Source organism: Trachinotus anak, unplaced genomic scaffold (assembly GCF_046630095.1).
Source record: "Trachinotus anak isolate AG129_WGS33_773 ecotype Australia unplaced genomic scaffold, CSIRO_AGI_Tana_v1 ptg000019l, whole genome shotgun sequence".
In the NCBI taxonomy this organism is placed as follows: Eukaryota; Metazoa; Chordata; class Actinopteri; order Carangiformes; family Carangidae; genus Trachinotus; species Trachinotus anak.
Window position 1 is genome coordinate 25,078,886 of NW_027273870.1, and position 144,179 is coordinate 25,223,064.

General features: G+C 40.3%; 4 protein-coding genes and 1 long non-coding RNA gene across 6 annotated transcripts; all 5 read left to right on the top strand.

The window, feature by feature from the left end:
• Positions 1-327: 327 nt before the first annotated feature.
• LOC139636085 (zinc finger protein 850-like) lies at positions 328-20,828 on the top strand. Its single transcript, XM_071503771.1, has 21 exons — positions 328-581; positions 2,068-2,242; positions 2,343-2,818; positions 3,945-4,128; positions 4,501-4,553; positions 5,547-5,712; positions 5,807-5,902; positions 6,036-6,110; positions 6,221-6,307; positions 6,493-6,564; positions 7,722-7,964; positions 9,117-9,899; positions 11,089-11,121; positions 12,333-12,737; positions 13,434-13,931; positions 14,589-15,296; positions 15,682-15,740; positions 15,870-16,013; positions 18,712-18,928; positions 19,140-19,412; positions 19,940-20,828. The coding sequence occupies exons 1-21, from the start codon at positions 573-575 to the stop codon at positions 20,560-20,562; spliced, it is 5,379 nt and encodes a 1,792-aa protein (XP_071359872.1). The 5' UTR covers positions 328-572; the 3' UTR covers positions 20,563-20,828.
• A 1,125-nt stretch (positions 20,829-21,953) lies between these two features.
• On the top strand, positions 21,954-29,194 carry LOC139635906 (zinc finger protein 271-like). Of its 2 annotated transcripts, none has more exons than XM_071503468.1 (6): positions 21,954-22,191; positions 24,402-24,535; positions 24,871-25,823; positions 26,445-26,628; positions 26,723-26,851; positions 27,614-29,194. In XM_071503468.1, exons 2-6 carry the CDS (start codon positions 24,418-24,420, stop codon positions 28,312-28,314), a joined length of 2,085 nt encoding a protein of 694 aa, XP_071359569.1. In that variant the 5' UTR covers positions 21,954-22,191; positions 24,402-24,417; the 3' UTR covers positions 28,315-29,194. The 2 variants fall into 2 exon arrangements, with proteins under 2 accessions (XP_071359569.1, XP_071359570.1); XM_071503469.1 differs by having other exon boundaries at positions 21,955-22,191; positions 26,726-26,851.
• A 678-nt stretch (positions 29,195-29,872) lies between these two features.
• On the top strand, positions 29,873-44,678 carry gaa2 (alpha glucosidase 2). Its single transcript, XM_071503460.1, has 21 exons — positions 29,873-30,030; positions 31,001-31,112; positions 32,322-32,879; positions 33,626-33,771; positions 33,873-34,038; positions 34,656-34,752; positions 35,215-35,334; positions 36,563-36,681; positions 36,766-36,897; positions 36,984-37,094; positions 37,326-37,439; positions 37,562-37,646; positions 37,749-37,866; positions 38,012-38,145; positions 38,937-39,088; positions 39,181-39,329; positions 39,459-39,600; positions 39,717-39,815; positions 40,745-40,909; positions 41,757-41,903; positions 42,916-44,678. Exons 2-21 carry the CDS (start codon positions 31,020-31,022, stop codon positions 42,976-42,978), a joined length of 2,910 nt encoding a protein of 969 aa, XP_071359561.1. The 5' UTR covers positions 29,873-30,030; positions 31,001-31,019; the 3' UTR covers positions 42,979-44,678.
• Positions 44,679-49,229: 4,551 nt separating this feature from the next.
• micall2b (mical-like 2b) lies at positions 49,230-66,367 on the top strand. The gene is made up of 16 exons (XM_071503466.1): positions 49,230-49,448; positions 51,094-51,142; positions 53,475-53,616; positions 53,700-53,887; positions 54,203-54,330; positions 55,174-55,908; positions 55,997-56,202; positions 57,661-57,724; positions 58,258-58,400; positions 58,530-58,594; positions 59,671-59,794; positions 59,938-60,040; positions 61,145-61,218; positions 61,305-61,419; positions 62,148-62,194; positions 64,461-66,367. Exons 1-16 carry the CDS (start codon positions 49,306-49,308, stop codon positions 64,535-64,537), a joined length of 2,403 nt encoding a protein of 800 aa, XP_071359567.1. The 5' UTR covers positions 49,230-49,305; the 3' UTR covers positions 64,538-66,367.
• A 38,538-nt stretch (positions 66,368-104,905) lies between these two features.
• On the top strand, positions 104,906-107,914 carry LOC139635922 (uncharacterized). The gene is made up of 3 exons (XR_011694311.1): positions 104,906-105,324; positions 107,282-107,374; positions 107,495-107,914. It is a non-coding gene; the product is annotated as an uncharacterized lncRNA (long non-coding RNA).
• The last annotated feature ends 36,265 nt before the right edge of the window (positions 107,915-144,179 follow it).

Sequence of the window (144,179 nt, forward strand, 5' to 3'; positions counted from 1 at the left end):
TATTTGTATAGCGGCAAATCATAATATACATTATCTCAAGGCACTTTACAGGGTCAAACCCAACAGTTCCCACAAAGAGCAAGCGCTTGGCGACAGGAGGGAGGAAAAACTCCCTTTTAACAGGAAGAAACCTCCAACAGAACCGGGCTCAGGGTGGGGGGGTCTGCCTCGACCGGTTGGGTTTAGGAGGAGAAATAAAGGGGGGGTGGGGGGAGGAGAGAAGAGAGGTGTACAGGTGCACAGGTGTTCCTAACAAAGGGCTCAGTGAGAGCAGCTTTGACTGATCAAGGCTCCTGAACAGGGTGTGCTGTTTAACTCTCCAGCAGGGGGCGGTATGCACCCACCTTCCAGCTGGTGACCTACCATGGACGCTGGAAAAAGAAAAAGAAAAAGGAAAAAAAAAAAAAAAAATAGAAGAAGAAGTGGTGGCGCAACATAGTTTAGCTAACACAGACAGTAGGTGTAGTTCATGACAGCTGCTCCATCCACAATAACGCAACAACTTAGCTTCACTCTGGTCTTCATCCTCTTTTTCTTATGACATCCCTCAGACCCGGCGGCCGTATCGCACTATGTTCGAGGTAACGTTGCTGCTACTCGGGCTGTTGTTGCACTGTACAGCTGGCTGTCGTTGGCCGGGGTTATGGATGTAGCTTAACTATTGCAGCTAGGGGACTTCCAGTTCATTTACCTGCAGGTGAATAAGTGGCACCCTGTTAGCTGTGGGGCCCACCGGCGTGACATCGCTTCAAATATTGATAACCCCCTTTAGCTGTGACATTTAGCAACAGCTGTAAATGAGGACTGTCAGAATAGCCTGGAAGCTAGCTAGTTAGCTGGTGGCGTTTGTTATGAACCACCTAGCGTTGCATTCAGCAGCATATGCAATGAAAAAAAAAAGATTTATTCTCTGCTGTCTGTTGAGGTTGTGAGGAAAATATCAGACGAAACGATAGGTGAAGGTGTCAAGGATAATACGAGCCACAGTAGTTTTTTTTATGCCTGCAGCCCACTGTCATAATACTGCTCTCAGGCATTTAAGATTGAACATCATTCATTTTCAGGGTGCACAGAGACGGCATGTGAATCTGACACTGTGTTTAATCACCTCAACTGCTAAATGCAAATATAGCAAGACTTTCAGACAGATAGATACATGACACTTGGTAGTTAGTTAGAAAAAAACCCCTTAAATAATAGACATTACATTAACAAAGTCTAGAAACCGGTTTTCTACTATACACTCAATTTAAAGTTTATTATCAGAATTTTTATTATATGCAAAAAAAATTATATATGTTGTACTGATAACAAGGTGAGATAAATGTCAAAACATTCACGTTGCTAATAAATAATTGTAGGCCTTATTGTCCCCACTGGCTTTCTGTCATTCTTTGACCTTTATAATCCTGAATTGGGGATTAAATTGCAATTGGTGTGGTATTAAAAAGGTCTTTAAAAAAAAAAAAATTAATTTAGTGTACACTGCAGTAACCATGTGTTGTAGTTTATACATTTAATTTTACTACTTTTTTGATTGGCTGATATAGCCCATGGTTCAAGTAAAAGAATGTTTTTTCATATTCTTTTTTTTTTTCATATAAATGCCCCACAAAGCTCTATGACCTGTTATTACATCTTTAATAAACAAAGTGCTGACACTTGCCCACTTCCCCTACACACCTGTGTAGCAGGTGGACATTAGACAATATTAAATGAGACATTTAATGTCAGACTGCAGGACTGGAAATGCTGGTCACATTCTTAGTAGAACATTTGAATGCACCCAAGTTGTAACAATAGGATGTTGTCTCATTCTGCTGTCATCAATGTGGTATTACTCATCTACCCTGATCTTCAAGTCGAAGATGATGGTCATTGTATACAGAATTTACAGAGCATGTTTTCAGAAGTATTTCTGCCAGCCTAAACTTGTATGATTGCACAGACTTTTGCCCTTGATTGCTGCTACCCTAACGCGGTGGCCACACATTTTAAAGATGTATTGCTGTATGCCTTGCAGGCACTGATTACTGAGCATGAGTGTCTGTTTCTATCTCTCAATAGGATCCTGAACTCCAAGATCCGTTGTCACTGAGTTTAAATGAAAATTATGATGACCATAATTTGACACATCATGATCAAACAAAATCACCAGCAAGTCCCGACTATAATTGTGAGACACCAGAGATTCGAGTAATCATCAAAGAGGAAGAGGACGGTTGGACTGTGAGTGAAAACTGTGAGTGGAAAATCTTAAATCACCTCACTAGATGACATACACACAGTTACTCTGTTGTGATTTGTCACGTTGTTGTTTTGCCTTGTATTGTTAAATACAGATGAGAGCTTCGGCTCAGAGGGAGACAAAGAGGATACCTTTGCACACGATTGTCAGCCACAACTCAAAGCATGTGGGAAAGAGAGCTCCATTTCACATGAAGTGAAGAGACAACAGAGGGTTAATGCGGTGGAGAGATGCTCAGAGGAGTCCGGTGGCCAGAGCTCCTCTGCCAGAGGGGGGCTTCAGAGACACATGCCCATGGACTCTGATGAGAAACCTAAGATTTCCTGTGTTCGTGGGAAGGCGCCGGGAAATGCGACTGCGGATCAGTGCAATAACACAGCAGAGAAATCTTTCTCCTGCCCAGTACGGGAGACAACCCCCGGTCACAAGAGGAACATGAATTCCCATCAGACAACACGAGCTGAGGATGGGTGTTCTTCTCCGCACCAGAGCCTTGATGTAAAACAAAGCACATCTTTGCCAACAGAAGAAGAGCTGCACGAGACCAAAAGATCAGCACCTTGCCAAACAGTATGTAGAAATGCCTGTAGAAATACAGGAAATAGCATTGTGCAAACATGATTCCTTGATAAAGAACAATCTCTCTAACTTGATTTTCTAGCCATCTAGTTGTGGTTTTATATGGTCAGCTAAAGGACTGGAATTTAGATTTACATTTTAGTTTTTATTGCAAATACATTTTAGTAATGTCACAATGGGCCTCAAGCAAAGACTGCTCATATAAATAGATTAGTTCTTAAGTGGCAGGTATGTGATTTAAGATCCAGTGGCATTAGACTTTTCTTAGACGTGTTGTAGGAGTCATGAGTCTCAGGTCTTTGCCTCTCAGTTTTATCTTCTGTTGCACCTGACAATGTATCATCACCTGCTGTAGGCTACTGGATATGTCACTCTCTTGTCTAATGTCTCAGTGACTGTTACATCCTCCCTGACTGCCCCTCACATCAGTAATGGAGAACTTTGATTAAAGCCCAAAGCCTTCCCTCTTTATGCCTGTCACTGCACAGCGCTTGAGAGATGTAAAATGTTGTTTCAGTTTTTATTTTGAAATATAACATAAGTTGTTTACATCTGTAAAACAGTGCAGTAAAATTTCACACAGACAAATGGCTGTCTTAGAAATAAAGATAAAAATACAGTTATGATCCTGAGAGACGATAAACAGGTATAACACCCACATGGACATCAACAGACCTAACTAATCAGCTCATTGTTAACCACTGCACTAGAAATTCTGCATTGTAAAAGTCTTCATCCTTTTCTTTGGTAGCATCTTTCTAGTTAAACTGTTTTCACAAACAGAGCTGCACAGGCAGCTTTACGTGGAAATTTTAGCGGTGTTGATTATGCTAATGACCAAATCTCACGAACGTGTTCCTCCTGATGAACACAACTAGTTTGTGGAGTCAACTGCTATTTTTAGTTTACTTTAAGTATCTGATAAAGTGCGACAATCAAGGTAGAGAGATAACGTTCAAAAGTAACTTACTTTCTTTCACTATGCATTCCAGCCAAATGAGAGAAATGTCAAAATCTGGTGTCACCTCTTCCTGTCAGATTGAGTTGGTGGGTGAAGACGCCTAAAAGATGATGAAAATGAAAATGAGTAGGTTTTTACAGTGTCTTCTGTATTTAGGACTCTCCTGAACGTAAGCCCCCGATGTCACACGGACTCAAGATGACGTCTGCAAACTTAGAGGACCAAACGCTTCATTTGACTGTTAGACTGCAGGCGGGGGAGGATGATGAAGAGGATGAACAAGATGAAGAAATTGGAGGTTTAATCAACTCTGATGGAGAAGTGGTTGAGTGGGATGCCAGTAAGTTATTTGTAACAGCATGTTTACTGAATAGCTCAGACTTCTGCAAGCTCTACGCATTTATTTACTCAAGGGGCCACCCTTGTTTCAGGTTCCCATGGGAATTTTTAGAATTTATTTGGTAAAGAATATTTTAAGTAACAGTTGATTAAAAGTTGCATTCTGGGAGCTGGCATTTAAGTGTTTCCAAAACAACATTTCTGACATTTAGGAAAAGTATCATACAGAGTCTTCGTTATTTTCTTTTCTTCATTATGTTCAGATTCACAGTTTAATGGGGGGTTGTAACTCACAACAAAGTTGTTAAATTGCCCTCTGCTATGCAGCCTGTCAGGTAGATGTGAACCTAAACCTGATGTGAACCTTTTACAGGAGACAGTCCCGACCGAGGCTCTGATTGCACAGGAAGTCCACAGCCTAGCAAGGTAATTTCTCTTCAGGCATAATTTATCAACTTGACAAGGCAAAGGGATGGAAGGGGGCTGTCCCCATTAAGTCTCTTGAAACCATTGATTCCTTAAATAGCCCAAAATGCAGCGTTTCCACTTTGAAAAAGGGGACAGCTAGAAAGGACAAGATGAAAATGTATTGGAAAACAATTTCAGATTTAATGCACACCAAAACTACAATTCATGTGTTAAATGAATTTATCATAGCTGTCGCCAGAATTGTATTTCTGCCTGAGGTCTGTGCAGCAGGTGCATGCTAAAATTAGTAAGGAAGGAGAGCAGCCAGTGGCAGTTCTAGCTTGTATCATGCCCTCATCAATTACATCATCATATGAAATCTGCCCAGCAACTACATGGTTAATACTGATAGTGTACAGAGATAGAAGTGCATTATTTGATAGATTCCCCTGCTCCAGTGGGGGGAACCTGTGGTCAAACTACCCTCACCCCCCCTCCACCTCCCACCACTTTCTTAAACTAGAAAGTCCACCCCCATTGACGTGATGTGCAGACAGATAGAAAATGGAACACGTAAATGAAACTTTTTTTTTATTTTGCAAGCGTCCATGCTGCCCCCCCGACAAGATGCTGCTCATGTCACCCAAATCTAAATCAGCCATTCAGAGCAAATGTCTAAATCTTGACTAACTTTACTGATCAAAATTACTACAGCAGCATGACTTCTGTTTTATGGTAGAAGATCAACATCAAAATATACTTATGAACCGAAATTTAGTCGCTAAAGGAGAGTATCTTCATCTCACTGCAGGGGAGATGATTAGGCAGCATCGCTAATTAACTGTTATCAGTTGCATTTGCTTCTTGAGCAGAGCATCACAGGATAGTTTGGATCACCCCCTATAACTGCCATAAATGCATATGTCCGCTCTGTTTGCAGCCTGAAGCACTGTTACCTAGGGAGGGTTTTGAGGGTATATTTCTGATGGTTTTTAATTATCATGATCACAGGGTATCGGCCTGTCCGAGTCTCAGCTTCAAGGCCAAAGCCAGAGAGACAGCAGTAGTCCAACGCTCATCATGGAAGTTGTGTCTGTGGGAGAAGATGAAGAAAGGGAAGAAGGGGAGGAAAAAGAGAGAGTAGTAAAGATGACAACTGTTTCGCCCTTGTACCGTGGTAAACGGAAATCAAAAGAAAAATTAAAACTGTTCAGCTTGTAAATAATAGTTTTGTCTCAGTTCTGAGTTTATCTTTTCACACGTGATGCCAGCAGGAAAGAGACACAGAAGGAAGAACAAGGTTCCAGAAGTAACAGCGACATCATTAGACGTCTCAGATGCAGAGAAAGAAGGTCCTGCAACGGCTGGTGAGTCTCACTGGGAGACCATATTCACAGTATTGACATAAGTACAGTAGTACATGTAGAGGATTCAACGTAAATGAAATTGTGTTGCTTTCCATACTGAAATATTTTCAACCATTGTGTTTATGTCACACAGTGAGGAGAAGGGGCAAAAGAAAGATTTCAGTAACTCCACTGCTCTCTGGAGAAGATTTAGAGGCAGAGCCTGGAAGTGAGTGTTCCTCCTGATTTTTATGGAGATTCAGTTCATGCTTAAGCATTTGAAATGATAATTTTGCATGTTATTGTATGTTATATGTTTCTTTTGTTGTTTTCTTAAAGTATCAAGGCGTACACGAAGAAAGAGAAATGTCCCCACCGTAGTGGAATCAGAAGAATTAAACACAAAAACGACCCGCCGTGTCGCTGGTAAGACAAGAAAAAATTAGTTTCACTAGTTGGGATGGGTTTTTGATTTAGCTGACTCTAAACATCTGGTTCTTGAACATGTTAAATCAAATTTTCAACTGGTTCTCAATATCCAACCCAGTTCATATGAGAGTTTTATATGTTAGACCAAAGTAATAAACTGTTCTTTTTTTTTCCTCTGACAGCAAAGCGGCCTTACAGAAGAAGGAAAGACACCAAACCATGTGCTGAAGGAGAAAACACAGTTGTTTCATCTGGTAAGAGCAAGTAAAATCTCCTCTGTAGAACCAGTATGGTGTCTTTTGATGAGGAAAGAAATGTTGGGTGTGTTTAAATTGCCTTTGTTTTTTAAATTGGCTTATACCATGTGACTCATGGTTAGCCCAGTTTCACCAGTATTAACTGGTAATATAGGGCATAGTAAAAATACTGCTATGGCTGGGTGCAGTTAAATAAACCTGCTGCAGTGATTTAGAGCATGGGATACACTCACGACAGGGACTGTGAGTTTAATGTTCACGTGCCAGGTAATTTCTGTTAGCAGACACACCCCAGACAGTCAGGTCACGCCATAAGTAGAGATGCTGGGCTTTTTCCATGGTTAAACAAAGCATTAATTAAAACAAGGGAGACACGTATCCAAATATCCAAATGGGGAGCAGCAGTAGTTCTCGACATGTAGTGCCAGTCCAACCTGTGTCATCTATCAGCAGAAAAGACATGCCAGTGTGCACAGTTGATTGTGCAAAGAAAAATAAAAGTGCAATGATAGTATAAATACCATAAATAGGTTTGTGTGTTTGCTGTTGAGTACCTGGATATCTGGTCTATAATGGACCATCATATAAACTCACTTATGTGATGGTCTAGTATCTGAAAAAGCTTAATATTAAATTCAGGTCATGTTTTGAAAAGGACATTTTATAGTATATCAATGCTTCAACATTTCCCATGATGCAGGATGCACTTAAAAAAAAATATCTGTGTTCATGTAAATCCTCAAAACTCACTCACACCTGAACAAAAGAGCACACATGAAAAACAAGAACTTGTTGCTATAACACCCACTGCCTGCAGGTGGTGCAGTGTTAAACTGGAGCAGCTGTTACTTTCTTTGTCTGTAGGTGGCGACATCAGCATGTCCACATCTGCAGGTCTAAACTGCTGCTGCTGTTATTTTCCTTTCCTCCTTTTCCTCCCAGTGTGACAGTTACATGCCAGTTCTATTTGGTGTTTAGCACCTAAAAATAAAAATACTTTTGGTGAAGAACACAGCGAGTTTACACGAGTTATTAAAGCAAACAAATTAACTTTATTAACAGAAAATGGTTGCTAAGTAATTGTATTTTAATAAGTTAGGCTTTACATGAACAGCCTAACCTTATAAATTCACATTATTTTTTCCGCCACACAGGGAAGAAGCGGCCTGGCAGAAAGATGGTTCGTCTACCAGTAGAAATACCTCCAGAGCTCCTGAAGAAGCCCAGAGAGAAGATAGAGTACCACTGCTCAGTGTGTGGCAAAGAGTTCCCTCATGCCTATAAACTAGAGAGGCACGAGCTGATCCACACAGGAGAGAAACCTTACTGCTGCTCCATCTGTGGTCGCGGCTTCAACCAGAAGGGGAATCTCAAAACACACTACAAAGTCCACTTAGGTGAGAGCTGTTACAGGAAAACTGGACAATGCTTAACCATCTGGCTCAAACCTTTGTCAGTGTTTGAGCCAAGAGTTTGTGGGAGTGGGTCAAATGGGTTCATTCAAACTTTTCAAGGGAGTCACTGATACAAGAAACATTTTAATGGACATACAGCTAGTTCAGTTTCCGATAACAGTGGAAAAAAATTGAATTTTAAGTAAATTACATAGATAAAAAATAGGGCGATCAAGAAATGACACTCCTGTGTTTGACCAGTGTTGTGCAGCAGTGTTTTATCAGTTTTATGCTCAAAGTCAACTTGAAATAGATAAATTGCCAAACCACTGGGATACATTGCTTTTGCACCACAGTTACAAAAAATCTATACTATCACAGCCGTAGTTAAAAACTGTTTGTCTAAAACTGTGAGCGAACTTTAGCTAATGTTAAAGTTTAACAGACAAGACAAGTTTCTGCTCAGCCCTGAATGTCCAGAGATTCTGGTCAAAGTGAAAGTAAAACCATTGGATTCAGACTATTGTTTACTATCTGCTAGCACTGACTGCTGGTCAGTACTCGACTTCTGTCTAGCTATAACATACAAGGCTGGAAAAGGACTTGAATAATCAGTCAGCACTAGATTGTTTATTAACCAACCGACCATCACTCTGTTGGCCACAATTCTTGCTAATTTCTAAATATCAAAGCAGCACAGAGTGGCATTTCTCTTTCTAACGCACCATCTTTGGCCCAACATACAGTCATTTGAAATTAAAAGGTAAGGTCAAGGGTTAACTTTGGCTCATAAAACAGATGTTCATACAACTTTTAAAATCTTAAAATGCCCAAAATCTTCTGAAGGACAGTTGGGCACAGGATGATTATTGTGACTGGACATATTATGTTTTAAGGGGGTCATCGTTGCAGTGGCTCACTCTTGCTCAAACCCTGCTTTATCCATAGTAATTCTGACGTTATTGCAAGACAAAATATTTGATTCCAAATGGCACAATTTTAGCACAAAACCCCTCATTTAAAACTATAGATACTTTGACAATCAGACAAACAGAAGGAAAACATAAGCTGAAGTCCTGAACAATGCAAAGGTTGTTATTCCTAAAGAGGACAAAGACTAAAACATGGTTGTGTCTCTACTTTCTCTCTGTGAAGGTCGTAAGGGTGTTGCGGACTATGACGATGAGGTGAATCCCATAGCATCAGAACTCTCAGAATACTTGAAGTCTCTGCCGGGGGAGTCCAAGATCAGGTCATCCCTCCGTTGCCTGGAATGTGGGAAAGAATGTGAGAGTCAGTCTGCTTTACAAGCACACCATATTACTGCACACACACAGACAGCTGCTGAATCAGACACAGCGGAGCACAGCACATCGCAGCTTCTCTTCTGCCGTCGCTGTGGCACTCAGTTCAGTGAAAAAGAGAAGCTGGAAGACCACATGAAAACCCACATCAAGGAGAAGCCCTACTCGTGTCCCGACTGTGGCAAGAGGTTCATCAACGAGAGCTACATACAAGTCCACCAGCGCATCCACACTGGGGAGAGGCCGTTTCTGTGCTCCCAGTGTGGCAGAGGTTTCCACACAGCTTCATCTCTCAAGCTGCATGAGATGCAGCACTCCGAGGAAAGGCCGTTCGCATGTACCATCTGTGGGAAGACGTTTCGGATTAACTCATACCTAACAGCACATTACCAGACCCACATTAAAGACAGACCTTTCATGTGTAGCATCTGTGGGAAAGGCTACTCTAGAGCCGAGGAACTGAAGGTACACCACAGGCTTCACACTGGAGAGAGACCTTACGAGTGCGGAGAATGTGGGAAGAGCTTCATTTACCGCCAGGGTCTGCGGCAGCATCAGCGCACACATGCTGGAAGACGCATCGGGCCAACCAGACAGCTCGGTCGACCGAAGCAACAGGCCAGGCTGGACATTTAACAGTTGCTCTAATGATGCATTTTTTAGTTGTTAACTGTGTTTGAAAATATTGCATTAAAATGCGCTTCTTCCCTCTTTTTCTTCCTTCCATTCCTCCCACCTACAGCATAGACGATTACTGTCTGAAAACAGAGTTGGCGTGGATTGCCAAGAATAATTTGGAAGCTTACTGTGTACTGCGTCTCTCTTGTATTCTTGTTTTGTAATCATGTTTTTATGTTTACTCTAGTAGCCCATCTGTACAATTTGAGTGCCTTTGTATCCTGCATGCCAAATACTAATACTTAATGTTAAAAAATTATGCACAATATCCTTGTTATTTTAAAATCCATGAAATACAGAAATTTTTCAGAAACATGTCTTGGTTTTTTTGGATTTGCATTTGAAGTAATTTATCCTTGTATCATGAAATTTGTGGGGCATAGGGCATACTACAATCAGCTTATAGATCACTCTGATCAAACAATAAAACTGAGAGAGCATCTTCTGGTCACACTGGAGGTCACATGGCCACCAAAAGTACCTGGAATTTTTAGAGCAAATTTCATGGCAATCCAATCAACAGTTGTCAAGATATTTAGATTTAGGGTGGAATTTTAATTCAGTGTAAGTTATTTTGTAAAATAAAACAATAGTTTTATACTTAATCCAAAAGATTAAAATTATATGTCCAGCTCTGAAGCATTATCATGGAGAGGACTTAATGATTTAATATGCATTAAAATGCAGATTTTACAAACTTTGCTTCAGTGTAAAAATGTGTTCAATCTTTGTAAAGTCACAAGATGCTTAATTATCAAAAGATCTACACAGTTTTGAGCAATAATTCTGCTGCACAATATGCCTTCAGATTAAAAGCATTTAGTCTACAGTCTACATTAAATCTTCCAAAAACAATATTTAGCGTCCGTTCCTTGGTTGGAATCAGATTTAAAACCATTTAAGCTGCTTTTGAAACCTTAAAAGCAGAGGAATATTTCACATGTGTTAGCAGACAGCTGTTATGGACACCAACTGACAGCTTGAGTTGCTTATTTGTGTCCTCCAACCTGGCAACCCTGAGCCCAAGTTGCCTCCCACTCTGTTAGCGCTACATGCTAACCGTTACCTTAGCTTGTGCAAAGACATGAATGACCTATGTACAGACTCACTGCGGTGATGTCGAGACTCGGGGACGTGACTTTAAGCTAACGTCGTGATTTTTATCCACCGCGAAGAAGGTGAGTTTGATAAATCTGCCCATAAAGGTCGAGTTAGTGCAACATGCTAGCTCGCCGTTAGCCAGCCGTCCATTAGCACCAGCAGCATGATAACTTCTCAGGTTTGTTTACAGCCAAAGCAGCACAGCAGAGGCGTGTCAGTGCAGGAAAGAGTCTGTTCTACCGATTCTGCTGCAGCTTATCAGCGGTGTGTCATTAAAATAAATGAAGACAGTGTCAGTGAGATATAATTTTAATTTTAGATCTTATATGATGCAGCACAGTTACGCTCACTCCGCTGGTGACATGCATTTATGATGACATTTATAATCACGTTTATGTACCATGTTATTAAATATTATTGCACTATCATGGTGCCTTTGTGGAAAATGTGTGGATATCTATATTTAAAAAAAAAAAGATTATTTTCATCTCTTAATCTTATGATTATTTTCTTGATTAATTGTTTAGTCCATGATATACAGTGAAAAATGCCAATAACAACTTTGTGTGTGTCTCCAAATGTTTTGTTTGGTCTGACCAAAAGTCCACAACCCAAGTTCTTCATTTTACTACATATGAATATATGAAGCAGCAAATCTTGGCTTTTGAGAAGCTGCAACCTGAGAATGTGTTTCACAACTTTTTCACAACTTTTAATTGAAAAATGACCAAGTGTTTCAGCCCCACTATCTAGATATTAAGTGTGGTATCCAAATATTAAAAACTAGATTATTACAATGTAATAACAGATAAAAACTGAGGGTGATGAGAATAGAGCAGCTTCTTTGTTCTGGTGACGAAGACATTCACACTGCAGCAGGGAAACCTGAACAAACCCAGGAGATCCACAAAGCATTTGTGTCAAATTCGTAAAAACTTATTCAAAACTCAAAGTCATCTGTGCCAGCACACCAAGAAATGAGTGAGGAATCAAGCTTTATCTTTTGAAACACTCTAATTCTTCACACTAAAGAGAAACATTTCTTCTGCCCAGTGTGTGTTATGAGCTCTTCTCTGATGAGACGGGTCAAATCTCATATAAAAACACACACCAAAAAGACCGCTGTCATGACAAAGGTGCAAGAGACAGTTGGGGGTTTGATGAACTCAGAAGGAGAAGAGTTGGAATGGGATCCTGCCATCGCTAGGAAGTGAAAATAGTTAGGTTTTTTCAATTAATATACCGTCATTTCTCGCTAACAACTAAACATCTCCATGTTTTATTGTAGGAGACATTCCTGATGTGCACCACACTGATGACCAGCAACTGGACAGAAGCATGGACCTCTCTTGCTGCTGCCATATGTGTGGTAAGAAATTCGCGAGCAGCAGAGCTGTACAGCGACACCAGAGGACTCACACGGGAACCAAACCTCATAAATGCTCACAGTGTGGAAAAGGCTTTAATTTCCTGAACAGACTGAGGAGACACCTTTTAATCCACACCAAAGAAAAACATTACACCTGCCCAGTGTGTGACAAGAGATTATCTGGCGAGGACCGACTGAAGGAACACCTCAGCGCACACGGATGGTCAGCTGAAGCCAAGGAAGCTGCAGAAGCTCTGAATGGAGTGGAGACTGTCAGGACTCCGATCAGCTCGGACACTTCACGTCTGGAGAGGAATTCTGCTGGTAAGTTGATTCAGTTATAATAATAATAATAATAATTAAATTAATTAATTAATTATTAATAATTAATTATTAATAATTAAAAGTGCTTCTGATTTCAAGGAAACTTCAAGGAAAAATTTTCTCGCTCACCATTAGTGGTATCGAGTCGCACAGTGTACTGTACTTTAATGTGTGATGCTCAAAGCTGTAAAAAAATATTATTTATTTGAAAAACCCAGGTGCAGTTTATTTTTACTATAAGATGATCTCTTTGGAAGCAAGTAGTCCCACTGAAAACTATTGACCACGAGGTCTTTGGATGATTCCAATTCACAGAGACACTTTTACTGGAATAAGTTGCTATACATTTTTAAATGTAATTTATCAATGTTGTGACCTTCAGAAATAATCTCCAAGTTGAAATCTCAGCAAATAAAATCAAAAGGAAAAATTCTTTTTGTTATTTGGGTGAACTGACCCTTTAATGACAAGACTGCAAGTATGTCCAAAGTTAAAATAAAAAGAGCCAGTATATTAATGCTTCATTGTGAGCATGTAGGTGTCAAGACGCAAGAGATAAGGGAGAATATCAGACAAAAATGATAAAGTGTTCTTAATTTCTCTGTCTGCTAATTTCCTCCAAACGTAGAAGAAAGAGTGGCAGTTTTTGTGCTGTTGATTTGTGCACCCCCCAGTTTCTTTGTTCCATACACGCAGGTAATGCTCCTGAAGTTACATCACCTGGTGACCTGCACACAGCCATGCCAAGCAAACCTGGATCTAACCACTCTGTGAACACAACATCCAGGAAACGTCGAAAGAAAACAGAGGCTGAGGAGCTCTTCAGCTGCACAGAATGCAGTAAGGCGTTCCAGAGTGTCTACGCCAGAGACCGCCATCTGCGAGAGAAACATGGCAAACACCCGCTCCACAAGTGCTGCGATGTCTGTGGACAGATGTTCAGAGCCAACCGAAGCTTAATAGTTCATCGGAGGATATACCACCCAGGACCTACAGCGGCTGTGGAACGTGAAGAAGAGCCCAGAGCCCCAAAGATGTATATTTGTTCAACGTGTGGGAAGCAGTTCCCTACTAGTGCCTCACTGAAAAGGCACATTATTATTCACTCAGGAAAGAAACCATACAAGTGCACTTTGTGTGGAAGAGGTTTCACACAGATTGGAAATCTCAGAACACACCAGAGGGTTCATAAAGGTGAGAACACTGAGCTCTGATGATGTGTCCTTGGCAGTTTTCATGTCTGCTTGTGACATTGTTGAACACAAATAGACTGAAACTTTATATTGGAAATATCTGTATCGTACATGAATAATTTCCTTAATTTTTATAGTTCTTTTTCCCTTACAATAAAGCTAAGATGAAATTATCACATTATCATCAACAGAGCACACAGGGTTTTATTATTTAAAGCTGCATTAATTGATTTTTATTTGGGCATCAAGGTGGATCAACAATAAGCTAGCTAACAACAGATTGTTGCCTAATAACATTATAGCAAACACAGAACATCATTAGCATTTATTAAATGCACCACTGTAATGTTAATGTCGTGTTAATCCAAGCCCTTTTTACCTGACCAGACCCTGAGCTTCTGTAAACTTGATGAGAGCTTGAACCAAAACAGTAAAGTTGCGTGAGCCGTAAAACCACAACAATTAGCTTAAAGATGCTAAAATGCTGAGTAGAGCTGAGGGGAACTGCAGAGTGGGGTGATAACTGTCTGTGGGTTCATCACTTTAAGAGACCACCTGCGCAGTACACATGGTGATTTGATCTATTGTTAATCTAAAAATATTGATAATTGCAGCTTTAAATTTGTATCAACTTAATTTTTTCTTTTTCTTCCTACAGGGGAATTCACCAATGGAGCAGCATCAGAGGAAAGTTCCCCTGAACCTGAAGAGGCTCAGTCATCAGTGGAAATCTGCTTCTGTCACTTGTGTTGGACACAATTTTCAGATAAGCAACTGTTAGAAGAACATCTGAAGCAGGTCCATGAATCAAAGAAACCATTTTGTTGCACACAGTGTGGCAAGAGATTCATGTATCTCCAGAAATTAAAAGAACATGAAGCTTGGCACGAGGGTCTGAAGCCCTACCAGTGTTCCCGGTGTGATAAAGGTTTCCAGACCTCAAAGGGACTAGAGAACCACATGCGAGATCACACGGGAGAGAAACCATTCCTATGCATTACATGTGGGAAAAGGTTCAAGCAGGAATCTACTCTGAGAGCACACTATGTGACCCATTCTGGAGAGAGGCCTCATCTCTGCTCCATCTGTGGTAAACGTTATGCCAGGACTGAAGAGCTGAAAGTCCACCTCAGAGTTCACACAGGAGAGAAGCCGTACCAGTGTGATGAGTGTGGGAAGAGTTTCTACTACAGGCAAGGTTTCAACAACCATAAGAAAACTCACAATGCCAAACCCATAGGACCTACCAGGCGGCTCGGTAGACCCAGACAGCTGGGGCGTCCTGGGAAGTCAAAGAGGCCCAAGAAGATCTCACAAAGTGCCCTGCCTGATTCAGACGCAGAGGACTTGAACTCGGAGCCTCCTGGTAGGTGTGTTGACTTACCTTTCTAAATCGGAGCCCGTGAAGGGTGACCATGCCTTCTATGACCACGTTCTTCATAACACCTCGTACATACAGTATTGCTTTTAAGCAGATGGAAAAGTGTGTTTTGTTAATGCATGAATCTAAAAATGTGTCAAGTTTTAAAAAGATAGAAATTAATGTTTAATTCAGGGCAAGTGTGGCGTGTATTTTAATGTTTACTAGAGATCATTTGTGTAAGTTTTATGTCAGCTGCAGTAGTAACACAAGCGAAGAAATGTTTGAAAAGTCACTGACTCTTTAAACGAATCACTAAAATATTAACTATTTGTTGTGTAACCTAACTATTGGCTATAATATGATGAATATGAGTCATTTGTTAAAACAGGAAACAGGCCTCATCATCAGCTCGGGACAGAAAATCACACTGCAGAGAACAACGACCAGGTCAGAGAAAATGCATCCAGTAGTTGTTAAGATTAACTTCACAGAGCAACATTAGCAGTTATGTATCACTCTCCTTTTAGTTTTTTATTTATTTTTGGTCTCCACCAATTGTTGCTTTATATTTTTCAGACATCCATGTTGAACTTTGGTCATTATACGGCAATCAGCTCTTGGGACCAAAGCCCCCACACGACAGAAGCAGAGGGGCAGGAGGCTCACTGTGGTCCAGCAGGAGGGATCGTTGGTTTTAGTGCCCTCCTTAGGGGCACAGCAGTAAGTCATACCAAATCATAGCTGTTCTTGTTACCTTGACATCTGACAATTAAGTTAAATGATTCGAAAATGTGCTTCTTCGGAGAGGGGGTTACAGCCAATTCAGTGGTCTGTCCAGTCTGACCACTGAACATGGTGGCTGACACAAACCAGTGGTTACTACCACTATGGTCCCTGTGGTGTGAACCAGTTGCTCAGTGGCCCTTCTCCCTTCCCTCTCATTTGACTGTGTGGTACACTTTTGCTTGCTGTTAATGTATTGTCTTTGTTTATGGAGAAAATTGGTCCAGACCAATGTCGAGGTGTTGCTGAATTGTCCCTAGTAATATATTTACCCATCACAAATGGTCTTGTTATTTCAACTGCCCGTTTTTATCACTGGTAAGGTCTATGCAGTATCTACTCAAATACTTGACCATGATCTGGCGACCATCAATTTCAAATTGTTATATATTGTTGACCAGCTGCAGTAGCTTAAGATTAGTTGATATTATATTTAAATTTCAGTGGTTAAGTGTTTGCTAATTTGTGAAGCCAAAATGCCCAAAGACATTGGGACCTTTTTAAAGAAGCGCTAAAGTGTAAGTAACAGCTGAGCTCATCTAATAGAAATGTTCTTTTGTCAGTCCAAACATGTATTTAACATTTAATTCCACCACCTTCCTTTCCATAAGTGGCTCAAGAGCAGAGATCTTACTGTGTATAGGTCATTAAGACATGGGCATTATTTGTAAATAAGCCACAGCTTGATCTGCTGATTTGTTTTTTAATGTCAGGCATCATTTTATTTTGAAAATCCTGTCAGCACCACCCGACCAACAGACACACAGACAGGTGAGCTGCAGCCTCTCATGTCCTTTCTATTTATCAAGGTTTCTGTTGATTAAAAATGTAAAGGTAAGGTTCAGGCAAGTCATGTGAGCAAACATATATCAGGCTCTTTATGTGGGAATGTGTGTGCACACTGTTCAAGCGGTATGATTGAGAAAAAAAAGATGTGCCTACCAAAGATGAAACCAAACAATGCATCGGATCAACTAAGCACCTGATGAATAGCCCAAATGAAACAGTCAGTAATGCAAACAACAATAATATAGTCATGTTCCCCTGACAATATCATTTTTATTGTCTTATTATCTTGACATCATGTTGTGCTGTCGCATTTTGAGAGTATTTTTCTTTTATATTGAAGTTTAGAAATACGTGTTTTGGCCGAGCGGCGCTATCCATGGTGCTGAAGTAGCTTTCACCTTTCCTTTTGTTGACAATGATCGCATCCCTCATGTGTCTGCAAGAGGAAAGGGCTAGACCACGTGGTTTGACTGAGTGAGGCGTCACCATGGTTATACGTCACCGGTAACAGCCAATGAACGCTGACGGCGACCGTGTAAACACACCGGGGGCTCAGACTGGAGCAGCTCCGGTGAGCTAGCGGAGCTTGCCGAAGGTAAGGCAGTGGATCTTGCCAAAGTTGTAAGAAACAGTTGTAAAAACACCACTGTCTTATAAAACAAGTTCCTCTGTGGAGCCAACACACGCCGAGAAAGAGAGAACAGGGGAGGGGGAGAGAGAGAGAAGCCAACGCTAACTGCTAAGCTAAAGTTACTAGCAGATCCGTAGCTTAACTGTGGAGTTAGCAAAAAAAAAAAAAAAAGTCGCTAAAAGAAGGAGAAAGCTACTAGTTTAATGGCAAAATTGGATGGGATTGAGACAAGGGCAGGGAAAAACTTGTCCCAGTGTAGCTGGTGGTCATGTTATCTGGTGGTGCTTGTTTACATATTTCATTGCCTGTGGTCGCAAATCGCAGATTCGTCATTTTCTCCATTGCAGGCCTACCTGATTGTACAGTGTGGCCAGATATTGAAGACCCCCCCGAAATAAAAACTAATAATCACCAGTTAATGCAAAGTGCATATCCGTGCCAATATCACTCTACAGACAATAATACTAAACGTGCTGGCCAAAATAAATATACACATAAATTAAGACCGTGATGGGATTTGATACAATAATCAAACAGATGCCTTCCTCTTCTTTCCACTGATCTCATCAACGCACACAATGTTTCACAAATACATCTTGTAGCTACTAGCGATCACTCTCAAGTCACAACAGTCCTATGCTCCATAACTCAGGTAACACTGCACACTCAAAAGTCACACACATCTTACATTCACAAATAAATATCTAACTACTTCACACTTTCTCTCTCTGTGTCTCACAATAATCCCCAAACACACCACGAGTAAGAAGTGTACGTGATCACCTGTATACCCCTCGCCATTCCAGTCTGCTTGCTTGTATAACAGTTTGTAGACTATTATTGTCACATCATTGCAGTATGTCAGTTATGGAATTACCATTTAGGATGGACAGTACCTTGTCTGATGAAAGTGCTATTGGGGTAGATTTCCACTCAGAGGAGGCAAACTGGCTCCATGAATCGAAGGTAGTAACATGTTGCAGTGATAGAATCAAGGGAAACAAGTTAAGTAAGTAGTTACAATATGCTCTCTATGCAAGGGCAGCGATCATCTTCCTGTGTTTGGTGTTGGTTTTAAAACATAAACTGAGGTTGTCAACTTCTGACTTGAGGTTAGCAGCAGCTACGCCTGCAGCAGGTGTGCACCGCCATCTTGACGCTTGTGTTTCATGATGATCAGGCATGATGATAATTTTAAACCTCTCATGGTCACAGGATCAGGAGCACTTTGAGGAGAGCTGTCCAGCAGAGCAGCCCTCCTGGCCCTCTGGTGCTTCCTCTGCACCGACCTCAGAGCTCGGTCTCAGCTCACATCACCCACATAACATCACATCAGAGGAAATGCATCTGAGCAAGATGGCTGAAGAAGTAGTTGAGCATGCAGAACAGAGACCTGAAACACAGGGCCAGCATCACAGCCCAGCATCTAAGGGTGAGTTAGACTGAAATGGGAATAATTTTCTGTTTTATTTTATTTTATAGTTTATTTATCAGGTGCTATACACACTACATTTATTACACTAACGCTCATTTTCATCTATAGTCCTAGAACATAGGTCCATCAGTGATGTGTAGTTTGATGTAGAAATCACAGTATTAATAAATAAAATCACATTAGACTCATGGTGATTTTTTTTCTATAGGACAAACTCCAAAAAGGCCAGAAGCTGTGGATGAACCAGGCTCCCATGAACAGCCTCAGGAAAAGCTGTCTGTGGAGCCGAAACAAAACCAGGGGCCACGCAGACCAAAGAAGAAGTACGACTGTGCGACCTGTGGAAAAGTTTTCTGTCACAACTCCGCTCTGAAGCGACACCTTGTGATTCACTCAGGAAAAAGACCGTTTAAGTGCTTCATATGTGGAAGAGGATTCACCCAGAGTGGAAACCTGAAAACACACATGAAAGTTCACAGAGGTCAGAAGCAACAAAGTGACACCTTTTTCTTTTTAATAGACATGTTTGTGGTCTTATGTTTTTCAGTGAAGTCTTCCCAACTTTACCTTAATAATAACTTATAGCTTAATTTGTTTGTTTTCCGATTAAGAAAAAGATAAGTTATGTTGATCTAATCTTGTCTTTTCACAACAGTATTTTATGTTGTTTTTTAATTTTGTCTTGAAATTATTGCATATTACATATTGTATATGTTATACCAGAAAGTGGCACAACAATCATCTGAGAGAAATATGTGGTTCTAAAAGTTTGGTGATGTTGGGGTTTAGCTGGTAAACTACTGTAACTGATGAGGTGATTATTAACATGCTAGCCAGCCAGGCTAACACAATAGCACTGGAGGCTACTTTGTGTTTTCTTTGTACTTTGCCTTTCCTCTGCTCTGACCTTTTGTTCCTGATTTTTTTTTATGCTGGTGGGGCTGTATTTTCACAATGCAGAACTGTCCCAACAATAAATGACTACAAATGTGTTTGTTTTCCTCACAGGAGAGTTACCAAATTGGACATTAGTTCAAGAGACGAGTCGTCCTGAAGAAACTCCTGTGACAGTTCATGTGTGTGGAGAGTGTGGAATGGACTTCCCTCAGAAACAGCAGCTGGAGGAACACAGAGAGAGTCACAAAAAGCCTTACGCATGTTCTGACTGTGCCAAGACGTTCAAAAACGAATATTATTTTAAACTACATAAGCGCATTCACTCTGGAGAGTCACCTTTCCTCTGTTCAGAGTGTGGGAAGAGCTGCGTCACGGCAAGTTCGCTTCGAACACACGAGTTGACGCACACTGGGGAGAAGAATTTCCACTGTGATCAGTGTGGGAGGGCTTTTTCACAATCCTCCCACCTCAGCATGCACCTCCAGACACATACTGGGGAGCGACCTCATCTCTGCTCAATCTGTGGTAAAAGTTACTCCAAAGCAGGTTGTCTGAAAGTTCACCTGCGGGTTCACACCGGAGAGAAACCGTATACTTGTGAGAAATGTGGCAAGTGCTTCTATTACTCTCAAGGTTATCAAGCACATCTGAAGATTCACAACAAGAAGCCAAAACTGCCAACAAAACCTCTGGGGAGACCAAAACAGCAGCTGTTAGTGGTAAATGATCAATAACATCATCTGGGAAATTGACAGTAATCTGAACAGACATACAGGAAAGAAAGTAAATATATTCCAGTTGACACAAGAAAAAAAGTAAATGTATTCCAGTGGACCCTTCTATTACTATGTGAAATTAAACGTCTTTCAAATAACTGATGTGATTGGCCGAGGAATATGGTAGGAATCATATGTAATGGTACAGTATCTGGTGTATGGTCTGCTCTATTGTTACCTGTAATGGATAATAGTATGGTAATAATAAATCACTAGATTGTGAATCATTGTTAATTTTATGTGTTTATTTATGTGTTTCTATTTTTGATTGATGCTATATGCACTGGATTATTATAGCTATGCAGCAGGATCACAGTGTTAGTGTTATCTGAATCATTGTTGGGACTTTATTTTAGTGTCATTTGGTTGCCGTTCTGTTAACTCAGAGCTCCTGCTGTGAAAGGGTATTTTCTCATGCCACATTCTTTTTCCTGATCATGTGCACCTCCTGCCCCTCCATCCGTTCATATCTGTTCAGTATCGCACCTGGCTCCAGCTGTCAGTGAGCAGAATAGTCCAAATGATTTTTATTCCTGAGCCATATCCTCCAGTTCCTCCGGTGCCAACCTGTGCAATACCTCAGGGTGTTCTGCCCACAGTGTCGTATCAGATCTTCAGAGGGAGGCCTCCCGGCATCATTCAAAAAAAAAAAAGTTTTGAATTTCTGCTTACAGTGCTTGACCCAAAAATTGTAGCGGAATGTAAATAAGTACATTTACTGTACTTAAGTACTTGAGTATTTACATTTGATGCTATTTTACACTTTTACACTTATTTGATATTTTTAGTAAATCGTTACTTTGCATATTCATTATTAAGTATGTCAATCAAATGATAACTTAGCAGGTATTATTATAGATTAAACTACCCAGGAGATTAAAATTTAAAATTAGCCCCATCTTTACCACCTGCAACATTAAAGTGCAGCTTCCACATTAATGCATTAATAGTTCTCCTCAAGTAATGTTATTTACTGTTTATTATACTGGGCCATTCTCCATAATCGATACTGTACTTTTACCTCTCTACTTTAAGTATATGTTTATGATGATACTTACATGAGATTTTGAATGCAGGACTTTTTCTTATAAGAGTATTTTAGTGTTATTGACACTTGCTTTAACATAAAAAACGTTAACAGCTGCAATGGAGTAAGTTCATGTACTTACATAATAATAATAATAATAATAATACACTGGTTATTCTCTGACTATTGATGAACAGTAGGTGTAATTCTGCTGAATTATAGCTAAGGTGAATTGTACGTGAGCATTATTTATTTGATATCTGTACCCTGTAGACAATAAAACATCAGTGCAAGACTTTATATTAGTGGGACTTTTATTGTGGTTTAAAAGCCAACCGGAAGTTCCGACGTTACTGTAAGTTGCTAGCAGCTAAAGCTAGAAAGGTTATCAGCTCCTAACGCTCATTTAACTTAACTCATAAGTTGGTTGACAGCGGTTAGATGCGCTGGTTGTGCACATTGAACCTGAAAATGAGAGAGAAGTAGACACATTTCGAAGTCGTTTCAATAAACTTCTGTCGAGCGACTTCTTATTACCTGAGGGAAAAATCTATGCTGAGGTTGGTCAAAATGTCTATTGTCTGTTGTTAGCTAGCGGAGTTAGCGAGTGTTAGACGAGCGGAGGTGAAATTTGCAGCAGAATTATTATGTCCACGCTGGACTCGATGGTGAATGTGTCGGTGCTGATGTACGATATTTGTTGCAGTAGCTTAGGGGGGCTAATTGTTAGCTAATTGCTAAGATAACCAGAGCTAGTGAACGCCATGTCTGTGGCTAGGAGGCTAATAACACTTTCTCTGAGGTGGCCGTTGACCAGAGCACTGGTCACAGCACGTCTGAGACCCACTCAGAGGTCAAATACTGCTGTCTGCTGCAGGATGTGTGTGCTCCTGATGTAATGGCTGTTATTAATACACTATGGTTGCCAACAGGTTAGCTAGATAGGTTGCTGGCAAACTTAAATAACAAGTAATGAGACTTAAATGCATGGAGGAAAAATGAGTCCCTTTAGCTAACGCCGCTGAGCTAGCTGGGCTGCTCAGAGGGGCTTTCCCTCACATTCAAACCACTCATTATTTTGACAGTAAACCCTGCAGCATAATTTCACAATCAGCAATGCAGCCGCCGAGTGGTTGTTAGTTATGTGTCTAAATTGTAAAGACAGTTCCTGTCAGAGGTGGACTATCCTTCAGCTTTAAAGGCCCAGCCAGGTTCAAGCCCCGTCACAACAAAGCATCCGCCCTGCTGAAGTGTCCTTGAGCAGGACAATGGATGTCTTCCAGGGTGGAGACACTGTTTTGTAGCTGACCACCCTCCCCTGTAGAAGGGGATAAGAGACATGAATACCCCCCTTGACCCTCCCCATAGAGATCGGCAGCTGTAGGTTGAAAATGTGAGCAAGAATTAAATAAAAAACAAACAAACTGAAAGACAGTCACTGAATGAATCCTTGGGATTCTTTTCATAACTGGTCACAGAACCACAAGATAAAACACACTAGAGCTGCAAATAATAATAATTATTAATCTGTGGTTTATGTTCTAGTGATAATACTGCTATACTTTATCAAAGCTCAAAATGATGGATCCAGATTGTGAGATTTATGTGACCAAATGTCCAAACCCCCAAATATACAGTTTACAATCAGATATGACAAAGGAAAACAGCCAATCAACATACCTGAGAAGCTTTAATCAGGAAATATTTCTAATTTTTGCTTGAAAAATGACAAGCAGTAAATCGATTTTTAAAATTGTTTCAGAATAATGTCATGTCGATCAATTAATCAATAAATCAACTAAATAAATAAAGACTGAAGTACACTTGGGTTAAGTGAAATAAATATATTGTGTGGTTCACTGAGAAATGAAATATCTGAATCGATAGTAGAATTCATCTACATCAGCACTACCAGCCTGTCACTAATGTTTAAATAGTTCTGATTAGATTTAAATCCTAATTACTAGAACCTTAAATATGATATCTGGGCATGACTGACAAATAAAGGAAAGTGAAATCATGTCTCTTTGGCTGTCATCAGTGCAAGTTTGTTTTATGCTTGATTTATTTGAAATAATGTTTATTAAAATATAAGGTCTGTGTTTAACAATTAAACTGTAATATTACTGTGATTGACATACTTACCATTTAACACACTGTATGCATATAAACATTGCAAATGACACCTGACTCCTGACTCACGAAGTTTAATAACTTTCTTGCAGAAGTGTGATTAGGTCCATTATATAAAAGTCTTGTAATTAATTTGTCTTTGCTGTTATTCACCATTTTTTAATTAGCCTTTCTCACATTTCCTTCAGGAACTATGAAACAAAATGAGAATAATGGTATTAACACTGAAACGAGTGTGAAGATCCTGATTTGATTCATTTGATGAAAATCTTTGATTCTCTATGAGTTGGACCATTGTTGTTGAGACCACAGACCCTTTAGCACAGAACTGTAATGTTTGTAAAACTTAAAAATGAATTTGGGAATGTAATGCTAACACATAGTTATTTTAGTGGGAATTTCTGAATTTCATTTTCATTTTCAAAAATGACCACAGTCCTTCATTTATAATGATTTATAATTATAACAATGATTAATTGATCAGCCCAAACCTTATAAATGCAAGACTGTGTATGCTCACTTGTCTGCCACAGCTGGGAAGCTGTTGACCACGTTTTTCTATATATATTCTGTCACTTTTCTGTAAATTTCTTATTGAATGTCTGCTTACTGACTCCTGATTGTTCACCTCTTTAAGGTTGTTTATTTGAGAGATGGGCTCTGAAAACCCAGACGACTTTGGGCCTGCTGTGCTCCTCTCAGAGGAAGATCACCAAGAAATAGGAGGTCTGATCAACTCTGATGGAGAGGAGGTCGATTTCTCAGATCTCAGTGAGTAAATAGATAATAAAACAGTAAAGTTTACTGTTCCCTGAGTCCACTGTACATTGTAATGGAATCCAATATAACAGTTGTGTAATGAATACCAACTCTGTGCAAATTCATATCTTTGAGTTGTAGACTTTGTATGTGTCCAATTTAAAACATGAAAAAATCTGCATACCTTGTATATCTGTTAGAAACTTCAGTTTAGTATGGGAGGAAAGCATCTTTGCATTGACCTATATGTCACTCTATTACCTGTCTGTCCACCTTAAATGGTGATGTTGGCTGTGCTCAGGAATTTTCCTAAATAAAATGTTGTCCTTGTCTTTGTGTTCACAAAGGGGAGAGTGCCGTCCCTGGTATCGGAATTGCAGAGGCTCCCTCGAAGACATTTGATCAGACTGAGAATGAGAAGCCACCGTCTCTTCACAGCTGCTCGGTGTGTGGTAAAGACTTCCCTTACGCCTCCAAACTCCAGCGCCACCTACGCACTCACTCAGGAGAGAGGCCTTTCCCCTGCTCCATGTGTGAGAAGAGATTTCCAGAGAAGGGGCTCCTCATGATTCATGAAAGGGTCCACACTGGGGAGAAGCCATTCCCATGCACTTTCTGTGAGAAAAGATTTGCCAGTCAGGGGGAGCTCAGGCTACACCGGCGGACGCATACTGGCGAGAGGCCGTACCACTGCTCAATCTGTCTGAAGAGCTTTTCTCGTCACTGGCACCTGAAAACACACTTAGAGGCGATGCACTCTGAGGTTGTTGCTGGCTTTACGAGGAAGAAGTTTCCATGTTCGGACTGCGAAAAGAGCTGTAACTCAGCAGCTGAGCTGAGAGATCATCAGAGGACTCACACTGGTGAGAGGCCCTATCAGTGCTCTTTCTGTGACAAACGGTTTGCCTTGTCTGGTACTCTAGTGAGACACGAGCGTCTCCATACTGGCATTACACCCTACCACTGTTCTGACTGTGGGAAGACATTTGCACAGCAGTGGACACTGACGACACACATGCGGACGCACACAGGAGAAAAACCATATAGCTGCACACAATGTGATAAGTCTTTTGTAGCTCCCGGAGAGCTTCGGAGACACACAAGGATTCACACTGGAGAAAAGCCGTACACCTGCACGGACTGTGGGAGGCACTTCTCGCTGGCAGGAACTCTCAGAAACCACAGACGTTCGTGTACACAGAACAAAAACGGATCAATTCCGGGAGTCATATCAGGACCAGTTCAAGCTCCAGTTGGTGAATCGTCCCAGCAAGATCTGACCAACAACACCAGCTCTGAGGTAGTGACAACGAGAGATAAAACAGTATAAAAATGTTATACCACGATTATAGTGGCCAAAATGATCATGCTGTTAAAGCTGAGATGCTGCGGTTACACTGCGCTCAGGGATGAAAGAGTGAGCTGCAGCCCTGAAATAAGTTTCAAAAGCACACAATTTCTGACCGAAGCTTCTCACACAGAGGCTCACTCTTTCTTCCTTGTGTCTGTGTGTGTATGCTGTGTGTGTGTGAGAGAGAGATATGACATCGCTATCAACAGAAAGGTAAACTCCCATGTTTTGACTGACACAAAACAAACCCACATTGCTTGCAGGACAGGTGTCTGGGAGACTGTTGCTGGTTGATGCAACAGAACCTAATGTGATTTAGATTAACCACGGTAATCAACTGCGGTCATAATGGTAATTAAAATTACCGTCTGGCATTTCTACCGTGATTTAGCGTGAAACCGGTAACCGTTTCATGTCTAGTGACAATACACCGCAGTGTCAACATGGACAACGTTCTTGTGGTAGTTTCATTTAAATTTTCAAGGTTTAATTCCTCTGCATTTATACATTTAGTTTGTTGAACCTCATAACATAGTTGTGGCCTCCCTTCTTATGAAAATGTTTTTGTAGGTGTATGGCAGACAGAGTTTACCCAGTTCAGCTGAGCCCCGTTCTTCAGAGGGTCTTAACTGTGACAAAGCAGCTCAGTGTGAAAACCACCAGAGACAACCAGAGGACCGGCAGGAGGACACCACTTCCAGCCCACAAATGAATGTAATAGTGAAAGAGGAGGAAGAAGAGGAACCTTTGTGTGGTACATAAACATGAGATTCCAAGTTTCCTTCTCATTAAAAGAGACATGAATGCCTTTGATGATGATTTTAACCGTGATGGGTGGTTTTCCCCAGTAGAAGCAGCTCCTGACCAGGTGTCTAGGGGTGAGGATTGCACCATGGCAGAGGAAACTGAAGAGCAGCAAGAAAGCAACACAGAAATTAGAATTAAAGTGAAGGAGGAAGAAGAGGAACCTGTCAACAGTAAGGAAATTAGTTTAAAGGGGTGCAAATGTTACGCAACACATTAAAGATAATGATAATCTGACAATGTCTTAATTGTTGAGGCCTATGCCTCTAAAAGGGTACTGAATTGTACCCATGAAGAGGACTTTTGAATAGCTGTGTAAAAATAATAATGCTGTTGTGAACAGTTAAGCTGGGAGGAAGGTGCCTAACATAAGCTTTTAGTGCAGCTTGCATTTTATTTCTTCTCAGATCTTTTTAACCTTGTTAACATGTCTATATGATGTTTTTTATATAATACAAGACATATCTTGAGTGAAATAAGCAGTGGACGCAATGGCTGTACATTTTCACCTTGGAACAGCAAAGTAAACCCGAAACCTTGCCAGTTCAGAGAGCAGGAGTTTGCAATAGCACAACTACTAACACTGTGTCAGCCACTGCCAGTTGAGAGCTATCAAACAGCATAAACAAATAAAAGAGGCTAACTACCCTAACCACTCGGATACGTCTTGGGTCGCTACAGACTCCTTGTCTGAGTCTGAACTTTTGTACGCTGTTAGTTTTCTTACTGTCTAGAGGATAATGCTTATACACAACATAAAGAAGCAGGGGGTTCAATATCTAATTGTTTTTTGTTGTTGTTTTCTTATGTAACTGTATCTCCATTCAGTCCTGCTCCATGTTGGGTTCCATAAAAAAATATGTTTTAAGTAAAAAGTTTCATATTAGTTATTTAATTTGTTCAGCTGTTTCAACTTTCCTCATTTATGTTTCCAGTGACTGGAGAGGATCCTGACCATGTCGCTGACAGTGAAAAAGACAGTCCTCCTTTATCACCAGTGCAGGAACAGTTTAACAACAATCTGACAAAGAGCTCTTACTGCTGTGGGCTCTGTGGAAGAGACTGTCACAAGATGTCTGCGCTGCAAATCCACATGCGAATTCATTCCGGAGAGAAACCTTATCAATGCACTCTTTGTGGGAAGCAGTTCACCCAGAAGGGTCAACTCAAAGGTCACCAGAAAGTCCACACAGGAGAGAAACCGTTCTCCTGTCCGGACTGCGGTAAGAGCTTTGCCCACTCGGGGGCCATGAACAGACACCGGCTCACACACACAGGAGAGAGGCCCTACCACTGCTCCGTGTGCGACAGGAGCTTCAACCAGTCCGGCCGCTTGAGGGAACACGAGAAAATCCACTTTGGGGAGAAGTTTGACTGTCCCGAGTGTGAAAAGAGTTTCACGCGAGCTTCAAGCCTCAAGAACCATTTCAGGCTTCACACAGGAGAGAGGCCGTACTGCTGCGACATCTGCGGGAGAGGATTCAGCCGCTCACAGAGCCTGAGGCTCCACAAACGAAAACATGAGCTGATTCAGACTGAGGAGGAGTCTGCATTCAATGTGAAGAATGATGAATTCTCACAGAGTGACGATAACTCTCCGATAAACATGTGTATAACAGACAAAAACATCTTATAATGTATTTATATAAACCATTCAGATTTGTGCCAGTAGTGCTACAACAGTACACGATTTTACGCAGTAAAACATGAACTGAGAGAGATGTAAGTGACTACCTCTGTGAATAGACCATTATTAAACCTTTATGTGGTGGATCACCAAAAAGTATTAAAACTAAAATATTTAACTCCCAGAAAGGTTCAGACAAATTAACACACAAACCAGTTGATGTTCAGCAACTAGCAACACAGTTTCAAACAAAACGAGTAAACAAATATTTAATACAAATGCAACTTTTTTAAAATCTTGGAAACTGTTTAGACAATAATTTTAAGAGTTCATATTTGCTCTTGTTTATCACTCTTACCTATGTTAGTTGCATTGGAATATCATAGTATTTAAGGTAGAGCAAATGAGTCATTTAAGGTTTGTGATTTCACTTTGTCCATGCAGTATTTTTCATTCCAACTAATCGTGTATGTGGAAATTGGATCGAAGAATAATTATGTTTTTGTATCAGTTGATATGGTGGCCAATAAATAGTCTAGGAATCAGGTGAAGCTGGAATTCATTCTTTGGGAAATGTACTAAGTAACAAAACCGTGGGATAATGATGTTCATCAGGTGTTTGCCTAAACCATTTTGCCTTAGTGGTGATAAATTTGTATCTCTGTTTTGTACAGTAGTTATTCAAGAACCAAATCATGAATCAGGTTCACCTGGTTTAAACAGCTCTTTAAGGTCAAGTAACCGTTGTGAATGAAAGGAATCATCCTTTAAGGCTGTGATACAAAAGGCAATAATTTGAAGCCATGTAGATGGTAAATTTTGCCCAGTGCTGCCTCTGTCTAATTGTATGGGACATGTTATACTGAACAATAAAAGTAAAAGTATTAAAGTTTGTGTGAAGATTTCTGTCTGCAGGGGTAAATGTACAGGAGGTACGAATAAAAATATACAAAAAGACATTAAAAATATTGATGCTAGACACTTGAAAACTTAAAAAAAAAAAAAAAAGTCTTGGTAGATTGAAAATCAAGATGGTGCTATCATTAATAGAGAGCCAAACAGAGCATATTTTGAGTGACAGAGTTACAAATACTTGGGCCTGAGTTGTCAAAATAGACTACCATATTTTCTCAGAAAAATAAAATGAAGCTATGATTTTATATTGTTACACTGTTTTATACCCCTCTTTGTAATAGAATCTAAACTGTTACAATTGAAAGTACAATTACATTTTATTTTACAATTTATTCAGAGCAAGTGTATTGTTATAGTAAATCCTGCACCTCTTGTTGACCCTGCATTGGCGCAGCACAGTCCCAAATTAGCAGTGTAATTTACAGATTTTTGGAAAACCCACATCTGCTCCTGAAAGCAGCACCATTGCATAGAAATACACTCCTGACTTTTTTAGTTAAAAAAATTAAAAAAGAGAGAAAAACACTAACCAAGCACGAATTAATAATCTTTATATAGCACAACGTCGTTGACATAAGCACATACTATTTTGACAACGACAGCTAGAGTTTACTTTACAAATCGTGAATCCGACATCTTCAAACGGAAGTTTTAGTAATTACGAGGCTCTTCGAATGTGACATGGAGATAAACAGACCCACACCGTACGGACAGTTAAGGTTATCAACGTTACACATTATTTCGCCAACGTAGCATTTAGTTAAAGGAGTTTTCTCTATTTTGTGCGTGTAAGGCTCAAAGGACATCCAGGTAAGTGATATTGATGTAAACGCCAGCGTCAGCTATCGTTGGCTAACATTACCTCACACTAACGGTGCTGCTAAAGGTAGCTAACGCTAACAAACGTTATTTTGCTGCAGTTTCGTACAAACAGCTACTATGTCAGTCTCTGCCGGTTAGCCTTTGTTTTCTCGTAACTAAAACCCCCCAGGTGTTGTAAGCCGTCCGTTAATTAGCTGCAGTTAACCAAGTAGTCAAATGTCTTCTCGGTGAACTTTGACATTCACATGATTTTCTACGCAGGGGCTAGCTGAAGTTAGCCACAACATCGTGCTCTGTGCTCAAAATGTGCAGAAACTTAATGTCAGTATTTATAACAGATCAGCTTTAAATGATAAAAACCTGGCAGGTAGCTAAGGAATCGTGTTTGAGATATACCCCATGTCAATATTACGTTCTATTCAAAAGTATAACTGTAATTGATAAGACTTAAATTAGACTAAACTTAACTGCAACATGACCCAGTATTCAGCTGTTATTAGTAAAGACACTGAATTGATTGATAACAGTGTAATTATAGTATCTTTTTTCAGCATAATGTGCCCTTAAATTGTTCTTGTTGATTATTCGTTTTTGTGAACTAGTGGTGGAAGAGTAAATTTGCTCAAATAATCAATTTCAAATAGTGGAGTATATTTAGACAGTTGTATTTCTGCTTTCACTTCTTCCACCACTGGTGTTGACCCAAATGATCCAAAAGGAATCTTGCTCTTCTTTAATCCCTGACTGTTTAAAGACTATCCCCGCTACAGTCGCCGCAGTTATTGTCCTATGCATGTCTTCCTCTGTTAAAGTGTTAAAATGAAAAAAAGCTTCATCACTTCATCCTTTCTTATGCACACTTCTCCCATCGACTCTGATCAGCCGGAAATTACATTTGTCCCTGCACTGACCTTTGTCTTGCTGTGTCTGTCTCTCCTTCTCTCTTACATGTGTTCAGTCTCACACACTCTGTCAGGATGGTTTCATACAAGCGGCTGAACCCTGAAGATGTTCAGTTTTCCAGTGCTGTGTTGTCGGAGGATCCTCGTCCCGTCCAAGAAGAAGTTTCAGTAAGTTCATGCCTTGAACTTTCTGCAGTCAGTTTTAAAACTGTAAAGGATTGGTCACTTTCAGTAAATTCAAATCATTGCTTTAGAAACTTCTTGCTCTTCCCTCTGGCTGCCAATGTTTTGGGATATTTCAGAATCCAGATTTTTTTTTAGATTATTATTTTTTTCTAGATTTGTTTGTCTCATTATTGTATTGTTTGACAGACAGTATTAGTTTGATAAGCTTATATATTATGATCTTATGGTGTTATACAGTTATTGGGCTCTTTGTATGGTGCCACTTTATTGGCAATTTTATTATTGATATTACAATGGCGTTGTTGTAAGTCTGAACTAGTGATATATTTTGTGTTACCTGTTTTTTATGTTGTTAGCCTGTAACTCACTGTCATTGCTGCCAGTGTGGGACACCCTTGACATGGAGATTTTTTTGCTGGCTGAATAAAGGTTAAATTCGGAAACAATAACATCCTTTCCTTCATTGTAGCTTTAATAAATGAGACAGATCAACATAATGATGGCTGTGGTCTTTAAAAAAAAAAAAAAAAAAAAAAAATTTATTTAATTGAATTTCTTTCTTTATGTCTTCAGTTCAGGTCTGTTATTGTTCCACTCACTGTTCAAACTGGATGGTTCTTCAGTCTGGAAGAAAAGGGAATTTGTTCAATGGGCTACCGCAGTGATATAGAAAATGAGTTTCATTCTGTTTTTAAAATCAGAAATAGATTTTATAAATATGATGATGACGCTCAAAGACTGAGTTGGCTGTTTACATACAAAACATTTCAATTGGTGTTTAACTTGAGTTTTGTAGGATTTCTTCACTTTGTTAGGTACACCAGTAAAATCTAATTCAGTCCAGTTGAACAGTGAACTCAGTAATTAACTTAACAAATAATTAAATCAATCTCTCTCTGACAGTGTCAAAACTCAGATGTTAACTCTGTAAAGGTAGAATTTATAGTTGAGTTCGGATTGTATTATATTTTAATCAAGTAATTAATGAGTCAATGAGTGTAATTCATTTTGTAGAGTGTATAGAAGAATTTTTGATGTAGCTGTGTTTTATAATCCCAGGTGAGATGGCCCAAATATTTGGCATGACTCAAAAACAGGACCTAATTAACTAACTAAGTGTAGTGTACAGTGACTACTTTGGTTCCTGCTTTTCTGAGAGTTGCTTATTTGATTTCCTTGCTGTGTTTCAAGGTGCAGGAGCCGGAGGAGGCCTCCTTGCTTCCACGGATGCCATCATGCTCGGTCACCACAGGCTTCCTGGTGATTGGCTGCCTGCTGCTGCTCCTCTGTGGGGGCTGGCTGTTAGGCACCATGTTCTGGCTGCACGGTTCGTCCAACCAGCAGCCACATAGACCGCCGCCTCCGGCCACAGCAAAAACGCCCCAAACGGTAGTAAACGACACTGTATCTGCCTCACGCCGGCAGGCTTGCAGTTTGATCCCAGAGGCGTGGAGGTTTGATTGCTACCCTGAAAGAGGGGTGGTTGTGACCAGAGAGTTGTGTGAGGCAAGGAACTGTTGCTTTATCCCTGCTGCCCCCTCCTCTGCAGCCCGTCAATCAGGGAGAAATGGTATCCCTTGGTGTTTCTATCCTCCGGATTTCCCTTCCTACTCGCTAGTGTCAATAAATGACACATCCATGGGACAAAAGGGTACGCTCGTAAGAGAGGTGAAGACCTATTACCCAGCAGACATCCTTACTCTAGAGGTGGAGATACGTCATGAGACAGACACACGGCTGCGTGTCAGGGTGAGTGGAGGACACCCATACTAGTCATACAGCCTGCAGTTTCTGTTTTTGTAGAAGAACTTTACTCTTATTATCTATGCAGGCGACTTAAATCATCATAAATGATCTAGCAGATATTGAAGGAACATTTTGTTTACAATTTTATATAGTTTTGAATACCAGCTTTTCTTAACAATGTCAAAGTCATGAGAAAGTGCTTCTTGAGGTAAATTTTAAATCAATATTTTCATATGCATGATGAATCAATGGACTATGAATAATGCAAAAGATGTCACTCTTAGTAAGGAACCTGCAAGCAATTATGACCTGACTCTACATTTCACTGGAGTTGGTAGAGATCAAAACAGAGCTAAAAGAAAGAGTGACATACTTTTCTCAGGTGTCCAGAAATGGTAATTTTGTTCTTTTTCTGCTGGATGTGTTTCCTAAAACCATAACAAATTCATAAAGCTATAATATGATGGTGAACTGACCAATAGCATTAAAACCATACAAACACAGACCTGCAGCCCTGCTCACTACATGTCACAAGAGTTTAAGAAATAAACAAACCTTGTTTGTTAACAACACAGTTCCCATTCAAAGCAATTTAATAGGTGAACAAGGGCTTCGTTAAATGGGACAGTGATAAGCTTCACAGGTCAGTTGATTAAGTATTTATTAGATACTGCTGTGGATGCTCTGCTCTGTAACTCTTACTCTTTCTCTCAAATAGCAAACTGTTCGTCTAATGTTTCTCATTTCAGATTACCGACCCTTCTAACGCACGATTTGAAGTCCCAATCTCTGTCCCCACTGCCACGAAGAAGGCAGAAAGCCCAGACTACATTGTAGAGCTTTCAAAAGAGCCCTTTGGTCTCGTCGTGAAGAGAGGCGCCACGGGAGCTGTGCTGTAAGTCTGACTTGAGCTCATGTATACTACAAAGTCACTTGTGAAAATGATCATGAGTTGTAGTATTAATACTGTGTTCCTCTCCAATGGTTCCCTGTTAGTCTGAACACCACAGTGGCTCCTCTCTTCTATGCGGATCAATTCCTCCAGTTCTCCACCTGCCTGCCCAGTCAGTTCATCTATGGCCTGGGAGAACATCGCTCCACCTTCCTGCATGATGTCCACTGGAACACACTCACCATGTGGGCCAGAGATGTAGCTCCTACGGTATGGAAGCTCCTGTTTTTGTCATTGCTCTGCTTATACAGTAGTTCTGACATTTCAGACACAGACGCAGACTTTCAGCTGATTCCACAGCAAACAGATTGACATGTGTAGCTCTGTTCTGTGATGTGTCCAGTCATCACAGTAGGCAGGTTTCTGTACAAATTATAGCACAGATTTTAACCAAAGTTCATAAAAAATTGGCAAAAGAAAATTACAATAAATGCACAATTCCATCCCATACCGTTGCATGAATGTAAAGAGTCTGGTTTTTGAGTCTAATTAGCTAGTTATGGTTTGTTTTTCTAGTTGTTTATTAATCTAGTTGTTTTTTTTTGGTTTTTTTTAACAACTGTATTAGCACTGTAGGCACCTTAGGTTTTATGCAGGTAAACAGGTGTAGGACCAGCATGTACCTGGGAGGGTCTATGTTTTTTTACCAGTGCAAAGAGGCAGCAGCAGCCATGATTTCTTTGTTTGCTCGCTTGCAACAAAGGACTTCTTTTTCCTGCGTACATTACATCTGTGGTTGCTTGATTTTAAATTTGTTTCAAGTTTGATTATGATTTTGGATAAATAGTCACTGCAGAAATATGCTTGTGTTCCTCTCTGCAATCCAGGAACAGACAAACCTGTACGGTGCCCATCCATTTTACCTGGCCATGGAGGACGGAGGGAAGGCACACGGCTTCTTCCTGCTGAACAGCAATGCAATGGGTCAGTCTGTTAGTCGCCCTCTCACTTCCACTTCATCAATCCCTGCATGCACATTAATGCTTTCTGATGCTCACAGTTGGAAGATTTCACAACGGTTCATGTGACAACAGCTGACAATGTTCAGCAGTTACATAAAAGCAGAAGTCACACATGATGTGATGAACTTGTTCAGTGTGATTTCAGTGTCTCCAACACTAAATATGAACTTTCCAGTGTCATATATAGTTCACATACTCTGGATGTCATGTTGTATTTCCTCATAATAATACCGAGCATTGATAGCTGGAAGGTTAAATTGGTTTGGAAACATAAAATTCAATTTGTTAACTTGAACCTATTTATATCAGCATCCATTTTATTCATAGTTACTCATTATGTACCATGTATCCCTGGTCTTATGTTGCTTACTATGATTTTCTTATGATAACGGATGTTTCATCAGTGTTTGTTCTGTATTGGCAGATGTGGTCCTCCAGCCCGCCCCGGCCCTCACCTGGCGCACTATTGGTGGAATCCTTGACTTTTACGTTTTCCTTGGTCCTGATCCTGGTTCAGTTATTGAACAGTATGTGGAAGTCATAGGTTAGTAGGAGGCTGGGTTTATGGGCATGTCGATGTGTTGTGTGAAGTAGAGTCTGATGTATTTTTTTTACAAATCCTATAATGTCTTATACATTACAAAGTTATTGTAGACTCACAATGCAACTGTTACTCATTTAAAGAGACAGTTCCACATTTCATTCACTCTGAAGTGCTCCTGTTGAACTGACTGAACAGCAACCAAGTAAAAAGATCCATTTGAGATCCATTGAAGCAGCTTTGCATCCTATTACATGAATGAATACAGTAACTATAAACTAACATACCTGCAGAAAATCTCAGCAGTTTTAAGGTAAATCTTAATTTGTGTGCAGGTCAGTGTTATTGAAAACCTCGCTCTGTAAAATTAGCTGGCTGGTGCTGTTCATATGTTTCTTATCATCAACAAATACCATGAAAAGAACATGGCCACTGTAGTTTACTTTTATTCAAACCCGCATACACAGTCCTGCTTCCCCCTGAAACACCAAATGTGTATTAATCAGCGGCTAGAAATAGTCTCCACACATGACTATTTCCTAACATTTGATGAAACTGCAGTATGGTGCTTAGCTGCTTGAGGAAGTTACTCAGGCTGTTTTAAAATGAAAACTGTATTTGTGAGTTGTTTTGAAATATTTACATCTATAGGAGGAACCAGTGGGCTTGGGACTGAGTGTCACAGATAAGGTCAGAAAGTACTGAGAGGTGGGCTAACACATTAATTGAGTTTCCAACCAGTTGTAGCATACATTTTAACTGAATTTCAAGAAAACATCCACAAACAAAACATCCATCCATCCTACTGTTATCTGAACATTAGGAGTTGGTTTGTTGAGATAAACAGCTGGGGGGACATTTATTCTTCTGCTTTTTCTGCTGCTTTTTTCCCTCAATTCACTGGTGCAGAAGGTTCAGTGGGCATTTAAGTCGCATGCTTCATGTGCGTCATGTTTAATTTTTCCATCTCAGGCAAGTGTAAAAATATGTGATATTTTGACCGTAGGAACCAGTGGAAACCTCCGTCTTCTTGATTCTAGTCTTTTTATGGCATTTCATGATCGTTAGAAAAATGTAGATTAATGCCAACTTTATACTTTAAGTAGTTAATTTGCTCCTCCTCAGTTTCAATACAGTTAAAATAAACCTCAGTCCCATTGTCACCTCAAGTTCCTCCATTTTTTTTCTGGTAACATCTTCCCTGCTTTCCTCTCCCTCTATCTTGTCATAGGATACCCAGCGATGCCCATCTACTGGGCTTTAGGATACCATCTCTGTCGCTGGGGTTACAACACCAGTGATTCTACCTGGGAGCTTGTCAAGAGCATGAGGAATAATAGGATACCTCAGGTAAAGTGGGCTCAGCATATTGTCCATTTGTGCGTGTATCTATTACTGGATTATTTATTTATTTGCATGTCGTTCTGTTTGCAGGATGTCCAGTGGAATGACATCGACTACATGGACCAATTTATGGACTTCACTTTCGACACCACAAAGTTCGCGACACTGCCTGACCTGGTGAAGGATCTGCACGCTCATGACCAGCGCTATGTCATGATCCTGGTACACAGTTTGTATATGTGTTTTTTTTTCTGATGTAGCCTTTGTGTGTGTACATGTGTGTGAGACCGTTGTTTCTGAACCTGCAGGACCCGGGTATCAGCAGCACCCAGCCTGAGGGCTCATACTGGCCGTTCGATGAAGGACTGAAGAGAGACGTTTTTATTAAGGATGCTGAAGGAAAAACACTTATTGGGAAGGTGAGACATTGGCTGGTCACACATCACAAATTCTTCTTATTTTTTAATGTTTTAATTACATATACAGGCTGTTTAAAAGATGACATTATTCAGAGTTTTTCCAATACCATTATGGATGTAGTGCAATATGACACAGAGCCAAACATTGTCTTCATACTCCTACAAATCTGTTGTGTGTATTTGGTTCCTATTCTCTCTGTTAAAGATAAATTTCTCCATCCTTCCCTCCAGGTCTGGCCTGGCCTGACAGCGTATCCCGATTTCTCTAATGAGGTGACACATGAGTGGTGGTACGACAACCTTAAGCGGTTCCATGAGAAAGTTCCATTTGATGGTTTATGGATTGTAAGTATGTAAATAGGAGACATGAGCGGGGAATAAAAAAGAAACCATCGACCCTGACGGAAATTACACTACTATAGTGGTTCTCAGTATTTCATGACTGTCCTCTCTTCATTAATTTTTAGGACATGAATGAGCCGTCAAATTTCCTGGATGGATCCACTAACGGCTGTCCATCAAACAGTCTTGAAAATCCTCCTTACACCCCCGGTAGGAGACGCAGCTCTGAAGCTCAAATCACACAACAAACATGACAAATACAGAACACATATATGATTATCAAAATATAAAACTGTGCCTTTTACTTTCCAGGTGTACTAGGAGGTTTGCTGAGAGCCAAAACAGTGTGTGCCACTGCTCAGCAGAAGCAGTCCATACACTATAATATGCACAGCCTGTATGGACTCATGGAAGCTAAAGCCTCTGCCAGGTCAGGACTAAAATACACAAACACACAACAGATAAAAGGCCAAACAGTGAAACACTACTTAATTATATTAACAATCTCTATCCTTTGCTTCGTTATATCTTGTGCCTGTCCTCTGAATCTTCTTCCTCCCCATCCTCTTGTCCAGCGCCATGAAGCGAATCGTGGCAAAGAGACCTTTTGTGATCTCTCGCTCCACCTTCCCCAGTCAGGGGATGTACTCTGGTCACTGGCTGGGAGACAACAGGAGCCAATGGAAAGACCTTTACACCTCTATAGCAGGTTAGATCACTCACACACACACACACACACACACACACACACACACACATCAATTACACATTTTCAGCTGAATATATTATTGGAAACTATGTTTCAAGTTTGAAGTATATTCACCATCTCTGCGACTCGACAGAGCTTTTAAGTCTCTTCTAGCGTCATTAGTGTTGTTTTGTTGTTTTTATTCAGCCTAGACATTTTCTGTTTGGTTCAGTCTCGCTGCTCTCATCAACCTCGTGTCCAGCAACGGGAGGCAGTGGTTTTCTGTGAGACTGCCATGATAAACGAACTGTATGCTAAATGCCTAGCTCCAAAGTTAGCAACTAGTGAAGAAAGTCAAAGTCCTAGCTAGATTACTTTTGATATTTCCCTCAGAAGCTGTGGAGCTGTGTGTTGGAGACAGATATGGCCCCAAATGAATGCTAAAGTTGCTCTGTGGATATGTAAACAAGCAATTGTTTGCTAACATGTTAGACACGACAACTTAAGATATAAGTTGCTAACATGTTCGTGCAGTTTGTCTGTCAGCTTGTTGTGGTCCTCCTCTGCCTGCAAGTGGTCAAAATAATGAAAGTAGTAGCCATATTTCAGCCAGATTGTTCAGCAAATGCAAACTTGTCAGCATTTTAAAGTATATTTCTGACACATTTAAGTTGTTGTAAAACTGCTAATCTTAAGGTTGTGTGACTTTACAGCTGAATTTTTACCACTTTAGATTTCAGAAGATTGTGTATGAAATTATCGTTTTAATATTTTGACACAGGTTTTATATCCCACCTCTCTCTGTCCCTCAGGTATGTTGACCTTTAACCTTCTGGGCATCCCGCTGGTGGGGGCAGATATCTGCGGCTTCAGTGAGGAGCCACAGGAGGAACTGTGTGTCCGCTGGACGCAGCTCGGAGCTTTTTATCCCTTCACACGCAACCACAACGCCATTGACATGAAGGTAACACTTCAGCCTCACTGCTCCGCCCTCGTCTTACAGAACCACAAATGTGACTCCTTCTGAAACTGTCTGACTTTGAAACTTTTTTACAGCCTCAGGATCCCACAGCTTTCAGCCCTATGGCTGGTACAGCCATGAAGCAGGCCCTGCTGCTGCGTTATTCTCTCTTCCCTGTCCTCTACACTCTCTTTCATCATGCACACGTGCACGGACACACTGTTGCACGACCGCTGATGTTTGAGTAAGTAGAACATTGAACCACAACCTTGTGTTCTTTGTTTTTATGCTTTCCTATTCATTTAAACACATTTATTTGACATTTTGAGCTGGATCTTTGCCTCACTGAATGTTTCCTGTATGCTCTCAACAGGTTTCCAAAAGATGTAAAAACCTATGGGATTGACAAACAGTTCCTGTGGGGGAAGAGTTTGCTGGTGACACCAGTGTTGGATCCTGGAGTCGATTATGTGGATGGTTACTTCCCAGAAGGGCTGTGGTATGACTACTACACGGTAATAACCATACTCAGCATTCAGCCTGGAACACACAGACTCATTATACTCGTTGAGTCTGGAGTGAAATGGAGAGAGTGAAGTAATGTGCCCATGTGTGTTTCCCTTCCTCCCAGGGTGACTCTGTGCGCAGTAAGGGTGAAGAGCTTCAACTCCACGCACCTCTAGATAAGATCAACCTGCATTTGCGTGAAGGATCTGTTGTACCGACACAGGTACACAGGATTTTTGTTTCACTTTATTGATTTAAAATGTGTTTGCCAAATGTGACAGTAGAGGAAAATGCACATTTACAGTATTTCAGCTAAATAGTCAGTTCACCACAAATATACAAACTCTTTCTCTCCTATCCGGAGTGGTATCGAGCCATACAGTCAGTGTAGGTTTGGTTTACTTACTTTGGAATCAAAAACAATAACACGAGAACAAAAGGCAAATATACCACTGCGTCCTCTGATTGGTGGCATTTTTACTGGATTAGACCCCAGTGTTAATATTTGTATGATCTAAGGACTGAAACTTTGTCAGTAAAATGAGCCATATGATAAACAGTGTGTAGGATTTTTACCTTTTTTTTTTCTCTAAAATATGTTACCTCCCCAAAAATGATGGAGGTGAATGAGATTTTATTTATGCTGCTCAAAGCATTAAAACAGTAATGATTCTGTCCAAAGGAAGTAACTTTTGATAGCGAGGTCTGTTGATTAACCAGGACTTGAAAATTATGTTGCAGTAGAGGTTTTCTTTAATACTATAATATTATATTTTTATAAATAATATAAATTATATTTATCTTTTTCTTATATTTTCAACATGACAAATGAAATTCAGTTTACCTCCATTGTGCTGTGACTTAGACAGAAATCTCAGAAGTGCATATCTTAAAATTAATGCACATAGAAGCTCATTTCTCTGCATGCTTAATGACCACCAGAGATAAGTTGATCATTTATATTTTGGGTGAGCTGACCCTTTAAATTGTTGCAAGTGAACTGGTTAGAACCTAAAAAACACACACATCAAATATACATGATCTTTCTAAGGATACAAGAATATTTTTCAAACCTGTTGTTGGGATTCTGTGAATTTTAATCAGTAGTTTATAACGTAATGTTTGTTTTTCGCTTTTAATTCATGTGTACAGGTGCCCAATCTGACCCTGTGGGTGAGCAGTGGTCAGCCGCTCCACCTGGTCTCTGCTCTTTCAGATGATGGCTCAGCAAGTGGAGACTTGTTCTGGGACGACGGAGAGAGCATTGAAACCTACGAGACCGACCATTACGCCTACATCACCTTCAACGTCACTCAGGTGCTCACACTTGTTTAGTTCTGCCTTAAAGAAAAGATAAAAATCTACCCTTAGTATCTGTCATTGACTTATTCCAGCCTGCTTTGATTACCCACATTTCCGGGAATGCCTTTTGACAACCTGCATAAACTGTGTCTGAACATGTTTGAGTTAACTGTGTGGAGTTGAAGAGAGAACATTTCAGCTCAGAAAGTGAAAGTTACCCAAACATAGCAGGCTGAGGTGGAACATGTTGTCAAATTTGGTTGGCGTCTAGAACTTCTAATTCTGACATTTATTTTAAGGGTTTTTTTAATAGCTTTTTTTTATAGCTGTTTCCTGTGCTCTTGTGTGTTTGAGCTTCTCTGTGCTGAATCATGTTTGAGATTGAGTATAGAAGCTGTTTTCACATCCACTCTGCTCACTGCAACAGTGTCCAGTGTACAAATGTGATGTGGAAATTTGAAACTCCAGTGCACATACATTGAAAATGAACTTTTCAGTGAAGCAGGACAAATCTTCCCAAATCCAAAAAATATTTGTATATTCATAAAGCCTGAATATTTTAATAAGGGAGGAGAAGTAGATGTAATTTTCAGAATTACAAACGAGGTAATTTAAGTTTATTGTGTAAAAACCATCTATAAATTATTATTTGAAGCTGTGTATATTTATGTCCTCAAACAGCAATGCTTCTGCAATGCATGAATTCATATCACATCACATTGTGTGCATTTGGCCTCTAGAAGTAAGAGAAGTAACTAAATGAACCAGGAAATGTGAAACCAGACAGGACTAATGTTTATCATTGAGATAATCGTTTAAACGTGTTGCTATGTGAGGTGACATCCATTGTTTCATTTTGTAGAACGTGATGACGTCCCAGGTGCTCCACAGTAACGTGGAGGCCACGTACATCACCGTGGAGTCGGCCTCCTTCTACGGCGTGAAGGAGAAGCCAAGCAGAGTGTTGGTGAACTCCCAAGATGCAGTGTTCACTTACAGAGACAACCAGGTGAGGGCAGGGGTCAGGGCTGACAAGACCGACACAGAAAAAAAGGAAACTATAGTTGTGCTTGTTATTCATGCTGAGTCACTCAGGGTTCATGTTGTTAGCATCGGTGGATTTAGCCTCTAAAATGAAGTGGTGAAAGAACCCAGTGGCAGATCACATGCTCCACAATTGTCTTCTGACAATTAAACATAAAATACAGATGATGTTGTTAGTTTTACTTCTACATTTTACAACAACAGTAATTGACTGTGTAACAAAAAACCATATGGATGTGGCTTCAGCTGTAGCAATACAGTCTATAAAAATATCACAGTACAATTAAAAGTCTTGTTTTCAAAATTTGACATATGTAAAAAGTACATAAAGATTTGTAAGATGTACTATACATAAGAAACTAAGAGTGTTCATGCTTAATGGGCCATGTTAGTAATATATTGTTAAATTACTGATCATTATTGCTGACACATTAACATGTAAATAATTCTTTAAAGTTGTAATTGGTGTGGAGGGAGATCATTGGATGGATTGGATTATTATATATTTTTATGTATTTTACATATAAAATTTAAAATTCTGATATCTTTTTTTTTTTAGTTAAATCTAAAACAAGGCAACTTATTTTAAAACACGATCATATGTTTTATATTTACAATCTTAATCTGAAAAGTAACAATAACTATAAAAGTAACTGCAATAAAATGTAGTTAAGGAAAAAGTACAGTATTTCCCCCTGAAACGTCATAGAGCAGTAGAAGGTATAAAGTGGCATAAAATGGAAATACCTGAGTAAAATACAATGCAGCACTCTACCCCATTTAAAAAAACATTAAGTTAATTAAAAGTGGACCCAGTGTAACTTAAAGATATTAAAGATCCTTTTAATTGTACTTTAATTGTGCAGCACATGACGTCTACAGTTGTGCTGTGATCCTGTTTTTCATAGAGTAGGTCTTTAGTTTACCTGACTGAGTGACATTTGCTTTCTGTTCTCTCTCTCTCTCTCTCTCTGCAGGTGTTAACAGTTGCAGATCTCGGTCTCAACCTCAGTCAGAACTTCGCCATCAGTTGGATGTAATGACTCTGATGTTTTAATGATTGGTTTTACTTGTTCAGTATTGAAATCACCAGCTGACACACATGTAAGTGACAATGATGTTTTTCATTGTTTTGGCTCTTTAATCCAGAACATTGGATGGAAAATAACTGTGACATTCAAGTGCTGATTTAAAACTTTAAAGTGCAACTTAACCCCAGGTTGTGTTCTGTTGCACCTGTAGTCACAAGCTACAGTGATGTTGCAGTGTACTGACACCGACCCACACCGAGCCTGAGTGCACCTGTACATCACTGTAGCTGAGAAGTTAAATCACTGGAGGTTATGAAAACCAAGTTCTTTGTTAAGTTGCTCTTTAAAATAGTTCACATCTGCATTAATGTGTGCTTTAGTTCAGGTGTGATGCGCTTGAACACAGAGCCAAAACAAAACTGTCCATTTGTTAGAAAAGACGGATAGATAACACAAAGTGGAGCTACTCTGAAGGGAGTGAAGTCAAGTTTGTGTTAATCTTATTTATAGTGCAAAATTGTCTCAAAGATGCTTTGCACGCTTCAGATGGACAAAAGCATTTCTGTGAACAAACAAAAGCTTATGAAACGACAACATGAAGTCACTGAGCTACAGTAGTTTAGACACTGCTTTAAATATGTGTGGACTTTTATTATTTATAGCTGAAGAGTCATCTGATTTAAGCAAAAGGTTTGGCGTTGCCTTGGTGCTTTAGCTTTATTTTTAGCTCCGTTTGATCAAACCTGCATTAAAAAAATCTCATCTGCAGAAAGATGATGTGCAATAAATGAGAGGATAATTAGCTTCCTGACACGTGACAGGAGTCTGACTATAGCTGATGATGTAATAAACTGTATGTGCTTTAATGCTGTTTACAGTCTATTTTTGCACTAATTAGTATTGCAGTATTGTAAAGGTAGATAGAGGTGCCTTATGATTCCTGTTTGGGTGTTTCTGAGCATTTCTGGGTTTGTTCATTTCCAATCTTTTGCACAGCGCTGACGATCATAGCACTGCTCTGCCTGAAGATGGCTTTAACTGTAAAGTTATACTAAAGCAGCCATAAGTGTTCTGTAGACATACTGTGATGCCTCTGAAAGCAGACTGCACCTGAAACCAAAAGCCTGATACATTTCCTGAGCTGGACAAGTGAAGTTTTCAAGCTCAGTCACATAAATTTTGCCTAAATTTGACCTTAATGCTGTGGAACTGTGATCTGAATTTGTGGGTTTCTGCACCTTATGCAATGTTGGAAAATCATTTGTTCGAGGAATCATCAGTGCATGTGTGTTGTGAAGTAAACTACGCGAAACCCCCAAACATTTTTTTTAATGCATGTAAAGACACCAGTATAGAGTATATTTTACTGTTGTATGTGTTGATGTAACTGAATTGGTGATACTAACAGTTTGCAGTGTTTTATCATGAAGCATTGTGTTTTTAATTCTTGTGTAATTGCTTAAATGTGATTTAACTACAAGAGTTTTACTGGGTCTTTTTTTTTTACGTGGAGCATCTCACATAAAAAACTTTTACGGCAGCAACAGGACAATAAAATGTTGTGATTCCACTGACTGTCATTGTCACCATAGAAATTCGGTTCAATAAAATTTCATGGTTTTTTTTGGTTAGTTTTTTTTTACTACAAATGTATAATGTCATGTTTTGAGCCCTGATTATATTTGAATAAATTTCATTTTGATCTCGTCTGCATTTGGATCGTGAACCTTAAGTGTTGAAGTGCATGCACCACTAGAGGACACAGTTTCTCAGTGCTGTGATGCTTGTTGGTATCATTTCTCATAACAGATGAGTTTGTTATTTCCCTCCTGGCGACAAAGGATTGCACGCAAGATTTTGCACGTTTGTCAGTTTGAAAAGCTGACAGGTCGAGATGTTGTTGGTTTCATGGTGTTCCCTTTCTCTAGTCTTATCTAAGTCTTATCTAAGTATCCTTTAGCAAGACAAAGAAAACTGTCCACAAAGTGACCTCAGGCTTGATAACCTCCAGCGCTGTAGACTTGTTATTGATTAAATGGTTGTCTTATCTTTAAATAAGACTTGTTGTAGAATGAATTACAACCTTTACTGCAGTTATTCTTGGAGACATTACAAAAGGTGAACTCCTCCTCATAATTTTTTTTGTGTTATTTCCTCCCCCTGGTCAGTCCTCTCACCTCCTCTTCTTTCCTCTATGTCAGAAATTGAATTTTTGTTCAGCTTTCCGTCCATCTGCAGCCTCTTTCTGTATCTTTCTGTGTTTTATTATTGACTGACCCGGGTCTTCGACTCTCCACCACTTAGATACCCATCGGTCATGTCAATGGAGGAAACTCAGGATGTCTGTCATTAAGATACGAAGCTAAATTAGTCTGCCTCTTCAAAATTTAATAAATGAATTGTATGTGCTGCTCTCCATACAAACTAGACAGAAAACAAGAAGTACACTGTTAAAGAAGCACTGACACTGAGCCAAAGCTTTGACAGGATCTCATGAGTCAGGAAACTAAACAAGTATTTGATTGTCTAATACACACACACACACACACACACACACACACACACACACACACACACACACATCAGTTCCTGAAAGTGAAAGCAAACAATGGTGTCCCATATTCCCCCTATGATAGCAGGGTTGAATTATCCTCCGCTACTGATAGGCTCACAATAGACATGTTTTTTTGGCTCTGTGCAAACGTTCACAGGCTAACTCTTTCCAGATGGTAGTTTGTGGAGGGCACATATATCATTCAGTAGGGAGGGAGGGAGGGGAGTGGGTGGTGGAGGGGGCAGAAAGAGAGAAAGAGAGAGAACAGCAGGGGTCTGTCAAAAGCATTCTGCTCTACTGACGAGGGCATTTCCTGTCTGGATTTGGGAGGATTAAGTATGTGTACGTGGGGGGTGTCGGCATGTGGAGAGAGGGAGGAAGCGCAGGACTTCACAGGACTTTTAGGGAATTTTAGGGAAAACTAAAACAGATTCTCAAAAGCAAAAAAAAAAAAAAAAAGCGATTTACTGTCATGGTTTACACATAACTGAGAAAAGTTCATTATTGCCAGATAGTGTTTCAGTCTGGGCTTTCTGAGGTTGCCTGTTTTGTCAAGTTGAGTCATATTTGTGTGGCTTATTTCATACAGACAGCTTCACAAAACAAACTAAATCAACTCAGTTGTTTTTCTAAAATGAAATGGCAATTTGATGTTTTAAAATAAAGTAACATTCAATCATTTTTTACGGATGGTTGTTGTGCAAGAGAGTCTTGGGAGCCATAAAGAGGCTAAAAGCAGCTTCTTTGTTCGATTCGTGCTTTCCTTTTCTGTCGAGAGGTTTTCTTTAACACTTGAGTTAGTGCTGTGGGACTGACAAAAAGAGCACAGCAAGCTACAGCCCTTTTAAATGTGTGTGAGTGTGTGTGTGCCCCTGACTTCTGTTCAGCCCACCAGCTCTGCGAAGTTAAGTGATTTTGTGGTGAGTTCTGACTTCGAGTGTGGGTTTCACTCTGTGATTAGAGGTAGATTTCATCACTTATCAACCCATGTAATCATACACAGATGATCCTCAGCGCTGTTTAATAAGTAAGAAGCTTAGATTTGCTTTGCTTGACTCAGCTCAGAGTCTACAGACATTTTAGCTCCGCTGTGAGGTTGCACTCAGACACAGGGCTCTGAGCTAAATGCTAATATCCTGATGATGTTGCTCGAGAAAAAGTCAAAGGATGATTCAGCCTGTGGTCTCCAAGTGTCTCCTCTGAATCCATCCCATAGTTTTTGAGATACTTCAGTCTGAACCGCAGTGATGGACGATCAACAGACATGGCCATCTGTAAGGTCATGCTAGCATTGCACTTAATCACTGCAGCAGCCGTAAAATACATTTTAAGATATTCTTCCATTTTGATTCATATTGCCACTGAAATGAAACAGAAAAACGATACATTTATGTTTGGCAGCAGAAACCATTTGCACTTTGCAATAAAACAGGATCTTTCAACAATCTTTTCAAGTCCTTTTCAAATATTCCTCTTGTTGTTCAGTCAGCGTTTCACTCGGAGATACAGTGTGTTTGGATTGTACACAAACAATGATTTGAGCTGGTCTTCCCCAGAGGTGTGGTGCTGCCCTGTGATGAGGCCAGCTCAACAACCAGTCAAACATCCACCCTGTTATCAGATTTACTTTTCTTTTCGCTCTCTTCTCTTTTGCTTTTGCTTTAGATAAGTATGCACATAGACAAGTAACAGCTGATGGTGACAAAACATGAAAACTTGTAGAAAGAGCTAGTTTGACCTTGTGACATAGAGCGGAAACAATATGGAGTAATATGTGGTTAAAATACGTCACTGTCTCGACATCTAAGTGTAAGTTTCTGCAAAGGACGTCAACCGTGACTAATGAAATCATGCTGAGTTTCCAGTGAGCAGTCACTGCTGCTGTGAGAGAGGTGAGACGGAACAAAAACAGTCAAAACAACAAGCTGAAAGAGGCTAAAAAAAACTCCAAAGAGCTGGGTGGAGTTGCCACTACAGGTGACCAGTCAACATTTGATCCATTGTTAATGTAAAATATTGATGAGTGCAGCTTTGAAGTGACCTGAGTCACGGCAGTTTAAATGCATCACGTCGCTTTAGACGAAATGCCGTGAAATTTTGACGGTGACACGTTTGCTGAAGCCATTCACACATGAAAGTCAACTTATACTAAACACCTACAATAACTGAAAAAAAACTATTATTAGAAAATGACAGATGATGAAAAAAAACAAAAACGAATAAGTGTGAGGGTTTACTGTGTAGGAATATAACGTTCATAATTATCTTTTCATTTGTGTATAATCACCTGAAACTATGAACCGCTGTGTTTTTGTCAGCTTAGAATGAGCCCGTCATGACTACATAGGCAATGTGGCCTCATCCACGTAGCCCATCATGCTGCTCCGCCATGTTTCTACAGAAGCCCAGAACAGACAAACTAAACACTGGCTAGAGGGGGGTCTTTCATGTTTTATGTCACCTGAAGGCCCCTGTAGATGTTCTCCGATACACTTGGAAAGGGGGGAGAGAGTGGAAGGGTGTCCAGCTGGCTGCAATCTAGACGCCACAAAATCCTACCACACATGGTGGCGTTATCTATAGTCAAATGAAATTTTTAATTGATTTTTTTTGCCCATGGCCAAACCTTCCATTGAATTTCACAGAAATCTGCAGATTATCCTGCAAACAGAAGACACAAACAAACCGAACACTGAGGTGAAGAGGGCGAAGCAATGCACACAGGTGTTTGCAGGCTTGAGTCGGTCAAACAGAGCACGTCTCCTCTTTGTTTCCAGCTGCTGCATTATACACAGAGCATGGGTGCAGGTGTCAGGTAACTCAGTGAGAAGACTCCACCCGCCTCCTTCACCACACCCAGCGGACAGGACAGGGCAAGCTAGCTCACACAAGCAGCAACCACACCTGGTGAACTGGTTTACTGGCTTATCTTTACTGAAACAGCCACACATTACAACCCTTGAATAAATATTACATTGTCCTATTGTAGCACAGCAAAAACACACATGTAAATATGGCAACACCTGCGTTAAGGTAACTGTAGATCTTTAGTGGAGGTGACTCAGCAGTGCTGAGGACAGTGAGGTTATGTCCTCTGTCCTGTTTCTGGGTGTTTAGTGTTTTAATGACCTGAGGAGGAGTTTGCATGATTGCACTGCACGTACGGAAGGTTTTCTGTGTGTTTGCATTGCTTTGTCAAAAACAAATACAATGAATCTAACAGTTCTCCACAAGTATAAGCACTTTGAACAGTTCTCCAAAGCAGCAGGGACATAAAATGAACATGAAATATAATTCAGCAGGTAAAGTTAAGGTTCTGGTTTTGGTGGCTGTGGTTGAAATTGTCTGAAGGGGGTGGACTCATGAGCTCATCTGTACTATCTTGTCTGCAGCCATGTGGTTTGGTTTACATGCAGCAGCCTATGTGGGCCACTGTGACACACACCTACAACACACAAAGAGTTAAGAGAAGCAGACAGGCGGCGTGAACTCCACCCATGCGGCGTCACACTCGACCTTTCGCAGGTGTCACATCCACTTTCCTCCTCCGAGAGAAGGTGTTTCCCATAAAGCCCGTCACTTCCCGGATCCAGCGCGTCCAAGCTGCTGTGGAAAGTTTCTGAAGTTCGCTGCTGGAGGAGTGGGAGAGAGGGAGGAGGGAGGAGAGAGGGAGGAGAGAGGGAGAGAGGGAGAGGGGGGGGAGCTCAGTGAGTCCACAGCGGCGCCGCTGCGCTCACTCTCGGCTCCAGCGGCGGTGAGCGCCTGCGGCTCTGCGCTCCGGGATGGCGGCCGTGAAGGCGCTGCAGCAGTGGTGCCGGCTCCAGTGTGACGGCTACCGGGACGTGTCCATCACCAACATGACCACGTCCTTCAGGGACGGCCTGGCTTTCTGCGCCCTCATCCACAAACACAGACCGGATCTCATGTGAGTACCGACACCAGACACTGCGGTTAAATCCGCCTGAGTCCTGGCGCTTTACAACAGGAACTGTTTGGGGAAGAGGGAGTTTCTGCTTCAGGCGTCTGCAGGCGCTCAGCTGAGGGCCCCGTGGGGCTCGGTGAGCGAAGGGGCCACAGAGCCAGTGAAGTCTGCATGTTTTTACATTTGGACTGGACTGTATCCTTCTGTAAATCTTACCAGACAAATGAGACTGGATATTTGACTCACCTCTTTAATGTTTTACGATGCAATGTGCAGAGCTGTAGGGTAGGACCTCATATTCAGACTGAAAAAGGAAGCCTTGGAACTTGACTGCTCAAAACTCTAAAACATGTGATTCCCAGGTGTTGACAAGGTAAAACTATTGGAAATAAATACATACAATGCAGGCCATGCATATTTAATCACTGGGCTATGCTGTGAAAGAACTTGGTCTCTGCATTAACAGACCTGAAAGATTTACAGTTGAATGAATGAATTTGCTCATGAAGACTTGTGTCATAAACTTACCATCAAGGACGTGAGGCGTTCAAGGGAAAGCTTTGGTTTTATGTTTGTGAAGTCGCCTGTTGCACATACCTCTGCTGCTCATTGGATCTCATCTCGTCCAGTTTGCCGACATGTCGAACATCTTTGTTGAATCTGGAACCAGAATGAAAATGTTTTGGGTGTCTGCCAGACAAGGAAAATGCCTGGATCTCATCCAGTTTTAGGACCGCAGCTAATGGTTACTGTCGTGATCGACTGATCATTTTTGATTAAATGACTGATTTTAGCCAACAAGATGTCAGTAAGTGGTGAACACATGATAACAGCAACAGATGTCACATTTGAGGAGCTAGAACTGGAGAACAGTTTTTGCTTCACAAATGACTTAAAGAGTGATCAAAATTTATATTGATTCATTTTTTATCTACTGACTCATTTGAACTTTGTCCAGTTTGTCAATCTGGAACCAGAATCATATATTAGGAATTTATCTTTAATCTCCTTTATCTTTAAGGAGATGATCTCCTTGATTTAGGAAAACTAACAGGGAATTTCCACCAATGAATAACTGTTTAGATTTCTACTTGACAGCTGTTAAGTGTTTTGGCTCAAGATGGCCTGAATAAGATTTGTCAACATTAGGTATTCCAGAGCCTTGACTCATCATCTGTCGTTGATCTTTGGCCTGTTTCACATAGAGATGCATAGTTTTGCTCCAGAGAACTCATTATGGCCGACAGTGGTGGCACTTTGATTTCAAGAAGAGACACAGCAGTTCCACTCCAGTTTTCACCCACAGCCAGAGGGAACATTTCATGTTTATACACAAATATAAATATAAGCTCTAAACATTGATTAAAGGCTTCGTTCCAGTTTATTCAATGTAGACACGTCCATGGCTGTGATGAATGCAGGCTGAGCTCTCTGTTAGTTTCAGTTTTAAAGCATAACATCAGTGATCCAGAGGTTGTGTAACTGATTAGTGACACTGTCAGTGACATATACACAGTATGTTGAAGTAAAGGCCGTGCATGACTAAATAACATACGTTTTGGTCTGCACTCATTGTAAACACGTGAATCAGGAAGGGAAGTTGGGTCACATGTGTTTTGTTACTCACATTTTTTGTCCTGTGTTGCAGAAATTTTGATTCACTGAAGAAGGAAAATGTCTACGACAACAACAAACTGGTAAGACATGTTTACTCTGCGCTTTGACCTCTGACAGCTTATCTTTCACTCTTAAACACACGGCTTGGCAAAGTAGGACCTAACTACTTCCCAGCATTGTTAGCAGCGTGGCTCTGTGGAAGGTAAAGTTTGTCAGCGTAGTTTGGTTCAAACATTCGTGATCCCCAGAGGATGAATCCTTATGGTTTAAATGATCTCCTGACTCTTTCTCTTGTGCCGCCAGCAGGTTGACATTTGTAGTTTTGTGTGACCAATGGACCACAATATTGTACCAACATTCATGTTCACAAGTGCTTTGCATTTAGAGGCAATACTAATTAGAAATGTCAGTATGCTAACATGCTGCACTAGTGTTAGTGTTCCCATGTTAGTGTTTAGCTCAAAGCCACATTGGTCTTTTTTTATTACCCTGGCACAGTATTGTACCTAGCGTACAACATTGTTTGATATTTTTAACATATTTGCCATTACAATACACAAGTTAAAATATCATCACTAACCATTTTTTTTTTCATATCTTAGTTAGGGAACATAAACATGTTTTAACCCCTTTTTAATCAAAATACACCAAACAGTTCAACATATTACTGTTAAAGAGACAGACCGAATAGAATACACCCAGATGCCGTTTGCTTAGGTACATCTGGCGAAAACTAATGCAGTCTAATATGACAATGCTGCAATAAATCCTGCCCTCATGAAGGTTGCAATGTTGAGTTTTTGCTGAAACTGTTTTGCAGAGTTTGCTGATTCAACTTTACGATCAATTTGGAGGCTGCAGTTTGTGATGCTGTTGAGTTGTATTGCATTTTACTGACAGGTGTTTCTAATTTCGTCCACCCCAATTGCATCGGCTCTCTGTGGCTTAAGTATCCTTAAGCATGAAACTTCATTCTCCACCAGGGATGTAGTATTTTTGCTAAATTAAACCACAAGTCAACAACCACTTACTGGCTTTTTTTAATGCTTTCAACCACGTCTCATCATCTTCAGTGGGGGACATTTTCTCAGCTGTTGCTTTCAGGTGTCGTTCAGACAAAACAAGTGATTTGAAGTCATCGTCTTTTAAGAAATTATACAGCAGAGGATTCATAAATGACTCTAAAATGATTGAATGATGATGCTAATTGAAAACCTGGCAGCCATAGATTGCTTCTACATGTGTGTTGGCTCTGAAGATTGCACCAGCACCACTTTATGTTGGGTAACAGGGAATTTTTTTAAAATCGAAAATAAGACGAGAGCCGAGAAGTCGTTGCCAAACGCAGAGTGTTTCAGTGTGGGGGCTTTGATTTTGGCTGCTTTGTTGCATTCTTTACTTTTTCTCCCCAGAGTTTCATGATTGGACTCCGAGCGCTGGGACTGACAAAAGCTCACAGACCTCTGCTCTTTGACCTGTGATAGAATAGCAGATAAAAACTGTAGTAGCTGCCTGACAAAGATGAAGCAACAGACTGCTTAATAAAACGACAGAAAGCTGTAAGAGATAAAAGCGTCATTTGCCACAGCAAAGTAAACATTGGTTTTATGACTCCCTTGCTCCTCTGATTACTGATTAAATTCTGCCTCTGGTGCTCGTTGGCCTGCCTCTGCTTGTTGTTTTTCCCTGCTTCCATGGAGTCGCTGAATGTGGGTCTGGTCTGGAAATTCCTGACTCACTTACTAGTCTGTTAACACATGAGGTGTAGATGTAATCTGTGGTCAGAGTTAGGCCACTTAAAGGAATTTTGTTTGAAGATTTACAAGCGCAAGACACAGACAACATGAAGCTTTTATTTTGAAGAGGAAAGACTATGTCCACATCCACATTTACTGCTGTCTCATGTACACCTGGGTGGACAGGTGTGTTGCCACATTGAATCATGCAAAAGAAAGTGTTGAATTCCTTCATGCTCAGTAGGACGTTTATTAGAAAAGAAACATTCATGAACTTGCCTCGACTTTCGCTGACACCGTGTGGGGAATTCAACACCTTTTTTTAGGATAAGTCGAGCCATAAAAGGAATGTAATACACAGGAATAATATTTCAGCTATATCTTTCCCTGGGTGTCAAAACATCCCGAGAACATCACCGGAAAACTTTCTGTGGGACAGTAACAATCTCATACGTGCATTTGAAATATTAACAGCAGGCGACAGAGGTCTCGTCTGAATTATGTGAAAAGCAAGAAAGTCTCTGAGGTCCTGCTAAGTCAGACAGTCTGCTTGTGTTTGATTTACTGATGCTGTTCCATCTTTGGCCAGTCGGCCAAGATTCTAAAAAAAAAAAAAAAAAAAAAATCCTCCTTGAGCTTCTTCTGTTTTGTTGGATAAAGTCGATGTCATTTGCAGGCCTTCAAGGTTGCAGAGGAGGAGTTGGGAATTCCAGCGCTGTTGGATGCAGAAGACATGGTGGCTCTTAGGGTTCCTGACCGCCTCAGTATCCTGACATATGTCTCACAGTACTACAACTACTTCCACGGACGCTCCCCGAGTGAGTATCTATGTCTCAGTGCATCCCTCGCTTCCTCTCACCCCGAGTCTGATCTGTCTCTTCATCTGCGTCTTTGTGCACAGTTGGCGGTATGGGAGGTATAAAGCGTCCGGCCGATGGCCCCACAGATGAACCGTCTGGCAAGAAGAACCAGCCGGTGGTGGCGAAGGTGTTCCCCTCATCTAAGCCTGCCAGAGAGAACAGCCCGCCCCCCTCCTCCAACATCACAAGGCCGGCTCCTTCCCCCAGACAAACCAGAAAGGCCACACAGGTGAATGTTGCTGCCTGGATACTTTACACAAGCATCACTAAGTTATGAATCAAACCGATATGTACAAAAAAGGCTCAAAACTCACTTTACTGATGAAGTTCATCAAGACAAACACTTCAGAGATGACCTAAATACCTACAGAGACGTCTTGTTGTGTCTGTACCAACCTGCCATTACAAAACAAACAAAAGTCCCAAACTGCCTCTGATCAGTTACAGGAGGTCCAGTAACACACTCGTCATGAATGAAGTTGTAATTCTTAACTCTTGATGTAACCTCCGTCATCCTCTTTCCCCCTCTCTCCCCCTCTGCTAGGATGCTCCTGTTGAGAAATCTCATCAGACGGGCACCCTGAGTAACAAATGTGTGTCCTGCGACAAGCACGTTCACTTGGTGCAGCGACATCTAGTGGACGGGAAGCTGTATCACAGGAACTGTGCAAAGTAAGAGCCTCTCTAACACGGAGATGAAAATCAGTGACTAATCCTTTCAGTCTGTGGTATATGAAGTGTGTCTACAGAATAATTATAGATTTGTTCAGTTTGTACAAGTTAATTCAGTATATTAAATTTAATAAAGTGATGATAATAGAAATAATAGAAAGAAATAATTAACTGAAAAACAAATTTAAATAATTGAATTTGCTTAATAGTGATTCTGTTTTCTTCTTTTGTAAAACAATGAATTGATCAGTTCTTTTTAAAATGAAGTTACAACATTGATAAGGCTGAGTATATTCAGTTTCACAAACTGAAAAGGAGCTCACACCTTGGCAAGGTGTGGAGCTTAGACCAGTGGTTCCCACCCTGTAGGCTGCGGCCCAACAGTGGGTCGCCAGGTAGTGCAAATGGGCCAACTAATCATTGGCAAAACAGTACTGTTAAAAAAAAAAAAAATATGAACTGAAAAAGTAAGTTATGTTTTAAAATGTTTTAAAATTAACTGTAAAAAACATGAAAAATTCCTTTATTTTTTTGTTTTTCTTCTCATATTAAGGCTCATCACTGTGATGAGCCAATGAAAGGAGCTTTTATGCTGTTGCTGCTGGACCACATCGTAAACTTTGTTTGCTATCTCAGTATGATTGCTCTCTAATAGGTTACATCCATGGTAAAAACTGGATGTTTCCCCTGCTTTCGTCTCGTTATAGGGTCAGATGTGGGCCGTCAATGGGCCATGAGTTAGAAAAAGTTGGGGACCACTGGGTTAGACCAACCTTATGGAGTTTGCAGGAACAGGAATTATGTGTGGGGAAAGTTTTGTGACGTGTGTTTTCTGTCTTTCAGGTTACTATCACCTACAAACACAACTGTGCCTCTCAGAGATTTACCCACAAACACCCCTGTTTCCAAATTCACTCCCCTACCAGACTCCACTAAAACCAACACAACTACTACCACCCAAACTCCCTCCAGACTGGGACCAGCATGGCTGACGGAGAAACCCAGCACCCCTTCCAGCTTCTCCACCAAGTTTTCGCCTTCGTCTCCTTCCCGCCCGGCTTCTGGTGTCTCCTCCGCTGCTAAAGAAAGTCAGACAACCTCTGTCTCCAAACCCACCGCGTCACAGACTACATGTGAATCTATCTTCACCACAACCACCTCCATCAACACCAGGCCCACTCCTGCCCCTCGTACCTCAACCACAGCGGCCAAGACACAGCAGAACAAGCTTAAATTCTTCCAGTCAGACAGCAATGCTAACAATGAAGAGAAAAAGACTACATCCATCAACGTGGACATAAATAAAGGGCCATATGTGAGTGGTAAGGTCCAGGAGGCCACACCAGGTCAGGCCGTGACTGTGGTTGTAAATCTCGGTGGCACTGGTAGAAAGGAAACAAACGTGAACTCAGATAAAGGTGGGGATAGAGCTGGTGTAGGTGGAAAGGTGGGTTTGAAACCGGAAGGCAGTGAGAGTAATAAGACGAAAGCATCAGCAGCAGCTTTCATCTCCAAGAAACTGGCTGAGGAGAACAACAACAACAACAGTAAGCTTTCATGGACAAAGAAAACTGAAAAGTAAGTAATCAACCCCCAAACACACTCACACGCAAAGGCACACTGACCTCTTCTGGCTTTTACTGATGCTTCACCGCCTCTTTATCAGACCCTCTCAAGTCGAGACTCCTAAGAGGGAGACAGGGGGAGTCAGAGGGAGGGTGAAGCTGAAGGCAGACCGGTCAATCCTCGATGACCTGCAGCCTCTGGACACCCCGAGCTCTGCTCCAAGCCCGGCCAGCAGGAGCGGACTCAGAGCCAGAAGTCCAGACAGAGGGGGCCTGAAGCCGGGCAGTGCATCACCCAACACCTCAGGTCAAATTCCAACATTTCCATAACTGTACATAGGGGTGATTTAGTCTGGTATAAAGCATTTTTTATGATGTTAGTGAAGAGGCCTTTGGTTTCTGGTATAATGTGTGATGTGCTGTGTGTATAAGTAAGTGCTGATCATTCTTATTTAGAGAATATTAACAAGGGCAGGGCAACATTATCACAATATTGGGTATATTGATTTGTAATATCATATAGTAAATGTAGGCAAAATCACACAAACTGCGTTGCAAAACTTGTAATTTGTGACAGATACTGACTGGAGTCATAAATATAGACGGAAGAAATGTGTATAACAATAATGTTTCATCATGGTAAGGTCTTTAAAACACTTTACAACATTTTAAAAGGAAGTAAAAACCAACTGAACTGTCTACAGTCAGGACTGAATTAAAATACTCAGTGGATAAAGGAAGTCTTCAAGTTAATGGAGAATAACTGCACCATGTGTTACACTTTGCCAGGACCAGTAACACATAAAGTGATTTGTGCATCACTTTCTGTGACTCATCAAGTTCACCAGATATATGACGGTCACCGAATACTGGGCTTGATTAGATGATGGCTCCCATTCATTCCAAGGGAAGATGCTCACCCAACACATCCGTCAAATACGATTTCTCTGCTTCCATGTGCATCAGCGATTATCTCCCTAAACCCACCTGCTCGTTCTAAAGACTCAACACTGAGATGATGTCAAAATGAAAATAGCTTTCAATAGCTTTCTATGGGAACATCTTTTACAAATATTAACTCCTCATGATTTAAAAAAATACAAATGCACAAAGTAAAGATGGATTCTGTCTGCAGTTGAAGGGGTCCTGTCAGCGGTTTTTCAGATGTGCAACAAAGGTCAACTTACTGGCTTTTTTACATCTCATTATCTTCTTCTGTAAATACTTAATAGCACATGAAGAAGACCAAGAAGCCAAATGGCTGGCAAGCGTTTTGACCCGGGATTATTTTGTTGCACATACTATTCTCAAAGGTCAAGAATAAACTATCTTGCTCAAAGTTTTACAGATGTAAATATATAATATACATATATAATATGATCTTTGGGGGAAAAGTTAAAAAAAAATTTTTTTATTAATAATGGGAAAGATTATTTGCAAGGCTGACTTGTGGCTCCTTATTCATCCATAATTTAGAGGTTTCTTCAATTCCCCATTGACACCTCCCTGTCATTCTAAAACAAGTATATTACTTCACCCTGTGAACTTACTAATGTGATTATTTTCACGATGCACCACAAGAGTTTCTGTGTACCTTTAATATTGTTCTTCCCAGTGATGTTTGACCTTTCTGTTGGTGGTAAATATCATCTCTTTCTGACAATAAAAATAGGAACTGACATCGGTTAGTGGATCCCACACAGGTGTGATGAAGGAAAGTGAAAAAACACTAAAGTTTCAATTGATTTCTTTTCTTTCCAAACAGCATCAGAAAACGAGTCTCCTGCAGACTGGAGGTCCAGGCTCAAACCTGTCGCCAAAGACACAAAGTAAGACATGTTTTATCGACTTTGTTCTCTGTTGTCATCGTATGTTGTTCCTGGTTAATTCCTGGCTGACGTCATAGCAGCAGGGAGTATCTTTACGTGGGCATGCTCACATCTTATCAACATCATCAAGCATTGACTGTATCAGGGATTTTTCCCCCCCTGATGTCCTGTCCATCCACCCATCCTTTGATCCAGTCTTTCATCCATCTCTCCAACCAGTCCTCCCACAGGAAGCCTGTACCTGCTGCTCCTCCAAATGGCTCGGCCATCATTTGTAGTCAGAGCTTTCAGTCTCTCTTCTTCCGCCACATGCATGTGAGCCCCAAATGGTGTCAAGACTGAGTAGAGTCCTCCGTGGTGCAACATATGCTCAGTGCTCAGAGTTCCTTTCCCCAGATGACCTTCCCTTTCGCTCTCATGAATCAAAACCAAGGACTGCAGGGTACTGAGCAGAGTAGCAGATAAATGGCCAATGAAGACATTAAATTCTGACTCTCTTTCTGTCTTTCTGCTTCTTCTCCACTAATCCACAGACCAGCTGGTCCTCCGCAGTCGTCGAAACCATCCGCTAATGAAGCTGGGAAGGCCCAAACTTCAGAGCTTTCTGTTGGGCCCTCCTCGTCCTCCACTAATGTTCCCAGCCCGAGCATTTCAGTCACGCCAGCACCATCAAAGGGTGAGAACTGCTCCTCTGGACAAAAACACAAATGGTTTTCCTAAAGATCGACCTCCAATGAAACCTCTTCTGTCTTTTTCCTTCACTTTCTTCATATTTATTTTTTTGCATTTTATCTTTCTTTTTCAGGATACCTGAATGGTCAGAGAGAACAAACAGCAAATGGCACCAAGTCAGAGTCAAAGACTTCAAAGGTACTGAACTTTGCATGGAAAATAAGTTTGCATTGAAGAAAACATTCCTCAGGCGAGGACAGGGGATGTGGTAAAAACCTGTATTTAGTCAGACATATTAGTTATAATGCAGTCATAAGAATTTTTGACCTCACTGGGACTTTGTCAGGGCAGAAACCGTAAAAACAGTTTGCACTCTTTGCAGGCAATACACTGGAAACAGCAATATTGCAAGACACAATTAATTCAAAACATTAATATCATAAAAAATAGAAAATTAAAGAAATAATGATAGCATTGCACGTTATGTCACTTAATGTTGTTAGTAGGTAGAGTCTATAATCTATATCCTCATTCAAACCTGATATTTTAGAGCACAACATTCAAAAATCCAACACATTTCCCTTTGCAGCATTTTTTAGGTGTTTTTTTTTTTTTTCATTTTAAATCGAATCCTTTAAAGATTTAGAGACAGTGAATGTTGATCATCCTTGTAGTGTTTAATGGATAATGTTACAGTGTCACTGTGACAGTAGCTAAAGCATTTTAGCTGGAAAGCTAGATTAGTTAGCTAAACTAGCTATGTTAGCTAGCTAATGTTAATTTTAGGTGATTAAATCTGTGCCAAAATCAAAACAATAGGAAAATTAAGGAGATGATAAATAAAATGAGCTACGATAATTCATTATATCTAAAGATATGTAAGGACAGGAAAAAAGAAAAAGCTTTTCTCTTTTTAACCCCCAGATTGTAGGTTAAATGTTTTATTTTTTAGACTTCATTTTTAATCATAAAAATGATTAAAAATCATTTTGCTGATCAATTGCACCAATCACCAGAAAAAATTCCTTGTATGTGAAAACATACTTGGCAATAAAACTGATTCTGATTCTGATTCTGATTCTGATTCTGATAAAATTCACAGCATTATTTTTGAATGTAATTAACTGCCTGTTTTGGGACTTAATACAAAATGTGATGGGATGTAAGGATGTCTGATAATAAGGGCTCATGTGTTGTCTTCTCTATGTTTTGGTTCGTATCTTTCATTTAATTTTGTCTGCACATGTTTTTGTGTGTTTGTGTTACGCCCATAGACGAAACCAGACTACATTCCCAAAGAGGAAATCATGAAGGAGCTTCAGGACATTGAAAATAATTTGAACGAGTTGGAGAAGAGAGGAGTCGAGCTGGAGGTGCGGCTCCGCAGCAGCGAGGAAGGTGAGGTGACCACACAAATGCACACAATAAATACACACACAGTTTGCGAGCCTCCTCTTTTGTCAGGTGAAAAAAACGTCAGATTTACAGGACTTTGGGGTTGTGTATCTGGAATGACTCGTGTGTGTGTGTTTGTGTGTCAGAGGGTGAAGATGACTCTCTCATGGATGAGCTCATGGTCGAGTGGTTCAACTTGATCAGGAACAAGCAGGTGGCCATGCGCCGGGAGTCTGAACTGGTCTACATGTGAGTTCACACACACACACACACACTCTTACATACACATGAACACACGTAGAAAAGGGGCATGCCACTTTATAGCGATTAGTGAAACAGACTTGTGGCCAGAAGGTTGACAGTTTGAATTCCCAGTGTCCTCCCTCCTCCGTCCCCCAGCGGGGCGTCCTGGAACAGGACAAACCACCCCCCACTGGCTGCAGTGGAAGAGGAGTGAGAAGCAGGATGTTGCTTAAAGGATAAGCCTGGTGATGTTTTATATTTTTCTTACTGTTAAAAGAATGAAACCAACAATAAATTGAGCCGACAGTATTATAAAGCCTGATGTAGATTATTCCTCTGGGCTATAAAGCTCCATTGTCCAGAAACTATAAAGATATCAGTAAGTGAACATGGGCAGTTTAGTTTATTTTGATCCCATATTCACTGTCAAGCTGCCATAAATGCTCACTAAAGAAGCAAATGTGTATTAATCCATAGCTGAAAATAGTCCCCAACAAAAGCACTTTTTATTCCTCTTTGAGTAATGTTTGCCAAAAAGTACAGTGCCCACCTGTTTCATTAAATGATTTTGCCTTTTTTTTAATTAAAGTTTTCTGTGACCCGTTTTTAAAGATTTATGTCTTCAGTGGGAATCATTAGGCTTGAGGGTGAATAACACAGACAGGACAGGGAAGACAGAGATGATTAAGAGGTGGGCGAACACTTTTTTGGTTTTGGTGTTTTCATTGGAACATCGCCAGCCTTATCCTTTAAAAAGCAAACATGCACTGCAATTATTTCCTTGATAAATGAATGTGACACTGACAGAGCAAATACTTTATTTCCACCAGGGTCACAATCATCTAAATTGGTCATTTTAATAACTTGTTGATGTTAAGAAGCTTTTAATGAGCATCTGAATTGCAGATGTACTTAATGTAGTTAATGTAGCTAAAGCTTTCAACTGCATCTCACTGAGAATGTGTTGAGACAGTAATGGCCCTCATGAATAGATTAGTGTTGGGCCAAAGAACTGAGGCAAAACAAAATTTATCAAACAACTTAAGACATAACAAATCTAGATACAATAAATACCTGTAATTTCTATTTGTATGTTGTTTTCATGTGTAGAGGAAAAACCCAGGACCTGGAGGAACAGCAGCCCAGTGTTGAGCAGGAGCTCAGGAGACTGATGGAAAAACCAGGTGAGGGGAACTCAGTCAACACAATGCAGAACATGAAGCAGAACGACAATCTTACACTGAAATATACATTTTTCATGTGTGTGCAGAACATCTGAAAACAGACAGGGACCGAAAGAGAGAACAGGAGCTGATGGACAAACTGATGGAGATCGTCAATGACAGAAACGCAATTGTGGAAGGTCTGGACGAGGACAGACTCAGGTGCGTTTTTTAGACAAATTACATCAATGACGACAGCATGTGGTGTATAAAAGTCAGGATTTGAGCGTGGGTTCATCCTGATTGTGTGAACAGTGAACGTTTCTAAATCAAGAGCCAAACAGGTCACATGACTTAATTACAACTGATTGTGTCTTTCACTTGTTGTTGACTCCAAATAATATAATAATAACAATAACAACATATAATAACATGATGATTTTGTTAAAATGTATTTTAATTTGTCCAGTACATTTTGGCACCCTAAAGCTGGGGGACTGTTTTTTAAAATGTGATGTGGATGTACAACCTTTAAAACTATGGTTGAACCTCAGCACTTCCATCCCATAGTAATGCCAAAGATATTCTTTGACTAGTTTTTACAACATCTTTGCAAATGTGGAATAATGTTTTTTCTCAGTTTTACTTCACTGTAAAATGATCATATTTTGATTTTTGTCAATTAAAGACATCACCCTGGCCTTTTGGAGTATTTTTCCTTCTTTATTGTGACATTTAATTCTCAGATGATAAGTAATGAATAAAAGAAATGTCAATTTATAACAAAAAAGTGGCTGGTTTCAGCCCTGTCTCACAGTCAGTGTTTCATTTCTGTCCCAGTGTTATATAATAAGGAATATAAATACATTACACATTTAATGAATTAATGATACAGTACGAATTGTTGTTAATCTGTGTTCACTTTGTGTGTTCTCGCTTCATCTTCACAGGGAGGAAGAGGAGGACGAGCAGCTAAACAAGATGATGATGAATTTCAGTGAGTGTCTCCACCACCTCCACAGGCTGTCTGACCCCCCTCCGCTCTGTTCATTAGTTACCACAACCTCTGTGTCACTGCAGCTTCGTTGGTTTATAAATTATCCAATTGAGGATTTCCATCATGGATGCCTCTAATTGAAGTAGATAGAATTCTCATTGCGATTTATGGAAGCGTTTGTGTGTGTGTGTGTGCGTTAGTGTGTGTGAACCCGTGCTGCATTTTTAAGGGCGCCACTGGCCGATGTTTTCATCTCATTTGATCTAATGACTGCTAATGGAAAAAGCATCAAACAAAATGCTGCCCCTCTTTTTGTCAGCGGCGTCCCTGTTAGACAAATGGATAATGTAACCGGTTAATTTGACCCTGTGATAGAACAGAGTTAAAGCTGGCTTCATTTGCAATTCATGACCGTGAAAGCAAGGCTGAAATTGAGGAGATTTATTGAACTTTAGTGAGAGGTCGGTATGTTACAGTGAGCGAATGCCGACTGTGGACTAAAGATTAGCCATTTTAATTTAATGTATTCATAAAGTTAATGCCAAAGTTTCACAGTTCATTCCTGCTCTGAGTGCAGTCGAAGCGTAGTTTACACACACGTTATATCACATGCACATACAGTTCACTTACAGTGACATATACAGTACATACTGTGGCCAACACCAAACAGCAAGTAACCACGGTAACAGTGCAACTACTTTGTGAAGTCTCACTGATGAAAATGATTTGTTGATTAATTGATTAGTTATTTGACAGACAATTAATTGGCACCTATTTTCATATTTGATTGATCGTTGGAGTTTTAAAGTTACAAAAAGTTACAACTGGGGAGGTGTGGGGGGCAGGGGGGGCCCTTGGTGGCCCTCGGTGGCCCAGCTGGTAGAGCGCATACCAGTTAAGCTCAGTCATTGCCGCAGTGGCCCGGGTTCAAATCCAGCCTGGGCCCTTTGCTGGTCATGTTAAAGGCAAAAAACTTGACCCCAAAAAAAAACTTAAAAAAAAAAAAGATATAAAGATTTTCTGTTTTTCTCTGTTTAAATGTATTTATAAAAAGAAGAAAAGGCATTTGAGACGAAACTTTGAGGGAATTTTTTTTTTTTTTTTGTTGACATTTTCTAAACCAAACTCTTTAATCATGGAACTCATGAACAGAAGTTAATTGCGGCCCAGTATGTAACAAACAAAGTTTAAACACAACTCTTGCACACAGCTTCTATTTCTGCGTCGCTCTGTCAGAAAGAGGAACGTTTGGGGACGCTCCGTGTTAAAGTCCTGTATCTGTGACCAGACGGCAGTGATGCTAAGTGGTGATTCAGAGGGTGATCAGTGGCTCTGTCACTTATGTCAGGTTGTGGGTGGGCAGGCAGATGCTACTGGGAGCAGAACGTATAATCCTGGTGAGTTTGTTTTCTGCTGGAGTTCATATTGTGAAGAAACAGTACGACAGGATTATGATTTATGCTTTTGTAAAACAACAGCTATAGGCGAGGGGCAACAGAAAGTGCTCTGAGTTTGTGTAGGATGTTGACTCTCTGCTGGGATTGTCACTGGACATCAGTGATGTGTTGATCAAAGCATTTGGAGCACTTACCTCTGTGTCTAATGTGGATTCAGCGTTTTCTTCCACCAGATCTGGATTTTTATCTGGATCTTCACCAAATTGTACAAACTTGTAGCTGTCAAAAACATAATGTCTCACAATGTTAAGGAAAGTGATGAAATGTTTCTGAATCAGCACCTTCAGCCTGATCTGCAGCAAAATGAAGTAGGTCCTGGTTGAGGGACCGGTGCCATCCCTCCACCAAATCTGGTGCAAATTGGTTCAGTACTTTTTGCGTAATACTGCTGACAAACCTAAACAAACAAAGAAACATGGCGGAGGTATAAGTAGGGATGCAGCAGTGAACTCAGTGCTGCAACCAGTGGCTGCAAGATATACAAAAGGGTGATTAGCATTAACAATTTAATTTAACATTATAACCCAGAAATTGATTTATTTTATTTTATTTTTTTAATGTCACTAAGCAGATTGGATACTATAGCGACTCTGTAATTAATTTGTAATGTATTTTGCATTATGTATTGCAACATCACCACAAAACAGCATCATTATTGTTCATTTCTGCTGCATTTTTGAATCAAATTTTCTCCCATTCAAGAATTTTTTTTAATCTACTATTATTGACCTCACCTTTTAATGTTTATCTTCTTTTAACCAGCCTGCCCTCTCTCTCTCTCTGTGTCTGTCTTCCTCTCTCTCTCTCAGATATAAAGAAGGACAAACCAAAGAAGAAGTCTCCGGTGGCCAGACTGTTCAGCTGGGGGAGCAAGAAGGAGGAATGACGCTCCTCAAAACTCACCCAGGGCTCCTCCTGTGATGTCTGCGCTGCTCCTGTTGTGGTCTTAATGTCAGTGTGCTCAGCCCGTGATTCATGGGACACAGTGGATAAATGGATAGTCAGTCCCTCAGACCGTCAGTCTGTCATGTTCAGTGCTTTTGGAAAAACGCCCTTCCCTCTGTCGACTGCATCACTCGAGATCTGACGTTAGCGCACACACACTCGCGCACACACACACACACACACACACACAGAGACACAGATGATGTTGAGGGGTTAATGACTCACCAGCCGTGATGTGATTGGGTTCAGTGCTCCAGTTGTTAGTTTTAATCCCCCTCTAGTCTTAATCTGTCTACTCGCGCACACACACACACACACACACACACACGCTGTCTGTGAATATCTCCTTGCTCGCTCTGCTTATTGAAATCTTGCTTGTATACAGTAACACTGATGCTAATGGGAGTTAATAGGGAACAAGACACATGACAGAGGTCAGACAGCCGTCTCTTGCTCTCCGGTCATGTTTCAGTCCACGCTACAAGTCGCCACTGACTCCGTGACCTAACTCCGGGGTCGCACTCCGACCCTGCTGTTGTTGGACATGTTGAACTGGATTTCTCTTTTAACCACAAATGTCTTTTTCTGTGTACTTTTCTGTACAGGGCAATTGTTTAGAGCACTGCCCTGTTATAAGGTGACAAGTTTTTTTTTTTTTTACTGACTCACTATATTATATAACGGGGTTTTCTAGACAAGTGTCCAACCTGGTGGTGGAGACCCTCTATAGAGGTTGTGAGATGGTTAAACAGGAAAAACCTCTTCTCTCCTCTCAGCCTTTTTTAATCTCCTGAATTATTACATAATTTTACCTCTACAGGCCTCTAAAGAGTATTGAGATAACAGAGTCTGAGAGGAATTATCATTCTGTGGTTGAATTTGTCTGAGCCTGTGGTTTAAAGCCACCTGTGATGAGGAGTCACGGGGCGACGTAGCTTCGTTTTAAGGGATTACCGCTGATCTAGGAACCATGATATGCGCATAGATGTCCAGTCTTGACATTTGGAAACAAAAGCTTTTAAAGAATCTAAGCTCAAAGGTACTTACTTACCATTCAAAGCTTTCACCTGTGTGTCATGGTCTTCATTCAGAGTCCATGATCCTTCAGAAGCGGAGTTAAATGCAGATTGGTTAAAAGCTCTGAATCATGAGCGAGTGCACCTTTGAGCCTTTCGTCATCACATGTACACTGATGCTTTTAAAAACTATTTGATGAATTCTTCAACATATTACACTTAATAAAGATTTAATACACATTTAATGCTGAAACATATTTGCAAGAAAGATCACGCTCTGGTCTTTTACTTTGCTTCACAGTTGTGTTGTACTTGAGCGTGTGGACGAGGTTTGAGTTTTTATGGCAGGAATTTGGTTTTGCATCATGTGACTCACAGGTTTAACTTCATTGGCTGGATGTTTGTGAGTCTTGGAAATGCAAGAACTAGTCCATATTGGATCTGGATTTGTACATGTTTTGCATATTTCTTAGCTGAATCGACTGTTTATACTTCCTGTGTCGTGATATTATAATGTGTAATTTTTGCAGAAGCACTGAACCAGTTTGTTTTTGTGTTGTGACCAAACTGCTCACTTTTAACAGAACTAGTTGGGACTATATGAAATTAAATGTTGTATATATGTTCATGTTCTTGACTCCTTTATGTGTGAGTTTATCATTTGTTTATATTGTATAAAGTTGATGTTTACAATGGGCTGATTATTAAATGGAGAAACTGGCCTGGATTTTAAATAAATTTCTTCAATAAATGTACTTTTTATTATTTATTTTATTATTAAGACAATGTCATTAATGGATCATGTTGCTCTATATCTACTCATGAAAAGAGTCATAAATAACTTGAATGGAGAATGTAATCAGTGTTAAAGAATATCATATTACTTACTTTTAATTAGAAATTGTACTTTATCTATATTTCAACCATATTTAGTCTAAGTATGATTTACAGTTGGTCATTTAAAACAGTTAGCCCACTACAGAGGAGATGCATTTTCTCTGTATTACCACTAGGAGGCAGCATGAGCCTTTCCATGTGACTGGAGCTCTCAGAGCATGAAACCCTCAGAGCTTCAGTCATTTACAAATAAGACTCATCCCACGTACAGGGTTAGAGACATGAGGATTTTGTTATTTTTACGATTTGTATTCTAAAAGAAAAGTTTTCAGCTTTGTATTTTTCTCCTCTTCTCATCACAGGACTGAGGCTAAACAAGCCTCTATTAACATCAACACCAGTTACAATCTGAGTCTTATTTACAGAAGATTGCTTAGCATTTTTGACTGATACAGAAAGTATATGAACATATGCCTTTTGAAATTAACAACAGATTAGTAACTACTTTCTTGCAGGGAACAAAACAAAAGTGTCATATTCATTGCCAGCATATAAAAGTTATGAAGAGTAAATGGGATAAGATGGATTTAGAGGGCTGCAGGGATGACGTGTTTTTGTAGGCTAACCCAGATGTTACCATCGCCCCAGTTCCCTCGGCTAAATGCCAATGGGATTTTTATGTGGGCTTTTGGATGACTGCAGAATATAAGCTCTATGACAAACACAGGTTTATGATACTTACAAGTTTTGTTCAGCACAATAATCTTCACAAGTGACACCACTTTTGTAATTTTTGAAGCCTACATACAATCGCTAGAAGTAAAAAGCTAATGTTACTACACCACAGTCACATGACTTCGACATCACCACCGCTAAACTTAGAACTTCTACACTGATTTAGCGTTTACCTCCTCTACAAAAGCCTTTCCTCTTTAAAAGTTAGTAATAGTTTGTATAGATGGTATAAACACAACAAGGCAGTAAAGGTGGAGTGGTGAGTAGATCGGTTTCAGTGTTCAGCGGGATGATGTTTAACGCCCCCGACAACCTCAGTCTCATTTAGCCACTTGTCAGCAACCGCCCGAGGTAAAATCTTAAAGAAATCACAACAAGGGTATTCACTGATGCATTTTATGTCATAGATTAAAGTGTGAAGTGTCTTGAGCTTGTGTTAACCACAAAAAAACCCAGAGACTCCAGGACGAGAGAACCATAAATGCTAAAATGCTAACTAATATCCTGGTTTTGGAACTTACTCCTGCGGCAATCTATTAACATGAACGGTAAATCTTCTTAGAAGGCTTATTCTTTCCATCCTTATATTTTTTATATATTATATAGCTAGAAGTCCACAACCTTTCATCTTACTTATGACGACATTGTAGTTTGAACCTATAAAACAAAACATAAAAAACAAACAAACAAAATTTACAACTGAAATTTTAATTTTGAGCTGTTTGACACTGAGATACAGTGACCATCTTTTTTTTTTGTTGCATAAAATCAAAGTTGAGAAGTTGAAACATTTTGAGGTGTGCCCTTTATGAAATCGAGATTTTTGTGAAAGATACAGGTGAGGCGTGGGCACACACGCAGAAAAAGACTGTGCGGAAAGGCTGTCAGTACAAACAGCTGCTAATCTACTGCAACAAAACCACAGAGACACAGTGTTTGAGTGATGGGGTCAAACACACACAAACACATGCAAACACAAGAGCAGTTTCTCTCTGCTACAGTTAAAATGTCCATTTAGAAAAGCGAGGAGGAAAAGAGAGAAATAACACAATAAAAGAAGAAAAGAGGAGAGAAATTGACTTTTAGCTTCTGGTTGTTGTTTTTTTTTATATCTTTTAGTGTGAAAATACAAAACTGTGTAATCTTTTCCTCTCTAAAGGCAACATCTGTTCCTGTTGTTATGTGTGAAAACCTTTGTTGATTTCCTCCTCAAACCGTGATAAAATGTTCCATCACTGCACCGCTGTGTGTCGGAATCAGTCGAGTCTTTGCTTAACTTTGGAACATGTTTATCTTTGGGGTGAAAATGTGCCTTTAAGTCAACTTAATAAGGTACATTTATAACGTGGGACACTGGGGTTTCAGTGCTGACTGTAAATATACCTTTCAGAGGTGGTTCATTTACATAACACAGTGGGCTCTCACATATTATTCACGCAGACTTTTAAACAGTTTAGTGAGTTTCGGCGAGGCTTGACTCCGCGCAGACATAATGTGATTCAACCATTCACGGCTCATGTCTGTTTAATTCATGTTAAAATAATATAAACTCGACATTAGCAAACGCCATAATCTGTTGGTATTGTTGTTTCACACACAATTATGTGCTTCTCCTCACCCTTTTTTAAGATAAGAAGAGACGCTGTGTTCAGAATTTGACAATCCTCTTCACCCCTTTTTAACTTTGTCTCTCCTAACAAGCAGCACAAATGCGATGAATGATTATGTTATAGTTATATACAATGGGGCTGTGTTTAGTTGTGTTTAACAACCCACGAATGTGATATTCACAACTTTTGTGTGTGGAAAGTGTCTCATAGCTCAGAGTTGTGACATAAACTTATGTTGATGATTTTTATGTTTTCATTGATTACCTTTGTTATGACATTTTCTTATTTCTGGTATATTAAATCAGTATTAATAGATTTCCTTTAGCTACTTGGGCAGCACAAAAGGACAACACTGGCATATTATCACTTTATAAAGTTGATACGATGTTAGCACACAGCTGCTTTTGGACACATCTAGCTAACACACAGAAAACATCTAGGAAATATTTGCATTAATTTACAGTTGTGTTATTGGTGAATCCTGTGAAAATAAGTCCAATGCGTTTTGATTTCCACTTGAGGCAAATATCTGGCTCTTTAGCTGCTAAATGTTTGACTAAGTTCACCTGCTAAATGCTAACAGGAAGTGCTCTGTGGGTTTTTAGTACATTTGCTGCGTGTTGCTGCTGGAAACAGGTTGGTGAGAGCTGGAAAAGTGAACCAAAACATTAATGTTGTGGGGTTGTGTAAAGAAACTGATGCTGAAAAACAGCAAAAGAAATGTTGATTGAAGCAGCTTTAAAATGCAAGAAGAAACACAGAGTGATTTGCTGGTTTTGAAAACAGGACCCAGAATGTGTATTTCCACTTGCATGTCAAGCATATTAGTGCATTCGTCGATGTATGTATGATTACATGAAATGCTTTACAACACTGCGATTAGAGAACAGTTTAAGATATCAACATCTCAATGTGAGCTCCACAAGGAAATGTTTGTTATGGAAGAACCTGACCTGGTGTGCACAGAGCCCCTGACCTCAACCTCATTCAACACTTACGGGATGAACCACAACAACGACTTGGAGGCAGGCCTTATCACCCAACATCAGGCCTTAACCTCACAAATGCTCCTGTGGCTGACTGGGAGCAAATCCCTGCAGCCAGCTAGGTTTCAAAAGTCACTGCAAAAGAATTAGATAGATAGATAGATAGATAGATAGATAGATAGATAGATAGATAGATAGATAGATAGATAGATAGATAGACAGATATGCCTAAAATGAGGCCTTGACTGTAACATATGTACAATAATGATAATAATGTCAGAGGTCAAATGATGGACCACATGTGGAAGTTTACAGTGCTGTGATTTTATTTTGTACGACAGGCTGCTTTATTGAAAAAATAAATGGATAAAATATCTTTATATTCACACACAGCAGCACAATATGTTGAGGAAAAACAGTGACAATAAGGTGTAAAAGTGATGACAGATTTTAAAGAGGAAGGAGGGGGTTGATGCGTGTGGAATCCATAGCAAAGTGATTTTTAGTGTTGGTATGATGCATGCCTGCACAGTGGAACAAAATGGTAGTGACTGAACCGCTGCTTTGTGATTTGTTTTTGTTATTTTTTTGTGTCTGAGCTTCCATCACTATGTTTTGACAAGGAGTACTGTTTGAATATAAGTGTGTCTTTGTGACGACAGCGCTGGAAAAGCGATCACAGCCCAGGGACCCCCTTCAAGAACCTCTGGATGTTGCCCGTGGAAACCCTTTGCATGTGGTCTGTACTTGCACAAACACACAAAGTCTCACACACACACACACACACACACAAAACACATAGAGTGTGTGTGCACACACGCCTTGGTGGTGGTGACAGGAGGGAAAATCATTTCAGGATTTGGGTTCTGGTCTCCCTCTTTGTGTTTCTCTAAGTGTCTGTGACAAACCAGGAGGGTAATGATCATTCTCTCTCTCTCTCTCTCTCTCTCTCTCTTTCTGTGTGTGTGTGTGTAGATATGTGCTCACTGAATTACAAACATCATCTATTAGGTCAAATATTTCCATTCACATATTTATGCAAACATTTTATCATTATTCATATTGATAATACGTTTGTCTATTAAACGATTTGCTTTAAAATAGAAAAGGGAAAGGTCCATAAAAAGTGATGAACAGCCCTGAATTTTCTTTTCATAATAGATTTTTGGCTTTTGACTTTTGAAATTAAAACAATAAATAATGTAAGTCACGTCAATTTATTTACGGAGCATAAAGATATCATTGTTAAAATATTGACCACAGTGCTGTGCAAATCGTTAGGGAAAGGTAATGAAATCAGATGTTTAAGGGCAAGAAAGTAAAACATGAAGCTCTGTGGATCCTGATTTTTTTTCTTCTAAATATTAGAATTATGCAGGGGGGTTAAGTACATTTACTCAAATACAGTTTTGATGTACTTGTACTCAAGTAACTCAATTTTATGTTACTTTGGTACTTTGCAGATTATTCCATAAGTATGAAATAATAAATAATGATATAATTTTGTAGATTAAGTTACCCAGCAGCATATAGAGTAGTTGAGAGTAGCCCAAACAACCCCAAAGCTATATCTCAATTTCAGTAATTATGCACGCACAAATAGAAAACAAGATACTGTAGTTTAACAGGAAGTCAGCCTTGAGTGTGGAGGCACCACCAGCTGTTAGTTTAACGTGAGCCCTGGCGACTGCACACATTCTTTACAAATCCTGTCCTATAAATTTAGATAGCCAGCTACTAAAAAACAACACCTAAATCACCTCCATGTCCTGCACCAAGTTCACTCACACATCCATCTGGTTCAGAAACCAGACTGACACCGGCCTCCATTAAACACCTGTCCAGGTAAGACATGATCTGTGCTGCCAGATTTGACTGGAAAAACAAAGTCAAACTACAGTCAAATAAAAATTGAATGATTTTTTTCCAGTTACATCAAACCTCAAATGTCTCCGGTTGTATGAACAGATGTAAACTTGTAGAACTAACAGGAAGTATAATGCTTCCATGAATTCGGCTGCAATTTTAGCCCCGTTATTTACCCTATGCTCGTATGTATTTCAGAAAACTAAGAATTCTCTGTTGACAGCGCATGTTTGCTATATACCATTAGATGTGCTGACATCTGTCAATGAATTACTTTGATAATGCAGAAGATTTAAAACTATGATGATTCTGAGTCAAGATCTGGATAAGGAGCGCCTTTTTTCTGTGACTTGTAAACTGATTTACAGGCGTTTATTTGCGTTGGACATCAGAGATAATTCTGTCCTTTGGAGGTGTAAGTTACACTGAATCTAAAAATATGTGTTTCATGTCTGTGTGTTCAGGTTTGACTGAGTTCTGACTCCGATTTTTGTGGCAATTGGAGGCTAAGGGTTTTAAAGTAAATGATAGTAACTGCTACTTAAAGTTTGAAAACCTATAACTTTTCATAGGTGGAAACTTCTCTAATGATTCACAAAGTAGGTTAGAAAACCACCCAATCTGGCAACACAAAACACAAATTAAAACTTAATTTATTGTTTCTTTTGGCCACTTGGCTGCAGAAACGTTATTTACACTTACAGCAGTTTCAGAGCAAAATGTTTTTTTTAATTATTTTGAGATTTGTTTCTGACCACCTGATTAATGAAAGTCCAGTATTCACTCTCCTCTGTTTTTGGGCTCCACCCAGTCTTTTATCATGTTACTTCATGATAAGATGTAACACAACAGACATAAAATGCTTATTTTAAAAATAAATAAATAAATGGAGAAAACAACAGTGTTATGCATTTTTGGGAGACAGAAGTTATATCTTAAAGTCACATTTTGTATATAATTATTATTGTTATATACAAAAAATGTTTTCCCTTTTTGATGTGGTCTTCCACTTATGATAAACATGAAATCAGTTTTTATTAAAAGGGCTGAGAAATAATATTATACAGGTTCAAAAACTAAACAGGCCCAAATTTAGTTACATTTTTTAAAAATTAATATTTTAATAATGCAAATTAGATTTGTCATGGCAACTACTAACTGAAAATAATAAAGTCTGGAAAAACTAAAACTTCTCATGTATTCCTGTCTGACCCTTGTGGCACTTTAATATGCTCTTTTACCTCTTGTATATTTGAAGGTCAGTGAAGTACTCTGACACTGTGTGTATGTGTGCACATGTGAACTCATATTTATTGTTAATTGAGCTGAACTGAGATCAGCAGCGGCAGCAGCAAAAGCTTAAAGCAGAAAATGAGAGAAGCACTCAAGTGGCTATCAGTATCATAAAGGAACAAAAGTGAAGGAGGGGAGGGAGTGAGGAGGGATGAAAGGAGATGATTTGCAGCATTAATCCAAATTGAATTACGGCGATAACATCTCTCTCTCTGGCTTTATTTTATATATTTTTTCTCATTTCATTTCAAACATCCACTCTCCCTACGTTGTTGTTAGGCTCTTGCTCTCAGGATGATATGAGACACAGTTTGTCTTGGGTTTAGAAACAGCAGCCTGGTTGCTCACTGCAACATTTCTTTAAGGACACAAAGCCACTAATGAACAAACAGCAATCAGTAGGTATTTATTAGACTCTCTTCCCCCTCTTCCTCTCTCTCCTTCTCTCTCTCCTTCTGTTAATAGTGTAAATTAGCATATAAATGAGAGATAGCATGTGATAGAATCCACTCTGCTCCAATCTGTCCACTGGGACTTATGATTATCTCCTTCTCCTCCTTTTTTCTTCATTCCTTATTACTCTTTTCTCCCTCTCTGTCTTTCTCCACTAATTTCACAGATAATTATTCCTTTCTTCTATTTCTAGTTTGAGGACTCCTTTTGCTTTTACTAACCGATACGGTTAAAGTGACACATTTGCTCTGTTTGTGATTATTTGTTTACCTGGATGTGTGTTTGGGCTGCCTCTCTGTGCGGTTAGTTTAAGTGTACTTAATTGCTCCTGACTAATTAGCAGATGAGTTGAGGCATTTGGGAGATGGAGAGCGCGCACACACACAAACACGAAAACACATCCACAGATGCATAAATACACACATTTATAGCACCTTTTTCGTCTGTGTCCTAAGTGTTCGTCTCTTGTTCCTTCCCTCTGTTGCCTTTGCGTCCCCAGACAGTTGAAGCCCAGCGGTACGCAGCAGGAGGTGTTAATGATGTGAGGGCTCTGTGTTCTCTGCTGGGAGCGATCTGTTGTGTGTTAGCTGTTGTCTGTCACCATACGAATAGAAAAACATCTTCATAGTTCATGTGTGAGTGTGGAGCTCTGAAGCTGATGTCTCAGTGTAGGTGTGTGTGTGTGTGTGTGTGTGTGTGTGTGTGTGAGTGTCTGGTTTTCCACTTTTCTGTTGCTCTGCATATTAAAAATCATGAATCTCCCACCCCCTCCTGCCTGGCAAACAACACCCAGACAACTTTATTGGTGTGTGTGTGTGTGTGTGTGTGTGTGTGTGTGTGTGTATTTGTGTGTCCATCCATTTTTGGTTATGAGGCCTTCGCTTTGCGTCACTGTTCACCTTTTTATAATTCAGATTTGTTGGTTGTACATGCGCTGGATGTGTTCATGTTGTGTTTAGGTTGTGTGGGTGTGTGTGAGGTTGTGTTAGGCTCTGTCAGAGAGGCAGTGAGAAACCTAAATAAGTCTCAGTTACTGGGACTTGAGAATTTGTAACCAATGCACAAATAGAGAAGACTAAAAAGGTCAGTGAACTGACTCAGTTAATGTTGATTACATAAAAACATCTATCTTTACTACCAACCTTTACTAACATTAGCCACTATGCTAAAAGCTATTTGTCATACCAGACCAATGAAGAATTAAAGGTCCCATATATTGCACTTTTCCTGTGTTTTATTTGAAGTGTTGATATCCAAAAGAAGATATATTTGTGCTTTTAAGAACCAAAAACCATCTCATTGTAGTTTTACATCTCTCAGGCTTATCTCTGGAGCTCTAGTACCAACAAGTTGGTGAGCCAATCAGAAGAGGATTGGCTGCAAATATAGGAGATTTCAAGTAAACCAAATGCTGCAAGGTTGGACGATGACTACGAGTGGGCTGGGCTTGGGGAATGGTTGAATGTGGTGAGTGTTTTGTTGTGACATCACAAAGTTACAGAAGTCCTGACGGCTTGTTTTAAGTCTCTGAATACAGGCTGTGCACATTTCTCTGTGGACTGAGAACTTTGATCCTTCACGGGATTAATATAGAACCAAACCTGCTTTATAATCACAAAAGACATGACATATCACTTTATACAATATGGGACCTTAAAGCAAGAATGTGTTTTATTGCTTTTTAATGAAACTTTCATGTTTATTTCTACTTGAATACGCTTTAATATAGCGACTTGCACCATTGCTGGCGATGTGAATGACCTCGACAAGTCGAGACAGCGGGAGTCAACTAAGAAACACACAAGCTTGATGTGTCCATCATCAGGACCATCAGTCTCTACTAATGTCTGGTGCTGTGTTACGCTGACTCGACATTTTTCCCTGGATAAACACTGCTGGAGCTGGAGTTGGCTGTTACACACACACTAATACACACACACACACACACACACACACTGACACTAACAGAGTAGATGTTAGAGTAAACATTTGAATAGTCTTAATTATTGCCTTGTGAAGACGTTTTTCCAATGACCGAAAAATGAGGCTAGGCCAAATGAAACACACACGTTGGCCCTGTGGCATCAGGACAGAAAACCATGAGGATGATTTATCATTCAGAGGAACACTGGCACCTCTGTTTCACCAAACGCAGATTTGCATTCATGTCTATTTCTGGCTTCCATCTTTTTTATTCCAGTTTTTTTTTTTTTTTCTGCAGACTGCTTTGCTTTTTTTTTTCAGCATTAAGTATTTTTTTTGTTTCAGCAGCCTGCTGATGGTTCGTCTACATAAGCTAAAACAACATGAAGAGGATGGATGATGCTGTGAGTGAGTGAATTAAAGTGAATCACAGTGTGTTAGGCTCCTCTGTTGGCTTCCCGTCTGCAGGAAGGAAAATTTGAAGACACACACTCAAATACACACACACAGCAAACCCTTAAGATCTGACACCCTTTCAGATATCCGCATTAGACCCTATAATCTAATTCCTAGCTATCGTCTTACAAATCTAATCATGACACACCACTCATATTCAATATCACCAAACCTCCAGCCTTTTAGTTTGGCCTCTCAAACCACCGTGTAAAAGCTTCATCATGGGCCATGCTGATGAAATTACCCTCTATTATCCCCCCTCTCTCTTTCTCTTTTTCTCTCCAACTCTCACTCCCTCCATTCTGTCTTACTTGAAGGAGTGTGCAGATTTAATTTACAGCAGGGCTCATGAGCCACTTAGCACAATCTCTCTCCGTGTGCAAGGATTGATTGATTAGGCCTTATCTTGTTATCTGGGTCTGTGGTCGTTTGATAGGCCTGTTTGTTCTCGCACTAGTCTCTCAGTCTTTCTATCTGTATCTCTTTCCTTTATGTAATTTCATGCCTCTGTCTTCTGTGTAGTCTGCGTGTGTGTGTGTGTGTGATGGCCTGCAGCTTCTCCGTCTACTTTTCCTCCAATGTGGGAATCAGACACTGATAAGGACGGATTGTCTTGCAAGATCAGAATTAGGAAATTACACGCTTTGCTTGTCGCAGACTCTCACCCCTCCCTCTGTCGGCGGACTGTTAGCCGTTATTGTTTCTCAGAATTTGCTCAAATTGCTTGGGTGTAATGGCCAACAGAGTAAATACTCCACTGATGCTGTTTCAGCAATGAGGCGCTGGCATTTTGTCATTGTAGCTTTTTTTTTTTGTGGTGTGGATGAAGGATTGGCTGTTTTGGCTTTTCAGAAACTGCTGCGTTTTTGCACACAGAACGCTCTTATACTGGAGACGATGATGTCTCTGCCTATTTTCAAACAACACACCTGGAGAAAAGTTTATTAGAGCCAACTCTCTTTGGTTTCTGTTTGGTTTTGACAAAGACATGTTCTTTAATCCCCAACGGTGACTGAATATGACGTTTCCCTGCATGTGCCATTCTACTTGTAAGGAAAAAATCTTATATTTTATATTGAAAAATGTCATGGGTGCCCCGGTAGCCTTATATATAGCAAACCACATAACTGCACCTTCCACAGTTTGACTTCTGGCCAGGGCAGCCTTTGCATATTGTGCCCCTCATTCACCACCCACATCAGAGTCAGAGACATTTTCTGTCTTTTTTTGTGGATGTTTTATTTTTGAGTGGGCGGTGGGGGTTCTGGTTAGTGAAATTAAAGTAAGTAAAAAAAGTTTTTACACTTGTCTGAGATGGAAAAGTAGGTGTATTGCTAAAGGCAAAATAGTGCAATAGACAAAGTGCAATAGAAACAGATTTGTTATTAAGTACCTGAATAATGTGACTAAACGTCCCCTCAAGCTTCTGCTCCAGTGAGGAGATAAAAACATCAGATCTGTGTGGATCGATGACGAGGAGACTGTAAGAGACCGTCCACAAATTAATACGTGGAGCAGTGCCACCTTTCCATCATGTTTTCTATGCTGTTGTTCAATGTAGAAAACACTGGTTTGACTGGAATTCTTTATTTAAATTACATTATCTTGTTATGTTGTCTTCCTCTGTGGTTTTAATGGCAACCAACTGGAGAATTTGTGGCTTTAACTGTTTATCTGAATGGACCTAATATTTGCATGATGGAGGTGAACTATACTGGAAACACACATCACTTTGCATTTTCTTTTGCAGATTTTCTCAAAATTTGGTTAAAATTTTAATCAAAACAAAATTTCTTTTGTACACAGGGACATGAAAATTTGCATCAAAATGCACCATCTAGTGCCACTACACTAAACATAAAAACAACCAGGTACTAACAACCAGTGAATACTTTTTCAGGGAAGAAAATAAATTGTATTGCACCCAGTTTTCAAAATGAATCCATGTTTTGACTGAATCAAACATACTGTACGTACCGAGTTTACCTTAAGCTTCATGGACTGGTGAACTGTAACTGTAATCACCTTTTTTCCCATCAAAATAGTGGTGGTGTTAGCTATGAAATTTATCCAGTCATTATACTTCCCCAAAAATGGAATGACTTTGCATTGCTTTGCATTACATGACACAAATTAATCACATTAACCATTACTTTGTGATTGCATTATGTTTTAAAACTCATACAACTTCTTCCCTATCTCTGGTGTCTTGTCCGTAATTAATCTGCCACTGACATTAGCGAGAATTTCTCCACCACATAACCTGATACAAATGACTTTATGTCTCCCTGTGCTGCTGCTCTACAACTGGAAGAAACCTGATCTTTTTTTGGAGAAGTGGGGGAAATCTCACCATTATCTGTAAAGCAAGAAGTCATTGTTTTGCCACAGATTTGATGCTTTATGATCAATGATTTATGATTGTGGAGGAGCAAGTTCTCACAAGAAATCTGATCCGTCCACTCCCATATCAAACCAAGTGGATCCACAACCCTGTAACGTTCACACACCAGCAACAGTAAAGAATTTTGTGCACAGAGGAGCACAACATACTGTACATGGCAGCTGATCATATTGTACAGGAATTGTCTGCTGCATTAATGTTTGGACACAGGAAGGTATTATAATGAATAAATACTGGCTTTTTAAAGGTAAAATAGAAATGAAAACTATTGGTTGTTGGTAAAGATTAGAATTTTCTGCATCCCTAGAATAATTAAATAATATCTAGAAGTTCTTGTGTTCACTCTACCTTTGTTTCTAGACTTTCACAAGAAATAAAAGTGATGGATTCCTGACTTTGGCAGAACACGCTGACAAACATTTCATGATGCTGACATTTTGCTGAATCCTGCTCTCACTGCTCCAAACTCCCGCTTTCCTCCATCACCTCTTTCTGGCTTGAAATCTAAACTCCCTCCACCCCCCTCCACGGTGCTTAAACGAGACCCTTCCTCACCCCTCCAGCCCGTCTCCTCCCCCCTTCATCAATCCTGACCACCTGCACCGCTCCTCTTCACCCGTGCCTGAGCTCGACCCACCTCCAGTCTCCTGCACTTTTCCCACCGTCTGCCCCAACCTGACTCTTAAACACGCCAACTCACATACGCACACAAATGCACACATGCATGAACACACACACGCAGTTGGAGCGGCAGGTTCTCTCTAATGACGTCCTCAGAGTATAATTAGTCTGGCCAATTAACAGCAGTAACGATGCTTGCATTCATTATGTCAAATTACACTGTGCTGACAAAGTGTCAACTCAGCTTCGCTCACCTGCTGAGGGTATCTGTGTGTGTGTGTGTGTGTGTGTGTATGTGTTTGTGTGTTTATGTGTTTGTGAATGTGTGTGTTTTTGCTAGTTTATTAAATCCTACTTCATCATTCCAGAAATGAAGAATGTCTAATCCATTAAACACACACACACACACACACACACGCACACACACATGCATGCACGCACACACACACACGCACACACACACACACACACACACACACACACAGACACACACACACACACACACACACTGACACGCACACACACACACACATGCATTCAATTAGCACACTTGCAGTAGATCTGTTATTCTGGAGCCTGTTGTCGTGGCGATGCTCTTGTGGCCAGCAATAAGGCCTGTGAAACCAGTTGGATCAGTACATTGCATTATTAAATCATGGATATTGATTTTCTGTGCGTGTGTGTCTGTGTGTGTCTGTGTGCGTGTGTGTGTGTGTACAGTGTTATTAAATGTTATATATTACTATGAGTCAGATGGGATGGTGGTAGCTGTGATCTGTGTGGCCTGAGATCTGATTCTGCACACACTCATTTGCATAACACTGATGAATATGAGAGAGGGGCGGGGCCAGGAGAGAGTGGAGGTGGATTCATCTTAATTAGCATCCTGGTCCTCTGGAGGTAAACTGCTCTGCTGGGGTTACACACACACACACACACACACACACACACACACACACACACACACACACACACACACACAGACACAGGCAGAAGTGGAAGAAGTACTCAGTGAAGTAAAAATAGCAATGCCATACTATAAAAATACTCTATTACAAGGACAAATACAAGGACTATTAACAGCATAATTTATTTACATGTTAAAAATAAGCAGAATGGCCTCTTTCACAGGGATATTTTGTTATATAATATTGGATTAATATTACTGAAGCATTAATTGAGTGTTGTAGCTGGTCATGGTGGAAGCAATTTCACCTACTTAATATACTTAATGCACTGTTTAATCTATATTATATATATATGCATACAGTATACATGAGATACCTGAGCTATTAGACATTAATCTGCAAAGGCACTAGAAACTACAGCTGTCAAATACATGTAGTTGAGTATAATATCTTCTGTTGGATGGAAGTATAAAGCAGCATCAAATGGAATGGAGGCCCTTTCCTCACTATTATTTCAATATTATTTTAAGGATTAATGAATAAAACATGTGTGTAGCCACACACCTGACAGAGCCTCCAGTCGCCTAAAAATGACAAAATCTGTGTCATGTCATAGTCTCAACTCAGAGGTCCACTTACTAGCTTTTCTGGCACCTTTAACCACACTGACTTCCTCTTTTTGGGTGTTTTCATGTCTTTATTACAGCCAAACAGAAGAGAGATGACAGCAAATCAAAAAGAGGGAGAGATAACAAAGCTCCCCAGCCGGACTCAAACCTGGGGGTTTAGTGCGTCATGATCGGCATCTTAACCACAGATGCCTTTCTTCTCCGTCTGTCTCAAATCAGCCTCCTGACAGGAGGTGGGTCAGCCAACCAGCTGCAGGTTCACATGATGCATTATTAAGATTTGGTGTGTGTGTGCATCAGCTCCTCTACAACCTATAGTTACCCATAACACCTTTCTCTATGCAGGTCTTCACAGATGCATAATCCCAGTTTAAGACATCCTGTGATGGAATAACAACATTATGCTATCATGAAGTTGCTTCAGAAAAACAGTATTTGCTGTGTTTATTACAATGAGGTAAGATGTCATTCAGTGCAGTGTGACCTTTGCACTGTGTGTTTTCAATAGTTTTTGTGCAACAATGACACAGAGACATGAGCTGTATCAGGCTACATAAACAGTACCAGGACTGTGAAGTGACTGAATGCACTCAGTCACTTCACGTCACTGAATTAATATATGTTTATATTTATGTGCACGGACTCATGTATATGCCAGCACATGGACTTAAACACAGACTTGATCCAAGCAAAGGATGGGAACCTGAGCAGTCCTCTGATAGGCAATTATCTTATGAAGTGACATAGACAAGCATTCAGAGGCTACGACAAATACACACACACACACACACACGCATAGATACACGCACAGGAGCCAGTGGTGGCTTGCTCTCTTGATAGGCAATTAACTTACTTCAGACACCTCATCAGCAAGTGAACAAAAATCCCCCTTTAATCGGACACACAAACACACACACACACACACACACACACACACGCGCGTCCTCAGATTTGCATATGCAGTGTTCATTGCAGCATTGATATGCAGCATGAGAGGGAGAATCTGTTGCCATCACTAGAGCTTTAGCATTGCTAAATTTCAAATGCACATACACAAACATGTTCAGGGGTATACACACACACACACACACACACACACACACACACACACGTATATACACCCATCAGAGAGATCAGGGGGCAGATGATGCGTCAGGAGTCCTGCTGAGTTAAGTAATCACACTCGGGTGTTTAATCACTAACGAGAGCCTGATGATGCTCTTTAATTAACACAACACTAATTGAAGAGGGCCGGCGAATCACAGCTCTCAGTCCCAACTGTTATTTGAATAATTTGAGAGCAAAGGATTGTGGGTGAGGAGCCTCCAGCTTTAGGTGGGTCAGAGGCAGTTTCTGTTGCCTGGAAATGTATTAGAGGTGATTGTTTTTGCCTTGACACGGCTGTGTTACGAAGGCGTTTGGGTTAAGTTAAAAGCAGAAAAAAAATATTCAAAGTATTTACAAAGCATTTCACCAAATAATGGTAATAATAATAATAGAATTCAAGAGCAAAACAGTGTGGGAAAAAAAAACAACCTTTTTCTTCCTGTTAATGTCCACCAGGAGCATTATGAGAAATTATCTCAAAGAAATCTATTCTTGCAAATAGTGACCCTGCAAGACCCCCAGTCTTTACAAAGTCTTATAGTGACACATTGTCTGTATATGTGAGAGGGTGTCTGGCGTTATTATGACTTTGAAAACTCTTTTCAAAGTCCTCTAGTGTACGGTAGGCATTAGTGGTCAAAACAGTGTGCTGTAACTAAAAAGGGAAGTTTGTCAGTGTCCATGTTAACAGTGTTGACTTTCAGAATAAAGTAATGATGGTGTTATTGGTCTTGTATGAATTTAACCGGAGAGCTGAAGTTTATTGTGGTAAAATGACAGCATCTACTGACTGTGCAGGATTTCTGGTTTCTTCTCAAGTTACCCAGACTGTTTGAAAAGTGGATGAAATAGTTGTCAACTACTTTTATTCTGCTTGTTCAGAGAGAGAGATGTTGGTTTTTCAAATAGTACTGTTGTTGATTCTTATTTTTTTCTTTCAAACTAACGGGCTGAGATAATTTTTTTTTTCAAAATAAGAGGCTTAGGGCTTTATCCTGACATGTTTTGAGTTATGGATGTGACCTAGAAGTATTTTCCATTGACAGCTACAGCCAATAGCCTACCTTCTGCCATCCGGCCGAGTTGCAGGAAATATGATCACAATCTCCTCTTCTTGAGTTCCAGCTTTGGATAATGGCCAGAGGTGTTTTTGCAGAACGTTATGATGTCACAGTGAAGTTGACCTTTGACCATTTGGATATAAAAGGTTGTCACTTCATTTTATCCTTATAGAGATTTGAGTTAAATTGTATCATAATTAGCATATTAATTTGTGGGTTATGGCCAAAACAATGTTTTGCAAGCTCACTGTGACCTTGACCTTTGATCTCTGAGCACCAAAATCTAATCAGTTCATCCTTGAGACCAAGTGAACGTTTGTGCCAAATCTGAAGAAATTCCTTTAAAGCAATACTGAAATATTGCGTTCATGAGAATGAGATGGACGGACAGACAACCTGAAAACACAATGCCTCCGGCCCTGGCTGCTGTTGGCATCACTGCACAGCACGTTCATATTCAACTGCATCAGCTGCTGAAGGGAAAGAGACAAAAGGGGGAGATCTTTCTCAATCCTTTGTTGAACAGAGGTTTTGGTGGTTCATATACAGAACGCGGGAACATAACAACCATAATTCATAATTTACCATGAACGCACAAACATTTGCAGAGCAGTTCGTGTTAGAGGCTGAGAGGATTCTGACATCTGTGAGCCTGCTGTTAACAAGTGAGCAAACTTTGTCGAATCGTGAAGAGCGACGGGTTGATGGGATTTTGATTCGATTGGGTTGATTAGAGTCTCTCTGGTAAAGTGGGACAAGAAGTTTGGTGAAGTTTTACAAGGCACAAAATGGGGGGAGGTGGGGGGCAGGACATGGCAACACGGAAGGAGGATTAGTGTTTTGTTAATGAGGATTACCGTACAAACCGGTGAAAGGCAACTAAGCTGAGCACCACCGTCATCAAACCGATTTAGTTCCTGGCTCCTATTTAGAAGGATTACCAGACAATGTTATTGTAATTACAATTGTTCTAGCAATGAGACTGTTGAAGCTATTCTTGTCTGTTGTTATTTTACATTGCGTGGCTAATATAGCAGCTTGTGTTTGCATGTTTGTTCTGCTAAAGTCATGGTGTCGTGTTTACACGTCCAGGAGATCTTACGGTATTAAATGTGTGTGTTACAGGTAAAAGGCAGTGTGCAAAAACACAACAGCATTACAAAAGAGCTGCAGAATCTCCCTCTACTTCAGCTGGAGGAAGATTAACCTGAGAAATGTCTTCGTCTATTTCTTTCTCCCTCCTCCTTTGACTTCCCCCCAGAAAGCTGCTGCTGCTGCTGTCTGTTTATAGGTTCCACATGGGAAAAGGACAAAGGTTTAAACAGAGGGGGGATTTCAAAAGATAATTAAGGAAGAACAAACAGGCAAACTATTGAAGGAGGAACGGAGGAGGGATTGGGAGCAGAGAGGATAACAGAGGAGCGGAAGCTACCTTTGTTGTGCCTTTAAACAAGTGGATCAACTCAACTGCTTCTCAAACGCCATGAATATGTATTATATCAGGTTATTCATCCGGTGCCATTGTTCCTCTTCAAATTATGTCCCATCAGAAGAACACTGAGGAAAGACAAAAGAAAATCGGTGCAAATAAAAATGTAACAAAAACAAAAAAAAAAAAAGAAAATGACAAAGCTGTTCTTTTTATGTCCAGGCGAGTTCTTTTGTGGCATTAGAGGAATCTTTGGAGATGTCTCGCTTTTATCCACGTGAATAATGCCATCTTTTGAAGAAACAGCTCTAATTAACATCTATTTGAATAATCAGATTATTCTACAGTACAGCCTTAAGGAAGGAATATATAGCATGAGTATGTCTTTTGTCATTGCACACTAATACACCAAAGGTAATATGAGAAATATTTAAAATAAAACCCCCTTTTTCAGAAAGATGTAGCAAACTAATTAAGGGGTTTACTGCTGGATGGGTTTACTCAGAAATCCCATACCAAGACTTGGCTGATATACATTTTACATCCTGTCTTCCTATTTTAGTGAAACATATTATAGTTGTCATCATTCTCTGATTAATTTAACTAATACTGAGTCTAGATTGGGTTCATACATTTCAGATTTTTAGCTACAGTAGCAGCACAGCTCTAGGGATGGTAATGCTAATGAATGGATTGTTGTAAAATTTTGACATTCACGGTCCACAGAGGATGAATCCTACTGAACGTGCCTCAGCTGTAGCTTATGTTTAGTGCTAATTGGCAAATGTTAGCATCAGATAATGCTAACCCAGGCATCTATTTGTCTTTTTGCTAACAGTGGCCATGACACTGCCCTTAAACTCACAGTTCATTCTGTCTGAACACTGTTGTCAGTGGGTTAAGCTTATTTGTAATTGATACGCAGTTTATGTTACTAAATGGTTACATGTTCCGATATCATAAATACGATAGTTTTTGATGTATATTTTTGAGTGAACAACAGTAACGTTATATTTTTATTTAGGTATACAGGTACTGTATACTCTATATTTTTATTATTCACAATAGCTGATAGTGTTGTAAGATGGTTTATTGGCAATTTTTAAGAAAAATGTAGTACGAACATAGAAGAAGAAAGTCTGCATACATGATTGAAACAAACTTTTTACTGTTGTATCAATACAAAACAGATGTGAAGTAAATCTTAAAAAAACCCAAAACGATTTCAGTGTTTTCTCTATTTTCTTTAATTGTGAGACCACTGGATAAATTTCCAAGAAAAATGTGTTTAATTAAATAAAACATGACGAGAAGCCGATCAAGCCACAGTGGCTTCAGAACCTTGAATATGATTAAATGGCCACTACAACCCTGAAATAGTTGGTTTCCATGCTACTATATATTCTGCATGTTTATCATGATGACTTCCATGTTGGAATATGACATGAATAAATAACACTAATTCTAAATATTGATTTCATGCTGATTATCACAAAAGGGCAGAGAATGAGCGAAGTGTCTTTTCTAAGGAGGGACGGCAGCCGTTCCCAAGTCAAACAACGAACACGAGCTACTCACACACATTCACACACACACTGCACTGGTGCAAACACAATAATATGGGTAGCACTCACCTGGAGGGAACAGAGGAACAAAGGGCTAATTAGTGATGATGAGAAGTTAATTTAGTCAGACACCTCAGGTAATAGTCTCCCCACTCCTGTCTTCATCTCCCTCTTTCTCACCTTCTCTCTCTCCGCTCTGCATATTGCGTTTTACTCTCCAGCCCAACAATTTTCATGTTCAGACAAGGTGTCAAATGTTCTGTTTTGTGCTTTTTTTAAATTTATTTTTTTTAAGTCCCGTCAGTATGACTTTCCTTCTCTCTTTATCTCCATGAGAGAAACACACATACAAACACATATCCACGTGTATTCTTCAGAGATGGGTGAGGCTGCAAAGCAGGTGAGATTGTCAAGTCGACTAAGTGGGAAATTACATTATCTTCTGCTTTGACATTGCTGAATTGTACTGCAGTGTGTGTGCGTGTGTGTATGTTTGTGTGTGTGTGTGTGTGTGAGAGAGAGAGAGTGAGCAGTCGAGATGGTTCCTGAGCTAAATGTTTGCTAGCAGGTGAGCCTGTTGTTGACAGATGGTGTTTGTGAGAGAAGCTCGCTCCCTGCAGAGTCTCACCCCAGGAAAACGCTCATGCTAACGCAGACAGGCCCACTGTACACACACACTCTCACACACACACACACACATACATGTACTGTACTTGTACATACAGAGAACAGAAACACACCATCACGAGGTCTCTGAGTGGATTATAACCTGTTCAGTTTGTGTTGTTCACAGCCAGTTCACAGCACAGCCAGGTGAGTCAGACCACAAAGGGAAGGACAGGAACAAACAGTGAGGAGAGTGGGAATATTTACCATCACAATCCCGAGTGATAAAACAGAGAAAGTGCTGCCACTGCTGTTTTGTTTATGGGAGGAAAGGTACCAAGTCGTAACTAAAAAGCTTTAGTAATGTTTCAAGTATCATTCATCAGTGGTTTAAAGCCTTTTAAGCCTTGATACACTTGCTTTTAACTACACTTCTGCATGTGCATGATGACTGAATATCACATCATCAGCATCAACTTCTGACGGATTGCCTCTACAATTTGCAGAGACGTTCATTTTTCTTTGTTAGTAAATGTCTTGATTACCGTTAGACTAATTTATTTAGACGTTCACGTCATTAGGGTTTGGACAAGGGTTAAGATGTATTGTAACAACTTCGGTGATCCCTTCACTTGTAACGTATCGCCACCATTGTGTCCTGCAGAACAGATTCGGCTGTATTTTATATTTAGGGCTAATTAGACCTGAACATATAGCAAACTTTACACCTGCTAAACACCAGCATGTTAACAGTGTCATTGTGAGCGTGGCTTGTCAACACAGGAAGCGCTTTCGAATCCTCATGTTTTTACACTTCAAGTCTATTTTCCTCAGTTTTGTGCACATAACCACACTGACTTTCTATTGACACACAATCATATTATATCTTGCAGGAGTAAAAATCTGTGACTGGTGTATATTCTTTTCCAGTGTAACTTTCTCTTGTCTTTTTAGTAGTTTAATTCATCAGGAAAAGCCCTTCAGTGTGACCACCGACCACCTTAAAAAAAAAAAATCCCTTCTTTATTATTAATTTGCAAACATGGGAGAATTTATTAGAAAATTAGAGATAAAGAGTCACAAGTCATGTTGTAACAATAATGATTAGTTACAACCCTAGTATCCATTATGAGTGGAAACCAAGTGTTAGCAACAGAAAGAAGCAAGCAAAGAATAGAGTGAAAGTTACACTGATGGCGAAAGCTGAACTCCTCCAACTTGTGACACCATTTTCCTCCCCCGGCCGGACCAACCGCACACAGGCAGCAGCCATTTTGTGCGTCTCAGATCAGATTAGTAGTCTGGTGGCACCGCTTCCCATCAGCAGGTCCGCTGGAGCGTGGCGTCTGTGGAGGAGTCACTATTAGAGCTAATGGCAGACTAAACAGCCTTTAAGTCGGGCCTGTTGCGTGTAATGAGACTTAAAGTGTGAGACAAGGGGAGCGAGAGGAAGGAAGAGGACAGCTACGCTGACGACTTCGACGCTGAACGGCCACTTACCTCGCTTCTTCAAAGCCGCGTGTAGGTGATGAACAAGCAAAGCAAGGAGACCATGAGAGGGAGTCACTAAAATAACAAAGACCGGAGTCTCGGATCGGTCAAATTTCAGAGCATGAGAAAGTCGACAGAGAGAGGCAGAGAGTCAAAGTGTTAGAAAGAGTGGAGAGATACAGCGAGGGGAGGGGGAGCCAGCGAGAGCTCCTGTAATTAGTCAGTTAATTACATCTGGATGGTGATCTGCTCGGGGGGATGGATGTTGTTTGAGCTGTGTGTATGTGTGTGTGTGTGTGTGTGTGTGTGTGTCTATTCTTGGCGGCTGTGTACACTTCAGAAAGCGTTTACTGAAATGGGAGCTAATTCTCACTGTCTGAGGCCATTACGGTATTAATTTAATTTGGGTTAGCTGTCGCTAGCTCATTAACACATCTAATTAATTCACTGACATCAGAATTAAGTTGTTTCACTGAAACTGACACCTCTCTCTCTTATAGGAGAGAGTGGGAGGAGAGGGAGCGACAGATTGAATGAGAAACAGAGATGGAGAGGGGGAAAGAGAGATGGGTTGAATCATATCTACAAGAAAAACGCTATTAATAAATTTAGCCGGTGAGTAGTGTCAGTGTGTTCTGTAGGAACTGAAGAGGAATGACGGGTAAGAGGGAGGACGAGATGTTGATAATTGTTGTTAAAGGAAGAGAAACAAGATGGGAAGTTGATTGTTGTGTTTTAGTGCAGGATTTAAGGAGGAAAACACATTTCTACTTATTTGCAACGTTCAGTTTTTATTTTCCTATAACAACTACAACTGAAACACAAACATCCAAACTAAACAAGTAAGGAACTGCCGCCTCTACGGTGAAGGTATCAGCACAAAACCTGGTAAAAGTCAGGAAACAACAGCAGTTTAAAGCAAAACTATATTGCAAAAGTTAGGTAGAGATTGTAGTTATTGTTGAGATTGTAGAGATTGTTGGTGCTGTAGGACACAGGAAATGAACAGCTGTCTCAGTGCACATCATCCTCCTCCCCAAGATGCTTTGTGGCCGTGTGACAGTGTCTTCCTACTTCTGCCTTTGCTCAGTAATTCACAAGGCCACTTGTCAGTAAACTTAGTCAATTAGACAAATAAAACTATTCAGAAAAAAAGAATATAGCCTATTATCAAACTCTCAAGTTTCCCATGTGTCCTCCAACTTCACGCAACCTCAAACACCGAAACATCAGAATGTATCAAAGTGGATTTATTAGAACGGCAGAAAAAAAAAAAATATATACATACCCAGCTTCATATTAAACAAACTTTTGCAACTCTCTCACCCGTTACTTCCATTCATGCAAATAATTTGCCATCCAATTATTTTTGCTGTCTGGTCCCAGTTCTTTAATGACTTAGGAAACACAGATGATACTTTCCGGTCTCCTCAAATAAGCCTTTGAACAGCTTGTACGTGCTAAACTATCTTCAGCTCTCCTGCATTTCCAGCACGTCACAGACTCTTCTAAACCAGGTCTGTTCAACCACAGGGTCCAATTTTAAAACAGCTTGAGCCTTACACCTAAAATGTCAGATATCATATGAGAGTTGCCACAGATGTTATCCCACTCTTGTCCTGGGCTGGGTATCAAACCTTGCTGCATAGCTAATGCTTGCATTAACAGCTGTTTACTTAGCAGTCTAGCACAAATGTTGTGAATTCAGCATCAAACTTAATTCCTTTACTCACCAAGAGCTGTCTCCAGGGGTGAAAAGAAACACCAGTGTTAACTCTCGTCTCTATCACATCTTCTCTGCTCGCTTTGGTCAATCTCGTCACCTTCCGGTAGCGACTCACTGTAGCCTCCGGTCTGCCCTGAAGACGCAGCGCTGCTCGGAGGGGGTATTATAACCTCTTGTCAAGCGACAATCACCACCACCTGCTCCTGACCAGGAATGGCAGAGAAAACTTACAAATAGCCTCTTTAATATTTACTGGCACTGTTGCACACTGTTGTCGAAAAACAGTTCGCTTGTCAAATTGCTAATAGTGTTTACTCATTCTCTGATCCCACACTTTCTAATTGATTTCTCATTAATTTCTAATTGTAACTATTTTGTTTAGGCAACGTTTGGCTGCTTCACATATGAGATGTTTAGCTTCTTCTTTCAGATGTACAGAAGGGTTTTGAAGGAACACATCAGATTTCAAAGAGAAACCCATTAAAGTAAGTGTCTTGCTATTGATACCAAACCTCAGCTGTCTGTTGGTACTGATACTGAACAATGATACCCAGTTCTATTTATGTTCATCAAATGATAAACCTAAATTTGTTTCCCAAACACTGTAGGGGCTGTATCTCTCCACGTGAGAATACCTGAGAATATTGGCCAGTTAATTAGAGTTTGGAGAGCGGATTATTTCGGTGCAGCCTGGCGTGGGTGTGTAGTTAGAGGTGGGACACCTTTAGAAGTGGCACACAGTGTGAGCCTGGCTAGAGGTAGGGATTATTTGGATGTAACACACAGTGGGTTTCTTGTTAGAGGGGGGCGTCGTCACAGTCTGTCTCTGTGGTAAATTTGATTAAGGCTGGCGGGAAGAGGTGGTCCAACCGTGAACAGGTGCCCCTCACAGCTGAGTCGGGTTCAACCCTTGGTCTCTCTCTCTCTCCGTCTCTCAGCCATTGTACTTCCTGCTCTTTGTTCTCCCTCCATCTATCCGTGTAATCTCTCTCCATTTTCACCGCTGTCTCTCCTCGCCACCGCTGCCCCTCTGCTTCATCTGTCTCTGTTTGTCTTGTAATCAGCTGCGGGATTGGAGGCCTCGCAGCATTCGGGACCTCCACCTTGAAATGCTTCTCTATCCTCCGTTTGTCTTCTCTGCTGCGTGACTTTCACTGACCTTCACATGCCTTCTACCCCTTCTGTTCACTGTTTCCCTGCTTCCTATGTTTTCACCATCCCCCCCTCTGTACTACCCACCTGTTTGGATCAGTCCAGCCAAACTCAGACCACTGGATCAGATCCTGTCCGAAAACATTCATCTTTATTATGCACATTATACTGATATTTATTTTAATGTGGTGTCACTTGATGACCAGATATGTCTGGTCATCAAGAATTCTGCTTTATTCTGGTATTTAGTTTTGGTTTTATACTATTTGGATCTTATTTTGAAAGTTTTAACCACCATTTTTATGATAGAAGACTGATGCCTCAGGTAAGTGTAATGGGGATAGAGAAAGGAGCAGTCTGATGATTAGACAGGTCATAAACAAGTCAAGATATGTCGGCCTCACACCAAATGACTTTTAAAGCGGTTTTGCTGTTTCCAAATTTCCAATGTCACAATAAAATTATGAGTTTTGCTGGAGTTGTGGCGAGATCCCGTCATCTTGATCGTTAGGGTGATTGTCCGAGCTGTCGTAAGTCAGTCTCTTTTTTGTCTTGATGTTCAGATAAAATCAAACATATTTAATATTATTATAAGCTTTTAGTCTTGGCTCACGCAAATAATGACGTTCAGTGATGTCAACACTGTCGACTTCTCCAGCACCAAACAGGAAGCACGGGAGCGACTCTGGGGAGGCGAGTGGTGAATGTGAGTGGTTTGGTGTAAGGCCACATTAAATACAGAACAGAGGCAGGGGTAATTGGACACAAGGAAATTTCAAAATAAAACACAAAATCATAAATATAAAGTCAAAGAGCAAAAAAGTCTTTTCTTGTACATTTCCACCAGGAGCATGATGGGAAATAATCTCAAAGATCCCCAATCTTTACAAAATCTCATAGTGTGAGACTAAAAACCCTGTGACTTATGACACATTGTCATTAGATGTGAGAGGGTGTCAGACTTAAGTCTTCTAGTGTATGATAGGCATTAATCAGATTATCAAAACCACTTTTTTGTAGTTAAACCTAAAATGATCCATGTCCAGTTTCCAACCTCTGAACGATCGCCCGCATCTCAAATTCTTTTACGAGTTGCAGTCTACTTACAGATAGTATCTACTCACACATAGTATCTATTAAATGAAGACATTTCTTCAAAGTTAGCTACAATAGGATATGTCAGTCACTGGGAGGTCACTATAATTAATCACTCATTACTTGAAAAAGTAGAAAAAGTAATTACATTTCTCTGCTAATTACTCATCAGCAAAAGTAATTAGTTGCATTACTTACATAACTTAGGTTTGACAACTGACATATTTGTTGTAGGTGCCAACTCCAAAGTGTCTACACCCACGTCACATGTAACAGGCACAAGCAGCCGGCCTGTGGTTTAGAGGTATTTGCTGTCTATCAACAGCTGGCTTACTAGCTGGTAAGTACATATAGTAGCTCTCCAGAGGTCCCATCCTCACAGTGAAGGCTTAGGGCTCACACTCCCAAAAGGTCTAAACAAAACCCAGGTGTATGCTAAATATAAGGGGTCAGTAGCTTCAGCAGAAGTCGAACAGATGGTCGAACAGCATCTCAGTCAGCCTCCCCCTGACACCATTGTAATATCAGGAATGGGAGAGGCTGTGTCGAGCAGTTTCTACAAGTTCCTGACATTCTCTCCTGCCTTATTTAAATGACTGTTGCAGTGATGCATTGATACGACAAAGCAGCCAACTGCCTTGTAAGAGACGCATAAGGCGGCTCTTACAAGGGAATAACCTTGACAAGCCAACTAAAAAGACATCTCAGGTAAATCTGACAGCTTTGGATTTCACAGTGTACTCCTGGTAATTCAACACATTCTCCAACTCAAACAACCGTATAGGTTGTTCGCCCTTACTTTCAGATACGACTCGATACGAGAATACTGGCGGCAGATTTATCAGAGCTCCGTCGTCATGGCAGCAATAATAAACATGTGGTTACGTTTGTGGAACTGTCACGATTTGGTTAATTTTAGACAGATAAACTACTTGGTCAGGTTTAAGAAAAGATTGTGGTTTGGATTAAAATCCTTAAGGTTAGAGGGGGGCTGCCACACCAGAGGCTGAGGTTTGCATCCACAGTCCTGCCCACGGTTAGGTTTAGGCAACAGAAACACTTTGGCTAAAGTTAGGGAGAGATCGTTTTTGTAAGTAATGTAAGTAAATACTTTGCGTTTGAAGTTACTGTGAAATTTTTTTGTAACAAACCAGACTGCAGTCTTTCCCTAACATTAACCAACAGATATTTTGATGGAAAACAAGTATGTTGTCTGTAACACATAACCCCCTCCTCCTCATAATGCTTATAGAAAATATAATCTGATCCCAAATAACAGCAGTGAATGGACCAGTTTGTTCTATGGAAACCTAATTTATAGGAGACAAGGCTGCCTGTGTGAAAGTCCTGTGTTTTGTTGACCGATCGATCCACACTAACCTCTTCGTGCACTTTGTCAGTTCATATGGGACGTCACTTAACGTTCTCATTTGCTCGGTCATAATTACTACGGCCACCAGAAGTCGCCTCGCTATAAAATGCAACAGTGGGTTGTTAAGCAGCTGCTTGCATGAACGACCTGTGTTCCAGTGTCTTCCCTGAATCCACAGAAACAAAACTAATTCCAACTCCCAGACACATGGAAGTGCTCAAATTCACAAACATTATGTTGTAACTGGACGTCAAATTGTAATCCCTAACCATTAATAATCTCATAGTTAACCATCAATTTAATTCCCAAATATGTCAGACCAACCAGGGCTTTAAGAAAAGTCTGATCACCTCCTTGCGTTGCTGCAGTGTTGCAGCCTTCAAACATCATTGCTTTTAACTTGGCGAGTGCAGTGTTATCATAATGACCAATAGAAATAATGACCTAAACTAGAACGCACCAGAATGATCCTTTATAAAACTCAGTCTGTCTCCTTAACACTGTGTTAGACAGCTATTCCCAGTGGAGAGAGAGAGAGAGAAAGAGAGAGTGATCGACAGAGAGAGAGAGAGAAACCTCACCTCTTTAGTACCGAGGAGCTACATAACCAGCTGCAGCAATTAACCCCTTGTTCCTCTGGGGAACCATTAGAAGGTAGAATAGCCTTTAAAATTGCATATGGCTGCAATTAGGGCAGAGAAAGTGATGAAATGATTTGGCTCGGATATTTCTGTATAGATTTTTAGGAAATGGCCCTTTTTATAGCACCATAAATTGGAATTAAAAGAGTGAAGTGCTCGAGCCGCTCCTCTCCTCTCCTCTCTTCACTGGTTGTATTTCCTCTCTTTTCCTCCTTCACTCTTTCCTCACTTTCTCTCCTTTTTGTTCCTCTTCTTTCCTCCCTCCCTCCTTTTTGTCTTTCCTCCTCTGTCAGTTTCTCCTTCTCTTCTCCCTCTTTTCCTCTCCTAGTTCCCTGTCCTCTCTTCTGTAGCACTTCTCTCATTCCTCTCCTGTTTTTCTGTCTTTTTCTTCCTCCTCTTCTGGTCTCCTCTCTTCTCTGATCCTTTGCTCTTTCTTTATCATCCTCCTCACCTCGTCTCCCTCTCCTCTCCTCTCCTCTCCTCTCCTACAATAACAGAAGGAGATGGCTTAAGCATCTGTGTCATCAGTGCAGATTAATGTTCTAATAATATTCACAGATGTCATTTCAAAATTCTCCATTTGTTTATTTTTGCTCTCCGTCTCCTCAGCACTTGTCCGCTCTCTGTCGTTTTCGCCTCCTTTCGCCTCCTCTTGTCAATGAATCACAGGACTAATCACGGGCTCATCATAGACTTCAAAGCAGCCACTTAAGACCGCCTGTCTCATTCGAATGTGACACACACACGCGCGCGGCTCTCCGGCAGCAGTGTTTTTGGCTCATCCTTAATAAGGATAATTACACATGAGAGGAACTAAATGAGCGAAGGCTTGAGTAAAAAGGAGGCAGGACAGTGAGCGCTGATAGTGAAAAAAAGGAAACGAGGAGGGGAGACAGCAAAGTGCTTCCTGACACGTTTATTCATTTGCTTATTATTTTGCTGCTGTAGCTGTTTGTTTACTCATTAAGGATAATCCAATTAAAGCACTTAAGAGCAGCTTAAGAAGAAGAAGCATACACACAAACACATCTCAGAGTGGGTCCAGTCTTGGAGAGAGGACAGGTTGCGGTGGGGTCTGTAAAGCCTGCAGTTTCCTCCCCTCCCTGCCTCTACAAACAGGGCTTCAGGAGCGCGTGCCAGGGGCGTGGGGCGCTGAGACCATAACATGCCTCCATGGCGGCTCCGTGTTGGCTCCGGAGCTGGTCAGTCGCCTGCCTGCCTGCGTCCCCCCCGCAGCGCTTTCCTGTCGTGTGTTGGCTGACTGGTCCCCCAGTGCACATATGCCCACTTACACTGTGTTCCTCTCTAATTAGCTGCTCTTGTCTACACAGGCGCACAGGCTTTGTTAAAACATTGCTATGCCTTTCCTGGCATGTTCCCGTCTCGTAAAAATGAATCTGTCTCACATCATCAGACTGTGCGGCGGGGACATTAATCCTGGCCTCGTGCGTTGCAGACTGGACTAATAAAGAGGATGTTCACGGCTCTTTTTACACCAAACAAGCAATAATAATCTGGAGGGCAGGGAGCACAGGTTACCGTGGTAACCTGAGGGTGGAGAAATGCCTCTTACCTCATTTCTGGTTGGTTTTTGATGAGTCATTTATTGAATCTATGAGATCCTTTGTTGGCTTACCGTGAAACCAACACTGCTTTTCCTCTAGTCGGGTTTCATTTCTCTCGAAGCAAATCAACTGTTATCTTTTTTTTTCTTTGTTAATTCCTCTTCCTGTAACAGAGGAGAGGAGGATGAGAGCGACTCGACTTTAGAGTTTGATCATTAATTATTAGTCTCTGGTTCCTCTGAGGAGAGAAGCTGATGACAGCTAATTAAGGATGAAGTGATGTATATGTTCGCTCTCCCTCTCTCTGCCACCCCCCCCTCCTCCTTCCTTTCTGTCTCTCCCCCACCCTGCCCACCTGCCAAATCATATGCTGGAGCTATAGACAGTAAATATGGAGAATAAATGTGGGGACAACAGCATCAGCCATTGTGTTTACTACATGCTTAACTGATCTTTCAGCAGAGTGTTACTCGACCTAAATATGTTTTTTTTTGTTCAAACTAGTTAACAGAAACTGGAGACTGTGATGTGAAATACTGGAGCATTTTACAAGATAAGACTTGTGTTATTTTGTATTTTTGTCTTGCATCATAAAAATCCCAAGAGAAGAACAAACCCAACAACACAAACAAGACCAACTTCTCTGCCCTGACTGTAAAGCTCAGCCACAATCTACTGACGTAAACCTTTAAAAATCACAAATGTATGGTTTGATTTTTCAAAAGAGTTCAATAATTCCCTAAACTCTCTCATTAAGTGAATATTTCTCTAACAAGAGAAGGGGGCTATTTTCAGCTGTGGATTGATACACAATAGGTGTATTTACAATTGCAGTGTATGTGGGATTGACTTGACTTTGTTGTGTGGACAGCAGTGGAGCTCTATGGTACATAGATAAGATAAGATAAATCAGGCTTTGGGCTACACGGACAATACATGTTAGAAATATCAATTCACTGTTGATAATATGAGAAATAAACAGTAGAATAGAACGAGCCTCGTCCCTTACAGGAGTTTTTGGGGCTGTGTTTTGATGAGCAGGTCTCCCTTACGTTTGGAGGCGGGCGAAGCAATATTCATTCCTGCTACTGCAGACGGCGAATCATAAATTACATTTTACATTTACATTAAATTTTAATTTCACTGAACAAAAACTTGGTCATGGTACTATACAACAACAAACCAAAGCAGCGCACCGACAAAAGGGGAGAAGAAGAACAGGAAGAAGAAAAAGAAGAAGGTTAGCTGATTTGAACATGAGCTGAATCCTGAATCGGGAGTGATATTGGATTTTTTTAAGGCCGATACCAATATTGATGTTTTAAAAATCATCTAGCTTATCATATACTGGGTGACTGTCATTTCTTTACAAGAACACAAAATATAACCAAAAACTTTGGATAAGGTTCCTTTAAATTTGCTCTTAAAAAAAAGACAAAAAACCACAGAACATGAGCAGGATATTTTACACTTTATTATGTATTTTACTTTTCTGTGCTCTCTGGCAGACAAACTATGTATTGCCATCATTGTTTTTACTTCCTTCAAACATAGCTTTTGTATTTCTAAACCGCAATTTTTACATTTTATCTGCCACCACATACGGCGGTACTGGTATTTTGGAAATAAGGTTATGGCCTTTATATCAGCATTGCAGATTTAGTTTATAGCTCTGGTGCTATACTGCTATACATGTCAGAATGAGTACATCCATCAGATTTTTGAGTGTGCTGTTATTGGACAAATCTGTCATACATCGCAACACAACAAGGTGTTCCTCAGGGCAGGGTGAGATGACACCTGGAAGATATTGGAAAGAAAGAAAAGAATTCAATCTTTGGGAAAATGTCTTTTATCCTGTTACAAGCATAAAGAAGTGAGAGGTGAGGTCATCATCTGACCCTGGTTTTCTCTTCATCAGCCTCCATATTTCAGCTGCACAGATCCACAGAGAAGTGACTGGCAGATAGATCATCATGTCACTGCTGCTTTTCTGCCTCTGCCCTCCAAACAGTGACGATGATGACGATGATGTCTTTATGACACGTCCCTGGGCAGGAGGAGGGAAGGAAGAGAGGGAGCCAAGGAGAGACGGGTGGAAAGAGAGAGAGTTGGAGTGAGGTGTTATTTTTAAGGCTCGTGGATGGAAAATTGTGGCACATTGACCGCATTTGGACCACGGCTACGGCAAGCCCAGCTGGACAAACAGAGCACTAAATGAAAACTGGGGTCTAATTTGCTGAGGAGGTAAAAGAAAACATATTCGCATTAACCTGGGATAAATTTAGACTCATACAAAAGATAAATGATGAGACAGGTCGCTATTTTATTCTTTTTTTCCCCCCAGTTTCTCCCCCTCAGACCTCCCCCCTCGTGTCCCGCCATGCCCATCCCGCTGGAACCTTTCTCTCCTGAATTTGTGGTGACTCCAGCAATAGTAACACCAGTGGAGGAAATCATTTGTGCCTCCAGGCGAGTCATTACAGAAGCAGAGTGTGAGATTGCAGTGACAAAACTCTGTCTCTGGCCTCACGACCAGCCAGAGACCAGCACGCTTCTCCACACTCATTACTCCACAGCTTCTCTCCTCTCTCCTCCTCTCCCCTTCTCTGTTCCCCTTCTTGTTCCTTTTCTCTCTGTTTCCTCCTTTCAAGTCCTCTCTCAAATTTTATTATATTCACCCCCACTTTCCTTTAACTCTCTTCGTTGCTCTCGTCAATTCAGCCTCTTATTTCAAATATTTTACATCATTTTTTTTTTTTCAATGAATGAAATGCTACATTTATTAATGGCAGAGGCATAGCCAGGAGGTGGTTGTGGATGGCTAACGGATACAAAAAGTGGACGCCTGTCACACCGTAGACCGGGGTTAGCACCCAGAGTCCAGTCTGTGGTCAGGTTTAGGCATCAAAAGCTCTTTGGTTAAGGTTGATGAAAAATCACAGCTTTTGTTAAATGTAAACAAACAGGCTGTGTCTTAAATCACTGTGAAGTTCTTCTGGATTAAACCAGACCACGATCTTTCTCGAACCTTAACCAAGTCTGAAGACAGCCATGAAAAAGATTTAACAGTGCTGCAGTCACTACGAGCGGATATTGTGCTGCAAGATCAGATGTTAGAAAACTACTATACTGGATACCGGAAAACAAATCTGCTAACGTTTTGCTGAGACGTTCAGTATCGACATTTGCGACTAGCTAAATACATAAATTAACATTTTCTCATTACATTCATAGCAAACACAATCCGGTCACATTTACGTTTCCTACAAAACATATTTGCTGTTGTAAATTAGTTGTATATAAATGTAGTTTCTAGGATGGATAGAGATGTTAAATTTCATTCCATGTTTTGCACAATTTTATCCCTTTTGCATGTTTGAAAGTATTAAAAAAATGCACATTAATGTCTCACAACAAAAACTAATGTTAGCATCCACATACAAAGAAAAATAAAATCTGAGTAAAAACATTTAAGGATGTCACTGGACATGACCATTTAACACTTAAATAAGAATGTGGAATAAGAACACAAATGCAACCTGAGATATAACAACCAAGCAAATTAAGTTCAATCGTCAACCACTTGACCAGTGTCTTTAAATAAGAGGGACACACTGATATTTTTCAATGTCCATGCAGGAGTAAAACTTTTTTCATTTTAAATACAGACTTATGTGAATAGACCTGAAACATATGTCTTTATTAACATGTTAATAGAATTCTATTTCATGTGCACCTAATGTTTTTATTTGATTATTTGATGTATTCTAAATATTTGATATTTAATTGTGATATTTAATTGAATAAACTAAGCATAATTAATATTTACTGTGCCTTTAGAAGTCAGTCAAGTAGAAGAATAAACTATATCAAAGTTGTTAACACGGCTTTACGACTTTTATTTTGTATTTCTTCATCAGAAAAAAACATTTTGACCGAGAATATTCAGAAACAGATAAGAAAAAAGGAGATGTGCTCTTAATTTGCAGGCTGTTTATGCCCTTGCTGGCCAGAAGGTGTCAGCTCTGTGTTGGAGAGATGCACAGCTACACACACACACACACACACACACACACACACACAATACACGTGTACACACGTACACACGCATGCACACACATGTTCTCGTGCACAAAAGCCGGGTGCTACGGCCCACTGATGTCCAGCTGCTCCTGTCAACACTCTGCTACAGCGTGTAATTCACCCTCACACACAACAGCAGCTGAGACCTGAGAGGAGCCCCACCCCACCCCGCCCCTACCCCTCCACCACGCGCACACACACACACACACAAACACAGAGGGATGGGAGGAAATAAGAGGTGGAAAAAGAGAAAGATAGTTAAAAATAAAAGTGGACGGAGAGGAAGTGGGAGAGCTGGACGTGGAGAGGGAGAGCTGCGGGTGACAGACGCACAGAGAGCCAGACAAAGAGGGGGAGGGTGGTGGTGGTGATGGTGGTGGGGGGGCACTGTGTTTAAGTGGCCTAATCAAGGGACCTCCCCTTCAAAGGGAGAACTGGTGTGTGTTTGTGTGTGTGTGTGCGTGTGTGTGTGTGTGTTTATGCAGGGGAGGGGGGTGGGTTACACATGGACAGACTGAGTCCAAGTTCCCCTGCAATTATCAACTTACCCATCCTCCCCCTCCTCCTCCTCTTCTCCCCCTTCATCCCCTGAGAGACCCAAGCTGCTGTACCCATCAACAACTCATTCAGGCCTTAACAAAGCAGCACCACGCCCACCCCCCCTGAACAGCCCCCCCCCCCCCCCCCCCCCCACACACACACACACACACACACATACACACACATTTTTAAAACTGTGCAGCCCAGTCGATGCTGACTTTGTAGATTTGTTCCCACATCGGACTCATTTGAAAACAATTTCCAGAATCAGAGGGACATTTCGATGTGATCTCCTCTTTCGATGTTCACTTTGGTGATACAGTGATCACAGTGAGCTTTTATGCTTGTCTTTTGATATTAAGTCTCATTCAATGAATAAAAAAATGTCAAATATATAATTGTTGTAGTCCTGTGTTTGCATTTTCCAGACATGTGCCCACTTTTAATAAATGTATTTAAAACTGAAAATATGGAAAATGTTACAGACATGTTAACCAGGGGGAATTTCTACTTTTAAAAACATTATTATAATGCATGTTTTGCAGTTACATTTCGAGTTTTATTCTAATTTCAAACTTAAATGTTGGTGTTTTTATTTATTACTTCTTTGTCGGTTCACGTGACAATCATTTGATAATAATTTTCAAAATGAAGAGAACATTTTGATGTGCTCTATTCCTCAGGTGATTCTGTAGTTTTTCAATTTTTTTTCTCATTTTGACTGTAAAGGTCAAGTCAGAGCTCAGGTAAAGGAACAAGCTGTTTTAGTAGAGTCTCACCTCCTGGATCCTGCCTCCTTTTACACTGAGAACCAGGTAGAAGCGCTGGGGAAATTGACTGTGTGTGTGTGTGTGTGTGTGTGTGTGTGTGTGTGTGTGTGTGCTTGTGTGTGCGCAACGTACATGGGTGGCGTGTGCCGCTCCACATGCTGAACATGCCCTGAGGCCATCATTTCACCTCCGGCACTCTTAATGTGGAGCGCTCACTGTGTGTGTGAGAACAATATATGCGTTTATGCCTCTCTCTCTCTCCCTCTCTCTCTCTGGCTGTGTGTGTGTGTCCGTGCATGTGTGTCCTGTGTATTTGTTCTCTAAGCTTTCAGTAATAAGGTTGGCCATGGTGCATCAGAGATAAGGCATTAGGCTGTTGACCTCTGACCTCTACTTCTGTTTAATACAGAAACCCGTTCACTAACACCCAGGAGAAGCCATGTTTAAGAGGCGCAAACTGCTTAATGAAATCTGTGTGTGTGTGTGTGTGTGTGTTAATTGAGCCAGCTTTATAAAGCAGCTGTATTCAAAGAGTTGTCTTTGACTCCTAGAAATTACATTTATGTAAAACTGCAACAGGAAGTGTAGCTGCGTTATGGTCAGAGGCAACGTATTTTTGTGTGAAATGAATGAAGCATTACATTTATTAATGACAACAGTGTCTCCAGGAGGTGGATGGCAGCTGCACAGAGCGCCAGGGTTTGCATCCACAGTCCCGTCTGTGGGGAGTTTAGGCAACAAAAGCACCTTGAGGATTTAAAGTTGAGGAAAGATTGTGGATTTGGTTACATGTATATAAAAAAGTTATGTCTAAAGCTTTTCTGTATTAAACCAGATACAGTCTTTGTCTAACCTAAACTAAATCCTGTGAGTGATGAGCTGAGAAAAGTTAATAATAAAGTGGGTATTGTACTGCAAGATCAGATATCATCTTATATCTATATCTTCATTGACAATGCACATTTTATTGCAATATGTTAGATTCTATATATATATCTTTAAATATATTGTACTATTATTATATGACTGCATGTGATATACATGGAGGAACAGATTTATTTCAAGCGGTGGAGGTGGGAGTCTGTTACATGTAGAGATCACAGTAAAAGAAACAGACAGTGACAGATCAGCAGGGACTAGATAATACAGGGAGGAAGTCTTCACCGGGACAGAAAAATGAACTGTTCTCAGCTGTCTCCTTCGCTTTTTATCCACTTAGGACGTAGTGAAGCCTCTTCACCCTCCACCGCTGCTTCTGTCTGTCCCTCCTCCACCGTCTCACACTCCACCTTTTAAAATGATATCGTCTTCATTCTCTGTTTTTTCCTCCCTACACCCACCCCACCCCACCCACCCACCCTCAATATTATCTCTTGGTCTCCTGCTCCCCTTCTTCTTCCTCCTCCTCCCCTCCTCCATCTTTCTTCCCTCTTTCATTTGTTCTCCACTCTTTCGTTCCCTCTCCTCACTTTGAGCGAAATAGATTTTCAATTACGTGCTGAGTGCCTGGAAGCTTCTATATTTCCCAACCTGACCCCAATACAGCCGAAGTGACACCCCACGCACCAGAAACACACACACACACACACACGCACATCTGATACACTTCCGCCTCCACTTACAGCCTAATGGAGTGGAGGAGAGGCTGGAGAATGTCTTCTGTGTCCCGGACAAACCCGGTAAACTACCTGACACACACAACTACCCAACACACACAGAAAAATGAAACACAGCAGAAGTGAGGTCCTTGAGATGAGACTGAACTTAACTAATCCCACAGGAATGCTTCTGAGAGGTAATGATGCTGTTGTGCCAATATTGTGTGGAATGTTTTTTTTTTTGTTTTTGTTTTTACATATTGTTATTATGTGTCATGTATTTATAGTGTTTTATGTTCAAGTCTGTGTTCTGTGTTTTACATGACTGCGAGACAAATTTCTCCTCTGGGAAAATAAAGTTGAAGTTGAAAGTCAAGCACCTATCTGACCTACCACATAATCCGGAAAAGCTCTTTTGACAGAAATTCCCAAGCCCCTGTAAAACATTACAGAGATCACAGCTCCATGCTTCACCCCTACCCTTAGTGCAACAATACTTAAAACCTAAACCTGGTCTTCCAAAGACCACATCTTAAGCCTCCAAAAAAAAGAAAGAAAAACATTTAAATAAGACAGGGCTGAGCAAAGTGACCATAATTTCCAAAAATATTCAGCTTTGGTAAATTATTTATTATCAGACCAGAGAATCTGGCAGTCAAAAAAACTCTTGTCGCACTTTTAATTAACAGAGGAGCAACAAGTAAAAAGCCGACCATAGAAAAATACCTGAACACATGAGGCACAGACTGTCTAATGAACACACATACTGATGCTATAGTGCAACTCATTAAGCCCACAAATACTGAATCTGCGAAAGTAACAGAACAGGATCTCGAGAGGCAAAGAGAGCAGATACTATTGTTCGGTGCAGCGCGGAACTCAGAGTGACAGCAGAAGCAATAGAGAGGGACTGCATGCACTCACTAAATAAATGCTTGATAATCTGTTTCTGCATAATTTTGTGTCTTCAAGTTTATCTGTTCAGGTGAGGGTTTGGAGCGAAGGACATCCTGTTTCCTGGAATAGAGAAGCAAAAGCAGAGCGTGAAAGAGGGAAGATGAAGATCCTTTGACTCAACCATCAGAAAGTAGCTGGTGTAGACGACAAATCCCCCAATGCTGAACGTGCTTGATTCAGAACCAGTCCATATTGGGTTTAATGAAGTTACCTCTGATGTTCTTATCACTTGGTTTATTTATTCATTATTTGGTAACACTTTACTGAGTATCCATATTTAGCATTCACGAGTAGTACGCAAACTTTTAGTAAGTGATTTATGAAACACTACAATAAGCAGATGAACATGTTTATTTGTAACGTTAACCCCCATGGGCTGCTGGGTAAACTGGTAGTGAATGACAGTATAGTGCAATAACACACAGCTGTAGTAATATAAAATACATCTTCGTAGGAGAAGTTATACTTGATGACGAATACAAATAGCTGATTAAAACTACATTAGAGTGTTATATAAATGTATTGAACATTTACTACTTATAAATGCTAAATGGGAGGACATAAAGTAAATTGTTACCTCTTATTTTCTTTTAGCCAGTTCTTTTAGTAACTGTTACATTGCATATATCAGGATTTTTGTTGTGAAGTAAAAATCACGTGAAAATTTTGTGAAATGTGCAGAAGAGGAAAAAATAGCACCACAAAGAACACAATTTACACCATCTGTCCACATGTCCATCCCTCACATAGTGAGGAAGAGAATGTGTGAGTGTGTGTGTGTGTGTGTGTGTGTGTGTGTGCACTCTGTGTGCCTGCGGCCTCTTCATCTCATCAGTAGAAATCTATTCTGCTCAGACTCATCCAATAAGGTGGGTAATGATACTCCACTCTAATATTGGGACCGTCCAAATTGAACACATTTAAACTTTAATGCAAGTCAAGTCCTGGGGAGAATGTAATCTGCTCCACTTAGTGTGTGTATATTTGAAGGTTTGTGCACGTGAACCCACATGCATCTGTTTCTGTGTAATGTAAAGCACTTCTTTTTTTCTCTCTCTCTGTTGCTTCGCTAATGAATTTAAATATGTTGAATTAGTTTTAAGAAGAAGATGAGAGGTGAGATGAGAACGTGTGTGAAGTGCAGCAGAGAGGTTGTTTAAGCAGTTGAAGCAACAGTGTTACTGTGTTTACAGGCTCCAGCTGAGACGAGCGCAGCAATGAGAAAAACACATTGCACATCTTTCAACCTCGCTCCCCTCATCCTTAACACAGAGAAGGTTCACGCTCTTTTGCTTTTTTTTTTCCCCTGTGAAGATTTCAACTTAAAAAATTGGATGCATGTTTTTCATATATAAATGCAAATTAAAACATGCTAACATGCTAAACTGAGATGGTGAACACGCTAAACACTGTAAAGAAAGTTAAACATTATATACACATTATTTGATGGACAATTATTTTATATTTCCTTTTTTATTATGAAATAATATTTTTAACTAAAATAAGATAGATTTCATAAACATTACTTGAAAAACAATAAAATATTTTTTAGTCAACACTTTTTTTTTTTTTTTTACAGACAGGTGATGAAAATATAAAGATGTAACTTTTTAGCCATATTTGTGCATTAGCAAATGCTAGCACGTGGCATTGTTTTTATATAAACATTACACAAAAACATTAAACAAAATACAGAAATTATTTTTTGATAAAGGTACTTTGCAGTAACTTTTTAAAATTATAAATTAACTTTTTAAATAAAGTTGTATTTATTATTTATAAGCACTGAGCATTATTTTAAATCAAATATTTCTGGCTTTGATGTCGGCTTTATTATTAATTAACTGCAGTTAACCTATTACAGTCTGAAGTTCTTGGTTTAGACATTAGCACTTTGTGCAGTTTGTTACAGTTTAAAGTTGCATTTTCATGTAAAAAAAAAAAAAAAAAAAAAAACCCAAAACAAATAAAAAATTTACTTTTTATGCCTTGCTAGTGCTAATTAGCAAATGCTAGCTTGCTAAACCAAGAGGATGAACACGCTAACTACTATAGGCTGCCTGCTTCAACATTTTGGGGAATTTGCTGAGGCGCTTTTTAGCCAAGAGATGAGAAGATTCACTCTCACGTCTGTACACTACACATGAAGCTCCAGCCAGCAGCTGGCTAACTTTGCTTAGCATTAACACTAAAAGCAGATGGAAATAGCGGAGCCTGGATCTGTCCAAAGGTAACAAAGGCTGCCTCCCAGCATCTTTAAAGCTCACTATGTTCGCACTGTCACTGTGCACATCTTAGCATGCTAATGTTAACCTTTAGCTTGAAGTGCTGCACTGCAGGAGCAGCAAATTAATAGATGAAAAAACTAAATATATATATTATAGTATAAAGACAAAGATTAATTATCAGATGGTTGTTAATGAAAAATTTAGCTGTGATTAAGTCAGACTTCTTTCTCTTGTAAAATAAGGCAAAATGTAATTTTGGTAGACTATATGCTTTATTAGTAGTTTGTGAATCTCGTTATGTTAGATATGCTGTGGTTGTTGATTATGAAAATGATGTGAATTGGTATTCTTCATTTTTGGACACTTTGTAGTGTTGTTTTTAAACATGTACTATACTTACAGGATCCATGTAATGCTGGGCTGGGTATAAGTGTCTGAATGAGACAATAATAATAACAAACTTTTACAGCAGCCTTTACAGATACTTTTGTTTACACCTTAGCTTGGTTCATATTCAAATTTTTGGGTAGCTGTGTGTGTGTGATGCAAGTCACAATACTTGCATGTGTGTGTTGTTGGGGGAACGTGTTGTGATTGGTTATTTAAACCCTCTCCAGCCCAGTTTGTGCACAGCTGAAACGTCCATCCACAAAGTGTGCATGTGTGCGGCGTTTTACCACTAATCCATGAAGAATCGTCTTCCTCCTCCATTTCCTCTTCCTCCCAGGATGTCAGGGTCACATCAAAGGAAAAGCAGCGACCTTTGACGCTGTGACCCCAGTTTAGCAGCTTTACGAGTGAGCAGTGCGAGAATCCATTAGCTACAGCAACATCATCATCAGCAACAGTGATGCTGATGAAGCTGGAGTCAAAACAATAAGGCAGATTTTAAATCAAGGGGACAATAGGTAAAAATGCCACAATGTTGACTTCATAATAATTACATTTGAGGACAGGTAATGTGTAAAAATAACTAAACTGTTATTAGTAACACTAAATTGTGACACATGAACTAAACTAAAGGAAATATAAATGATTATTATTAGTCATATATTTGACTATGACAATACCAGATATGTTTTTAGCAGCAACACTGATTACATATCTTTTATGACTCTCCTTTTTTGTCATTAATATTTCAATGACACAATTATTTTGTACATGAAAACCTGATGAGATTAGATTTAGATCCTTGTTTTCATAACTAATGAAAAATGATAGGGCAAACTGAATAGTGCTTAAAATGCTGAGTGCTGTGTGTGTGCATGTGTGTGAGTGCATTCATGCTTGTAAATGGGGCTAACCTGCATTTAAAGCAGCCCTCGGCACTGCTCCCTGTTTTTGTCTCTTTCACAATGAGTAACTTATCTAAACCATCCCCTCTTCAACGCTCAGCTTCAACCGCCTATTTATCCATTTTGGGTTGCATGCAGCCCGTCGTTAGTATTCTGGTACACACCTCAACAAAGCCATTATCATAAAAACACACATTCACATGCAGATGGATTGCTCTTAGCCTCTTAGCTCTGCTGCTAATGGTGCTAGCCACTTAATTAAGGTCACTTATGGACAAACTCTGTTAGCATGGGCACTAATAAGTACTGCCCAGACAATGGGACTGAGTGTGCGTGTGTGTGAGTGTGTGTATGGTAATGATATTGCTGTAAAGCCTGACCTGCAGTCTCCATTATCACCAGCTTATTGAGTGGTTTGTTTTGCAGAGTGGCTCTTAGAGGTGGGTATCATTGAAATTTCACTAGATGGACAACTGGACACTTTAGAAAATGCATCACAATACATTTTGGGCTGAAGTGTGTGTGTGGCCCAGTTGAGGGGCACCCAGAGACAGAAAAAAAGAGATAAAGTGTCTGCAGTTTTTTCACGAAAACCCATGTGGAAACTGAATATCCGGCACATCGTTAATTTATAGCCCTCTGCTTTCCTCCTCTTCTCCCTCAGTCCTTTGCTCCTGTCCTCCCTTCCGGAGCCTCTCCTCAAGTTGCCTCATCTAAAAACAATTAGTTCCCCCAAGCAGACTGACCAACCAGTCAGGTTAGAGAGTGTATGTACTGTGTGTATGTGTGCAGATAAATGTGTGTGTGTGTGTGTGTGTGTGTGTGTGGTGTTGTCCCGCTGGGGAGCATAACATTGCCCTCTAACATCACCACACAGGATGCTTCCGAAGACTTGGTGACCTTTCACCTTCAGCAGTGAAGATGAGAGACGAGGGGAAGCAGAAGAGAAGGGGGGCGGGGGGGCAATAGGAAGACGCCGATGCCTCGACACAGCAGATTACTACAGGACACAGGAAATCACTTTTGGGCTCAGTTAGTACAGTAGGTGTTTAAATTTCAAAGTGACTGGAGTGGCATATCGTTTTGTAACATGTCCTATGTTATTATTCCCTTTGTATGAAATTTCTTTTTCAAATGTAATGTATTGCTACTTAAAGGAACATAACATACTATATTATATCACAACCCAACGTAAAATAACGTAAGATAACATAACATGGTGTAACGTGATGTAACCTTTTGTTATGTTGTATCCCATCAAATCCTATTGCATTTCATATCTGTTCCTAATAAAATGTAAAATGACAGCTTAACATGACTTTTTGTAACTTATCAGATCCCATTGCATCCTACTATATGTTTTCCTCACGAAATGTAACATAATGCACTTTAACTTAACAAAGAAATGTAAAGTAAGAAATGTAAGTAATTACGTTGTTCTATCCAATTGTGTCTTGTAACATTTCATAAAGTAAATAGAAAACAATATTACACAATAAAACATAATGGAAAGTAACATAGCATAGCAACATAACGTGCCAAATCTGTTGTGTAAAATCCTATTGTTAACTCTTTTTACATTTAAGTTATTATTATCAAAAGACACATAATACTTGCTTTGGCTGGAGGACGTCCCTTACAATCTTTATTCTTCCAGCATGTTTCTACATATGGAGTTATATATAAAAGGCATATTGCACAGTGGGTGACCATGGCAACAATACTTCCGCTTGATGCTGTTGACAATTCATTGTCAATTAAAACCTGACCATCAGTTACAATGACTATAAAATGCCTATGAAAAACAGATGATCTCAGCCTACCATTTTTATACCATGTTGTTTTGTTGCGTTGTAGTGTGTCATATTCTGTCATACCCTGTCCTGTTTAATGTTGTCATATCATATCTTATTGTATTATATTGTATTGTAGACGTGGAAGAAATATTCAGATCCTTCATTCAAGTAAAAGTACTGCATTCAGAATCTTACTTAGGTAAAATTATATAAATATTATAGGAAAGATATACTTCAACTATCAATAATAAAAGTGCTCAATGCAGAAAAATGACCCATGTGAGTGTCATAGTTTTAAATATTATATAATTAAATTATTATTACTTATGAATTAATGTGTAAGCTGCATTTTATTGTGGTAGCTGGTTTAGTTTGCGCTGACTTTAACTGTTTTGTATTGGACTGCAACCAATAATTATTTTTTATCAATCTGCTGACTATTTTCTTGATTAATTATTAATAGTTTATTTTGTAAAAATTCTATAAGTGTCCGTCACAATTACCCAAAGTGAGGCCTTTATAATGTTTGTTCTGTCTAAATTGAAATAATGAAAAGGAAAAGCAGCAAATTGTCAAATTTGAGAAACTAGAATTATGAAATGTTTGGTTTTAATGATGCATGTCAAATCTCAACTGCTGTCTTATCATGATATATATAATTGTATCAGATCATATAATATTGTACTATATCATATAATATTGAACTGTTTTTTAAGGAAACCCAATTTCATCCATGTGTTCAGCAGCCATTTACTGAGTGACAGTGACTTATTGCTCCCCAGGTGAAAACAATTGATTATGTCCTCACAGGGACACTAAAGAACAGCTGTTTCTTTCTCTCTCTCCATTCAGTTCCACCACCAACTGATCCATCTTTCACCCTCACTCCCTCCCTTTCTATCCTTTCTCCTCCAGCCACATACATACAACTCTGCTCTCAACTTTCATGGACTTACATCCATCCCTTTGCTCGTCCTCTCTCATTTTCAGTTGTGTCTGCGTTTGTGTCCGTACATCTGCTGCAGGAGCTGTGTCTGTGGTCTCACGATCAGGAACCCCCAAAGTTCAGAGGTCAGATAAATAGTTGTCTGGAGGGCCTCATCCCAGGAGAGAGAGAGACAGAGAGAGAGAGAGAACAAGATTGGTATTAAACAAGAAATTTGAAACTGGATGTGAGATTAGCATCTTAGCAGTGAGAGTGAACCTCTGCTCATTTCTTTTCTGTGAAAAGCAGCCCCAGGTTAAATGTAGGATGATATTTATTTATGAGAGATTTCTGAGAAATCTAAGTAGGTGTAGGATAAATGGACAGATTTCACGTCCAATTCTACGGTGGCCCTGAGAGTTGAAAATACTCACAACACAACCAAATACGGAAACGTGCTGCAAGCAGCATAGACTGCAACGCAAGTGTTTCCAGTGGACACAAAAAAGTGATCAACCCAGGTGGGATATCTTTATGGTTCAATGCTTTTAACATCAAAAGTTACAAAACATTAAACACGTGCATCACTGTTTTGTGTCCCATGGAAACACTTCATCTCTTCTATTTGTAGTGAATTTCTGAATTTGCTTGTGTTGTGTGTATTTGCAGAAAGTGTGTTGTCAAATTGGAGATGTTTGTCTGAATTTGCTTGTGTTTTGTCTATTTGTTTTCTTAAGTTGCAATGTGTTGAGTTCTCAGGGCCACTGTACAATTCACCCCCTCCTGATAATTGTCCCCAATTTCAGGCTGGTCTGAACCAAAGACTAGGAATAAAAATGGAGGTAGCCTCCGTGCCGTCACCCATAGGGTTCTGAAGAGTGGGTTTGAAGCTCAGAGTGGGCTGCTCTGCCGTAGCCATCTTGGCAGTGCCTGACTCCACCGAACTCCCAGCTAATTCAAAATTAATCAAAATCAACCCACATACAGTTGAAAGAGGATGGAAGGAGGAAATTAGCTTTAGAGACTGAAACTGTGTTTTGCACCAGGCTGTAAACATGTTTATTTCTGCTGTAAAGTTCGACTTTTCAACACAGCGGAGTCTATGAGTCTTTAGCACATCTGTGGTGGCTTCGTTTTTCAGCCACGGAAGTTGCCGCTTGGTCTGAATCAATTATCTGGCCAAATGTTCCTGTAGTGTGAAAGGAAAGTTAATATTACCGACGGGATCGGACCTGACCAGTGTGAAAGGAACAGCGATGGAAAATTGAGCAGAAACCTGCAACAACCATTGAGAGTGCACTGAAGTTTCACTAACTTTATTGTTGTGTTCCAACATTAAAACTTTATTTCCAACTCACCTCTGCTGCAAAATGTAAAAACCATGCTGATTTTGTCTTCTCAGCCGTGACGTCATCCACTGTTTTTTTTGGCGTATTTTATTTTTCAGTGTAAAATACAGCACGCACAAGTTCACCTGGCATGTTTGTTTTACTCTGTCATGTTTGATCACAGGATCCCAAATCCCTGGATTCCCTGGTAATATCGTTCAGTATAAACACCAGGTGTGTGGTCCTGTGTCTGAATCGTCTGGTGTGTGCACTCTTTTTTATATTAGTTTTTTTCTGGCTTTTTATGCCTTTATTTTATAGGTACTGTGTGAGACACAGGAAAGTTGGGGAGAGAGATAGAAGGGATGACATGCAGCAAAGGGCCACGGGTCGGATTCGAATCCCAGGCCGCTGCGGTTAGAACTAAGCCTTAATTGTACGACCTCTACCAGGTGAGCCACCAAGGTGCCCCCAGGTGTGTGCGCTCTTATGATAGAAATGTTAAAAATTGCTTAAATCTGTTGTTATGTCTGGGTCCTCTCATGTTTTTAAAATCTGTAAAGATTATAAAATCCACCAGTGTGCACCCACCCTAAGTGCAGTTTAATTAGGGCAGACGTTTCTGAGCATGAAAACTTTGAATGCAGCCCTGGAATGTATTTTGCTGTAGGCATATTGGGATTTCTTTGATGCGTATTATTTAGACTGGAAATGAGTCTTCATAGAGCATCTGAAAACATTAATTTCATATCACCAATCGGCTTCACCGTGATTAATTCCCCTGAACGTCCTGCGCTGCTCAAGATTTTGCATTAACGAGGTTCTGCTGCAGATGAAATAGGTGGCCTCACTTCACACACAGCGAACTGCATCAGACTGAGGCAACAATCCCATCTCCGAAATCCATGTGAAATAGATACGTCAACACAAAACGAACGGAGGAGAGAGGGAGAGGAGAGGAGAAGAGGAGGGAGGAGAGATGGGGGTTGGAGAAGATCCTGAGAGGAGGATTGAAGGAAAAAGGGGGAGATGGGTGGAAGGATAAAAGATGGATTAAGGTTGTGTTTCAGATTGGCAAGAGCGGTTTGTGTGTGCTGCACGGGTTGTGTTTAATGTGTGTGTGTGTTTAGTGTGAACAGTAAGCTGAGAGATGTGGCACTTTATTTGTTAGTGTTTTTCCTGCAGCCTGCCATTCCCCGTGTCTCAGAAGGAAAAAGCCTCCTTACCCAACATACTTATCTCTGTCTGAGTGTGTGTTTGTGTGCGTGTATGTGTGTGTGCAAACCCCCTTATGTGTGATAATGACAGCTGTAATGCCTGTCTGATATCTACTCAGCTGTGGGACTTCAGTTGCATGTTTGTATCTGTTGGTGTGTAGGTGTGTGTGTGTGTTTGTGTACATGTACCTGAAACACGCACGTTGGATAGACATGCTTTAAAAGCTCTTTGTGTGAACACAGGAACGTATCAGAGAGGGATAATCTTAAACATGTGTGTGTATGTGTGTGTGTGCAGGGGAACTGCACTGTGTGATGAATGGTCTATGACAGGTGTTGGGGATGAGATCTCCAATTATCACACTTTGATACCTTTTTTCCTGTTCACACATAAACACACACCTCCTCGGCGTGGAGTTGAGGGGCGATTCAGGAAAGAGCGAAAATGTGGTGTGACAGAAGAGTCCAAAAAAGAAAGTCAGACCAGGGAGTTTTCATATTTGTGAACCTGTATATTTCTTCCAAGAAAAAAAGCTGCTATTCAAATATCATCCAGGTCTCACATAATAGAGAATCAGAGGTTTTATGTGAGCCCAAAATTTTGGCCCTTAATCAAAACAGACCTGTGATAAACCAACTAACAAGTAAAAAAAAATGTGTTTGACCTGAGCAGAAAAAGAAACAACCGTCGGTACTAATACTCACATAATTCACACAAACTGACGCGCAGCCGCAGTGTCCTCACAGTCTATGTAAAATCACCTCTAAAAGCACTTGAGTTGGTTATGATGATCTCATGTTTGCTTGGATGTTACATATGTTACACACAAACCAGAGATTCTATCTGGATCCAGTAGGACTGAAAATAACGCAACCCTGGTTGGACTTGGGTCCCAGGTTGGTCCCAGTTCCAAAGGCTGGACAACAAAGGAGGAAAATCCTTCACCTGGACTGTAATGGCTCACCGGGTGAACTCGGCCTATTACCATGGCTACAAACAAAGCTTGTTTCTGATTGGCTGGCAGATGTCTGCTAAAATCATATTGATCCTACTTATATAAGAAAAAATTCAAACCCTGTCCTGAATCAGTGTGCTATTGTAAGTGTAATATTGCAGGTAACCATAGTAACAGTACTTCTGATTGATGCTGTGATAGGAAAGAGGAGTAAACCCTGCTATACTTTGATGATGCAGTGTTTGTCACCTCCTCTGTTATTTATTTTGTGTATATCAGGAGGCCTCAGAGTGTATATACATCATCTATATTATTTCCATCAATACAGCGACAGGGCTGCTCTGGGAATTCACTTCCTCAACTCTTTCAAGATGTTTCACAATAAATGGTTTCCAGGGAAGTATGGAGGTTATGCTTTCAGAGCCACTTTATGACTTTTAAATGGGCATGCCACCAATTTTACACATCAAGTTTAGTTACTAGTTAGCTTGTGAAAATTGTTGTGTATGTCCTGTGTGGCTCTGGATGAGCTTTATAAAGTCAGAGAAAATATCCCTGATGATGTTATTGGATTGATTGTTTCAGCCCGAGGCTTAAAAATCTGAACAAGTACAGGTGTGACATTTGAAAGATGTGGGTATTTAGGAGGTGGGGGTGGCCTAACAGAAGACACTGTTGAGTTGCATCATGGAAAATGTAGGATCCAGTGTTTCTAGCTATAGTAGAGATGAAAAATCAGGATCAGGATATCTACAGCTGTTATTATGAACTGTCTTTTTAAAATACTCCAAGTTTTTTTTTTGCAAAAAAAAAAAAAAAAAAAAAAATCAAAGATGAAGTCCTTTGAAGGAGCAACTTGTAAGTTTTGTTATTGCTACATAGCCAACATTAACATAAACAGCATAAACTTACCAGTCTCGAAGAAACGCTGTGAGTCCAGCATCAAACCTTTACACGCCAAGAGCTGTCTCCAGAGGTGGAGAGCAACACCAATGTTCACCCAACTCTTTTTTCTATCCTGTCTCTGTAGTAATGGAGGACGAAAGAAGGGCGCTCACCAGCTAGCCCCGCCCCATCTCATCACTCTCCAGCAGCAACTCGCTGCAGCCTCCAGTCTGCCCTGAAGACACGGTGCTGCTTGTAAACACGATGATGGCTGAAGCTCTTGTCAAGCAACAATCACCACCACCCGCTCCCGGCAAGAGACCACGTTCAGCAGCAGAGAAAACTTACTGATGGCCCATTTAAAGTTAAGTGTTGAGTTTATTTGAAGCAGATGGAAAGCAAACTGTACAAAAACAAAAAAAACTAAAATATGATGAAATATACCTCTAAACTATGATAAGAAAATGGAAACTATAAAAAGGCAGTCAACATTTGCACAGATGAACACATGGACACATGTGAACAGTTTCTACGTCCCGTCATCTTCCTCCTGTGGAAACCTCCCCGTCGTCCTCCATGCGTCTCGCCCATGAAGTGGTGGAGCTGCCGTTCACTTTCCCCCTTCTCCTCCTTTGACCGCACTGTATCTGCTGCATCAGCATGGTGCCAGGCACCACAATGACATCATCTAATGGAGACGGAGTGGGATGACTGACACTATCCTCTGCCTGTCCGTCATCATCACCGCCCTCTGTGAAAGCTGTGTTTATCTGCAGCTGTGACTGAGGTGTGACAGGTGTGTCCAACACATGCCAACACACACACACACACACACACACACACACACACACACACACACACACACACACACACACACACACACACATTTTTCTGTTCTTTTATTGTTGTCAGGTATTGTGAATCTCCACCATCAGACCTAATAAACATTTCTTTGATCTATAATCAATCAAAACAACCAGAATTCAGGATGTAAATGAGAGTGAGAGTCAGCACATCTTCTGTAAAAGAAAGAAGGTATTCCATGGTACAGTTTTTTTAATTAACTTTGGTCCTTTCTTTCAATATAAAAGCCCTGTCTTGAGGTGATTTTGTATTTATGTCCCAGTTTGCAGCAGTTTGCATTTTTTTCAAGTTTCCAAGAATTTATCTAAATGTACCAAAGCAAATCAGGCAGTTGTGCCTGGGTTAGGGTTAGTAGGGTTAGGGTTAGGGTTAGGGTTAGGGTTAGGTATCATTGCTGCAAGGAAAACCATATAAGGTCCTCATATTAGTCTACAAATGAATTTTTTATTATATAACATTGGTTTTGTGGATTTTCTATAACAATCCCAAATTGTTTACCGTTTTGCTAAACAGGAGCTAGTTTACAGTTTCCTCATTCTGATTGAAATCGTTCGGTAAAACACTGCAAAACCACTTTCCACTACACATGTTGAACTACATGGTGAGCACATCATTTGAAAGGCTAATTATCATAGGACCTCTTTGTTTTGAAAAAATATTCTTAAACATACACCTCAAAGTTGGTGGAACATAACAAATATATATATTTTATCAAAAGGCTTCATTACATGACCACATTAAACCCACACAACCAAAACCAAACACAGATAATATACGAAATGTACTTTTCCTTTGACAAAAACCAAATTAAAATGCATTCCTCCGTCCCTTAATGTAATGTATCGCAACATTTCCAGTTTGAGCTCTTTTACTGGAAATCAAACATAAACATTAATTCAGTTCAGCATAACTTAAATATAACTTTAATATAACAGGTAGATATAACTAACTCTCTCTATAAATAAAAAGAAAACAGCGTTAATCACAAAGCTAAAACAATCAAAGGCTATAAAATAAAAACGGTGCATTTCTGGTTATAAAAACAAAACAAATGATAAATTACAATGAACAATCTAACATCCTAACAGGATTTTAATAGGAACATATTATTTGTAGATAACTGCAAATTTTTTTCCCTACAACTTGACTCACAATAAATATAAATATAAATATAAATTCTCAGAGCTGGTTTTAAAGTGTGATATTTTCGTGTAAGTCATCAGATATTAACAATACTTTTGACTTATGCTGACTCACACATTTTCTTTACCATTTCAGAGGAGAGGTTGTTGCCCCAGTGTAACCAGAGGAGAATCATCCATCTCTGCTAACACTGAATCTGGAAAGTGAGAGCATATTATTCACTATTCTCTGCTCTGTTGCCCTTATTTGACATTTTCACTGCAGCTTTGATTTGGTGGCTGGATTATTTCATTATCTGCCTGAAGAGGATATTTGTACATGTGCAGAAGTGATCGGGATAATGAATGAGACAGATTATTTGCGGATGGTTGTTGGACAGGTAGGACAACATGCAAGCCGTATCTTTTTCTTTATTAGTTTACTGACAATGACTGTGGTGTTATTGGAGAAATGTTATTATTCTGCAGCTCTGGCTGGAGCCCGGTGGCCTGCATCATCTGCCTTTTTACGAATGTGCTTTCTAATTAAATTATATTCACACTGTCCATTAACAAAATGCTATAAATCTGAATCTTAACTTTTTTGGAGCTTCTGTTTCTCCTGCTGCTCACCATAAAATATACTGTTTAACAGCTCTTGGCCGCCTGAGATCCACTGGTGACTATCACTGAATGGGGCCTTTGAAACCATAAGATGGAATTTTCTGGTGTGCGTTCGTTCCCGTTCATGTGTTTGTACAGTTTTGTATGTTTTTACAGAAAGTGCATGCGTGTGTGTCGCGTGTGGCCTGTGTGTGTGTTATGGTTGGACGATCGTCACAGGCTCATGAACTGGCTGTGATCCATGCTGGTGAGTACAGTATGTTTACACATGGTACAGTATGTGTCTGCATGTGAGTGTGACTGTGTGTGTTGGTTTAAACGTGTGTGTATCTTCACCATGACCCATAGTGTTTTTTTGTTTTGTTTTTTTTTTCCTCCAGAAAACGAGGGGAGGTGAGCTAGAGTTAAGCCCCGGTTTGGTGCTCCAGTGCTGGGGTGGCCAGGCGTCCCACAGGGCCTGTGGCTCCAGGTCTGACCTGGAGAATGTTCCAGATCTGTGAAGATGCACCATCCGTGGAGGACAGGTTTGTGTGTGTGTGTGTGTGTGTGTGTGCATCTCAATGATTGCCCTGACAATCTGTTTATTGATGTACTGGTTAATGATGTTCCCAGAATGACACAGACAGAAAGACAGATGAAGAAGAGGGACGAGGGTGAGGAAGAGGAGGAGGGAAGTTCATGACTGTAATAATCAGCCAAAGATGGAGAAAAGAATAAACACACACATGCACATCTTTTTAATTTGATCAAAAGCAAAAGTTTTTTTTTTTTTTGTTTGCATTCCTTTGTGTCTTCGTAATGACAACAACAAAAAGTGTTTCTGACTGACTGCACAGTTTTGTAATTATGAGCATCTGCCAAATTGTGAAGATGTTAAGTGCGTATCCAGTAAACATGTCAGGTAAAAGTTATTATGTGTGTTTTTATCATTGCAGAGATGTGAACCAAAGACATTTCTCCACTATTCATCTGTCTTAACTGTCAAAATAAAAGTGTAAAACCCAAGAAATGAAACATTTAAATATAAGATAAACCTTAACTTTATTTAAAAATGAATGAATTAAATATTTTTAAAAAAGCAACTACAGGTGATGTAAAATTATCCAGAACTCCTGCTCCTACTGTGTAGTGCAGTCTTTGTAGAACGACATTACACTTGTTTATCTGTGTATTGATGTGTGTTGTTTTTTTTCTCAGCAATGCATTGCTTACTTGGACTCATCAGTACGTCGTACGCGCCTCAGACTGGACATCCACTGTGGGCAGAAGTTGCACTGCCCCAGAGAATAAGTCGATATTATGCTTAAATCAGGCTTTGTTTAATTACAGGCCTTTTTCACAGGAGACAATTTGACCTCTCATATCAGAAAAAACACAGGTGTAATTAATAATATTAATTTATACTACTTTCTGCTCAGGTTTTCCAGTTCCAATGAAATATGAACACGGGCTCAAAACGGCCTATTAAGACTCTTAAATGGAAATGAGCCATTGTTAACGTCATTAGTTCCACCTGTGCTTTTCCTGATATGACAAATCGAAATGTGTCCCATGAAAAAAGGCCTTTTACTATTGAACATACACCCCTGGATTCACTTAATTAGTCACTGTGTTTTTACTGAAACAACTAAAGACATCAGAGCAACATTCATACTCATTCAAATAAATTCACATAACGTTTCATTTATTATAGTGACAACAGTTTATAGTTAACATTCAACTGATTGACAGTGGAGGAATAAGTACACAGATCCTCCAGTAGCAATACAACAATATGAAAATACTTCACAAGTCCCACATACTTAAGTACAGGAGTATTATTAGCAAAATATACTTAACAGGGGCAAAGGTAGAAGTACTCATGAAATCGTCCTGTTATATTATCGTTGCATGTATTATTTTATTGGACATATTATAGTTACTGATGCGTGACTGAGTAAACAACATTTAAATATTGTAGCTGGTCGACGTGCGTAACCATATGCGTCATGTTTTACAAGAGTATTAAAAGCTTTATGTGCAATTAATAATCTAAATCTGCAGAGTAAATACAGCTCTCAGGGAAATGTAGCAGAGTGAAAAGTAGAATATGAGTAAAGTCGCAAAGAAACTGAAACACTCAAACAGTACAAAAACATTAAAGATCGTACTTCAGTAAAGTAAATGAATTCGATTCACTGAGCCTGTTTTTAGGGCTCCAATGGGTATTTATGAATAATTATATTGTGCGACCAATCAACTGCAGAGTAGAGAATCTGCTTCCTGTTCACACCTGCTCAGTTAGTCTGGACGGAGATTGTCTCTGATACGAGCTAAATCTGTCGTTCTGAAGTGAAAACGTAGCGGTGTGGGCGTGAAAACTTCACCAGAAACATGCTGCCACCTTTCTAAAGAAGCCGCTTGAAAACAAAGGATTTATTTTTGGGCCTGACATCAGATTACAGACGTGGCTCCATCAACAGCATGACAGGGACATTGCTACTGCACGTGCCCACTGTATTTATATCTGTCTGTGTCTTGCAGTTTGGAGACTTTGCTGTCTTTGATTGTATGTTACCTCGTATTGTTTCAATCCCCCTGGGCACCATAATCCACTGTGTGTGTTTACATGTTTCTCCGTCTACATGGGTTTGTATCAGTGGGCACTGTACATGTGTTGTGTGTTCATGTATGCAGCCGTGCGTGTGTGTTGTTGGTGTATAGTCCCTCGGTGGCTGTTTCCCTGCTGTAGACGCCTGTTCCGCCGATAGCATTGTCTCCATGTCCAAAGACCTGCTGGCTGCCCTATTCCACCACGTCTTTATCATGCTAATACAGAGAAAAGAGGAACGAGGGAGGAGGGAAAGGGGAGGAGAGAGAAGGGAGAGAGAACGATAGCTAGACAAACAGAGAAAAGGGGTAATCTTTCCCCTCCTCTCTCCGTCCTCGTCTCCTCATTCTCACCACCTCCTCCGTTCTCTCTATCCCCCTCTACTTCCCTTTCTTCTTGTCCCTGCACCCTCTTCATCTGCTGCTTTCTTATCTTCCACCCTTACTTCTTTGATAATCCCTCTGAACATTGTCTTCATAATTACACACAACAATGATTCCCATCCTTGCAAGAGAAATGTGCGCCGTGCATGGAGAATATTTCATAGATGAAGACCAGTGTGTGAATTAATAACTTGGGTCTCTCATATAGGCTTGTTTCTGTGTGTGTGTGTGTGTGTGTTTGAAGGGGGAGCACATAGAGCCCAGTGTTGTTTTAACATGACTGTTACATTATGCATGCTGACAGCCCTGCCTGTCCCTATTAAAGGCCCATCTTGTTTCCCCATTATATCTGGTTTCTGTGTTAATAGAGCTCTTTGTGTAGCACTTCCCTTTATACTGGGGGTGTTACAACAGAAAGGTCAGCGCCGGTACAACCTGCCACACTGCTGTGGCTCGCACAAGACCCCCAAATGACGACAACTGCATAGTCCTCTCATTACAGCTCTGGTTTTGAAGAAAGTGTGTTATTCACACATTCACTATTTTTCTTGCGTTCATAATCATTTTCTTTCTTTCTGTATCACTGTCTTTGAAACCATACATTGTAGGGATTATAAACTGCAGCTAATATCTGTATTAATGATTAATAAATCATTTATTACTGCTCTGCAGCTTAGTAGTAACAATTTCTGATTGGCTAGTGAATGTCTTCCTCCTTACTACTTCATCAGAAAGACCTCATAAATGTCCTCGGTATGAACACTATATGTTTCTAAACTAAGTTTATAATTTTAGATTCGCTAAATCAATGGATGGTACTCTGACACTGTGGACTGGGGATGGATTATTTTGATTGATTGATGGATTCAGTTTGAAAAACATGTAAAAACAAATGCAAGATGCTTGAATTGAATGAGATGAATGACATTGACACTGCTGACATTATGCCAAAAACGCAGCCCTCTCATTTGTTAATATGAATACGAATGAATAAGTATTGAATGTGATATGGCAGGGATATACAGGGGGCTAACCACAAAACAAAAAAAAAGCAAGCTGAACTTAACTCGCTGCAACGTTATGTGACATCATCTGGTTCTCCGTTGGCCAATCACACATGTGCAAAAGCACATTTCAGGTGGATTGGTGGATGCAGTATTTTAGTTGTTTACGTTGCAATCGATGCAACAAAAGACGTAAAGAACCGCTGCTGTGATAACTTTCCAGAGTTGTAAAATCCTAGATATTATAAGCTGCTGTGATGATTCGTCTTCAAACTCATAGATCTGTCAAACTGGATTTCCTGGATCACATTTCATCATTTAACCAGGGCCTGAAGATACACACCAGTGCAGCCCTTCGTGTTAATGCAGAGCTGATTTCAGTCTGAATGCACTCCTGAGGTTTGCGAAGGACAAAGAGATTGTGGTTTTGGTTAAAATATTGTTATATGTTTTTTCCAAAAGCATTGTCCCAAATCTACTGGAAGTCAGTTGGTTAAACTCTGACTAGTACAAGTGAAACGTTCTTATTTCCAGGCACTGGGGAAGTGTTCGTGGTCCATTTTCGAACCTTTGGATTAATGAACTTTCTCCTTGCATAGCCACTGAAAGGCTTACATACATGAAACAAAAATGTCATTTTTAAAAAATAAAATTGGGATTCATTTCTGAAATTTTTGGAATCAGAACCTGAAAAAATTTGACATTTAGCATGCGAGACTGTACCCCCTTTTTTTCTTTCTTCTTTTGATATACAGACATGTAAGTACGCATATACATGTGCTTATATATAATTTATTTATCATCATTTTGTAAACCATCATTATTGTTGTCAAACAGGCTGATGGCTCTTTCATGGGTGAGAGGTTGGGAGGGAGGGAGGAAAGTTGTTTCAGGGAAGACTTGAAGCATATATCCAAACCACTTTAACCTGTGAGAGCCTAATGAAAACCAGATAAAAATCTCAAAATGGACTCAGACTACAGAGGTTTTAGTCCAGTTTAACCCAGATTCACCCCGACCGACAATCGGAGGAGAAATCTGGTTCTGGGCCTCAGCTGTTCCGATGTTTGGTGCCAGCGCTGATTATCTGGTAATATGAAGAGTTGACAGATTCAGTCTTAAACCTCCCGAACTGCTCGCTGACTCATCAGGACCACCCTGATAATATCAAACAGAGCTGTAGACCAATCAGACCAAAGTCCCTTATCATTATTGTGTATATTATGTGCAGACTTGATATGAATTCAATACTATATTTACCACAACAAGTCTATTGTGAAAATCTTAGGACCCTTTATAAATGACTCCCTTTCTAATAAGACATCAAGTCTGCTGTTATAAGTTTTTCCTTCATCCGTCCGCCCATCTCATCAGTCAGAAGCTGAGCAGATAAAATATGAAACGGTACGTCTGACGTCGAGTTGAATTCCCGAATGAAATAAAGCCTCATTCATGATTCTTTCCTTACTTTAGTACCCATAATTCTGTGGGTTTGAGGCATGCTTGGACACATTTCCATCCAAATCCTGTCACAACTGGAAAAATGCAGCAAATATGTGAGTGTGATTATATTTGTATCGAATCCATCAAGCGGTTTAACGTAGCTACTACTTAGAAATCCTCCATCATCACAAATGCCGTGGAATGACTTCATTATAATAACTGCCTGAAATAATATCCCGCTCCTGCTGCCATCTTTTCTCTTCATTCCCCTCTCCTTTCTCCCCTTTGGGTTTTTTTTCTTCCTGGCACCTTTTTGACCTCCTCCTCGCTCCTTCCCTCTCGCTCTCCCTCTCTCATCTGAGTCCACTGTGTGCAGGCCTCTGCCAGTGATCCATGGACGGTAATGGCCATTCCTGCTGCTCCCACAGCACACACCATTACTACTGGAACACCCAGACGGAGGGCGACAGACGGAGAAGGAAAGAGAGGAAAAGACTGACAAATTGAGAGAAAAAAGACTCAGAGAAAGACGGACAGAATATTTTTTGTAATAAATCTGGAGGCCGAACAGCATGTGTGGACGGTGAGTGGATGTGTGTGCGTGTGTGAGAGATTGTATAGATCATTTCATGGTGAGGATTAGAGAGGGCCAGGTAAGGTATCTTATTTCCTGTGACCTGCTCGTTGCAGGGTTTCCCACACTCATCACTTCACTCTATCACATCCCTCTTGCTGAGATATAAAACATATAGGCATTGTTCCCTCCGACACCCAAAACACACATGCAAAATCACACACACACACACACACACACACAGATGTGCAAAGACACCCACACGTTTCATCACACACTTCCCATACTTCATATGCTGCCGAGCTGTAAATCCAAATTATCTTCAAATACCTCATTCATACTCTTTCAGGGTGTGTGTGTGTGTGTGTGTGTGTGTGTGTAAAGCTATATTCCTGTCACACTGCAAACTTGAGAGATGTGTGTGTTTCCTGTAACTCACTGTGGGTTATGATAACAACCGTTTCTCCTGTCAACAGCCCATAATGTCAGATTTACAGGGTTGCCCCCGGTAACCAGCCGGGCTGGCGAGGCTGAGTGATTCTACAGCATCTGTCAGAGCTAGAGAGGCCATCTATCACACACACACACACACACACACACACACACACACACACACACACACACACACACACACACACAGGCACTCTCACACACATATCTAATGTGTCTCTCACACAAATTTTCAGTAGATTTGATGTCAGCATAAATTACCCAGCACCCTCTGCACCTCTCTGTCTCTCTCCTTCAGCTAGAGACGATCCTCTCCAGGAAAACCTCATCACTGGTCGTTTGTTCAAACAGCTTGAAGTGACCTGTGTTTATTTACAGTGCCAGAGCAAAAGAGAGGAGGGATGGTCAGGGAATAAGGCAACTGACTTTAACTCTGATTTTATCACAGATACTTTATTTTACATTTAAAAAAATCACACATGATAAGCTTATGAATCACAAGGCCTTGTCAAAATCAAGCCAGTGTTTCTCAACCTTTTCTGCCTTGTGACCTCTCACAGGGAAGCAGTTTCTTTTTCAGATGTCTAGGAGTCGTTAGGGAATGATATCCTCTCTAACCTTATCAGATGGTTTCCTCCTCAACGCTCAAACAGGTAAAATTATCCAGTATCTCACAAAAAAGATAAGAAAAAAAGTCCAAAAATTAATATAAACTTGTTCAGCAGAACGGTCTGTCCGCTTCCATTAATCATCTCAAGACCCCTCAGACTTAATCTGGTGACCTCATAAAGGGGCCTGACCCATAGATTGGGAACCACTGCACTAAACTCGATAACTTTATATAAGATAGTTAAAACCAGCTCCACTTCAACCAACTAGTAAAGTGCTGTGTACACACTGCTGTATCAGTATCAATCCATCCATCCATCCATCCATTTTCTGTACTGCTTATCTGAACCGGGTCGTGGAGGGGCTGCCAGCTGCCATTGGGCGAGGGCAGGGTACACCCTGGATAGGTCCCCAGTCTATCACAGGGCTGACATATAGAGACAAACAACCCCCCACACTCACATTCACACCTACGGACAATTTAGGGTCACCAATTAACCTAATGTGCATGTCTTTGGACTGTGGGAGGAAGCCGGTGTACCTGGAGGGAACCAATACAGACAATACAGCAAACTCAGTATCAATCATTTAATGTAATATACAATAAGATATCAGTGACAGGGACCATTTCTCTGCATAATGACTTTTTAAAATTTGTTAACTTGTTTACTAAAAATATTGAATTCACAGATTTCTGTGAAGTAATCCTTTAATGACAGAGGCCACGGATCAGAAAACACTCGTAAGTGGTGTTTGAAATGTCACTGTGGGTTTTTTTTTTGGAACTTTGTTTAGTTCTGCACAGACTCTCCTCCCACTTTTTCCTGCTTCTTTCTCTCTTTTTGCTGAAGTGAAAGTAGCGCAAATTAACTCAACGGTAAAAGTTGTTCCTTTCTTCTCAGCTAATGTGATCAAAGCTGTGTTTTAACTGTTTTAAATGGGACTCGCTGGCAGGCGTTTCCACCGATGTGAAACCTGGAGGACAAATCAGAGGCTGCGATTGTGTACTGCATTCACATCTTGCCTGTTTAGTTCTTATCACACCACACTATTCTAGATCTGATCTCTTGATAGACTATTTTAATTCTTATCATAATAGACTATTTCATGCACTGATGCCTTTTTACTCCCATGCAGCTGTGATGAGGTATAATTGGTTTGCTATGCACATATTCGCAGCCTGCCTTGCCGTGCAGCGGACACAGTTTTATTGTGTTTCCTCTTGTTGCCTTTTCTTCTCTTTTGTACTTTCACTTTTGGTGAAACAGCAGCGCTGCCCTACTTCTTTCTCACTACATCTTCAGACACACTTGTACATGCAGACACACACACACACACACACACCAAAGGTTAATAGTTGTTGCAGCAATGACAATCACTGATTGTCCACTGAAGCACAACAGCTGTCTCTTCTAATCTCATGCATATGTGCAGTGAGATGATGTTTGTTGGGGTTTCTGTACATTAGTCTGTAAGCTGGTATTTCTCACTCAGTTGAGAGGTTGACAGGGGCTGGAGAACCATCTTCTGGTCCTGTTTTGGCCCCTGCTTTAACTTTCACTTCTGCAGCCTCCCTGAGTCTCAGCTTGTCTCTGGCTCTGTGTGAGGGTTATTCTCGGGGGTGTTAAGTTGCCCTGGTGAACCTCACTGTACCTCACTGGGCTGGAGTCAAATTGTACCCTGCAGGGCCATAATGTTTCCACTTTGCCTTCTCTGCCACTTCAACTTTTCCAGCTCCCGCTCCCCCAGTGGTAATGTGGACTTGTCTTGGCTTGGGCTCGAACCAGAAACACTTAAGAAACAGCTCTGCTCCGTAGATTAAGATGCAGCAACTTCACGGCTCGTTTCTTACCTAAGTTTTATTAGGAAACCTTCTGTGAACATTTTCATTCTGTGGATAACTTGGGAGGAGTTCGACAACACCTCCAGAGCAGAGATTGTGTCGATCCAATTTGAAGCAGGACCCAAGGACGTCCCAGTGAGCGGCACGTTCGCCCAATCAGATGCAGGAATGGTTACATTTGATGATTTTTGAAGGAGTGAGAGTAAATATCAGTCACCTCATGAAACTGAACAAGTGTAGTTTTTGGTCTTACCAAAGTAATCTCTTAAACATGAATGAAATAAAAATGTTATTTTTATGCAAACTAATAAAATCTGGTATGAATGATTATTACATAATGTGTAGAAACATGAACAACACCAACAGTTATCTCTCACAAAACAACTGCTCACACACTCCACAGGTAAGTGACACAGTGGCCTAAACCACCGGTGGGGGTTTTCACTCTGTCTACACCAGAGATGGACAGAGTACTCGACCTCAGTACTTGAGTAAGAGTACAAATACTACCGGTCAAAATTTACTCCGTTACAAGTAAAAGTAGCTCAGTCTAAATGTTACTCGAGTAAGAGTAAAAAAGTACTTGCTTTTAAAGGTACTTAAGTATCCAAAAGTACAGGCTTTTAAATTTACTTGAAGTAAAAGTAAGAGTAAGAGTAAGAGTAAACTTCTTATTTTTCACATCAATGAATTACTATAATTTTTTCTAAATGAATTTAAGGACCTTTTAACTCTTGTTTCTGAGAATTAACTCTTTGAAACCACCTGCACTGATGTGCTTGCTTTTAGAACCACAATGTTTTATAAAGCCTGCAGAATCACCTGTAAAACCAATAAAATGAATGGGATCATAAGAGGACAGCAGATGTTGCAGATGCAGTGTTTATTAACAATCATTAAAACTGTAACCAAATGAACCTGCACCGTCCAACTAACTCTCTATCATTTAGCTAAGTTGGGAACTGGAACCCCCTCAAAGACCAATGTTGTCCCCAGACCACTGGTTGAGAACCACTGCTTTACAAAAAACTACATCTCTACTTTCAATAACTCAACAACTAATGTTGAGGTCACTTGACTTTCCAGGAAGGACATGTACCAGTACAATATAGGAGCACAACAAACTCTGTCTCCCCATGTCTGTCTTGTCTGTCTCTGTGCCTGTCTCCCAATGTCTGTCTCCCCATGTCTGTCTTGTCTTGTCTCTTGTCTCTATTATCCGCTTTTACGTAGATCCCAGTGGAGAGCGTGCACTGTGATAGGTTTCATTCTTTGACAAACACAGCTTGTGTCCAATAGTATTTTAGAATAAAAAAAAAAATTTAAAAAAAGAGCAGACCTGAAAGTAACGAGTACTTTTCAGCCTTCCTAGAAATTTACTCGAGTAAAAGTAAAAATATTTGTCTTGGAAATGTATTCAAGTAAGAGTAATAAGTACCAAAGAAATCTAATACTCAAGTAAAGTACAAATCCTCTGGATATGTACTTAAGTACTGTACTCAAGTAAATTTACTCCGTTACTGTCCACCACTGGTCTACACACACCACATATTAACACCTGATTTGGCCACATAATTAGATTTGTACAATTTTTCACACAAATTAATATGCAATTAAGATAAAATATCTCTGTAACCACCAGCTTGATGAAAACACCTTTTGTCATGACAGAGCCCCCCCCCCCGGCTCTTCAAACATGGTACAACCAGGAAGTATAAATAAACATAAGATCCTCTATAGCTGTTTTGCCTGAAGACCAGACAGCAGGTGAGTTGCAAAAATAAGAAAATGCACATTTATTATTGCTTACAGTAGCATCAAACAATAGAGAAACCTGCACTACTTCTTCTTTATGTGTCCTACTCTCTGTAAGGTTGCCATCCTCATTGTTTCCTCCATTTTTCCCATTTAAAGGATTTTTTTCAGTTTTTCCCTGATCTGATTCAAAGGTCTAAGGCTGTTTTTTGCTGTAGAGGTTTTTAAGCCCCTTGAGGCAGATTTGTGATACTGGGCTATATAAATACAATTTGACTTGACTTACCTTGACACACTTTGTGTAGGATTTACTTCCATGAGTCACATGTGCTGCTACTGACAAACTCTCTCGTGTTGCACAAGCATGAATATACAAATTACAATCTCCGGCATCGTTCGTGTTTTTTGTGAAATGCAACTAAAGCTACTTGTTAAGTAAAGGACACAAATCATCTGCACTGAATTTGATATTTTCGACAACTGAGAACAAGCATCTAAAACAGTGGAGGCTCCTATGAGACAGGAGTCAGTAGTTTAAGATAATACTACTGTATAATGATACTGTGTCCTCTTAATGAACTGTTGTCCAGTTAGACCAAGCTAGCTGGTTTGCTAACTGACAGTAAGCTAGCTAGCTTGCACAGCTCCTGGCTAGCTCTTTAATGGTCACTTGTCAGATTAAGCTAGTTCGTCAATGAGTCAGGTTCACACATTAAAGGACAGGTTCACAATTTTTAAAGTTTGTCTTAAAACAATAGTAAGGTGTCTATAATGTGAATGGAAACAGGTTGTGCTTGCTGTAATCATTCCTCCTGGTCCTTCTGGATGTTAAGAAATAACTTCCAAAAAATCTTCCAGCTTGAGCGATGGGGAACAAAATCCATGGTGACCATTACTTTTAGTCTGGGGAAAGGCCAGTTCGTGGTGCATGTCCATGAGGGTCCACATGATCAACGTGCAGCCCAAGATCTGAGTCCATGCAGGCTGTCTGCACTGCGAGCGTGCCGACTGTGAATGCACCGGAGGAGTAAACTGGACGCTTGTTTCATGCACCATATGAGTTTATTTCTGAACCTTGGTCCCACTCTTGCTAAGCAGCTGTACAGTCATTTAAGAAAAAAAACTCTTTCATGTTGTTCAGCCAGCAACAAGCAAAGACGCACTTCTTCCTGTCAGCATGTTTTCTCATGCGCATGTGTGGCACCTGTCTGAGCACATACTCCCATTTGAAGTATGAACAGAAACGCATCTGTCTGAGGTCAGGTGGAAAACGTGAACTGGCCTTAAGACAAAACAAGTGATTGTCTTCTGAGTTGCACATTACTATTGTCTTAAGACAGTTTCACATATACTCTAAGACTATCATTTAAGACGTTTCACAGCAGTATAACAATATCATGCTACTTCCTCCTTTGTTGATGAGGGAGATCGTCTTTATTCACAACGCGTTGCTTGTTAGGAAAATCAAAGTATAAGTGGTTAAACAAACCAAATATGACGCTGTTTTTCTGATGAACAGGAGCATAAGACTAAACTCGTACAAACATGTTTCTTCGAATCCATGGTTCTTATAAATTTTGGTCTTGATACTCGATCCTACTTTACAGTATCACCGTCTTTGAGTCTTACATGTCTTAATCTTTGGATCACGAGAGGTGAGGCCATAATGGCAGAACAATTATAACCTATAACAATGTATGTGCGCTGTAGTCACCACCTGGGTGTGTCTGGGTGTGTGGGATATGTCATAATGTGTTATGTTAGTCACTGCCCCTCTGACAGCTCATGTCAATAGGTGGGTGATACAGCTGTCATCATATTGTGGTGTGAATGAGCTTGGCTCAACTGTGTGAGTCTGTGTATTTGATGTGTGTATTTGGTGTGTGTGTGTGTGTCTGTGGTCCCAGACGGAAGCCCAGAGGACAGATGGTGGGTTCAGACGCAGACTGACACACCGTAACCAAGCGATTACACACTCAATGACTCCCACTGAAGAGAGAGGGGGAGAGGAAAGGGCAGAGGATGGAGAGAAAAAAAAGTAGGGAAGAAATGGAGGAGAAGGAAAGGTGAGGAGGGTGAGAGTGGATCAGTGCATGGAAAGTAAAGAGAGACGAAGGGGTGCCATGTTTTTCATCTGCAAAGGAAAATGTGTACATTTGAAAATGAGCCAAAGAGAGGAGTGAATGATGGAGAGATTAAGATAAAAGAATAATATCATTTAAGATAGAAGAAGAGAGTGGAGTAAGATTTAGAGAAGCAGGGTGAAAGGCCAGAGGAAGAGATGGTGAGAGTGAGAAAGAGAGGGTGAGGGATGAATAGAAAGACGGAGGTCTTCAGGGACACCGGATTACATGTTAGCCAATTAGAGCAGAGGATGTTGGAAACTCCCCCGATGAAATTGATATGTGATTGGTTCAGGGTTTATTATGCTCACTGAGCTCTTTACCACACTCAGATTCACACAAACACAGTCACAGATTAGATTTGGTAGCTAGTGTGATTAGAAACATGATTTATTTACATAATCAGCTTTTCTTTTTCCCAAAGATCCAGTATTTTCCATCTAATTTCCTGGAAACTTTCCTCATGGTTTCCTAAAACGTAGCTGGTATTTAGCTACTGGGGTATTTCCCAGAAAGGCCAATGCAATTTGGTGTTAATTATAAAGGAAATGGAAAAAGTCTTAATTGCTTCCTGCTCATTATATTCAAGTTTTTAAGAAAAAGCAAGTTATGTTTTAGGTAAAAACATGATTAAGTAAAAAATGATTTATTAACAAAGCTCAATTTCTGTTGGAGCTTCTTAGAAAGACAAACAAAAAAATCTTAATTTTGATTCTTCATGACTTTGACCTGCCATATATTACAGATCCACTTGCTAATGGGTAAATATTATTTTACTTGATGTTGATGCTGCATATAACAACTGAAATTCTCCATTTCTTTTATAATTGGTACCAAATTGTGTCGGCCTTTCTTGTAAATATCCCATTAATTAACCAATTAACAACTAAATGCCAGAAAATTCTTAGGAAACTATGAGAGAAGTTTCTTGGAAATTAGCTTGGAAATGGAGAACCTGTAGAATAAAGTGTTTTTCAATGATGTGTACCCCAGACAGTATGTGAGGGAAGACAACCTTAAGAATTTAAGGTGGATCCTAACCTCTGCCCACTAGAAACACTGTTTACAGCAATGAGCCAGACCAAAAACTAACACCCCAACACACACACACACACACACACACACCACAGCCACCACCCTAGTGTAGCCCGGCCCAGGTCAGGTCAAGTGGGATCATGGGAAACCATTCCTGTGGCCCTTCTCACCTTTTTCATCTCAGAGCGTCTCAAAAACATCCCAGACATCGTGCTCTCTGCTCTTCCTTTCTGTCCACACACACACACACACACACACACACACACACACACACACACACACACACACACTTTTTAACTCAGACCTCTCTCTCTCTCTCTTCCCAGCTGTGAAACAACAGTTGCTCCAGAGGAAATTGTCATGGTAGCGTGTAGCGACTGACGACTGAAACAATCAATAAAATAAGTGTTTTCATTGAGTAAAACGAGACTTAATTCTTTATGCTTTACTTTGACTGAGACAAAAATAAAATATCTGACTAAAAACCTGAAGGGTGAAGTTGACTGAATCTGACAAAGCGCAGTAAAGACATCTTGTATTACTGTCCTATTTCCATGTGCGAATCTCCGGAAAAGCAGAAATTTTACCACACTCACTTCCAGGATTGGCACATCCCAGCTTCTGTACATCCTGTCCGTGTGGCTCACTCAGCGTCCTGCATTTTACTGCCTTTTTGACTTCTTCTCCTTCTGTTTGGTACATTTTCAAATTGGTTTAGTCTTTATATCTTTTGAAGAACAGTACAGTTAAAGTGGCAAACACACACACACACACACACACACACACACACACACACACACACCAATTTTACACATGAAGAACAGAAGCACTGCTCAGTCTTTGAAAACCTTTGTGAAATGTGCTTTCAGGTGTCAAAACAATTATCTCAGATTATCTTGAATCGGACTTGAGACTTGAAATTTTTGATTAGAAAGACTGTGTTACAAACTGGGTGGTGGGGGGTGTGAAATTTAAAAGGCATTGACATTTACCAAGCAGGGAAAATCTAACAGAGGACACTAGTGAGTTGCATTATGGGAAGTGTCAGCTTGGCACTTGACCAATACTAGGGAATAAAACTCAGGATAATTTGATCTGTTACACCAGTTTTTATGAAAGTGTAATATTAACTTACTGGAGTAGTCCTTTAAATGCATGTACATTTAAATAATGAGGGTGTATGTACTTTGCATCATTTTCCTATTAAACTGGGTAGCATACTTCTATTGAAATAAGTTTGCACTTGGTAATGTATAGGGCTTTTATTTTCAAAATACCACAGTGCATTGGGTTGTTTTGGTACCAAAATACAGTGTCTTGGTAATTTGGTCATTACAATGATGGTACATTACTGTAAGTAAGGAACAGAACTAGTAAGACTTGATCAGATGTTTTTGTTACATATAGCATGTGTTTTACATCAACTCAGTGATTATATTTCAATGTGTAGTTAGGACCATGGTGGTTATATTTAACCTAGACAAAAAAAGCAACTCCATCTTAACCTACATGTCAAGACATTGTTTGACTTCCGTATCAACAAATCCACGTCTACTGAGCTGCCATTGGTACCAAACCATTTTTATGGCATTTTCATTCATGGTACTTATTTATAAGTTTGTCGATGCATCTGAAATGAATGCAGATTCAGGATGAAACTTTGAATCCAGCCCTGTGTGGACTTTTCACGCCGTCAGAGCAGATATTTACAGATTGAGGGATTAAGAAGATAGCTCTTATTAAAACTGAGTCCTCATCATTTTACTGTCATTCTGTTTAATCATTACTAAATGGACTCATTAAATTCCTCCTCTAAAGTGTTTCCCTTCAAACTCTGTGGCTTTGATGTGCTACACACACAAACACACACACACACACACCACACACACACACACACACACACACACACACACACACACACACACACATTTTTACATACACACGCTGCAATGACCCAGTCTATTGAAGAGACTTTTATCAAATGTAATTTATCAACTTTCTAATGTGACCAGGACTTGTGATGCAGTTAATTCCCCAAGAAGGATTAGTTTGTGTGTGTGTGTGTGTGTGTGTGTGTGTGTGTGTGTGTGTGTGTGTGTGTGTGTGTGTGTGTGTGTGTGTGTGTGTGTATATGTTGAACTTTAGTGCTGTTGTGTGCTGTAGTGAAAAGGGCACGTTTCTTTGGTGTGCAACCGTAGATTTATGAAATGTTTTTTTTTTTTTCCCCTAAACTTTTAATGAATTGAATTTTACACCCCATAGAGCACCAGTATGCGCCACAGTTGTATTTTTGGATGGCATGTTTTTGCAACATAAAACTGTGTGATATTTAAATAGCTGGTCTGAAAGTCGGTGACAGTTTGGATGACGTTTTTCAGATTTGTTATATCAAAACATTTGTGATTTCCAGCTATGCTAAAGTCGTTCTCTATGGCAATGTCTTCAGGACTGTCAGTCTGCTGCTTTGGTTCAGGCTGACAAATCTCAGCTGCTATTCCATGGAAAGGAATAGGATGTGAACTGTAAATATTGTCTCAACAATTACTGGATAGATCGCAGCACATTTTGGTAGAGACACCCATTTCCCTCTCAAGATGAAGTCTAACAACTTTGGTGATTCCTCAGGCACCAACCACCAGGTCAAAAATCAATTTGTCCAATACCTTGGTTTATAATTATTAGAATTATATTTTGTTGCTAGAGTTTTGTGAAAAAAAGCTGTGATACAACAGAAATCATAAAGGTACTTTGAAGGATACTGAAGGATCCTTAACTGTGGTTTTCAAAACAGTACGAGGCTGAAGTCCAGTTAACTAGTGTACTATGAAAAAATGGCCGACGATACCATGTGGCTGCCTGTCACATGATCATTGCCTTGAAGGTTGTAGTTGTCCCTTCTGATTGTGAAAATGTTAAACCTGCAAAATGTGAGCATTTTGTCATTGTGAGCTTGTTAGCATGACTGTAGAGAGAGTTAAGTGTCTTATGAAACGGCTGTTCATATTACAGTCAGTATATTTGAATAACAAAGGCCTGCTGTCCTCTTCTCCCCTTCCTCAGCTCTCCTTTAACACTTCTGCCTCTCCTCCCATCATCCCTTGCTCTCCTTGTCCTCACTCATAGTCTCTTTCCTATCGCAGCCAAAGCGGGTTGTTGATGGTTAATAGATTTAGCAACTATACTGGTGGAGAGACAGTGAGAGAACCATCAATTTATCTGCCGTTTAACTGCTCCAGTCTAACCTCCGTAAACTCGCCCGGTGAAACTCATTTCTGTGTTTCCTTGCCAATCTGAAAAGCTATCATCTCGCTAATCTTTGGCTTTCAATTCGCCTGGGGGACACGGGGAGTCAGACCAATCCCGGATCTCGGAGATGATCTGTTAGCCTGGCGTAAATGTTTATAACATGGCGCAATCTCCAGGGTTTATACGTTGATGCACATACACACATGCACGTCCAGTCATACACACACACACACACTTCCATCCCTTTTTTTTTTTTCGTTCTCCTTTTCCTTTCTCTTGCTCTCTCCGGGGCATTTATAGGGATGTGAAAGCTGTTATTGGGCAGGTCAGTGGAGTGGAACTGTCAGATAATAGGCTAGTTACCGTGGCAGCACATGAATGAGGGATGGAACGGAGGAGGGAGACAGAGAGAATAGAAACGCTCAACTCACTCCTTAATCAGAAGGTAAACTGGAAATCTGGGGAGTTTAGACTCCCTGCTGAAACAGATAGAGAGGGGGAGGAGGGAGGAGAGGAGAGGGGGAAGAGAAGTAAGTGAGAGAGTGAGATAGAGGATGACAAAGGGAGGAGGACAGAGGAAATGTGAATGGGCACGGAGCAGAGATAAAGATACAGAGAGAGAGAGAGAGAGAGAGAGAGAGAGAGAGAGAGAGAGAGAGCTTATTACCATTCCCAGGGAGCCAGGTGTTTATTTCTCTATTTGCAGATGCTGGCTTCATTACCCAGAGTTCAACAGGAGCAGGCTGAGCTGCAGCTGCATCAAGGTCAGAGAAATCAGGCAGAATATAGAAAGAAAGAGAGAACAGGGAACACAAATTATGTAATGTATCCTCTCTGCTGCTCTTGCCCCCTCCGTCCTTGCCATTTCCTATCTGCCTCTGGTCCTCCTCACCTCACCCTCCCTCCCCTCTCAGCCCACTCCTCTCTACATCTCCCTCGCTCTGTGGTCCACAGGGACCAAAACTCCTCAGACTGTCGCCCCCTCTCTCTAATGGAGACTGACAAAGTCTGCTTTGTAGACTGACACTTGTTTGCATGTCTGTGTTCGTATATCCTCAATTTATCTCAAGCATTAGCTGTCACTCTAGAAAACCTCTTTGTTACATATATACACTCATTTTCTTTGGTCTGAGCCACAAAGAAACAACTTAACATGATGTGTTTCTGTGCTTAGGTAGACTGAAAGGTTCATATTCTTTCCCACTATGTCTATCATTTAACTTTTTGAAGAGGTACACCGTACGTGTATTAGTTAATAAGCTAGAAATTTCAGAAATAAAACCACAGCGACTTTTTGAATTCATCAGAATAGAGAATTGGCTAATTATAACTGGCTAATTAGCCAATAAGCTAGCTTAGGTTAGTTTATGGAAGACGCTGTAGATGAGTTAAGTGTTTGTTCAAATGGACTCCACTGTAGGTAGTAGTAGTAGTAGTAGTAGTAGTAGTAGTTCTTAAACTCTTAGCTAACCCCATGAATACAGACCAAAACATACTCAACTGTTTTCGATTGAACTCTCCTGCTTAACAACCTTTTCAGTGTAGTTTTACACCTTAATCCTTATTGGCCAGTCAAAGCAGTCAAGTGTATTTCTTTAAAATGTGAAACCAAGCATGTGTTCTTGAAATTCATTGGTTTTTGGTTTAATGCTTGTATGATATACACACTGGGCTCTTTAAAGGTGTGGGGGTGGGCGTTCAGGTCTCCAGGACCGACAGTCTCAGCAGCGAGGGCCCACAGCTGCTGTCGTTCACAACCTGCACTGCTTAAAGCAAGTTAACTTTGTCACCCAGCACTCAGGGGACTTTTGTGATGCTATTTAAGGTTGTAGAGCTTTCATAATGCTGACGTTAATATGATTACATATAAAAGTGGAGTAGGTGGGAGAAGACGAAAGCATTTGTCACTGTTGGAGCATGTGACTGTGTCCTGGAGGCAACACATACCAGTGTAACCTTAAAAATAACAGTAGAAAACATTTGGTGGTTCATTTTGGCCCAGCCCTAATTGCAGTTTGCATTTCAGAGCATAATTGATTGACAGATTAATGAAGAAATGGATTGTGACCATCAGTGGCTTTCATCAACACTTTCAACACTTCAGAGTGTTTTAAAAAAAGTTCGTAATCCACAATAAAAAAACAGCTACAGCTCTTCTTCCCTCTCTTCTGTTGCAATACCTCAGTCCTCTGGTAAACACTGTGGTTGAATGAGACAGAACATTAAACATTAACTCTATAAACCTGTAATCACTTATTATGTAGATGACCAATCAATGCAGGTGTTCTCATTTGCACATCTTCATGTTTTTGTTATCAAACAACTTCTAAAACTATAGAATAGTGATATAATGGCAGGTCATTATGGTACTTGCTAACGAAGGCCAACAGCCTCGGTCTGCTTCGTTGCTGGATGTAGTCGTCTGACAGTGTGAACAAAAGGATATATAAATCACAACAGCTGGCTTTTCTTTCAGCTGTATCTTGACATAGAAAATGATTGGTCACAGATGGATTTGGAAGCTGACTTGTTAATAATTTTCTTATTTAGTAATCCAGCCTGAAAAGTGGAAAATATTTTTGAGAATCACACTTTTTGGTCATTTTTGACCCGGAGTTTCAGGGTGTATTGTTCTCACCAGCACAAAGTAAACACACAAACACTCCAGAGCTTGAATAAACATGCTTGGTCTGATTGCACCCTCAAGTATGAATTATGGTTTGGTATGTGAGGGTATCTGTATGCATGTGGGTGTGTATTAAGATAAGAGAAGCTTTTTTTTTTTTGACGCACACTTGACTCTATGTGGTATTGTAATAATCACAGATTCTTTTGATGTCCTGGACTTGAAAAAGGCTCTCAACAGGGCTGTTCTTCAAACTGCTAATCTCTCAAAGGTAGTGAAGAGGAGGAGGAGGAGGAGGAGGAGGAGGAGAGGCAGGAGGAAGAAAGAAACGAGTTTAGGCAAGGAAGGAAATGGAGAAAGAGAGGGGAAGAAGGAGGAAGAGGATGGAGAGTGGTGCACGGACAAGGAGATCAGTGAGAAGGAGGCCAGTCACATGGAGAGATGGAGGGAGAGGAGGGCAGAAATGGGAAAATGAATGAGAGGAAAAGCGATAAGAACTCTTGCTTTTGAACTCGAAGAGCTTAATTTGAAATGTCAGGGCTACCGTACACCCCCCCCACCACCGCCACCACACCCACACCCCCCGCCTCACTCCCTCTCCTCAGGAGTCCCTGTTGTGCAGTAGTGTGGATTAAAATAATTAAACAGGCTCTGTTTTAATTAAGACAATAAAGCCGGGAGTCTCTAGGTAAGACCTGAGAGAGACCGAGAGAGAGGAAGCGAGCGAGCGAGGGAGATGATAAAGAAGTCTAACGAGAGAAGCGGGATGATAGGCGGTACAGAGGGAGATACATTATCTTCATTACTTATCTATCTTGTCTCTTTCCAGGCCTGAGATTGCATTATCAGTCGACATACGTGTGTTTGCACTCGTCCTACATGTATCAAAAACACATGTGTATCTGTGTGCTGGTGTGTGTAGGGTAGGCGTTCAGGGCTGCTTGTGTAATGACTGAGGCCTGTATGTGAGCATGAATGTGTAAATGCGTTTATATTGCTTTTCCCTTTTGCCTCCACAGCGTGCATGTTTGTGTGTTCCTGTGTGGCCCGCATGTATGTGTGTGTGCGCATCTTTATTTCGCCTGCCTCTCAGCCTGCTAATGAAATATTTATTTATTTCTCGGAGCGAGGGCGCTGGATGGTGAGAAACTCAAATGAAATGTCATATCTCATTGTGTCTCCCTGTGAGGAGGGGGGGGGGGCAGAGGGAATAGAGGAACAGAATTGCTCCTGAATTATATACGGAGGATTCAGAGGGGAGTGATTACAGGACGAGGAGGGAGGGGACGTAAAGAGTAAGACGGGGAGGAGGTGGGAGAAACAAGTCACTCATCTCACATCACTTAATGTTTTGTGTGTCGTGTTGCTTCTCTGTCACATCATCAGCCTGCGGTTCTGAGCTTCAGATGTTGAACTTTGACTGTCGTGCCCACAGTTTACTGTAGTACTCATTCATGCACACACACAGACTAAAGTGAGCCACAGCAGTGTGTTAACACAGCCCATCTATTCACACCAGGGGGACCAGCTACTGCTTATCTAGTACTAGCTGTTATCATTGCTGAATAACACACACACACACACACACACACACACATACTGGGTCCTGCCACTATCCTGGAGGAGATTAGAACTTCTTAATCTTCTCTCTACTCGTGTTGCACAAACATGCACAAACAGCACTCAAACACACTGTGCTGGTTCTTAATGGGAGTCTCTTAAGGGACCGCGATGACCTGCAACAGATGGCGTCACGTGACAGACAGAAGGTGTCAGTAGTTTTGTCTTGCCAGGTTGACTGCTAAGAAAATCAGTGAAGAAGTAAATTACACAACTGTCCTTCAAATTTTTTTTAAAAACTTTCCACAGCAAAGCACAAGATCACAACGTTTTTATTGTTGTTATCGACATGGTATGTTTTTATATATAGTGTGACCAACATAGACTATAAATAAAGATGGATATTGCCTCCGTGATGTCACCCATAGGTTTCTGAAGAGCAGTTTGGAAGCTCAGAGTGGGCTGCTTTGCCGTTGCCATCTTGGCAGTGTCTGACCCCGGCTAACTCCTGGCTAATCAAAAATGGGGAAAGAGGTGAGGCCTGTGTGGAGCCGAGACTTTGGTTCAGCTGTCACTCTAAGCGACACACCCTTAATTATGCAGAACTTTAGGCCTTAATAAAATTCAAACGAGTAAGTGATATACAATTTCACTCTCTGTACAGTTGTCATGAAAGGGGAAATTAGCTATAGAGACATATAAAGTTTTTTTTTTTTTTTTTTTTTTGTACCAGGCTGTAAACATGTTTATTTCTGCTGTAAAGTCTGGCATTTTAACATGGTCTGCGGGGACTGACTCTGAAGCCATATGAAGAACTGCTGTTTTTGGCACCTCACATTCACATAAAAGTCACCCATGTCTGAATGACGCAAAGCTGTTACTTTAACAGCTTCACAAAGCTGGAAATATTACCATGTCTGAAAAGGGCTTCTGTTCTTTCACCTGTCTGTATTTAGTTTTGACAAAGCAGTTATCACTTATTTAAATGTAAACACTGCACACCAACATCCCTCCAAAATATTACACAATAATGCTGACAAAATGCCAAGGAATCCCATCAGTAAGGGATTCAGGTCCCACCATGGCTGTGGCCGTGAGTGAAATATCTCAAATAGCTATTGGAACCAGCAGTGAGCACACTAGCTGATTAGCCAGAGGGGTAGCTGGAGTGCTAAGTTGCCACCCTGGTCATGTTACCCTTGACTTGCAGGTCTTAGCCGTCCCTTAAGAGTCTCTGTTCTCTTGAGAGTTTAAGATGACCGTGTCCTCCCCCTGAGCCTTTCTCACGACCCTACATGTCAGCCGCAGGTGCAAAAATACACCAATAAACAAACAAACTGTGAAAACAAACGCAGGCTAATGACGGGACAGCTGCGCTCTGCTCACCAGGGTTCTCCGCGTTACGAGTTAAATGCTCCTTTATGGCTTTCCCTTAAGGAGTTAATGTGTCAGGGAGCGAGAGTGGAGGTGTGTGTTTAACACCTCTCCGCTTCAGTATGGCACAAATCTGAGTCAGTTCTCCATCTGTTTCGAAGATGCCCATAGATTAACACACTTGTACTGAGAGAAAAACAACACATCAAGCAGAGTGCGCAGTTGTCACCTGCAAGTGTGCATTTGAAAACTGTTGCAGAATAGAATAGAATTTAATTTATTTAATCCATTTTATACATTTTCTTTTGCTCCCGTTTTCCATTTTAGATGTTTTCCTGTATCTCCTTTGCGTAGACTCTGACTGAATGATTCCTTTTTGTTGAATTTCTCATCGTATTTTCAAAATAAAATGCAGAGAAATATGCTGTTAGTATTTTCTTCTGAGGTCTGCTGCAAATGATGAAAACTATAAATATTCAGACTCCCACAGCATGACCAAAGACACCATTTGCAACAACATTGAAGGCTCAACATATTCTGAGCTGTGTTCAGGGTTGAGAAGCTTATTTGGACAAAACTGTGGGACATATGGATGAGGAATAGTACAACGATAAGACACACTGGTCTAGTATCTTCTTTATTAGTGGTCGAAAAACACTCCACCCTCTAGGATGTTAATATTTCAGTCTAAGATCACCAATAAAATACTGGAGCTACATTTGGGGGCTAAAAATGAATTTCGTGGATGAGAATATTGCTACACTGTATTTAGACCAGGGGCAAGAAATGAGACTGTCACACGTACAATTTTCAATAACGAAATCCCATCATCCTCTACTGCAGGCAACCCCTGAAACTATGCCCGTCAGCTACTGACACATCCTGAAGTTGTGAAGAAATTATTTGCAGAGAGGTGAAGTCTTTCAATTCTTATTTGTTAAGGTCAGGCTGTATTCTATTTATGTTATTTATGCTGCTAAACTGGCACTGGAGTTTTAGTATTTGTTATCAAAGACCAACTGTGAGCTAAAATAACACAAGATACTACTCTACAGTTTATACATGACAAGATAGTTCAGACAAAGCACAACATGTTAAGGCAAAAAATAGGCGCACAACAACATCAAAATTCCTGTGTTTAAACACTCTGCTAGAGAATTGTCTAATATGCAATTAGAAATCTCACTTTCCAAATCAAATACATAAACATAGTAAAGATATATTAATTTTAAGTCTCATGCAAGATTAGCATTTTAACCAGCCCTTAAACTGCGTTTGCCATTAAAAGCATATTAAGATTATGCCTTTGGCACTTTGAATATTAAGTCTGAACATCTGCAATAATAACAGAGCAATGAGTACACACCTGGTGACAAAGTGACCTGTGTATGCAGGCTGCAATGAAGAATAAATGTAATATACACTATGTTATGTACTTTTGACCTGTAGTTACCTTTGAAGGTAGGACAAAGCTCAAGTAGCACATTTTTTCTGTATATGTTGAACATCGGGTCTGAGTCTATTTCAGAAATGAGGAGTCGAGTCTGTCTGGGCTGATAATTACAACTCGCTCCAGATTCCGTTTTCACTCCTTCCATCTCTACTCTGAAAGAACACTGTCTCTCTGTTGCCTCCAATATCTGACCCACTTGGTACAGTTCGGCATTGAACGTTGACAAAGGCGGAAGTTGTGAGATCTGAAGAATATAGAGAAAAGAGTTCACCGACAATGTATATCAATTGACTTCCCTACAATATCCGTTTATCGTGACTAAAGCATGATTAACATTTTACTCAGATAAGTTATATAATGATTATTGTCTTGTCTGGATGTTTTAAAAAGTTGCTGCCTCGAGAACCTAAACCTGAGAAAATAGGACACAGGACACAAATCCCTTATTATTCATTTTAACAAACCTATCAAATAAAGATGAAGACATAAGTGCTTGTACTCTAGATGAAAAATTACATGTATTGAGACTAGCCATAAGAATGCTATAATTGACAGTATTAAATGCTTTATGCAAATCAATTTTTTTATTTGCTCTGTGGTGTAAAGTAAAACTTCAAGTAGTTTTCCTCCAAAAGCCATTTATTAATAAAGTATTTTTTTTTTGTAGATGGAGGTGAAAGTTGGGAAATTTACACAAAATTTGACTGTTCATTGCACACTTTTCTTTTGAAGTATATATGACCACTGAGACCTTTACCATTTTCCATAAACCTGAATGCTACATAAAGTTTTTAATACACTGAATAAATTCAAAATCCTAACGAATGAGGAGCCATTGTAAAGTCAGCCTCAGTGCAGAGATTAGCTTCTCAGCAAAGTCATTTCAGATGCATGTGTCTCTGGTTGTTAGGGCAACTTTTTTTTTTCTTTCTTCATCTTTTTCTATGAAATCACCCTCTCACGTGAATTCCCAATCTACTGTGCATGACTCTTGCATTAAAAGAATCTTTATTCAACAATACTCGTGCTCAGAAGGAAGGCTGTGAGATTGAAATGTTCGGTCCTGCTGTTTGGTGAAACACAGTGCGGCGTGTTGTCTTCTGTTTGACATATGCCGGTGTCTGTGCTTATCTCATGAATAAAATAAGAATAGAATAAAGCTACGTTAAAAGCTGGCCTCAGTCTGGCGTGTACGGGAAAGGCTGCGGAGCTAGTAATAGCAGCAGGCATGTGGGAGTGTTTAATGGAGAGTGGAGTAATTTGCGCTTTTTAATGATGATTAGAGAAGGAAATTGGCTCAGATTTACAGTGTCACTCACCACTGAGACAGAGGAGGGAGAAAATAGAATAAAGGCCTCTAAATTGTCTGCTACTCGTGTGTGTGCGTGTGTGCGTATGTGTGTGTCTGTGCACAGGTGTGAGACGGAGAGAGAGACCCGTAACGTGCGACTGACCCCCCTCACAACACCCACCCACCCTCCCACACACCTCCACACCTCCACTTCCAGAGGAAATGTATCACTTAAACCAACTGCAGCTCAGCTCACAGAACCTAATGAATCTGGACTCAATTTTACGCCTAGCTGCCCTTCCAACTGACACACACACACACTTTCACCCTCACACACACACGCAAACACTTAAATACTCAGGCAGTCCTACCTATAGCTCGGCGGTAGTCTTAATGTACAGAGGAAATTGGAAAAGTGTGATTATGGCACTGATTGGCAGGAGAGTCTTTTCTCAGTCTTTTCATCAACACTTTATTCTCCTTTTGACCTCTACATTATCCAGTGAAAACCTCCTGACATACAACTTTGGCTCTTCACGGCCCTTTATCTCTTTCTTTTACACCACTTGGTCCCACATCTTTTTTTTTGCTATTTGCCAACTGAATAGAGTGAAGAAGTGCAGTGGAGGAATAAAAGGAATTTTGTGAAGTTGGTTTATATATTTACAAAATGCACTGGGTCTATGCTAATGTTTTTGGGGTAACTTGGTTAGCTTGATGTTTGGACTAAATAGCCATTTTGTTTACTGCTAAATTATCCTTACATTGACGTTTTGTTTGCTGTTTTGTCAGGGCAGGTATTTATTTTTTTCCCCAAAGTATCCAACTGCTGATGCATAATTTCAGTTGCCAAAAAGGCTAGCTTTCACTTAGCACAGAGAATGACTGTAAATGTAGTCTCTACCACAGCAGTTTGCTGATTGGGTATTGCATGCCGAGATGTACCAATTCATATGACATCACCTCTGCTACTTCTCACGCATCGCTGTGGACTTGTCAGAGTCAAGATAGGGATTAACATTAGTTTATATGTTAGCGAATGCTTGGCCTTTCTCAATCTGGGCTCTTCTCTGCACTTGTGCTCTTGCACCCAAAAACTGTTCCAAGTCCTCATCTAGCCAGGCACAGATCATACCTCCAGAGGTGTTCTCGCTCCACCTGTTTTATCGAGGATACTTTGGGAGCTGACTTGTGTGGACTTAGGACATCGAAGGCTACATCCACACTGCTACATTTTCATTTTAAAACACATATCTATTTCAACGTTTTCACCTCCCATCCACACAGTTTTCGAGCCCTGGAAATGGAGCGTTTGGAAACGCTGCTGGCCCTGTTTTTAATTTGAAAATTCTGGGGTTGGGTTTTAGTCTGGACAGACAAAAAGTGAGACTTTTGGAAACAATGATGTAATCACACCCAGTTGCTCTCTGATTGGGTCTTATCAGCCTTACATTATAACACTCCAACTGTCTTTGCTTTCCTCGTTTGTAGTATTTACTGTATTTATTGCAACTAATCAGCCAAGTGCAACTATGAGTAGAAAATCTGCTTCCTCTTTACACCGGCTCGCATATGCCATAGAAATCTCGCTCTCGCCCCTCCTGGGCTGATGTCTCTTCCTCAAGCTCGGGTCCTCTACCAGAGGCCTGGGAGTTTGAGGGTTCTGCGCAGTATCTTAGCTGTTCCTAGGACCGCGCTCTTCTGGACACAGACTTCAGATGTTGTACCTGGAATCTCATGGAGCCATTCTCCCAGTTTGGGGGTCACAGCCCCCAGTGCTCCAATTACCACTGGTACCACCGTTGCCTTTACTCTGCACATCTTTTCTAGCTCCTCTTTCAGCCCTTGGTATTTCTCGAGCTTCTCGTGTTCCTCCTTCTTGATGTTGCTGTCACTTGGGATTGCTACATCTATCACCACTGCCGTCTTCTGTAGTTTGTCGACCAACACGACGTCTGGTTGGTAAGCCATCACCAGTGTGTCAGTCTGGATCTGGAAGTCCCACAGGATCTTAGCTTGGTCATGTATATGTGTGTTTTCCATTTTAAAATGAAAATGTAAGAGTGTGGACGTACGTTTTGATATTTTTTAGAGATTAAAGTGAATATGTTATATATATATATATATATATATATATATATATATATATATATGAATATGTAATGCCTTTTTTGAATTTAAAAAAAGGGCAAATTTATCTAATTTTTTTTTATTATTGTTTTCTGGCTTTTTATGCCTTTATTTATATGTACAATGAGAGAGAGAGAGACGAGAAAGTTGGGCAGAGAGAGTGGGGATGACATGCAGCAAAGGGCCGGGGGTCGGACTCGAACCCCGGGCTGCTGCAGTTAAGACTAATCCTTAATGGTATGTGCTCTACCGAGACCCGAAGCGCCCCTACCTGTGCTAATTTAATAGTCATTCCTGCAAGTTCAGTTTCCAAAACCTGTACAGCTGTATTAGTCTCATTCGCGCTTGTTGGCAATT

What these genes read in the sequence shown, in the direction of transcription:
- LOC139635906 (XM_071503468.1), top strand. Translation starts at nt 24,418, where the DNA reads ATGGGCTCTGAAAACCCAGACGACTTTGGGCCTGCTGTGCTCCTCTCA. An exon ending in GGTCGATTTCTCAGATCTCA is followed by an intron (nt 24,536 to 24,870) that starts GTGAGTAAATAG and finishes GTGTTCACAAAG; the next exon opens with GGGAGAGTGCCGTCCCTGGT. An exon ending in AGAAGAGGAACCTTTGTGTG is followed by an intron (nt 26,629 to 26,722) that starts GTACATAAACAT and finishes GGTTTTCCCCAG; the next exon opens with TAGAAGCAGCTCCTGACCAG.
- gaa2 (XM_071503460.1), top strand. Translation starts at nt 31,020, where the DNA reads ATGGTTTCATACAAGCGGCTGAACCCTGAAGATGTTCAGTTTTCCAGT. An exon ending in GCTGAACAGCAATGCAATGG is followed by an intron (nt 34,753 to 35,214) that starts GTCAGTCTGTTA and finishes CTGTATTGGCAG; the next exon opens with ATGTGGTCCTCCAGCCCGCC. An exon ending in GAAGCTAAAGCCTCTGCCAG is followed by an intron (nt 37,867 to 38,011) that starts GTCAGGACTAAA and finishes CCTCTTGTCCAG; the next exon opens with CGCCATGAAGCGAATCGTGG.
- LOC139636085 (XM_071503771.1), top strand. An exon ending in TTGGACTGTGAGTGAAAACT is followed by an intron (nt 2,243 to 2,342) that starts GTGAGTGGAAAA and finishes TGTTAAATACAG; the next exon opens with ATGAGAGCTTCGGCTCAGAG. An exon ending in TGTTTCGCCCTTGTACCGTG is followed by an intron (nt 5,713 to 5,806) that starts GTAAACGGAAAT and finishes ACGTGATGCCAG; the next exon opens with CAGGAAAGAGACACAGAAGG.
- micall2b (XM_071503466.1), top strand. Translation starts at nt 49,306, where the DNA reads ATGGCGGCCGTGAAGGCGCTGCAGCAGTGGTGCCGGCTCCAGTGTGAC. An exon ending in TGGACAAAGAAAACTGAAAA is followed by an intron (nt 55,909 to 55,996) that starts GTAAGTAATCAA and finishes CCTCTTTATCAG; the next exon opens with ACCCTCTCAAGTCGAGACTC. An exon ending in CCTGTCGCCAAAGACACAAA is followed by an intron (nt 57,725 to 58,257) that starts GTAAGACATGTT and finishes ACTAATCCACAG; the next exon opens with ACCAGCTGGTCCTCCGCAGT.